The 130,442-nt window shown below is 41.3% G+C and overlaps 4 protein-coding genes and 1 long non-coding RNA gene across 8 annotated transcripts; 1 reads left to right on the forward strand and 4 right to left on the reverse strand.

The window, feature by feature from the left end:
• Positions 1 to 24,395: 24,395 nt before the first annotated feature.
• Positions 24,396 to 25,367, reverse strand: CBY2 (chibby family member 2). The gene has a single exon (XM_032679248.1). It carries the CDS (start codon positions 25,365 to 25,367, stop codon positions 24,396 to 24,398), a length of 972 nt encoding a protein of 323 aa, XP_032535139.1.
• A 7,417-nt stretch (positions 25,368 to 32,784) lies between these two features.
• LOC116781933 lies at positions 32,785 to 35,047 on the reverse strand. Its single transcript, XR_004355027.1, has 3 exons — positions 34,971 to 35,047; positions 33,545 to 33,623; positions 32,785 to 32,852 (listed from the first exon to the last, which is right to left on the reverse strand). It is a non-coding gene; the product is annotated as an uncharacterized LOC116781933 (long non-coding RNA).
• A 7,081-nt stretch (positions 35,048 to 42,128) lies between these two features.
• Positions 42,129 to 71,336, forward strand: ERICH6B (glutamate rich 6B). The gene is given in 16 exon segments (XM_032679249.1): positions 42,129 to 42,237; positions 44,305 to 44,408; positions 49,682 to 49,738; positions 50,475 to 50,831; positions 54,903 to 54,960; positions 55,292 to 55,429; positions 57,249 to 57,252; positions 58,290 to 58,375; positions 59,605 to 59,714; positions 64,874 to 64,994; positions 66,827 to 66,857; positions 67,347 to 67,397; positions 67,399 to 67,436; positions 67,737 to 67,886; positions 69,833 to 70,061; positions 71,190 to 71,336. Coding segments are annotated over 14 exon segments (1,557 nt in total). The 5' UTR covers positions 42,129 to 42,237; positions 44,305 to 44,408; positions 49,682 to 49,701.
• A 1,518-nt stretch (positions 71,337 to 72,854) lies between these two features.
• Positions 72,855 to 104,059, reverse strand: COG3 (component of oligomeric golgi complex 3). Its single transcript, XM_032679494.1, has 23 exons — positions 103,892 to 104,059; positions 101,597 to 101,743; positions 100,994 to 101,055; positions 99,135 to 99,300; positions 98,259 to 98,333; positions 98,045 to 98,137; positions 97,624 to 97,749; positions 95,324 to 95,404; positions 95,070 to 95,113; positions 94,740 to 94,866; positions 94,161 to 94,252; positions 91,505 to 91,644; positions 90,116 to 90,276; positions 87,729 to 87,834; positions 85,816 to 85,940; positions 84,122 to 84,211; positions 82,148 to 82,268; positions 79,758 to 79,846; positions 79,524 to 79,658; positions 78,270 to 78,345; positions 76,739 to 76,866; positions 76,051 to 76,149; positions 72,855 to 74,829 (listed from the first exon to the last, which is right to left on the reverse strand). The coding sequence occupies exons 1-23, from the start codon at positions 104,057 to 104,059 to the stop codon at positions 74,800 to 74,802; spliced, it is 2,481 nt and encodes an 826-aa protein (XP_032535385.1). The 3' UTR covers positions 72,855 to 74,799.
• Positions 104,060 to 107,068: 3,009 nt separating this feature from the next.
• SLC25A30 (solute carrier family 25 member 30) lies at positions 107,069 to 118,396 on the reverse strand. Of its 4 annotated transcripts, none has more exons than XM_032679428.1 (11): positions 118,304 to 118,396; positions 117,622 to 117,711; positions 115,547 to 115,625; positions 114,074 to 114,221; positions 113,344 to 113,438; positions 112,980 to 113,065; positions 111,538 to 111,633; positions 110,550 to 110,674; positions 109,893 to 110,028; positions 108,853 to 108,933; positions 107,069 to 108,088 (listed from the first exon to the last, which is right to left on the reverse strand). In XM_032679428.1, the coding sequence occupies exons 2-11, from the start codon at positions 117,640 to 117,642 to the stop codon at positions 108,047 to 108,049; spliced, it is 909 nt and encodes a 302-aa protein (XP_032535319.1). In that variant the 5' UTR covers positions 117,643 to 117,711; positions 118,304 to 118,396; the 3' UTR covers positions 107,069 to 108,046. The 4 variants fall into 4 exon arrangements, with proteins under 4 accessions (XP_032535319.1, XP_032535317.1, XP_032535320.1 ...); XM_032679426.1 differs by having other exon boundaries at positions 118,273 to 118,395; XM_032679429.1 differs by lacking the exon at positions 117,622 to 117,711 and having other exon boundaries at positions 118,273 to 118,393.
• Between the last annotated feature and the right edge of the window lie 12,046 nt (positions 118,397 to 130,442).

Consider the following 130,442-nt stretch of genomic DNA (forward strand, 5'->3'; position numbering starts at 1 on the left):
AAAAAAACAAACTCTTTTCTTCCTTCCATACATTTTGGGGGTAGGGAAAGAATGATGGTCCCCTTCTTCTGCTGAGGGTGTTTTACAAACAGCAATGATCATAAAAAGACACAGGCTTCTCTAAGAGCATCTTCCTTGGATGGCTCCTTGGGGAGAGTTGGAGGCAGGATCTGGCAACTCGGTTCCATCTGCAGTCAGGCCTGTTTCCTCCATGGCTAACAATAACAGAGAAATCCCACTGCAGTAGGTGACATGTTGAAGGAGGGGCCTCCACAGGAATTGTGACACATGAGAAGCATGGGAAACTGCCTTTTCCTGTTTTCCCTTCTGCCTGTGTGTGGCTGTGGTCTGGCTGCTCCCGAATGCTTTGTCAAGAAACATCTGGTTGATTGGGTCAGTTAGTAGCTAGAGAGACTGAGGCTTGAGTTCCTTGGAAAGCCAAGGAAGGGGGGAAGCAAGCTGAGAATAGTCCTTCAGTTCTTCAAAACACATCTCGCTGTAGCTAACTTCAGGTAGACAAGACTATTGATGCTGATCTCTCCCATCTGTTGCTCTCCTGAGAATTATTATAAATTATGCATGACGTGAAATGAATTGAAGTTTTCCTGAGATGAATACCATGCAGGCAATGTCTTCTGAGGCATAGATGTACATCACCTCCTTACCTGGACTTTCATAGCAGGTCAGGGAGGAGCTAGGGTCTCTTCAACAGGCTGCTCATGACCATGCAAGCTGAGGTCCAAAGAAGTTTCAGTCCTTATAAAAATACACTGGAGCACAGCTACACATTTCTCACACCTCTGAATTCAGAAGGCCAGGGAGGGACATACTGATTTGCAGTGCTTCACTGGAACACACAGGCTTCAGAGCAGCTTGCTTTTTTCCCTGCGATGTTAAATATTCAGAACCACCAAATCCTGTCCTTGCCTTAACTGATAGCAATAAATAAATCATTAGTACTTTTGTAGACTGAAACTGGCTTCTCCAGCTCCTCCAGTAAAAATAAAGCAAAAGCAATAAGACCTCAAGAAAAACAGTTCCTCTAGCTTAAACTTTCTGAGATCTTTGTACACTGGGGTAGAGACCAAATGTAATGATGCTTTTGTTGCCTGATCACAAGAAGTTCTAGGGGAAGGTATATTTCTTGGTTATTTACTTTTTCCAGACTATTTACTTCTTGTTAGTTACCACCTTTTGTATTTGAAATATCTACTTTGTGAACCAACTAAGTAAACTCCTTGCTTGTCTTGGCTTCTCCACAACTGCAAAGACCATCTCTGGCAGGGATTTCAGAAATCCAGATTGGAGTACTACACTAGAGTACTACACTACATTGGAGTACTGATGAAAATCTGTCCAGTGAGATTCCCAGGAAACAAAGGAGGACACATTTCAGGCAGAAATGAGAGATGGGTGCTAAAACCAGCCTTTGTAAGCATCTCAACATGAAGCTCAAATGTTTAAGGCTATATTTAAGGACTTTCTACCACAGAAGGTATTCTAATTCTGTCGTAATTCAAGGCCTATGAGTAACCTTATACTGTTATAAAGCAAAGGTGAAGCAAATATTCTGCATAGTAGGACATAAATCCAAAATGCTGGAAATAGGATCAACAGTGAAGTTCAATTTTGCTACACACTCTTTCAGTGCCCATAATATAGCACTTTTTACAGCTCTCTACTTATGGTTGAAAGGTAGCTTGATTCCTAAATTTGGCTGTAATCAGGGCTTCTGGAATTCATTTTGTACTCTAGTATTTTGCATCTTTATAATGTATTAAAACAAATCACTCTTAATTCCTTCCTTCCTGTGAAGACCACAACCTTACATGTCTTTGAAGTACGGAAGTACCCTTCATTTGGTGCAGGAGAAAATGAGGTTCTATTTTTCTACCTACCTGATTTAAGAGTGGTGTTCCTTTTTTTTTTTTTTTTTTTACATAGACAAGATATTGGTTTGGGGTTTGGTTTTGTTCATTGGGTTTTTTAAGCTTTTTCCATATCTCTGTTCATGGGTAGATTTTCATTTGCTTGGTTTAGTAAATTGCAACAATAATTTCATCAGGCTGAGCAAGATGGATTGCTACCAGATCCACTACAAAACCTACTTTGGTTCTTCTGCACTATCCATCAGACACTGTGTGAATGTTAATGTCAGATCTGCAGTAAAACACCATTAGTGCTTTCAGCTTAATCCTATTATGAATTAAGCTCACATCATATATCCATGACTCCTTATAAATCAGCTGAAGCATCCTCAGTCTCATCATCCTGAAGATGACAAAGGATCTTGCAGTGCCAGTGGCAGCTGTAGGGCTTGTTCAGAAGTAGGGCAGTAGTCCTCACTGGACTTGATATCGCATCTTCTCCTTCGTACCATCCTTTATGAATACAGGCCAGTAAACTACCGAAGAAAGGAGAGATGGTAAATCCTGGACAATAAAAGGGCTATAACAAAATGAGTCATTTACAATAACTTGCTGGATACTGCTGCATGACTCTTTTTTGTGCATCAGCAATTGACAGTACTGTAGTATAGGTGATTTATCTGTTTTTCTAGGCCAACATAGACCTGAAAAACACTCATGGGAGAAGAATCTGTCAGAATAGACTCAGATGTACTTCTTCTCCAATTGGATCAGAAACACCTTCTCACGTGGAAGAGCTCCAGATTCTGAACTGTTCAGACACAAGCATAGGTTTTTAATCTCTTTTTTTTTTTTAATGCAATTAACTCTGCGCGCTCACGCCATCAGAGTGAAGGGTAGAAAACAAAGATTGCCATGTGTCACCACGAGAACTGTTCACACAGAAAGATGATTCATCTTTCGCAGAGATGGCCCTGTGGAAAACAAGGGGGTTTAACAGCAGGGTAGGACACGGTAGCACCTGCAGGCTCCAGAGGTGTTCACATAGAGCTGAGGGCAGAGCTCAATCCCTGAACGGAAAAATTGCCCAACAGAAAAAACTTGCAGTGAGGTCACAGCACGGGCTGCCAGGAGGATAATCAGACCTCCTGAGTTAAGCTCTGTGCTTCTTCGCACCAGTACCTTCCACCCAGGAAAAGGGCCTCTCATCTGTTGGGAGCCCTGTCTTTTGGAGCAGTGCAGATGAGCAGATCAGATGGGTCTGCATGTGAACGGTCCTGCACAATGGCACTGCATAATGAGTGTAAACACCCAGTCCCATCCTGCCCAAGAGCTCCTTTGGTTTTGGTGGGTACTCAGCTACCTGCAGCTGCTAGTGATTCCTCCAAGTTCTGATGCAGGACAGTTTTGCTGTCTTTCATGTGCATAGCTCCCACCAAGACAGGAACGCATTTGTTGAAAACAATGCAAAAAGTCCTTGGCAGAATATCACATTAAACCTATATCTCATACCCTTGATTAGGACTACAAGCACTCATTCTTTCTCTCTCCACAAAGGCAAAAGACTAATGAAGAGCTTTTTTATCTCCCTTTGGGCTCTGCCACTCCAGAACATGCACGTGAAGGATTAGCAGGCATGAGAAGGATGAGAACTAACTTTCATTGCAAAGATGGCTCTTCTTGCAGTACTTTCACAAAAGGATGCCAGACTCCAAGAAAGAGACTAACAAAGCTTACTGGTAGGAAAATGGGAAACACCGATTGCAAAACCTCCCATTCCTCAACTAGAATGAGCTTTATGTCTTCCAGGTACTGAAAATCCTCCTGAGACATTCCTTATCTGAATACATCACTTAATCTTGTGGAAAGCTCCAGGACAGAGAGGTTCTTGCTGTTAGAAATTGTATCAAGTAACCTTATTGAAGATAAATGGCTTTGAACTTTCATAGCAACAGTGATGAACTGCTTCAATATCCTCGTAGTGCAGACTGAAAAATCAGAGCTTTTAGACAAAGAAACAAACTTATTCAAATGCAAATGTGAGATCTAGGACAAAGTTTTCAGGTGATATTTAAAGCACTTTTCTTGTTGCTGGGACTGGATGTCTGCATAGCAAGAGATGTTTCACTGCCAGACAGGTCCTATTAGCTTGAATTCAAAAACACTCAGATAATCTTTGTTTCTCTACTAAGGGAGACACTTTAAAAAGTAAAGCAAATAGTGTTATATATGAAACAAGTTTGTAAAGGATCTTTTTTTCAGACCAGACTACCTGACCAGCAGAGTGTGCAGAGAGCGCTGCATCTCCTACCTGTTCAGGGTGAAGCCAGATTTGCAAAAACAGACCATGCAGATATTTTCTTCATGTTGCAATCCCTGCTTCAACCATTGAAGATAACAGCTGTCAGGCAGTTAGCTTGAAGCCTTTGATGGCTTTGAGACTATTTACTAATATCCACTTTTAGGCTGAGAAGGTTTGAGGGCACGAGACAGCAAGGCTTCACTGTGGCTCCATGAGAGTCATTGATGTGAGTGCATGGAAGGGATTCAGGCAAGCCTTACATCTTTGCCTCTGCCTTTCACAGGAGGACCACTAGATACACCCACAGAGATCAGTTTGGGTTCTTCCTAACAAACCATGCAAATGGCTGAACCACAGAACTGGATGCTACCACTTCCAGAGGTGTTCAGTCCAACACCAGCCAAAATCAGTGTGAGTTCCTCCCTTAGTTTTGAGAACTAAAACAGTATCTTGCACAGAAACATGAGGCCCATTCATATATCTATCAGACGGTTCCTGTTTTGAAATACAGGTTCCTCTCTGACTTCTGACAATGACAATAGACTACAAAACATGACCAGGTGCTACTGCAACTTCCACAGTAAGGTCCTGATCCAGAGAGAGGTCTCTGGGAACTACAGTAATATAAATGAATAATTGTATAATATGCTAACATAAAATAATAACACAGTGAGAGCTGATAACATCTTTATAAGTAGCAGATGATACTTATAAGCAGATGAGCTTCAGGGGAGGCCTGTGTTTTTGCCTTATTGAGATGTGGAAGAAGATATCCAGAAGAGTGACAGTCTCAGGGTTACCCTGATTACTCAAACAAATGCTGAACTGAAAAAAAAATCAGCTACAGGAGTCCTGAGTGAAACAGAAACATATTGGTGTTGCCTATGGGCAGCTGTTTCTTGTGGCATGTGTCCTTGGAAAAGGAATTCAGTAGGCAGAGAGGGTTGAACTTCGGCATGTCACAACCACTGCTTCGTCACTTCCAGAATTTTGACAGAGAATACTTAATCAGAGCTGCAAAAAAAAGAGTATAAATATCCACTGAATGGTGTGACCTGACCAGTGTGAGAGTTGCCAAGGTGATTTATCCAGTCTCCTCTAGTAAGCCTCCGCACAGCTCCTCTGTTGGATTGGCAGAAAATGGAGACAGCCATTTTTGGCTTGAGGTCCTCTAGGGAAAGGCAGAAATAACAGTGGTGATGCTGGGAAGCATTTTTATTATCGCTAAAATGCCTATGGCTTTCTACTCTCTTCTCATCCAGTGGTGATAACTGCATTCAGATCACTTCATCTGGGGGAGATTTTGATTGTGGTCATGGTGATGCATGATTCTGAGTGTGGTCCTCAGTCCCTCAGACCACACCCTTCAAGCTGCAGCTCCAGCTCAGGCACTGTCATGGGGTATGGGGTCACCACCCCAAGGCAGAAGAGCTGGCTGCCCCCTCATCACTACACCCCAGAGCAGTCTCCTTCACAGGTAAGCAGCTTTGCCCCCAGCCCAAACACTCCCACAAAACTATCCTTACTACTCCACAGGAATAGCCTTGTAATGGCTTAAAGGCCCTCACTTTAATATCTCTAAAATGAAATTTTCCAGCTGAAAAAGTGAACCCAAACTGTTTCTGTATTATGTCAACATAATGCACAAGTATTCATATTCCCAAAGGGTTAGAGGATCCTGGCTCTCATTTCAGCCTTGTGTTAGATGCCACATATCATAACAGAGTGTCATTTCCCAGGATAGACACATTTAACCTTAAGGCAAATGAGTGCAAGGCATTGCAAAGCACGCAGCAGGCAGAAAACCAGCAAGAGACTGTTAGACATCCTTCCAGTTTCACATAGTTAGAAAGAAGTATCAAGGAGTGCAATGAGTGCTTGGAGCTGGGCTGACAAGCTGGGCACCCCTGAAGCTCAGCAGAGGACTATGGAGGAGTTTCTGGAACAAGACTATTCCATGATTAATTACAGTTCAGGTCGCTTAATGCAAATGCTTAGATTAACCTCTGAGGCGCTGCGATGTGTCCATCTGTGAGCATCAATGTCAGAATTGTCAAAAGCCCATTTCATCTTTTAAAATTCAAGCAGTATCACTGTGCTAATACCTCAAGAAAATTAATCCCTCTAGAAACACAAATTGTTCTTTTTTTTTGGATGAGCAGTGCAAGTCTGTGACACTTGAGATCTTTCTAGAATCCATGAAGAAATTCTTCCTGAAGTCCAAACTAAACCTCCCCTGATGCAACTTGAGTCTTTGTCCTCTTATCCTGTCACTAATTGCCTGGGAGAAGAGGCTGTCTCCCATCTTGCTACACCCTCCTTTCAGGTAGTTGCAGAGAGTGATAAGGTTCCCCTCGAGCCTCCTTTTCATCAGCCTAAACACTCCCAACTCCTTCAGCCGCTGCTCATAAGACTTATGCTCCAGACCCTTCACCAGCTCCCTTGCCCTTCTCTGGACTTGCTCAAGCACCTCCATGTCTTTCTTCTTGTGAGAGGCCCAGAATCAGGATTAGAGGTGCAACCTCACCAGTGCCAAGTACAGGCGAACAATCACCTCCCTAGTCCTGCTGCCACTCTATTACTGATACAGGCCAGGATGCCATTGGCCTAGCACAGACTTGAAGACAGGCACAGATAACCTATCTGAATTCAGGTGAGGTATGCTAGTTCGGAATTTAAGTAAAGAAAGTGGCATGGTACTAAGCAGTGGTTTTTTTCACACATATTTGACATGTATTTGTATTGCTATTGTTCATATTCCACGTTCCCCCCACATTATTTTACATCAACTTAGCATGTTACACTGTATGAAGTGCTTTAATTTAACATGCAATGGTACCTCAGAGAGAATTTCTTAATCTGGACCAATGTATATAATTTTCTAGACATTTTTATGATGATGTGTTACATGAAAGAGCAGCAATAAACCTTTCTATTAGTATCTGTAAAACATTTCACAGTGTCTGCCATGAAAATCATATTGGCATTCTCAGCTTGTATCACCTACTTGCATTAGAGCGCTACTTTAATGAAGAGGTATTACATCACGAGGAGAATAGAAATGAAATATTAGGAAGAAAAAAAAACTATTGTCCCAAAGTGCACTGCCTGCTAAAGCTTGCCTTACAATTTGTTATTGCTTACCTTTAATCTTCTACAGTCAGAATCAGTTTGAAAAGTGTCACTCTCACCAAAGGCAAAGCACATGGTCCGAGTAGTCCCAGCTTGGATTGTCCCCACTTGCCCTCATAAGCTAGATTCAGCACTGCTGCATTTTGAGACAGGACTTGAAAATCCACATAGGAATCAGAACTTTGCTCCTGTGTCTAGCCTAAAACTGGTCATGTGGGAAAAGAAAGAAAGGTGTTCTTGGGAATTCTAATCTTTCTGGCATTTCACTAAATGGAAATAACACAAGTCTGCTCCTCAGTTCTTGTAGGCTTTGGGCATTGATTTTTTTCTGCTTGTTTTTTTCTTCTGGATATTTAACAGAGAATATTTTTAGCATTACCACATAAGTTGTCAAGGACCTCGCAGATTAACTATTTAGTTCAGGTTGGTTATTCACAAGATCAGATTTTGGGGCAGGATCTCTAACCCTATTACCTGTCAATTCCTTTAAGATCAATCTTTTTCTTTACTTTCTTATTGCCAAAACCTCTTTCAGGCATAGCTGATAGAGCTGATAGAAATTGCCTTAAAAGAGCTGAGTGATCAAAACTGACCAGACATGCAAGATGAATATTCATGGTTTATTGAAGCAATCTCCACCCTCTTCTCAGGCAGGGTATCTTCAGCTGACCTGTTGTCTCTCATACAAATTACTGCCTCATTACCATTCATTCCTCTGGAACCTAGCTGCAAGGGACATCACACTCATGCTAAGTATTCAGCAAACAGTGTTGAAAGAGAACGGTATCTGATCCAGAGTGAAGGCACCTGAAATTCCCTGATGTATCTGCAAATGGAAGTGGACCTTGAAAGGACTACAAGAATCTACAAGAACCAGATTCTCCCCTTGGACATGAAGAATGGATGTTACCCCCTCTGATTTAAATATCTGGAAGATAAATGCCTGCATCTGCACAAGTCAGCAATAGTTTTCCCTTGTGGGGGGGGTGAAGGTAGGGCACTTGAGGATGTGATCCATTTCAGATATTTAGATATGTACTTTGTGAGGCAAGGAATAAAGTCCTTACACTGCTCATATCAACCTCCACTCGTTTGGGGGCTCAAATCTCCAGGAAAAAACCTATCCCAAACACTGCAGGCTAGGAGCAAGGGTTACCTTGTGCCTGCATTTCATCCAACATATTAAAATTGCCCAGGAAGAGCATTGATTTACCAGCTGGCAATAACAAAAAGCTACCAAAGGGGAATCCGAGGCTGAGGGTTAGCATAGGTCTCCAGTTCAACAACAAACAGAGAATTTAATTTCCCTTGTCCTAGTTTTCTCTGGCATGCCAGCACCAATCTTAGCCTCTGTTTCAACAAGGTCTAAAGTGGAGAACTCTACCTTTTCAGAATTAACAACTTTCTTCACAGCAGACGCACAAAAAATGCTGATGATGGAAGGAAGGAGATGTGACAGGTGATTTTCCTCCACTTCCCTGTGAAACAAATACACTGGTGGTTGCAGAGCAGTCTCGAGTTTGCAGAGAAGGCAACTGTGCCTTAAACGTAAGGCAGAGAGGAAGAGAGTTTTTTTGTGGACCAAAATGATGTTTGGGGAAGGCAGCATGATATCTCCTTTAATGCAGCCAGATTTCATGTGCAGCAAGAAGAGGGACTAAAAATAGAGCAGGATGCTAATGAGAGCCTGGTGCAACCCATCTGTACATGAGATGATGATCTTTTGAAAAATGTAATAATTTAAGGGTTGTTTCATTTTGTTTCTTTCTGCTGCTGCAAAGTGTTCAGAACATGAGGCTGTTTGGGTCTTCAACTTTTTTCTCCTTAATCTTAAGGAAAATGAAATGCTAATGGACAAAGGAAAAAACAACTAGAAGCAAGAGTTGCTTTATTTTTCCTGAGGCTGCTACACGTGAGCAGCAAACAAAGTGGGTTAAACAGGCTTTGTTAATATTTCAGGTGGATTTCCATGCAGCCCTAGATGGGGGATCAGGATTACTTTCTTACACAGAGAACTTGATTTTTCACCAGTTTGTAAGTGCAGGGGGCTGAATATCGCCCACACCATTTTTTTATTCCAGTCCAAAGCTTAAACATGTGGCTTATGCAACGGGTAAACTGTGAGTTCCAGTGGACTTTTCCACAAGCCTAGAATATTTCTGCATTCTCACATCGCCTTTCCCAGGCTCTAACACTGTCTCCTGGAGTGCACACATGATCAGCCTGTACCCTGTTGCAGCACCACTGGGAGCTCCCTGTCTTCAGCTTGGTCACCTATACTCCTGAAACCCACTGGAAGCTCCAGGTTAGCCTGGAAAACTTGCTTTTGGGGGACACCTGATCCCTAGCTGCCCACATATCTCACACTTAAACTTCCCCTGAGGGATGAGACAACCCATCATGCTGGGAGACAGATGGGGCAGAGGAGAGGGCTTGCTCACATCTACGAGGAGCATGGGCATGGCAGAAACAAATCCAGGCTTAGATATAAACTGCTGGTGGTGAGGCCGAGCCATCTGCAGCTTCTGGTGCACTCAGTGAATGCCAATGGTTTGGGCATGATTGGGGCATTGAATGATGCAGGCCTGTGTAAACTGCATCTCCAAGGAAACTAGGCTAAAATCAGAGCAGGAAGCTAAGTTTTTATGAAACGTATCTTTTTTCCTGTCAGAGAAAGACGACTACCTGCCTGTTAGCACTTTATGTTGGTGCACCATAAAGCAAACAGCAGATCAGGAATTTTTTTTCTGGGCATGCACACTCATCTCACAACTCATTCATCTTCCTTATTTATAGGAATGATTACTACTCTGGAAGATAACAAAACAGGGTATTATCTCTTAATGCTCCCATAAAACAGAGAACACAGATGATAATTAATGCATCATGACATGACTAAATTGTACAGAAGAAATTGCTACAACAAGAAGTCACCCCAAGAACAGCAGGATTCAGATTAGTGTTCATTTCAGAGCAACTCCTCCTTCTTTCCTTGAAGAGCTAGAGACCAGCTATTCCACATTATGAAAGATTTATTTGTCTTGCTTTCATGACTTTGGGGTCACAATCGAGCTTTGTTATCTTTAATAGATTCATGTACTCCTTCCCTAGTGCTTTGTCAAGTAATAATACTTACAAGCTAGCAAAAGGAAAAAGAAACAACAAGTAAAGGACCAACCCCTCTATCATAAGTCCTGAGTAGTGAATGCATGCGTGTATTTGTACGCGCATGTGTGTAGGAGAGGGGTTGTTTATTGCACCATCCTGCACAGAATTAAATAATTTATGTACCATCTACATGCAAATGTATCTTTCATTTAGGTAATAAACTGCACTCTCGTATAATTTACCTAAACAAGGAGCTGCGAGGACATTGCTACTAATCTTCAAAATCAACTGTGCCTTTTCAAAAGGGATTTTTGTCTTTCTGTGAATTGATCAAACTTGACAAGTAATTTCAACCTAATGTTCACGGCTACTCTCCTCTCTTCTCACCATCTGTAGGTGAGAAATCCTATTTTCTGGAAGTGACAGGGTAATGCAGGAGGCTGCAGATATCTATAAAAAAAAAAATTGGTTTTCCCAGAGCTGCAGCAAACCAAGGGTGGATTCAGGAAAGATATGAGTGTTTTTGAACAAATGATAAATTCTTCATGCCTGTCATGTCCACACAGACTCACATATTTAAGACACTGAGTTTAATGAGAGCATCTGAGAGATTAAAACATCTTTGTATTTAAAATACTATGGTAGAAATGCTCCACTGGAATAGCCTTGCTCTTGTTAACAAATATAATAAAGACTCTCAGAAGAAATTAATTCTGCAAATTTATTGCATCAATGAAAACTACATTGTAGACAGACTGAATGCAAACTCAATTTGCTTCCAGATTTGTTTATAAAAATATCAGCTTTGACTTAAAGCTGATCAGTCCTACATCAAGCAATACAAGTGAAATTGGAAAAAGGTCAGTTATCATGCTGGCAGGATCACTGACATGACTAAGATTAATCCAAAACTATTACAAGAGTTTCTTGTGCAAATTTTGGTGTTTTCTCAGAGGAAGTACAATATCAGGGTCTTAGGGCCCTTTTCAGCCATATCAGGACACTCTAGGGAATACAGAGCAGGCTCCATGCACCAGTCGGTGGAGATTTTCATATCCCTAGGCTGAGAGTTTCCAACTTCAAACATAATCACATCTGTGTGCAATCAATATAAATACACCAGTGCTGAGGGAGTAATTTTTTTTTTTTTTTTAACTAAGAAAACCTTTTATGCACGTGCTTTCTTCCTTTCTGGATCGCTGCTGCTCCTGAGAAATCATTCAGGACTATTTTCCCTAGCAAGCAGGAGGTCTTCATGTGGTACACCAGGTGCCCTCACATGCAGTTCACAGTGAAAGGGTCATTTATTTACCATGCCTACATCTAGATAACTGGACCCATGAGTTTCCTCAGCTGCTGGATCCTACTGCACATCTGCATATGTCCTGCCTCCAAAAGCCTAACGCAAAGCTCTTTGCCCCCCAAACACTACTTTCCACACAGAGGTATCCCGTACCTCTTCTCTTCAACCCTCTTCTGGGGATGCTTATTGGCATCTTTGGGACAGAACTGTCACACATAAGTTCTCATGAGGGTGCTAAGTGGTGGCCAGCAGGTGAGTTAAGACTCAAGGCCAGGTTGAAGCACCTGGCTCTGTAAGGCACAAGGGGCAGCAGGAGGGTGGAAATTCACTTTGGTGTCACGATAACTTTCGAACTTCTGAAATCTGCTTTAATTTTGCCATATAGAAGAAATCCCATAGCTTCTGATGGTTTTCACAGCAGAGGATTATGTCAAAGCAGATTGAAAAGGTCTCTTGAAAAGTTAAGGGCTTTCAGGTCTTTTGATATTTCTCCCCCTTTACTAACAACATTACTATTGCACATAAACCAAAACAATTTTGTTGAATCATCCAGTCCTGAAGAATTAATTTTTTGGGCTTCCTGAGGTTGTAGGCTTAAACCCATAGTGAGGTCAGAGACAAATTTCACTGCTGAGACTCTTCTCCTCCCCTTCCCTCCCCTCACTTCCCCTACCCTCTCCTACTATCCAGTACCCTCCCTTCCCATCTCCTCACCGCACTTCCCCTCCAAAGGGAGCACGGTAAGAGCTTAATGCCAACAAAACTTTGATTTTTCTCTGAAAAGAAAGGCAACAGTCTAAGTTACTGCCAATTTTCATAAAGCCACAGAAGTCCAGCAGTATCAGTAAGATAAGATTCAGTCCATGGCTCCTCATTATTCAGAAGGATGGGAGGATATGGAGATACCAGAATAATCTGGAGCAGACAATGAAAGTTGTCAAGTCTCCCCTGATTAAAACCGCAAATCCTACCATCCTAACCCTAATCCTCCCTGTGGAAATGGGAGATTAGCCTGGGTTCTGAAAAAGATAACTCTATCTTTTCCTTAAGTTATGTGTTAAAATTCAATCTCTTCCCAGGAGACAGTGGGCATGGATATTGCTTTTTCTCTCCCCCTAATTAGAAAACCATAAGAAAGTAAACAGTGCTGCTTGCACAGTGACTGGCATAGCAGAGTAGGCTGCCTCTGTGCTCTCTGATTGCTTCATTACCACACCATCAGGGAAGGCTGACTGGAGGGGGCCTTTTGCAGTCCTTGCAGGTTATATGGTGTTTTGCAAGACACACTGCTGAATCAATCCATGAGTTTTTGCTCCCATGTACACTGGTGTGACTCAGCAGCAAGCGGGTGTGCTGTCAGGGAGAACACCAGTGTGCCATGGCATCTCAGCCCCTCTGCCCACTTGGTTCTCTGGTCATTAGGAGCAATTTTTTTATTGGGATTATACTCTGCATGATCTACATAGTCTCTGAGACTCTCGATCCAGCCAAATCTTCACATCCCTGAAAGCTGCCTTTAATGTAAGCAGGACAGACCATGAAGGTTGCTTTCTCACCAGCACACTGGAGGGATGTGATTATGTGTTTTGTAATAAGGAGCGTACAGCCCACAGCCAGAGCCTGAGGTAGCTGATGTCCTGTTGGAAAGGGGACTGAGAAGCCATGCAATACAGCCAGCAGCCAGTGGGGTTAAGCATTTGAAAGATGCTCAACAATGGTACATGGTGAAACACTCTCTGGCATCTTCCATCATCCTTTGTTCCAGCAAGACCCTCGTACATTTTCTCCTGGCTGACGCCCTAGCAAGAGAAGAGGTAGACATGCAAGGCAACCAACAGGGAAGGACCAGAGGAGTTTTTTCCAGCTCCCACTGGTATCAACACTTCCTTTTCAGAGTGTGCATATCCTTGATGACTTTCCTTCACTTAATTTTTCAAGCCACTGTGCTCACCACTGCCTCCATATGGGGCTGCTAGCTTTCAGCAGGAAAAGGCCAGTTTTGAAGTACAAAGTGGAGCAGACAAACCCTCCTGGAGAAGTGCAGTCACCACAGGGCAGGGGGCTCACTGCAGAAAACCATGCCACTGGAGAGGTCAGCAAGCCCCGCTGAGGGGCACCAGGATGAGTCTCTGCCTGGGAAACGACCCTTCACAAAGGCTGGAAAAGATGACAAAGTAGCAGCCTGTGTTAATGTGACACTTTCTTTTTGTTAGCAGGGCTGTGACTCTGCTCAAATGGAGACAGTAATAACTCCATGTGGTTTGGTTTCCAAACTAAACACAGATGAGACCTTTGCAATCAACTGGAAACCCTGCTGATGTCTTTAAAACATGTCCATGGGAGGAATACAAAGCATTAGCTGTAATATTTATTTTTCACAACATAACTATGTTTTAAGAAGGGGAGGGCAATGGTCATTAGCAGCACAAATGTACCAACCTGTATTTTCAGGCTATTAATATGGTGGCTAGTGTTAATGGAAATATAATAGAATGAGGTGCTTTTAAAAGTGTGGGATGTAGCACAGTCAGGGGAAAAAAAAGACATTAATGAAATTTTAATGAGAAAATCAGCTTGCAGTAATTTTGCAAGTAATTATTATTCCCTTGATTTGACTAGCCTGAATAGCTTTGTCTTTGGTGCATTTTTGAGAAACTCTATCTGAGTAGTATGGTTAAATCTGTATGCTTCTTAAAGGACATAGCCTCAAAGAGGCATTTTGCTCTTCCTGGAGTCTGACATCTAGAATATCCTCTCATCCTTTCCCACTTCTACTGTTATTATGGAGAGATTTCTATAAGGCAAATTGTCTCTGGTCCCCCATAAAGAGCTGGATCACGGTAGTTAGCCAGGGAAGAAATCCCCTGTGACAAAAACTTAAAACTCCTGGTGCCAGCCATTGCTAGTCCAAAATTCAGAAATTTTTGGGCAAGGAGGGAACTAATTGCCGAGTCTGAGCTCCTTGAGAGAATTAATGGCCATCGATTTCACTCAGTAGTCTGAGACTGACCTCAAAACTTCTTGCTGAGCTGTGGCATGCACTTTAGGACAACATCCAATTACTTTCCAAGGTCACCAGTGAGAAAAAAAGAGCGAAGGTATCCACAAAGATTGTCACTTATAGTGCCTTCTTTCTTAGTACTGGTCACGCTTTGCTTAAAAAGTAAACTTTGGCTCTGTCAGACTGAAATGATTTGCTAATTTTATGCTCAGTGCTCTGTCCCCACTGTTACTGCTCACTCAAACAGTGTGTGAGCCTCCAACGCGGGCTGTGTGTTTTGGCAGGCTGAAGTCCAGGAAATATGTTATTACCTGAGCTTTTCTTCTTTTTTTAATAGAAGAATTTTTTTTATTTTATTTTATTCTGGATTTAAAAAGCTTAAAGTGAAAATTGGAAGCCAAACCTTCATGCCTGAACTGCAGTGGCTATAATACAGCAAGGTAGCTCTAACCACTTTGAAACTGTATTACCCATGAAAACAAGTGGACACCTCTAACATTCAGAAGTCACTGGAGGGACTCTCCATCATTTCATTCTCCCCAGTAGATTTATTCTGTCGGTTGTTTCTGTTTTTTTTTTTATTTTCCAGTACACCATGAAATTTAAAATTAAAGCTCTACTCTGAGGAGAAGGGAGTGCAAGAGATGTTATAATTTATCTGAAAGTGCTAAAGAAGAAGGGAAAAACTCAGTAAAGATATTTTTGTCATTTGCCCTTTAAACTAGAGTATATTGCTCTGAAATGCGCACAATACTGCAAGAAACCTTTAGTGCCATTTGCAGTATTACTTCAAGCTTGGCTGCTCGCAACTTAATTTCTCCAACAATTTCTACCTAAAAGCAAATTGTATATTAGGAAATAACACTGCAAACACAGATCATGCAGAAACACTTTTCAGCATCAGCAGTAGCACCAGGCCCAGAAGCACAGGGAAACTGTGGGGTTGTGCAGAGCTCTTGCCTGTCAATGCACATGGAGCCAAAAGGGATCAAGCAGTGTGCGACACAGACTCACGACTGTTTTCTTGCTAGGTCTCCTGCAAGTTTTATATTAGTGAAATGTTGTCCCATGGAGTTTCATTTTAGTCGTTGTCACAGACAACACAAAAATAGATTAGTCATTTTTCTTTTTCACTTTCGTTTCACCAGCTGAATCTTCTGTGGACTGAACTTCTTTGCTTCAGGTCCTGTTTCAGCAGTGTATATAAACATGCATTTACTATTCAATGGGTTACTAGTAGAATGGCTTGTAAACACTTTCAGGTTAGAAAACTGTATCTGTGCTAAAGATATCTCTTCCTATAGTGAAGGGAAACGAACAGTAGTGTGGAACCTCTTCATTTTTTTGTGTTGTTAACTTTTTTAATGCAGAAGGCTGGACTTTACAGCAGCAAATCTTCAAGCACAAGGAATCAGAGATCTCTCACTCAGCTTTATAGTTTTTAATGTAGATGTTTACATCTAAGGCAATTGCTTCCTTTACATCTAAGGAAATAAGCACTTGTGGGGTTCTGCCTCAGGTCCCCTGTGCAGGCAGCGGTGACAGGAGACCCCCTGCACCCATACTGGGGACCTTCACAGCAGCTACGATGGATCCCCACAGCCTTTCTCAAGGGTAAGCCTACTTTTTCCTTGAAACTTGAAAACCACATATTTTCAGCTTTGAGCTCAAGTCATTGATTTTTTTCTTTGGTGAAAAAAATGAAGCCAGTTGCAGATAATGGCAGCATTTCTTGCTTCGTAATCCATTTGAAAGAGACAGGTAGCACTACCAAGCTGTTCAGCTCATGGGATTTATTTGTGTTTTCAGTCCACTCTTAGGCTTCAAAGTGCCATGTAAGTATTATTGGGACTGTGTTTTCAAGACTATTTGTTACCAGTCTTATTGCTGCATACTTGAGCATATTTCTATCTTTTGTAAACATCCACAAAACCCAGCTTGTAAGGGTATTATTTATTTATTATGTATTCCTGGGCACCTTTAAAGGATCCAGAAATGAATTATAATGAATTTCATATGCATATTTGTGTGTGTGTGTGTGTATGTGCATGTGTGGGCACATACACAAGTATTTATGGCTTATCTATTTTTTATATATTTATTTGTAATAACTTGGAATTATATTGGAAACAGATGATCCAGAAAGATTTAACCAGGCACGAACTGTGCCTCTTCACCTTCATTTTACCTCTGATATGTGTATTTGAACGAGTGCCTTTTTCCACTGTTGCTGCCTGTATTAGTGACAACTCATCCCGTTAAAACAGATTTGGGATGGTGAAGTTATGGTGCTGAGGAAGCAAGAGGGCTTCTGTCTCCCTGAATGACTGGGAAATCTCCAACCATAGTGTTTCCTGGGGTATTTACCAGGCACACATACTAGTTAGCTTAATAGCAGGAGCCTCTGAGGCCAGGCAGAAAGGAAAACCGTTGGTGTAGATGAACAAACCACCAGGAAACAGGGTCATTCCAAGCGATGGTCAAGCTCTGGATGAGGCTCCAAGCCCCAAGACTCATTTCCCCAAGGCTGGGTGCAGCAGGCAGCTAAGGCCCTTTCTGCAGACCAAGAAGTTGTCAAGGAGCCTGGCTCTCTTCCAGGGCATGTCAAGCCCTAAGGTAAAATGAATAGCTCCTCAGACTGTTTTGCATATATTTGAATCCCTTCCTGGAGACTGTTACTGGGAATATCTTTTATTAAACCACTGCTAAAAAAACAAAACAAAACAAAACAAACAAACAAACAAAAAAACCAGACAGCTGCCTTTTGTTCTCTGCCTTTACCCCATCTCTCCCAGAGAAAAGAGGGGCTGCCTGCCCCTCTGCCATAGCCACCGAACTGGAATCAAGTCCTGGGGGTGGCCGACAGTTCCTTCACTGTCCCTCTCCCTTTCTTTGCCTTCTTTCTCTGTTGAAAACTGTATGTTCCCCTTCAGCAAAGTAGTGGAGCAGCACAGAGCTGTTACTGGGTGCTTGTACAGTTGGATGCTCAGGGTCTAAAAGGGGGGATTGGATGAGGTAAATGTTTTAAGTCTGAGGGTTGACATGCAAGAAGGTGCACATCCGGGAAAAGGGCCTTGTTGTCAGTTCCTTCACCTAACTTCCCCCTCCCTCACACATCCTACGAACTGCTACTTGCAGGGCCAAAACTAACATGTCTTTTGGCTTCAGGGGAAAAGACCCCTTGCAACCCATGCTGGATCACAAGATACAATTTTTTCTGACATGGCACCTCCCTTTTCATGGAGAACTTGGCTGGGTCAGACAAGCGCAAGGGACTTCCATCATACCTTGCTCTCTTAAACATCTATTCAGAAAAATTAGTACAGCTTCATGTCTGAGCAAGTATGTCCTGCTGGGAACTATGGAGGTTTAAAAGAAGGTAGCAGGTCTTACTAACATAGCACAGCCCTTACATCTATGCACTTCTGAACTACATCTGCGTCAAGTCCCACTGAGTACTAGCGACAGCCCTGTGGCTGCACTCACCCTAAAGATTTTCCACAAGTTGTAATGGTAGAAATCTCAAAGCTAATTTATTAAAAGGAAACATTTCAATCTTGACCCTCCCTTTTACCTGATGACATTTTTTGCCTGTAAAGTTTGCATCTCTATGTTTACACTTGCAAAACACTTCCATGTATACTTGCATCTCTTCCCATTTATTCCAGCAAATAGCTGAAGGTGGCAACAGTTTTATTTGGGCTTGCTTTTCAACCCCAGGTGGAAAGAGTCCATGCAAATTGCAAGTCTGACCTTCTGAAAATGAGGCCTTGAAATACCCCTCTCTTGTATTTGTGATTTACCATAGAGATGGAAGATAAATTAGATAGGTTAATTAGGAAGCCCTGGAATTCTGTTCATCATTGTGCTATGCAATCATAGATAAATCTTGCCTTTAGGACCCTGAATATGCTGACATGAAATCTTTTCTGCATGCCAGCCTCATGGTATTTCCATCACAATAAAGGAGCAGGAGGGGGAAATGGTTTGAGTAGCCAAGCAAATCAGGAAAAACAACCAGCTAAACTGAGTGCTTTCTAATCTAATGCATTTAAGTCATACTCAATAAAGCTTGCCAACAGTCCCTGGCCTCTCTGCTGCAAAGATCACAGAGGCATCTGATTAGAATAACATGTGTCTTCTAAAAATCCCCTTTTAAAAAGATTTTCATTTAGGATAGGCAACATGTAATGTACACTGCTTTTACCAGGAATTAGACTGTCAGCTTTAGCATGGCATATGGCATTTTGTTGTATCAACAATTAGGTATTTACAGGCATGTGATTTTATGCCTAAGGCTATCTTCCACCAAGTAGTAAAGGTTTGCACAGACGGTGCGGATTTCTATAATCAAGGAGCTTAGGTGGAATAACAGAGCACTGGAAGGTTGTGTTTAAGCCTGATAGTACCTTGAAGAATTGTAATTTCTCCTTGATTGTTCCATCTCAGAGGCATACAGCAATGCACTACCTCTATCCATTCCCTACAGTGTGTCCCATAGAAAATAATTTTGTATTCCCTTGTGGAATTCAATTAGCAGTGTTACAATTCCTCTTCAGGATGTTAAAGAATATATAAGGAACCTGTTTCTGATCTCCAGCTGACAGACACACACAATTTTATACTTCCAGTATAAGCACAATCTGCTCCAATCCCCTGGTTGCTTCCGAGTGAAGTGCTCTTTTGCAGTGCATATGAAATCTCTGATTATTTAGAATAGTTAAAAATAGCTATGGGTTAAGAGCACTTGAACTTTTGCATGCTCTTTGAAGTCTAATTTAGAAAACCTGACAGGGTTCATCATTCTGTTCCCGATCAGTATAATCTATTACATTGTGGGTGGTGAAGTACCAGCTAGACCAAGGGAAGATGACTACTCTCAAGTAAGCTGTTGAAACAAAAAAGGTATTAAGCAAAAGGCTTGGACATAATTCAGTAACAATCTTCATCAGCTGAAATGGTTTCGTATTTTAAGTGAACTAATGAGCTATAATTATTAGTTATCTTGGAGATAACTAATCAGAAAAAGCATTTTGCATAATGCAAAGAGAACAACACAAATGGAAGCACTGTCTGTCTCAAAAAATCAGGCAAGGTCCCTTTTGTTATAATTAAAGGTAATCACCTTCCTTACTTCTTAAAATGTGCTTCACAGTTTATACTTTGACATCCTCATACCACCACCCCATCACTATTTATGGTACAGTCACATCTGCCATAGCAATGGAGGTTTTGAAAATGTTTTACCTGACTTTTAACAGATGGATGTTAATGGGATATTTATTTACAGCATAAAATTAAATTGAAGCTGAATCTTAATGCACAATTTACATAATCAGCTTTGTTCTGAGCTGGTGAGCTGTTTTTCCAGCACTTGGGTCCCTTCAGTCACAGCTGCATCAAAGAAACAGCCACTGAGAATGGAGATTAAACAATTTCCTAAAGCTAAAAGTCTTGATGTGAATCTATTATTCCATATTAGAATCTCATAATTTCTCCAGACACTGCCATAAGATCAAAGATGTCTGTTAGAGCTTTGGCATAGCCCACGATCAAAAGGAAGATGATTGATTTGCATTTAGAAAATATTTCTACCAATTATATTTTTCTGAAAATTTGAAAGTTCTGCAATTTTATCTTTTGCACCAAAAACATTAAAAAAACCCAGAGGCATAGGTTGATGAAACCAGGCTGAAAAAACAAAATGTATATGTTAACAATGAGTTTGGTGAGATTTGTTTGTGCTGGTTTTGCACTATCATCCTCCGTCCCGCTGATGCTCAGCTCAGCTGGAGTTTTGCCACAGGCTTCAAGAAGCACAGGGCAGAGCCCTCAGAGGCAATGCTGAATATGTGCTCAGTGCCTAATCCCTGACTCTGAGCAGCTACAGGAATGGCTGTAGAACTGCATGGGGTTGTTCTAATCCAAGTGCAGGACTCACCACTTTGCCTTGTTGAACCTCGTACAGCTGGCCCCAGCCAACTCAGATTCCTCTGTAGAGCCCTCCTGCCCTCCAGCAGATCAACACTCCCACCCAATTTGGTGTTGTCTGCAAACTGGCTGAGGGTACACTCAATCCCCTAGTCCAGATTGTTGATAAAGATATTAAACAGAATCGGCCCCAACACTGAACCCTGGGGAACACCTCTAGTGACCAGTTACCAGGTGGATGTAACTCTATTAACCAGCACTCTCAGGGTCTGGCCATGCTGGCACTTTTTAACTCAGCACCCATCCAAGCCATAAGCAGCCAGTTTCTCCAGGAGAATGCTGCGGAAAACTGTGTCAAAGGCTTTACTAAAGTCCAGGTAGACAACATCCACAGCCTTTCCTCATCCATTAGGCAGATCACCTTGTCACAGAAGGAAACCAGGTTGGTCAAGCAGGACCTGACTTTCACAAACCCATGCTGGCTGGGCCTGATCCCCTCGTTGTTCTGTGTGTGTCATGTGATTGCACTCCAGGTGATCTGTTCCATAATCTTCCCTGGTACCGAGGTCAGGCTGACCTCAGGCCTGTAGCTCCCCGGATCCTCCTTCCATCTGTTCCGTAGATGAACATCACATTTGTCAACATTCCAGCTGACTGGATGTTAAATGGTTGACTCCGTGGTTAGCCAGAACTGCTGGTAAATCATAGAAAGTGACTTGGTGAGCACTTCCACCAGTTGCCTTGGTGTCCATATGTGAACCTCATCTGGCCCCATAGGTTTGTGTGTGTCTAAGTGGTAAGGCAGGTCACTGACCATTTTCTCTTGGATTATGGGGGCTTCATTTTCCTCCCTGTCCTCAAGCTCAGGGGACTGGGTACCTGGAGAACAACTAGTCTTACTATTTTAGCCTGAGGTAAAGAAAGCATTAAGTACCTAAAATCTTCTTCTCATCCTTTGTCATTATGTTTTCCTCCTCATCCACTAAAGGATTAAGATTGTCCTTAGCCTTCCTTTTGTTGCTGATGCATTTATAGAAACATTTTTTTTATGACAGTAACAAGATTAAGTTCTATTTGGGTTTTGGCCCTTTTAATTTTCTCCCTACATAACTTCACAATGTCCTTATAGTCTTCCTTAGTTGCCTGCTCCTTCTTCCAAAAGTCATAAACTCTCATTTTTTTTCCTTAGTTTCAGCTGAAGCATTTCATTAAGGGATGTGACCATCTCTCAGGCCTTGGCTCTTCCTACCTAACCTTGGCCACTCTCTACAGTCAGCAGGAAAAGACCTGCACCCTCTGAGAACACCAACAGACAGCCTGCACCACCATGGGAAGCATGGGTTTTGGCCAGGACCACAGCTTTTGTAGCACATCCTCAATTTCATGAAATCACAAGCAAAACTCTGGGAAAACTGTCTTCAGCAGTTAACAAGAACAAACCAGGGCTCAGGGAAGCTCAAAATACTTTGAAAAAATCCCTAACTTGCAATTTAGGGATGGGAGGATGTGGTTGGGCTGCTAAGACAAGCACAAAAGGCCGGGGTAGGTGTTCTACGAAGACAGCACAAACCCAGCTGTATTAGGCTGTCTAATAAGAAATGAGAACAGGAAAGTCAGCATTTACACAGAGCCCAGCTACAGGCAATAATCCAATTTACAGGGAAGTAAGAGGCTGATGGTGACCTTGCCAAAAACCCAGCTTTCCAAAAATAGTACTGAGAAATGAGTAGTGCAAAAATAAGGGGCTAATCAGCAACAATAAGAAGGAGAGAGACAGAAAGTTTGTCTCTCTGCAAAAGGTAAATTATACACTATAAAAATGACATCTATCCATTTCAAACCAAAAAAGCTATCAGTTTCCAGGAATTTGTAAATCAGTGAACAGGCTAGGAAAAATATTGAGCTTACCCCATTTTTCCCCAAACCTGCCTAAATTTTAGATAATTAACCAGTTGTTTCTATAAATAGCTGCTGTTGCATTTTTCCTCCATTTGTACTTCAAACAGGGTGCAAAAGCTGTGAGTCCAGCCCATCTCACCACCACACACTCTGGATGGAGACCTGTAGGATACTATGATGGCCCCCACTGAAGTGATTAATGACACTGGCTGGGGACATGGAACAAGGTAGAGAATGGACAGTGCTTAGGACTGTCCCTATACAGTCCTGTGGCACTCTGCAGGCAACTCAGTCAAATCTCACCATCTGTGCCCTCAGCACTATCAGATCAAGCAATACTCAGGTGGACTAAGCAATACTCATGATCATCTGCCTTTCTACTACCACCTAGAAATTATCCTCCACTGTTGTCACTAATTCTGTCTGGTTTGTAACCAAATAAGCACAGACCAGAGGTTTGGTACTTTCTGGGATTATGAGAGTTTGCTTATCACACAGTCCTCTGCAAGACTAAGTGACGGACAGTCATTATGGGCATTGTCATCTCAGCACATGACAGACTTGAGAAACCTTTAAGGAATGCTACCCTCCTCTGGAGCTCTGCATTAGAGTCTTCATAGTTCTATTTCTCACTCTTAACAAACATTCAAACATGGTGAAGGAGATGGCTAAGAGAAAAGTAGCATGTTTGAAGGCACAGAAGCATGAACGTGTTCCCCAGCATGGGGCTGAGGTATTTAGCTATTTATAGCTGTGATCCAGTCATTAAGCTGTAGCAACTTGCTGTCAGCACATCTACCTATTAATGAACATTGCTCCTCTTCTCACCTGATCCTTACACATACAGCACTCCCTGCACCACTGAGAGCCAGCCCTTTACCGTCAACCATGAGAGATTTTCCTGAGCATCTTGAAGCCCTAACAGCAGAAGAAAATGCTGCTTTCTTTAAGCCTCTGAAGTAAACAGTCATCACTGGTACTTGGCATGGTGTTGTCTGAGTGAAATACAAGGTGAAAGATAATTCATGCTTTAGGTAATTTGGTGCCAAATCACTTAGAGACCTATAAACTAGAGTGACAACCCGGTTTTGGAGTCCTGTTGCAAGAGATAAACCTTACCATAACCTTTCCTTTGCTTTACAATAAAGCTCCTACAATTGCTCTGCAGAAGTCTCCTTATGCCTGTCTTCTTAGATTACCTAAAGGCTCCTATATTCTGCCTGAAAGATTGTGACAAATTGCACTGCATCCGGGATGTCCAAGACAGAGGAAAATGTGTTTCCAGCTGCTCTGGTCACATAACTGAGACTGGATGATAGAGCAGAGCTGGTGAAGATATTGGGGCTTACCCAGAAAGAATGTGGCACATGTAATGTGTTTTTCTGTGTCCCATTTTCTTTCATGGGTCCATGTCATCTGGAAGGCTACATTTTCCATAATCTACTGCTTACCCTGTATGAAAGACAGAATGCTGGTGCATGGCAGAAGATACACTTCAGCCATTGAACTTGGCCATTTGTAAGAAAGTAAGTGACCACCAGAGACTCAAATTCAGCTTGCAGCTGGTATCCTCAAGCATGAATTATCTTTTGAAGATCTAGCCTTATTATCAGAAACTTTGAAAAAAAAAAAAAAGCTGAAAAACATGATTCTTGACTCTAGGCAAATTCATGGCAGTCACCCACACTGTATAACCAGAAGGTGAAATACATCTAAGTAGTACAAGGAAGTTTCAGAATAACACAATGTTCCCCAGATGTTTTCAAGCTCTACTGGAATTTTATTAGGTTTCACCAAAAAAAAGGAGAAAAGCTTTCCAGGAATTGAACTAACAGGTCTTAGAACAAAGCTTCATGTGTCCCCAAGCTGACGCTTAGTTGACAACTTCTGTCCTGCTTCTTCATACATTGGGGAAGTGATGGCAATGATCTCCTTATCCAGCATTTCCATTTGAGCCATAATGTCTGACACAGTGTTTTTCACAGCATTCAGCTGCATCTTCAATTTATTGTAATCTTCTTGGAAGGATCCATCCATGTCATAGAGACTGTGACAGCCCTGTTTCTCCCCAGGGAGGTGGTTCATTTTCAGGAAGTTGTGGTGGAGCTCGCATAGGTCCGGGACAACCCAGAGGATTTCATGCTTACCTGGTGTAGTTGTGGCAGATTTGGTCTTATTCTGGGTTGGAGTAGTGCTCTTCTTTTTACCTTCATGCTTCTGCTGGGGGACTGGACCAGTGTTACCTTTTTCCTCAGCTGTGATAGTATCAGTGTTCTTCTGAAGATCTGAGGGGGCATCTTTGCTCTCTTTATGGACTGTGATTGCTTTTTGGTCTTTCCAGGTAACAGGAACTGCTTTATTCTCCTGCTGGAAATCCTCAAAGACTTTATTCTTTTCCTGGACTGCTTGGAGAGCTTTTTTGCCTGGGCTGAACTGAAAGTCTTGGAAGAATGGAAATGACTTGTTTTCGTTCTGGAGGCTTTGCTTAATAGCATCAGTGTAAATAACCCGAACAACTTTTTTCTGTGACTGGAGGCATTGTAGAGCTTTGTTTTCTTCCCAGAGCATCCTGGTTTTGATGCAGAGGACTTGGTTTTCCTGCCAGAGTGCTCTGTTCTCCTCCCAGATGCTCCACTCATTCTGTGTCTTCTTGCTAAAGAGTTTCCGGTGAGAAGGAAAGGGTGGCTGGCAGTAGATCTCATTCACCCATTTACCACCAGTGAAGACAAACATCTGGTCCCTTGGTTTCATTTGAGGGGTGATATAGTTAGTCTCAGGCTCTGTACACTGCATGCTCTGGTTCCTCAAATCAAATGCAGACATCGCCTTTCTTTAGTAAATTGAGGAGGGCTGTGTGAAAAGGCTTTTTCCAGGACTTCTGGAAGAGACCACTGTCCACTGTCAACGAGTAGGTGACACACTGGGATGGAGAAGCTTGATTAGGACTGAAAGAGCAGGGAACACAAATGCATAGACTTACTGCCAAAATTCCAAATCAGAATCAGACTACATTAATAATAGGAATGAGCAAATAAATGAGTTCTCACAGTTGACCATGTTACCCCTTTGATGCTGAAAGGTAAGGAATACACCAGATACTTAACTTATAGAAGCTGAGAAAATTGGCATTGGTAGATAAAGCACCCCTATGGCAGCACTACAAGCTGTTGATAAAACCTTGGACTTTTCCTTTGTCTCTCTACCGCATTTTTACGGACCTATAAGAAAGTAAAATGCAAGAATATCTTTTGCCTCAGAATAACCTGTTCCCAAATGACTGACAGACACACAAATTAAAAATTGTTATGAGGCTGAAACAACTTTACAAAATAAAACATTTTTAAAGGATCATAGAGCAAACTGGATTTGAGAGAAGGATTTTCTTGTTGATGTTGAGTAGCCTGTGTTAACTGGACACCACAAAAATGCTGTGGCAGTTTTGATCTTAAAATCCACAGAACTGCAAACAGGAAGAGCATGAAGTGATACACTATGCACAGACAATTTAAAACTCCAAACCACAGCCCTGGGACAACAAGACCAAGACAGCTCTGTTGCTCTTTGCATGTTTTTTTGACAAGCTCCCATCACCAGGGTCCAAACATTGTCACAACCCATAGATAATTCTCCATCTTTCTTTCTCATTTCTCCTGTCACTTTTTTCTTTATATCCCTTGATAGTTCTGTTATTTTTCTTGCTTTCTAACCCTGCAATAGTGATTGCTTATCTTTTTCCTACAGTCCATCTGCCTGTTTTTCACATCATCAGAAAACTCATCTCTAAAATCCATACTGCAGGGCCTCACCTTTAATGCTTCTCATTTCAGTCACAGGAACCTCAGCTGAACACTATTCTCCCCCTTTCCTCTACCCAGAATGTTGCAGCTTGAATCACCTTCTAGTCAGGAGTAAACCAAGGCAAATGAAGGACTTCAGTCTTTTACATGAAAAAAAAAAAGCAACCCACCAAATAATCAAAAATGTTTTGTGCCAAAGAAAAGCTTATTTTCTGCAGTTTTAACCAAAATTAAATGAGTGTGATTTTCATGATGAAATTATTTCAACTGAGGTTGAACTGTTTTTATAACCAAATTGTTGGAATTCTTAGGGTTTCTGCACAATGTTTCTAACAGAGCAAATGTGCCTTTTTCTGGTTAAAAAAATAAGAAAGAAGTTAGTTGTCAAATTTCACTCAGGTCTACTCCTCTCCCCAGCTGCCCTTCTGTCCCTTGGAAAGCCTTGTTCTGCCTTTTTGTCCATGAGGAGAGTTTTACCTTCATGAATCTTGCCCTCATGTCTCTACTCCAGGCATTAAGCACGGGGTGACCACCACACACAATCTCCTCGTAGCCTCCAGCTCTGCCATCCCATTGTGCTGTGTCCTATTTTTGCCCTCTCCTTTTCAAAACCTGCTTCCCCCCTTTCCCTGTCATCTCCACAAAACAGCACTGCATCTCCAGGCTCCTCCAGGTTACTTCCGAGAGCAAATATTGATAGATGCATCCTTCACCCCCTTACTAAGCTTGTCCAAATGCTCATAAAATTTTTGCTTCATTTAAAATCCAAAAGTCCTTAATATAGGAGAGGGCTATTGCAATATAGGTATGGTTGCAGTAACACTTGATTTTTTTGAAATAGGGTTTCCACCTGACTTTCAGGGTTGTCTTCCACATCACTGGCTGCTTAATCATACATCAAACTTGTGTTTTCATAGTATCATTCCTCTTCTAAAAGGGATTTCCCTAAAATCTCTTTTTTAGCAGTTTTGTTTTCACTTACACCACATATGTTCAGAGACATATATTGCTCCCTCCCTTGCACCCTTTCCACTGCAGCCTTTCTGACCCATCCCATTCCATTGGGGTGCCCATCCCATTGAGCCATTCGCTTAAGAGTTGAACTCGATGATCCTTGTGGGTTCCTTCCAACTCAGAATATTCTGTGATTCTGTTTCCCCCAACAGCCCAAAGACAGGGGCAGAGGGCAAATCAGTCATATGGGGAAAAGACCCCTAAATATCCAGAGGAGATGCAGAAAACATCCAGCATCATAAGCCCAGACCCACCTGCCACTGTGTATGATGGGCCAGCAGCTAGAGTTGTTAAAGTCACTTTCGGTTAAAGTGTTTAGACAGCATATTTTCAGGATAAACAAAAATGTATAATATATACGGCCTTGAAGGACATTATCTTGGGGACAATTAAACCTGACAGTGGCTCTGTCAGCTCTTTTGCACTGCAGGGGACACATCAACCCAAGCTTCAGAGAGAGACTTCAAGTTGCCCCGCCTCCCGTATAATTTTTCCCCCATCTCTGAATAACCCTGGGAAATGCTGGGAGCTGGGGTGGATGGGCGAGGTAGCCAGCTGCAGGGAAGCCACACAAAGTCAAGACAGGCTGGGCAATTTGATTGCACTAAATTGCACACCCAGCACATGCTCACCTTCTCACTGAAGCCAGGGTTCTTCCCTTCTCCCCATGGTAGAGTCAAGCGTCCCGGTCTGAGGTCCTGCTGCTGCGGAGTGTCCAAGGGCAGAGAGAGTGCACAGCAAGGGACAGTGGGGACTGACAGTGATGTGAGCACTGGCAGAGACCTTGCCCCAGATGCAGCCACCTGCTCCCCCCACCAGGGGCTGGGAACTCCTGCACACCCTCCTTGCACAACCCACTTCTACACTTCTTCCCTGCTGTCATCTCAAGATTGTCTTTGATTTTTCCCAGCATTGCTCTTTTGGGTTATTTCTCATGGAAACGACCTTTCTGCTAGCTCGGCTCCCATGCCCTTTCCTGATCCCAGACTTCCTGATCTGCCTTTGATGCTCATAACTGAGAGGCATTTGGATGGATTCTTTCTCCATCACACCTGCTTAAAACAAATTTTGTTTGTATTTTGAATCTCCAAATTATATTTGTTGCTGGACTGATACTGATACATTCAAAAATCACATCCTTGTATGCGCTATGAGAATCGAAGTTATTTTCCAAGAACAATGGCAGTTTGAAGTTCTTCTTTGATTATACGTTTAAGAGCAGATTATCACTAAACCCTATTAAGAAGAAAGTAGAATATGCAGGGCATTCATGCATTGCAAGTTTAGATATTATTTTTAGCAGCTATTCCCACTTCCATGTCTTTACATTTCTAATGATCTCATTGTCTTTCTTATTTGCTACATTTTTCAGATGTGGAATTTTTTTTTCTAATCAGAGTTCTTGAATAATAAATACAGCAGTTAATTTCTTTTCCAGTGAAAATTACCATGGTGACATCAGCCTCAAGGTGACTGTTACTGCTTTAGGAACTTGGAGGTACAGTTCAGCTTTGGTGTTACATGAAAATTATAAACTGAGGTATAAAATTCTTCTCTGTAATTTCTCCCTTGCTTATATTTAATCTTAGACAACAAAAAAAAAATCACAGATTACTATGGCAACTCCCCAGGGAGCATTCTTTATTTGAGCTCCAGGATCTTGTACAGGAAAACAGAAAAACGTCCTCAAAAGAGAAAGGAAAAGATTTCAACATGGGGTGCTTACGCTTGGCCTGCCATCAGAGGGAATTTAAGGGCACTACCCTGTGCAACCAGTTTTCAAGAGAGGTGACTGAAATGGTCAGTCTGAACTTCTGGAGAACTGAGGCTGTGGGCACTGAAAGTGACCTCAGATGAACATTTAGAAGTCTTAGAGCTGACTAGAAACTGACTTTAAATAGAGACAAGTGCAGCATAAGACTGATCAGCAGAGAAAGCCTGCTTAATCAAAAACCATGGAGAACTAAGTTGGTAGTGTATCTTTGCCTTTTCTTATGCAGTATTTTCCTTAAAGTTGTGTAAAGTTCTTCTGGCAAGTCATTTATTTGCTGAAAATTATGAATTCAAATGCCAATACATTTAAATCAAATTTAGTGAATATCATGAAATATGTTTATGCACACATAAGAATTGGAAATGCTGCAACAGCTCACTGAATAATTTTTTGTAGCAGCTATACTGATTTCTGAGCTGGACTCTCAAAAGGACTGAGATGTCATTCACAAGATTATAAAGGCAGAAACAATGCTGAGTGTGTTCCCCTCCCTGCCAAGAGACAAGCAACTTCTGCTCTGTAAGAAGAGTTTGACCTGACTTCCCAGCTGAGTGCTTTGTCCAGAGCTTCAAACTACTCAATTTCCCAAAGATGTTTCACTATACAAAGAATTAAATAGCTGTCTCTCCCTGCACTGAGTGCTGAGGAGTCTGCAGTTGTTAGCCTCCTCAATTAAGGTGGTTAAAACAGAGCCTCACACCCCAGCAGAGAGCTCCAGCTCAGCTTGGCTCACACATGCACCCTATAAGGGAAGGTGTTGCCGAGCCAACAACTGCTGCATGGCCTGGGACACCTAAATGGGATCAGCTTTGCAGATCAGAAAAGAACTGTCTCTTCTTGACAAGGATTAAAAAAACTATGTGCAGAATTCCTGTCTCTCATGGGCACCAAGCAAGACACTGCTAAAATTGTGGGAACAGGGGGAACATTACATTTCACATGCAGAGGCAGGAGCTGTGAGTCTTGGTGAGTAGAACAGAACACGAGAGCACAGATTTGAGCTGTGATGTCCTGCAAACATGCAAGATTTGGGAGTTGAGGGCATTTCAGCTCATGCTGAACACAGCAGTTCTTCCACATGACAAGTATCTCTGGGCGAGAGGAAAAGTCAGTGGTTCCATTCCTGATTGACAGGGAGAAAATTGAGAGTTCAAGCTCATTAAATAATCTCTAATAGTGATTTATGAGGTCCTGTACATTTTAATCTAAAAAAAAAATTAAAATCATCTAATTAGCTAAGTGTGTAATCCTGTATATTAATTGTCTATTAGCCACTTCTTAATTATAACGGAATGGTTATCAAATAACATGTGATGTCCACGTCGCACCAATTAAGTCATTATCAGACTAGCTCCTACTTTAATAAGGATCTGTTTAACTGAAGTCTAACTATTTCATTTTATCTTAAAAGCAGTACAGAAGAGGAAACAAACACCTTAAAAAAGTAGTATCCTATAAGGACTTAAGAGACATTGTACTGTAAAAAATGATACATGAAGAATCATGAAACCAACATAAAAATTCCATTCAGACACTAATCCAAGGATTTATCAAGGAACCTGAAAACCCAGACCTTGTGTTTAAATTTCTCCAGAGTTCCTTATTCATCCACGTGGACCTTCTGTCATTTTTGCCTGACTTCCTCTTTGTTGGGATGTATTGCTCCTGAGCTTGGAGGAGATGATCCTTGATTAATAACCAACTTTCCTTGTTGGCTTCTCTATCATTTGGAGAAGGAATTTATTATCAGTGCATTCCAGGAACATCCTGGATCATTAATGTCCTACTGTGTTGTTCCCCCAACAGATATAACGTTGGATGAAGTTCCTCCTAAGGACCGTGGCTTGTGAACATGAGGCCACTCCTACCTGTCTACAGAACAACTCATCCACTCAGTCTTCCTGGTCAGGCAGCATGGAGTAGACCCCCACTATAATGTCACTTATCCCTGCTCTCCCTTTAATCCTAGCCCATAAGCTCTCGGTTGGTTCCTCATCCATTCCTAGGCAGAGCTCCATGCACTCCAGCTAGTCATTGACATAGAGGCTGACACACTCCCTTCTCATCTCCACATCCTGTCCTCCTGTATCCCTTTATTCCAACACTCCAGTCACAGAAGCCATCCCATCACATCTCCAGGAAGCCAATAAGATCACAGCCCTACAGGCATGCATACTTCTATAATTCCTTTTGTTTATTCCCCATGCTTTTGATAGAGACATTTAAGTTGGGTCCCCCATTAAGCTGACTTACTGGCTGGAGTGGCCAGAATCACATTGTGCTGCACTTCAGGGGCTCTCCTGCTGACCTGGGATCCCTCTCCAGGTTCTGAGCATCTCTGGCTGGCACTGGCATCAAACTGGTAGGAGTGGATAGATTGAGGTTTCCCTCCCCTGGTAACATTAGTTTAAAGCCCCCTTCACCAGCTTGTCAAGCCTATGACCAAAGGTGCTCTTCCCCTTCTCTGACAGACGAACCCCATCAGCTCCCAGTAGACCAGGTTTCTTGAAGTGAGTCCCATGACCTAAGCAGCCGAACCTCTGGCTGTGGCACCAGTGTTGTAACCATTTTTTGATTCTTCGAAATCAACTGGCCCTTTCAAATCCCTTCCCCTTGACCAGGAGGCCCAAGCATCTTAGAGGAGCACTGTACCCCAGAGATACAATTTCTAAAAATTATGAGTATGTAAGGTCCAACAGTCACTCCTAAGATTTTATACAAACTCTTCTCCCCCTTTCTGATTACTCATGTTTCATTTTCCAAGAAATTTTGAAATAACTTACTTGGTCTTGTACCCATGTTCTGACAGGCAAACACTGCTCAGTACAACTCTCTCAGTCTTTATGGGCATGCAAGATTTGTTCTCCCATTATGTTAGCACTAGATCTGCAGAAGCAGACTTCTAACAAGGCACAGAACCCACCTGGTAATCTTATTAAAAATCAGATTTGTCATTCAGAATCAGTCTCTGCCTGGTGGGTTTCTCAAATGGTAGTTCTGTCACCTGAGTTTTGCAAAAAGCTCTGCACCCAGCTTCAAGGACTATCCTTCCACAGCATTTTTGCCTGCCATGGCACCTGGATTTTTACTGAAGCTGATGGGCTTGTGCAAAGCAAGCATCCTAGGAAAAATATAAATACCTTGAAGGATCTCTGAAGCTTAATGCCGGACAGTGTACTTTTGCCAAACTAGATATTTAAAAAGCACATGAAGAAAAAAAGAAAATATAGGCTCATAACTAAACTTCAGATGTAGAGTGGCACTGAAAGAAGACCATTTCAAGCTCTGTGGAGCCACTGGTTTACCTTTTCTAGCATGTATCATGCTTTGATGGGCCATGGCACACTTTACTTAGAGGAACACAGTTTTAACACCTGCTCATCTCAGGATTTAAATTGCTACCAGAGTACTCTTTTAATGGTATGCCTAAAGAATAGAGGTTTCAGTGATGAAAAAAGAGAATAAACAGTTAGATCCCAGGTACTATTGTTAAGCACACCTAGGAACAGTTAAACAGGCAATTGTAGAAATGTTATGCAACCCCTAGGAATGACTTTATGCCACAGAAGCAGCCCCTCTTACCCATTTCCCTCATCTTTTAATCTACAGTCTGTCATGGGGTGAATAGAGGTTATAAAAGTTTTGCAAAACTACCTGCAAACATCTGTGCAAATTTGGGGTCACTGTCTGTCCAAATGCTTTGTGGTGGAACTTGAAAAATAACTGGAACCAGAACACACATCCACTTAGAGAAATGCAAAGAGAAAGAAACAGGTTAACCTGTCTTCATATGTGTCTGGAGGATATCATTAACATTAATGTAGTCATAAAGCAGCACCTGCTGGCTCAACACAGCAAATCTTTGCCTACTACCAATTAACTCTTCAAAAAATAATAGAGAACAGTTTTTGCCCTTCTGCCCCAAGCACAATAACTTGTTTCCTGCTAAGCATTGTTAATTATAATGTCCCTGCTGCTCTGCCTTGCTCAAATGAACAGCCCCATGAGTGGCATAAGCTTCATAGCAAGGTGTATCTCAGCAGGAGCATGTGCAGAATTATTGAGCTTTAAAAAATATTACACTACCTTTTATTACTATTGTTGTTCCTTACTTGGTGTAGAGCTTTCACTCTTAACCACCCACAAGGAAAAACCCACACATCTGTGAGATACTGGATCTGGATCTCACTGAATTATTGATATGGGTCGAAGGTAAGGCTGCCTTATCACATAAGGCCTGCTGAGAGCACATGGCAGAGTCGAAAGGTCCTGCAGCGGACATGGCTGAGCCCATGCAGAGCACATGGCATCACTGAAGGCCCTGCAGCCAGGCTGTCAGTCAAGGTAGACCTGCCTGGTAGCCTGCCCACACCCACCCCTGCAGCATAACTCACTCTGGCCTGGAAGACACTGACCGGATATCCTGCCTGGGAGGGAAAACTGAACTCTATAAATACATGAGACTCCATGTGAGCTCTCTCTCTCTCTTCTCTCCTGCAACATGAACCATGTGAACCACCAGATCTTGTCGATAACCATTTTTTCTTTTCTCTGTCTCTCTCTTTTCTCTTGCTGCCCGCACCATGTGGATCATCGAATCTTGTCATCCATTTTTCCTTTCCTCTCTCTGCTTCTCTCTTTCTTCTCTCTTTAACCTTTTAATCTGTTTTCTTCTTTTACTCTTTTCCTTCTCTTATGGGTAACTTAAAACCAATGAGTCGAGTTTTACTAAAGCTGGTATACTGATTGTAGTGATTGTAATGGGTCTTTTTGCTGAGTGTTTTAGTGAAACATTTTTTCTTGGTTGTATTTTACTCCTGTAAAATCTTTTGCCAAAATATCTTATTTTTCTCACTAAATTAAAAGAATTTCTCTTAGAGAAGAGTGTGTGACTCTTTCTCCAGATGCTAATTCAAGGTTATAATGAACCAAAAGGCTTTCAAAAAGTCTTAAATAAAATGTAACTGCTCTGGGCATCTTATGGCTTAAAATCTGGCTTAAAAAGTGTAACAACATCTCTATCAAAGAACAGATCTCACCTAGGTGAAGGGACAAACTCCATGAAGATGTTCCCGTTGCAGTAATGTCAATGATTCAGTGAGCAAAGTCTGAGAAAAAGGCTTATGTGGGGCAAGTTGTGTGATGAGATGGGGAGAGACACTCCTCAAAAAAATCTGTAACCTTGTTCTCCATTGCTAAATGTGAACTACAGTCAGATTGCTGATGGGAAGAGTGAAGGTGAAAGTTACCCTTCTTCTGTGGTTAAGTGTGACAGGTCTGTGACCATACAGCTGGACATTAGCTGTGTGCTACCAGCTTTCACATGTCCTTGGTTCTCCTTCAGTGGCCTTTTTAAATCGACTCTTCTCCAGTCGATGCAACTGCCCCTTGTGCAAGGTTTCTGATATGGTGTCCAACGAGGTCACATATACATAAGCTTTGGATCTCTGATTTACAGTGTAAGGGACACTGTCTCTTCTGCAAGGTGTCTCTTACAGCATGTCATGTTATATGACTGAGCTGCTAGCCCTGTCAGGTGTCCCTCCTGGTCTGAGCAGAGTTGGCTGTATAAGAAGCAAAGTTAAGCTGCTTCTGCTTAGGAAAAAGATAGCTCTTTTCTTTCCACCTGTATACAGGGATGAGTTGGCAGAAAAATGTGATTCCTATTAAAATATTTTGCATGGTATTTAACCTGAAAATTGTGGTAGAGACCATAATCCATCTAAACTTTCTGTACAAAATAAATATACAATTTGTGATAGTCATTAACTAACACCATTTTGCATAACACAAACACTGAGGTTACACATTGTGCTGATGTTACTCTTCCTCTTTTCTTACCAAAATCACTTTCTGCATATACAGAGTATCAGGAATCTGATTTACTGTTCATGCTTGTCAGAGCATTCCAGGTGATCACAGACCAAGTACCATGGTGCTCATTGCTGAATGGACAAACACCAAGGACACTGGCTCCTGTACTTACAATAGAAAGACAGAAATGTGTAAATATAAGCCAAGTTGTCATTAGTGCCTGACTGTATGTTTATTCACAAGTTTGAACTGCATGGAAAAGAACAGTTGTTCTGGCTGACAAATCTCTGTCAGCCCTTCTTTTATGAGACAGTCAAGTTTCTCCAGAGCTATGAAATGCTTTGTATTATTTGCTACTGTGATTTTCAAATCTTCTGTATCTAACAAGGTACCTGGAGACTGCCCTCCTGTTTCTAGCAAAGATTTCTACCTGACACTAATAGGAAGACTGCATCCCGAAACCACCTTTTGGAGGCAGAAAGGGGAAGTCCAATGACCTGGGAAGCCTCATATGAAATGACTAAACCAAAGCCTGTCATCATCTTACAGACGTGTCATCAGCCCATATCTCCCTCACCTTTCACCTCAATGTTGATTAGTTTCTACAAGTTTCATCCCAAGAATTGATGAATGACAGAAAAAAGATATTTCTGTGGCTTGCGGGCCAATTTTTTGCAAAGCGTCTTTATCTGCTTTGCCTGATTGATCAAAGATACCATTATCTGCTGTACTACACAGTCTCATTGACTAGGTGCAGCCTTGCTAACCCCAAGCCTTCAGAAATCATAAAGCTTGCTAAAACTAATATTAAAAAAAGGGGCGTTCTCCCTTGTTCACTCAGGATCTTTATAGAGGTCAAATTTCCTTCTTACCCCTGGGAGAAGGTACTTTCTTTCTAATGACAGCGGATGTTGTCTTGCAAATAATGAGACATCTGCCTCATTATTTATCTCTGTTTTGTCATATTTACCTTTGTTCTACAATTTTCTTCCCAGAAAGAGCTTACTTGTTATATAAGTAAAAGACTACACCATGAGCATCTACTTCATGCAACTTCACCTCAGAAGAGAAAAGCAGACAGACTAGACAGTAGGTACCTCCAGCTCCTCTGGCGAGTGTGACTGTTAGCAGACCTTGCAGTCCTCTCTGTTCTGTTACCTGACAATATCTCAATTTCCTTCTCTTTACACTGGCTCCATGCCACCAAACACTGAGCCCTTAGAAACTATCTCCAGTCATCTCCATTTACACCCACACATAACCCTCATTTCCTCTTTTGAGAAAGCCCCAGGCAGTACTGTTTAAAGGCAAAAATTCAGATGCAATAAATGTGCTTGAGCAAACGAGATCAGAAATTGCTTACCATGTTGTTGAAACATCATCTTTGATGCACAACCGCCACCAATGCACAGACATACCTGGGTGATGATTAGGGCTGAGCTGCAGATCTCCTGGGAGGTCTGCTAAAGAAACCACTTCTGCGATGTAAGTGAACGTTAATACCAGGTGAAACTATTATCTTTCTTGGGATACCTGTGTTCTTAGAGAGGAAAACAGCACTGGAAGCATAGACACTCACAGAAATCTGAAGCAGCATTCCCTCTGCATTATGCATGTAAAACATCAGTACCTGAGAAGTAACATCACACAACTTTTTTTTTTTTCTTCCAAACAACAGAATCACTGAAAAACTTCCTAAGTAAAGGATAGCAGATGTGAGTAACAAAAGTTGAACAAATATCTGGTCAGAACACGAAGTTTATTAAAAAGATAGTTGTTTTAAATGCCTTGTCATTTGCATATACATATAAAATAAATGAAAGAGATAGTGGCTCTTCATTATACTGATATCTTTTTGTATTGTGACTGAGAAACCACAGGTACAAGTTCACATACATGTCACTGCGCAAAGTGCTTGTGGTAATCATTTTCATGGGGAAAAATAAGCAGTTGCAGGATCATATATTTTCTGTCGTGAATTCAGTTAATGCACACATCAATCAGATTGTCAAAGCTGTTTCCAGCCCATGACTGGATATTTCCAGCTTTGACATGTTATATCAAGGAGAACCAGAATCCTTGAAACATAATTTTATCATGCACACTCTCTCTCTCTCTATTTACTGCTTTCTTCTCATATTCAACTTCCCTAGTAAATTCTTTATATCATTTGCAGCTGCTTCAGAATTCCACATTCACCAGCTCATTAGCAACATAAAGATCCCATTCTTCTGAGAGCCTGCCCTGTGTTTCCCCCAAAATTTATTAAGGACTAAGATTTCCACTATTCAGGTGGGTTTAACTATCACATCCTTCTAACCTAAATTGCTCTGGCATTCCTTCATGCATTTGCACATTACTTTACTGTCTAATGTCTTTCATCCGATTTCAAGAACGTACCATTCTTCTTTCTTATCCTTGTTTTTCATTGTTATTCCCTTTTGCATTTGATAACTCAGTGTCTGGCTGGTCATAATTTGTTGATTATGAGCTGTGTCTCTTCTGAGGTTTGGTTGAAATTTAGAACTAGCTTAAGATATGTTAGTCACAAAAGAGGGTGTGAGAAGGAAGAAGAGTTGGAAAATCTATAATTTTTCTTGTGAAAATTGAAAAGCCTGGAATTAGAAATGACCTTTTCTTCTGTATTTTTTTCCCAGATTAAAACTGTGAAGAAATATCAAGTTTTCTCCCCATGTATACCATGTATCACACAACAGAGACTCTGCAGTTGGGTTTTTCAAGCCATGAAGACACAGCACTCATTAACGGAGTGAGTACTACCACAGGAAATTTCTAGGAATGTCCACTGAAAGAGACAAGCTCAGATGTGCTTTATGCTATCACCAAACAGGGTGACTCCACCTGATGATCTGTCCTTTAGAGACGAGCACTGGACTTGAAAATGAGCTCGTGAAAAATGAAGAGGTGCAATTGATTCAAAGAATCAAATATCTCACAGAAATGGGCAGAGGGAAGGGAGGAAAATGCAGCAGGGGAGAGGAGTCAGAAGCAGTCCAAAATTTGTGCAGGCAACTGCACCATAAAAACAACCGAACCAGTACTATCCCAAGAACTCAGTCATAAATTTTAATGGCTTGTTATCTTTACAAAGCCTTCAGCAACACAGTAAGAAGTGCCTGTTTTCTCACATTTCACATCTTTGCTGTTGCACGCTTTCTTTTCCCTCCCTGATGTCATTTTAGTCTAAACAATGTATCTGTTTTGAGTGCAACAATGAAGCAGACTGCTAGCAGGAACAGAGATGTGTACTACCCGGAAACAGCTCAGCACCCATCCTTTCCCGAAATCGCTCCCTGTTAGCCATACCTGAGGACAAGCTGGTTATGTTGTGGTCAGTCAAGGGCATGCACCAAGGGTAGCAAAGAGACAACACGTCCCAGAAGCTTGCTGGGTTGTGCCTGCATGCAGCAGGATCTCAAGCATTTGAGGTGTTGTCAAACACTGTTTGCCTTCAAGACGTCTATTAAACGCTAGATTATAGAATGCCCTGATAGGTTTTTGCATGAAGGGCATTGTGAGACTGACTGACAGACTGATGGGATAAAGATGTCAGGAAAACCTTCAAAGTTTAGTTTTGACAAAAGTCAAGAAAAAGAACTGCAAAGGATTCCAAATCTTGTTGCAAAAGGGCTTTCCCACAGATTTAACAGGGAAAATAAATGTGCAAATTCCAATAGACCCTACTTTGAGTCACTAGTGATTCATGATGCTTCATCATTCTCTACATCATACAAACTGCAGACTTTATATTTCCCAGACTCTACTAATAACAAGCCCTATAATTAGGTATCTGTCCTTTGCAAGCAGCACTACAGATTTCTATTCATAGGAGAAAAATTATAGGGCGGGAGAACCACTCAAAAGCTGTCACCAGCATAGTGTGTCTGGCTAATGGTTTCCGAAACATTAGAAGAGAACAGTTTCTTAATTTTGGTATGTAGTATGCTAATAAAGATGTTCCTGTTCATTTGTCTGTCTGAGTGAACCCACACAAGTTTTGGGTTCAAGCTCATTTTCTCAGCCTGCAGTAGTTAAGTAACAGATTTCTTCTGATTTCCTCCTTCCCCGTACACGTGGAGCTGTTTTCCTGGATGACTGGCCACAAACTGTTCCTGCTCATTAGTCAAGATTTGCTTTTCAAGTTTGACAAAGCAAGATGATGAAGAAATGCTGCCAAGGGCTGGTTTAGGAGTAAGAATGAGAGCAGTACCCATGCAGTTTGCTGGTTTCTGTTCTTTGACTTGAAATGAAGAGCCTAAATTGTCAACATGCAAGAATCAAACTGTTACTGGACTATCCTGGAAAGCTTTGAGAGGTAGCAACAAGGAGGTTTTGGTGTAAAATCTTGGCCTATTGAAGTCACAACATCAAGTGAGTGAGGGATTTTACATCCGAAGGAAGATGCATTTACCTAGTCTTATCACAGACTTTAGAAGCAAAAGAGAATAAAATTATTCTAATTACATTGCCTACAGTAAGGCAAAAGCCTGCTGCTCACTGCATTGCACCACTGAGATCGCAGCAACTCTGAAAGACATTATAGTGGCGTTCCTCTGGTCCCTGTTTTATGTCTGGAGAAGTAAATTTCCCCACCCAGTTGTCTTTGACTATATTTTAAAATGAATTTCATGCCAGTGCCTCCCATTCTTCACTCTAGCTCTGGAGGAAGCAATGACAGCTCTCAGACATAATCTTCTGCCCCGTACTTAGCCAATAGTCCTTCATCTCTGAGGTTTCCAAAACCAGGAGGGTTATTTTCAGGGACACACATATTAAAATTAATGCTGAATCAAAAGGACTGCCTGCCATGGGGCTTGATTGGATATGAACAAAGAATGTCACTTTCTGAAGTCAACCTGCACGTAGATCATTTTTTTTTTTACCACCTAATCACGATTGTGAGAACATAAATCATGTGAATTACAATAAGCAACGCTGATGAATGTGCACCACAGGAACTCCAGCCCCAATCCCCTTTGAGGTCATCACTGGAGATAGCCCTTTTCTAGGGCTTGGTTTCTGTTGCCTGGCACATCCACTCCTTAGCCACACTCTTTGGAGGGAGATAAGAAGTACATCACCTTTGCTTCTGTTTTGTCTATAGCCTGTCTCTCCTTTTAACCCAAAAATGAAGCCCTGTAAGTGTCTGTAAAAGCTTCCTGTATTTTTTTTCATTCACTTACAATGAGGCTCTTAATAATTGGAAATAAAACAAAAATCCTCAGGAGCATGACAGTGAAGTCTGCAAGTGTACAGGAATTTAGTCTTCTCAATATTTATGTTTAGAATTAAATACTTCGTGCAAAAACAATGACTTTGACTCCCGAGGCCTTCTCTCTCTTATCTCAAAAACCATTCATACACATGCTCCAGGATCTCTATGCAAATATAAAAAGGGGATTAAGTTGTATGTGTAGTAAATCCTGTTTTTACATTAAATAGGTAAGAGCTAGCGGAGGGCCTTTGGATTACAAATAGGTTTCTATTTGCTGAGCAGACTAAAGCATTCTTTCCTCTGGCTGCCCTGCCATGCAGGAATTGACTTTTTCCTACCGAGAAATTAAAGTCAATTATAAAATCTATAGTATATTAGAGGTATGTACTGTACAATAAATGATTTTGATTTAAATAACTGTACATTAAGGAATGTCCCCTACCTCCACAAAACCACTCATTGCTTTGCAATGGGAAACTGCGCCCCAGCCCACCTATGACAGTAGCATTGCATGAGAAACTTCTACACCCTTAGGACTTGGTTTGGGAAATATCAGGCACAAAAGGTGAAAACTGAAATCACAACTGTTTGAATAGGAGGCAAGTACTGCCCCTGGCCCCAGACATCATCTTTGACCATCATCTGGTGCTTTCTCTCCACCCTTTGCAGCAGAAGCCAGGAGGAGGAAAACTCCTCCGGTCCCACCAAATCAGTTGTTACTTCTAAGACCACGTGACAAATGCACTGGCATTTTGGTTCAATTTTTATGGCTTGTCCCACAACAAGGAAAATCAGGCTGTGGCACAGAGATGAAGGGAACACAAAGCACAGGGCTCTGCAGGCAGCCTAGCTGGGTGGCTGCTGACCCGATCATGTGGTTTTTTGTTTCACCCATTGTCCTTTGTTCCCTTATAACATTAAAAAAAACACCAAGACACTACGCTGCACAAGGCAAATTCCTCTCTGTGCATCTTGTAAGGCCAGTCCCTGGGTCCACAATGAACACAGTCACCAGAGTGGAAAATATCCCACAGAGTCTGATGGAGGGATTTAAAGGAACTGGCTGCAGAGGGTAAAGCACAGCTGGGGGCTGAAGAGATGGAACCATAACTTCCTAACAACACCAGTACATCTCACAGCTGGACTGTAGCACGTGTTCCTTTAAACCTGGCTTTCCTTTCAAGAAATCTCTGAATGAAAAGTAGAAGCAGTTTTTGCCTTTGCAACTTCACCAAGCCCTTCCAGCTCAGACACTCAGCTGCCAGAATAAGTAGCAACCTTATTAGACCTCTGGATGGGAGGAAAAAAGGCACATATATAAAAGACCCAAACCCAACAAGCTAGAGAGCACTTTGGAGGACAGCAAGGGTTACAAATGCGCTCAACGTCCCAGCACTGGCAGCTGGATTGGGTGAGGATGATGGTGCGCTGGGGACCATGGGGGCAGCTCATGACAGGGAAGGCTCGAGGCAGCACACGACAAAAAGAACAGCAAGGGAGCCTTGGCTGGAACCCATCCACCACGCCTTACACAGATGAGCCCACCTCTCCTCATCAAGCAAGATGAGATGCTCAGGCTCTGTCTTTAGAGGAGCACAGGAGGGCAATTCACCTGCCTTCCCTCAGGGCTTGCTAGGGGCAGAGTACATCAGGTGCAAGCAGTACTGATCCTTCCTCAAGACAAGCTCACAAACTGGCCTCCCACTTCCAGCATACCAGGCTGGCCCCACCTCTCTGGATGTGATCTCACACATTCTCCACCACAGCAACTCCCTATCCTCTCCATCCCCCCACTCTGGCCAGGCTCCCATAGCCTCGCCAAAATGTCCAGGAAGGTCTGCAAGCTGGCAGGAGCCGCCACCTCCCTGTCTGACAATACAGGTATGGCAATACAGGAACTATGGCAATACAGGAACTATGGCAATAGAACCCCAGCAGAACTCCAACAGAACTTAACGGATCCCCAGTGGAATGTGAGGGGACAACAGCCTAGCAGAACAGCGAGGGGAATAGTCGCAGCCACACCCAGGGACATGGAGGACCAAGATGGCATCCCAGGTACCTCCCCGCCAGTAAAACTCTGCCTGCTCCTTGTGGCGGGGGTCCCCTGGATATTCCAGCCCAAAGATATTTCATCGTGTTCTGGGACACCTGTTCAGGGTTTGATGGGGAGGAAGCTTTTCTGGGGCCCTGGTGTGGCTGTCAGATGCTGCTTTACCATTTACCCCTATGTTTCCTTGTTGAACTGATTTTTGCTGTTCTCCTTCCCTGTTTTCCCTTTCACACCTTTTGTCAAAAACCAAACCCCTGACAGAAAAAAACCCATCATACATGGGAGTTAGGGAGGAAGGAAGAGGAGGTACCTGCAGAATGCCCCGAAGGCCATTGCCTTCCCTGCAGCAGGCCAGGGTAGAGACACAAGGATGGGTAATCAGAGGAGGAGAGACACAGAGCCAATTTCCCCCTTCGGCCCCCCAGCCATCCCTGAGATCAGACTTTCCTGAGATGTAGGAGCAACAGTTGACTAGACCATATTGTAACATACCTTAACAAAAATAAAACGTAAAAAAGGGAATTAAAGAAAAACTTTCTCAAACCTCTGTTGAGCCAGTTCTAGTGAGAGCTGGAGTGAGTGTCCCTTCTGCCCCCGTCCCCTCCACCTCAGATCCTAGTGCAGACCCTCACGCTGGCAGACCCTACAAATGGGGACAGCACATCCTGGCATGAAGCCTCTTGACAAGGTGCCTACAGATAGGGTGCAGGCGAGAGGTTTTTAGAGCATTTGGTAGGACTGTGCTTAGCAGGGTCAGTGCTGACAGCATTGTCTCTTGGCTTCTTTCTCATTCTCTGTGTTCTCTTCATAAACAACATTCACATTCCTTTCTCTCTTTATTCTTTTCAGATTACACTGTCACAAATTTCTACTTCAGAGCTTTCAGTTTTAATAGACAATTCTATAAGTATATGTATTTTTTCCTTAGACTTACCATAACATTTAGATTTCTAGATGCATGCTTCAGAGAGTGCAGCATAAGAGGCTCAATTGAAGAGCATAAGGATAAGTTATTCTGCCAGTGGAAGGAGGAGACACCAGAGAGCTTCTCAGCTGGCTCAGTATAACTGTGATTTATTCTCCTCTAAACCTACAGAAATTGTAGTTACTTAGTATCACTGCAAATTTACACCTCTGGTGTCTCACTGCTGGTGTTGGGACTGTGACCTTTAGCTCCGTGTTTAAGGCTAATGGATTAGCTATGCATTATTTGCCACCTCTAAGAAATGCTGTTCTGATCTCTACTAAAATATTGGGCTTCTGCAGAGGCCAGGACAAAAGGCAGCACTGCCTGGGCTTCCTTCTTGCACTGCAGGACATGAAACACGAGAGACTATCTTGGCAAAAGGCCTTTGTGTGGATGAGAGGATCAGGTCCTGAGTGCCAAAATGAGCACGAAATGTTTCTACCTGCAGTTTGCTGCAGTGTTAGAAATCAAAACCACAGCCAGCAGTAACTTCAGCTCTGTGTTACCCACAGCCATACTCAATAAATCCCTGATGTTGCTTTCAGATGAGTTCTTTACCCTTCCAGAGCAGGAAAGAGACAGAACCACTGGCAGTGTTAATCTGGGATTTCTGTGCTTTGAGTCTAACTTCAGATCACTTCTTGTGTCTCATGATGCACATCCCAGAACATTCACTTAACAACCATGATTTATAGCTGGAGCTGCTTTGTTTTACTGTGTTGTGCAATTGCTATGCTCTTAAAGTGCCAGGCTTCCTGAAGAGTATTCATAGACTGTATCTCCTCAACTGTGTGTAGAGCATGTGTTCTGGGCCACAATGACATCTGCTAAAGTCAGGTTTTAAATCCCAACAGTAGAGGTTGCTAGTCTGATCCTGCATACCTCTCTTGTTTATGCCTACATATTACAAATGCAATTTTTCTGATTTACCAGATTAAGTGGGTTCAGTTCTTAGTTTGGAGCATTACTGGTTGCAAACAGAGCCAGTTGGTTCTCATTCCTGCACCTGCAAAACTAGCATGGTCCTTTTAACCTTGAGGCTGAGGGAATTCTCTAGGGCCTGGATTATCACATATTTGCCATATCTTTCTGTATTTCTATTAAGCCTGCTAGTGGTCACTGCATGTTACAGAGATGTAAGCAGCCCCTCAGCTGGAGCCAGTGTCACTTCTGGTGAGATCCAGGTTTTTGGACGCAGCCCTTCAAACGGTAAGACACTGCTGAGATGAGTATTGCTGGCTTCTGTTGATGCTTACAGGACAGGTGGGATGCAAGAGGCATAAGTGCTGCACAACAGGAGACCACTCAAGAGTCTTCTGTGTGACTTACAGAAACCAATTACTTTCCAAATATATTTGGAAGTGCAAAGTGCAGAAACAGAGTTATTTCAGGAGATTGTTTTCTCTGCAAGAGTAGTGGTTATAACTCAGAATCAGGAGACCTAGTCTGGACACAGCTGCAACAGCAGAAATAGGTGAAACAACCTGGTTGGTTTCAATAGGCTTGTTCGGCAATTAAAGTCCATGAATGTTTTTTCCATATATATATATATGTATATGTATGTATGTATATATATTAAATATTGCTTTATGTTTTATATACATAGATATATAAAGGTATATAATGTGTATAATAATAACAGTACTGAGTGTATAATATGCACACTATTAGGAAAGTAGTCAGCTACTCTCCTTGGATCTGTAAATAGATGCATATATGCATATGCATATATACACAAACACAGCTGCTTCTTTAGCATTTAAGGAAGTCCAGCACCCCAATCTGCCCTTGGTGGGTGATGTTAAGCTGTAGCTCTGAATATTACAGTGCCCATGGTGCCAGTAAGCCCCTCTGCTCCAACAAAATGTGGGGACTGCAGGGATGCTTCACTGGAGCCCACAGTCCCTCCTGGCCTGTGGGTCTGACAGCTCCTGTGATCAGCTATTGCATTGCAAAGTCCTACCAAAAAGTCACTTTTAAAAAAAGCTGAGACACCATCAGATGCCTTTCATTGCAGTGGACTGTAAACTACAAAATTATAAATCCCATAGGATCAAGCAGGCATTGCTTAGAGGGAAAGATTTCCTCTACTAGCACAAATATCTTGAAGATAGCAAAGGAAATCAGAGGTTGACTAAACTCATATTTACATAGTATTCTCTCCAGACCTACTGTGGTGTGGAAATTCCACTCCAATGTCTGTGTATGAAAGTCTCTCTAGCTTTGTGTACATAGCACTCCTCTACCTTTTGGGGTAAGTGCAGGGAGCTTACAGATGGAATTAATTAGTTGACATTTTACAATACGGCACAGAGTTTAATCCTCATTTGATGGCATTGTACTCTCTGTCTTCTGACTCTACCTGGGGACTTACAGATGTGCAAAGAACACCATCTTCCCTGGGACAATCCTCCAGGGAAGGCGTCATCTCCTTGGCAGCACCCAGTGGAGCTGCCTCGGATACTGGGTCCCACCAATTGCTCTCAGTGAAAGAGCTTGACAATGTTCTCCTGACCATCATTCCACCCAACAGGGGATCCCAACCAAGTGGACTTTGTCAAAGAAAGGGTGAAGTCAGCTTCATTTTAATGGGGAACGATGGGAGAGCTCAGAGTAAGGAAAACTAGGTTCTGATGGTGAAGCTGGCATTTGTGATGGGAATACCTGCATGGGGCTTGGCAGCTTGGTTCACCAGCCCACTTTGCTTAGGGTAGTGCCCCAGGATGGGGATGGCAGGAGGTCCATGGACTCATCGAGCCTGGCTGTGACTGAGAGCAGAGGAGTGGGGGACTATGAGATGGAGTATGACAGCAAGAGCTAAAGAAATATGGGGGCAACAGCGCCAGGGAGGTAATTCCACTGTTATTAACACAAATACAGTCATTGCTCTGCTTTTGTCTCCTGATGAATCAGAGGAAATTGCCTCCTGAGCCCTTTGCCTTCCAGCTACTTCAGCTGTGTTTTGTTTCTCTAAGATTCAAATATTCTGACTAGGTTTCAGCATATCATTATGAGAACAGAACAGCTATAGAAGAAGCTTCACAGAAGAAATAGCCTGTAAATATTGCTTTGAATTCTCTTGCTATTTATGGAGAGTTCTGATATCAGGAACAGATATGGCTTTGGACAAAATGAGTTGTGCTGCTGCAGATGTGTTTGCGAATACTTAGGGGACAAGATCCTGTGACATTATAATGGGCAGCTTACCATTATCTATGAGATTTTTATGCCTGACATTTTGATGTAACTGATTCTTCTATTTAATACTAGTCCCCATGAACTATAAGCTTACAAAAGCAAGAGCACTCTTCTTTGTGTGGTGATCCTATCTGGCCAGATTAGCAAAATGTTTATTTGCATTTTGCAAAAAAAGACTGGGCTTTGTAACGAAAATATGCATCAGGTCAAGTGAAAAATAGGTTTGATATCAAAATCCCACAATGGCTCATGATGGAGAGGGGGAGGCAAACTTCCAAAGCAGGAATATTTAATTCTGGCACTTTCAAAATGTGGCATTCCATCCCTTTAATTTCCCACGGGATTTTTTTTCTAACATTTCTTCTGATGAAAACAAGCATGCAAACAAAAAAATAGTCTGTATTTAGAATTCAATAAAACACTTCATTTGATCCTCTTCAGTTTCCTGGAAAAGTTCAATGTGAACATTCAAGTACTGCATTTCTTCAAACTGTGCGGAAACTGCTGATCCGTGAGTTGTGCAGCTTTGATGTGCCAAGTGCCAAGAGAGGGTCCTCTAAAAGCTACTGTAATTCATATTACTCTGTAGGACCTTCCCAATGAGTGTGAAACTCAGCCTGGCAGGTACAGTACAAGCACAGAGCCAAAAACTGTCTGTCCTGAAGGCTTTACCCTCCTGACATATGATTTCCATACCATCAGATATATGTTTTTGTGTGGAGTGGCATATGGAGAATGGGAAAATCCATTCAAAACATTTTTCTACCACTGGAAGAGTAGTTCTCTACACCTGCTGTATAAGGTGATTTTTCTCTTTTGTTTTGGAGGAAGTCAGGATAGGAAGTGAAACAAGGCAACATAGACATACTGTATATGAAGAATGAGATCCTGCCCCTAGGTGCTGCTGCTGCTGCTGCATGGAGCCAGTTAGTGAGCTAAGCCTGCAGGTTCATGGCTCGTGCTCTTCCACTGGGTTTGAAAAACGCGCAGCCCAGTTGTGCTTTTATTTATTCCAATTCCCTATTTTCAAGATTGAAAGAGGAAATTTTTGAAAAGCCTTACTTATAATGCATTATAAGACATCCTTTAAAACATTCATGGAAGAGGAAGAGTTCAAGGGTAGCAGTCAGTGTTAAGCAGTGGTGGTGTGCACAGACATACCTGGGTGAAACGCTGTGCATAGACAAAAGGCCAGGACAGCCCTTGCCATGCAGACGTGAAAATGGCACTGATTTGCCTCAGAGCATTCTCTGAGCTTGCCCACATGCATCCATTGCAACCCAAGGCGAATGGCAACTACAGGGCATTACAGCAGGGAAATGCAGGCAGCCCTGAGCTGGAGGAAGCAGCAACCAAAACAGCCCAGTTAGACTTGGCTTCCAAACACAAGATGGACAGATGTTATTGTTACCCTCTCCTCAGCACTAATGAGGCACATCTGGAATGCTGTGTCCAATTTGGACCTCCCTAGTGTGATAGACATGGATGTACTAGAGAAAAAGTCATCAAGACATGTAGAAGCTGGAGCCTACACGTGTAAGAGAAGTTCAAGAGAATTAAATTTGTTCAGCTTGGAGGAGAAAATACTCAAGTACAACACATTGCTGTCCGGAGCTGCCAAATGAGAGGGTGAAGAGGAGACAGCCAGACGTCTCAGAGCTGCATCGCTGTGAGATAAGGGGCGACACACACTGGAATATTGGAAATTCCAATTAAATCTTAGCAAAAATATTTTCAGCATGAGAGTGGTTAAACATGAGAGTCAGAAAGGCTATAGGATCTCGACCTTTGGAAATATTTAAAATTTGACTGGGCAAAACCCCAAGGACCCTGATCTAGTTGACTTGCTTTGAGGAAAGTCCTGGACCCCAGTGATCTCCAGAGACACCTTCCAGCCTGGCTTGTTCTCTAGGTCTGTGACCATGAAAACTTGACAAATAAAGTAGAATGACAGCAGGACAGTGATCAGCAGAGCTAATGACATAGAGATGTTTTTAAATATGATGAAGAAGCAAAGGAATCTTAACGATTTGTTAAAGGACAAATGACAGAATTGTTTATGAAAGGTAGAAGTGACAGACTTTTCACAAGCTAGTTCTTTAAGGACATTAAAATTAGTGATGTAATTAGTTTACATGATAATATGTTATTTGGGATATTTTGGGAAACCTTGTGTGCCAGCAATGAAGGACACAGTGTTAAAGTGGCACTAGTAAAGCTAGGTGCTTTACAATCAGATGTTGACAGACAACCTAAACCTAAGAGTAGTCACATGGGTCATATGTATTGGTTTTCACAAGTACCTCGATCAGAAGGAAAGTTCCAGAAAACCAAAAAAAATATCGCAGGAGAAGAATAAGAGGAGAATTAAAGACCATCCTTAATGTGAATCAGCTCAGAGTTAGGGAATATGGCTTTTGCCAGATCAACTCAGTGATTTCTTTTAATGAGATGTATAAGTTTGAGCCTGAGATTAGCTCGGTTGGTCAGAGCATGGTGCTAATAACACTAAGGCCACAGATTTGATCCCCATATAGGCCATTCACTTAAAAGTTGGACTCAATGATCCTTGTGGGTCCCTTCCAACTCAGAATATTCTGTGACTCTGTGATTGACAAGGGGAAAATACTGATACCCTGTACCTGTCCTTCTCCATAGCATTTGAATTCATTGTGTCAGACACTCGTACTAAGCAAGTAAACTAGTTCAGCCTTGTGGATTAAAATGTGCTAATCACCTATGGTCTTTAGCACACAAATGGTAAGGGGTGACCACTGCAAGAGCACCTCAGAAACAGTGCTGGCTGGGACCTTGTCTAGTCAGCGTGTTCACCTTCAACAGTGCTGTGCTGGTCTTGCTTGGCCTTAGCCTACTCTCTTTTTCCACTGGGGAAACCCAGCCAAGGGGCCAAGAGCATGTCCTGCTGAGCGATTCCCGGTACACCTGCAGTGCCTGAGTGAGAGTATGTCTGTGGGCTCCCACAGTGCTGTGGAAGAGTGGTAGAGACCACTCTGCTCATGTGGACAGAGGGGTCTGCAAAGTCTGGAGGTGGTTCATGAGTGCCACAAAGCTGACATGCAGAGCACTGCAGGGGTTTGGGCTTTCTGCATTGATAAAACAAGTGAAAACAGCCATCTCAGTCTGCAGTCAGACAGAGCAGGGAGCATCATGCCCAATGGGAATTGATAGTGAGGAGCAGACAGGGAAAGAAGAGGTTGCAAAGCACTAGTTCTGCCAAACTAACCCTATCATTTTTCCTCCCTTTATCTTTTGACATTAAACAGATTGAGTGGGTGAACAGAAGATGGAGACACAATTAAGCAGATATTGCAAAGAGGAGGGTGAGTCGCTTTTTATGGCTAGTTTATGTTTCAGACACACAACTGTACAGAATAATGCAATAACAAAAATCATGCAGTATTCACCCTGGGTTTATTCACCGCAGGTCCTCTGAGAGCTGCTTTTGTTTATCTTTGTTTAATTGGCGTGGTCAGATGGCCACCAGCGGTCCAATTAAACAGATTCAACAGATTCCACTGTACATTTTTATTTTTTTCTCCATCAGCATATAGCAAAAGATGTCCAAAATAATTTGTCTGAGTACTAGTAATGAATATAAAGTGCACTCTATTCCAGCCTGCACATAGTAAGTTTCAGCTGTGCAGAATTTTACAGCCAAAGCAAACTAGGTTAATAATGAAATCACTGATGTGTGTCCTATCTAAAATGCAGATAAGGCATTATGCCCTTCCTTTGTAGCTATCTTAAGCTTTGGCCTTTAAATGTTGGATGGGAACTATTTAAGAAAATCCCACCAACAGGACCTGGGCATGCCCTTAATATCAGGTATTTGTTTAAGTGCTTTGTTGAATTGGAGCCTAGTAGATCCTCTTGAAAAGAAAGTGATTTTCAATCTAATAAGGTTATCTTAGTGCGAACATTTTAACTACATCAATCAATATGCCCGTCAGGAGTAAATGACTAATGGGATTTCTCTTTTCTTTCTTTCTTTGTTACAAGAATGATGAATTGACCTTGCCTGTTGCTAAAGATTCTCATCTCCTTAATGCATTGCAGATATGTTTAATGGAAGCAAGCTGTCAGGGTCTTGCAATAACCAGTCCCAACCAAAAATATTTACCCTTGGGACTGGGTCATCAGATTCCAGTTCTGCTCTCACAGTGGAAAATTTGAAAAGGCTGGAAGAGGAATATGCAGCTTCTAAAGAAGCCTTCAAAATGCAGAGAGTACAAGATTATATTGAACAGACTGATCTTGCTCTCTTCAACAAAGAGACAAGTAGGAGAACCAACAGAGATTTTGTCTGTGATGCAGAGCCTGAAGGAATCTCTTCATCTCCTCCTGCAAAACAAGAAAAAACTACAACTGAGGTTCCTGAAAGATCCCCGAAGAAAGGAAAGATATATTACACAGGTATTTTTTAGCAATCTTTTAGAGGAAAGGGGAGAGAATAAGTCGGTTGTCCTTGATCTTTTCTACATTTCTGTCTGCATATAATAGAATCATAGAATAAACCATCATAGAATGGTTTGAGTTGGAAGGTACCTTTGAAGATCATCTAGTTCCAACCTCCCTGCCATGGGGAGGGACACCTTTCACTAGATCAGGTTGCTCAAAGTTCCATTCAGCCTGAGCACTGCCAGGGATAGGGCATCCACAGTTTCTCTCAGCATCCTGTGCCAGTGTCTCACCACCCTCACAGTAAAGAATTTCCTCCAAACATCTAATCACAGAAGAATCACAGAATATTCTGAGTTGAAAGGGACTCACAAGGATCATTGAGTTCAACTGTTAAGTGAATGACCTGGACAGGGATCAAACTCCCAGCCTTGGTGTTGTGAGTCAGGGTCAATATAAATCTCCCCTCTTTCAATTTAAAACCATTACCCCTTCTTCTGTCACTATCTGTCCATGTACAAAGTCCCTCTCCCTCTTTTTTATAAGCTCCCTTTAAATGCTGAAAGGCCTCTACTGAAATCTCCCTGATGCCTTCTCTTTTCCAGGCTGAACAACCCCAACTCACTTAGCCTGTCTTCATTGGAGAGGTGCTCCACCATTTTGATCATCTTTATAGCCCTCCTCTGTACCCACTCCAACAGGTCCATGTCTTTCTTGTGCTATGGTCCCCAGAGCTGAACACAATGCTCCAGGTGGGGTCTCACAAGGACAGATTAGAGAGCCAAAATCACCTCCCTCAACCTGCTGATCATACCTCTTTTGATGCAGCCCAGGATGTGGTTGGCTTTCTGGGCTGCAAGAGTACATCACCAGATCATGTCTGGCTTTGCATCCTCCAGAACCCCCAAGCCCTTCTTCACAGGGCTGCTCCGAATGAGTTTTTCTCCCAGTCTGTACTCATGTCTGGGACTGCCCCAACCCAGGTGCAGCACCTTGCACTCGAACTTGAACATCATGAAGCTCTTGTGGGCTCACTTCTCAAGCTTGTCTGGGTTCTTCTGTATGACATCCCATCCTTCTGTTGCATCGACTGCACCACTCAGTTTTGTTCTCATCTGCAAACTTGCTGATCTCACTGTCTGTGTCACTGATAAAGATATTAAAGAGTATCAGTCCCAAAACAGTAGTGGATCAAGGGTTAGACTTGATGATCTTGGAGGTCCCTTCCAACCCAGCTGATTCTATGATTCTATGAAAACAGAGCCCTGAGGGGACACCATTGGTCAGCAGCTTCCATCTGAACATAGAACTGTTGACCACAGCTCTGGCTGCATCCAGCCAGCCAGTTCCTTATCTACCGAATAGACCACCTTCAAATCTGCGTTTCTCCAATTTGGAGATAAGAAAGTTATCTGGGACCATGTTGAAGTCCTTACAGAAGTCTAGGTAGGTGACATTGGTCAGTCTTCCCTTGTTGAGTGTTGCAGTCACTCCATCATATGGTTAAATATGAGTGCCATGCATGTGCACCTAAAATGGTGATGGATTTTTAGGAGCAATGTAGGCCTGCCCTTCCCTGCCTCCTAGTGAGGGATGCAGTTGTGTGGACTCCCGAATTGGTTTGTACCATGTTTCAGGAAAAAATATTGAGCTGTGAGAACATGGTATGTGGTGCCAGCATCCAGACTTGAATCCCAGCCGTGGAGAGAGCTTATCAAAAGTGCAAGGTACTAGTCTGCAAAGAATGGGATTTTACCATTAGCTAGTTTCAACGTAATCACAATGAAACCAGCACAAAGTTTAAACTCGAAACCCTCTGATCCATTTTAGATAGCATCCATTTTAGTTTTGTCTGGATAAGAGTTGCTCTGTTGAATGTAAATGCAAGCTAATTAATATTAGACATTTATCTGCCTTAATAGTTATCTCAAGCTATGTTTACTTCATATATATATATATATATACATATATATATATATATCTCTCCCTGCTTTTAATAATATTTTACAGCTCATAAAGTAATCCAGCCAATGTTTGGAGGCAGTTAGCAGGGACAAAAATACAGTTAATCCATGGAAAGGAAAGCCTCCTAAGTTATAGGGGATCAACCCCCTTTTTTAAGGACTTTAAGAACTTGTCCCATTTCAGTTCTGGCTGCCTGTGGTGACACTGCTTGCAAGTCAGGATGTGGCTTGTGGCTGAATGCAGGACAGGGTCACAGCTGTCTCCTGTAAGTGGGCGATAAAAGGACAAGTGACTCCATCAAAAGCCACTGGAAGGGGACCACACAGCAGCCGTGGGGAACTGCAACTGGGTTGCCTACACAGAGAAAGCATGGCTTTCTGCAGGAGAGTCTGGATCACAAACAGGGGTCCAAGTGGGACAATTTGGCCTTATCCTAAGTAGAAATCAATTTTTTTTGAAGGAAAGGTTGAACTTTTTCCATAATTTCTCTTTGAACATGCTGTAAGCAGGCATTTTACCTGCTATGGAAGAGCCCCTAGCACAGCCTGCTTTGGCACAGACAGAAATGCACAGCCAGCATGAAAGAGACAGGCTATTCCATGAAGTAAAAGGTTACCTATTTCCTAAGGAATTCATGAATTGGTCCTCCTTGGGGGTTTACCAACAGAAGTGTTTTCTGCTCCCTTTCACATTTTTCTCAAGGCAAATTTGCCAGCTCCTAAGAAGGAGAAAGATCAACTGTTCACACATGTAAGGTTTATTCTTAAGAGCTTTCCATGTGGAAATAAAATATTCTTATCAAGCATACATGTGAGCTGCATCCTTGGGGACAAATCTGTCCTGGGAAGAGGCTGAGGGTCTGAAACAACCACAAAAGACAGGAAGCAAATGCATGCAAAAATCTCTCTCAGTGCTATTTCAAGCAGTTGTTTCTTGGATTTCTACATCACAATTAAAATTCAGATGATATATGAAGTTTATTTCAGACTGTTTCAGTAGAGAGCTAGTATTTAGACACAAGAAGATTTACCAACGAATATCAAATATGGGAATGCCTCATTAGGGACCCACTGTCAACATTTAATATGTCTTCAAGAATTTGTACAGTATAGCGATTCACTGGGGCTTTTTTTGCTTCTTTTTGTCTCTTTTCACTGTTTTTTGTCTTTCATAAGGGTGGCTTATGTAATCTGAGCAGTAACCTTACTTCAGTGCTTTTGATGTTTCTTCTAGCTCCCTGTCATAGCCATACCTCTCCTTTATTCTATGTTTTACTCTCCTACATTTTCTTTTCTCCCCTGCCACCCTATTGCCCTCTCCAAGTGCCTTCTTGTTCACCCTCTTTCCCAGTCTGTAGGCGCCTCTCCTCTCTCCCATCACCTTCTGCATATGCCTGCCCTAAATCTCTTCCATCTGCCCTTTCTGAGGTAGGTTGCATAAGAGCTGTTTTACCTGAGAGAGCATTTGAGACAAGCTGAGATGTACAATTAACCTGGTAGATGAGGGCTGTAACAGACCCTCAGCACAGAGGGAAACAGGCAGCCTGTGGCCACTGAATTAATGCAAACCTGGAGGAGAAAGGTGCTGCTCTGACAGCAAACCCCTCAGGGCACCACATCTGACTGTATGAGCTCTTTGAGCCAAAATTGGCGGTTTCCTCCTCATTCTTGTAGCATCATGACCTTCCCACAGAGGGGCAACCACAGTCCCCTGCACCCCATTGCTTCTGTGCAGCCACAGGGAAGACACCCATGGGAATATGTCCTCCTAAAGAGTCCGTAAAATAAGGAAACCCAAGCTGTTTACAAATGAAACATGAACAGAAAGGCAAAGTAAATTAGCTTGTAACTCTTGTCTCTTCCTCTGCAAAGCCTGTCTTCACTCTCCAGAAACTTTTTTTAAGGCTCATTTTCAGGAGCTTTTTCTTTGCTCTCCCACAATTTATCGTACCATTAAAACCGATGAGGAAAAATGTTCCTCGTTAAGGTGGGAAGGTTTTATCTGAAATACAAAATAATGAAATGGCAAGAAATCTCAAAGCAGGAAAAAAATCCCCGCTGTTCTACACAAAAAGAGGATCTTTTTTATTTTTAAAGAAAACCCTCTCTCTCTCCCCTCCAGCACCGGCAACATGTTCTCTGCCAGCTCAGCCCACAGGACCTGTGCCGAAGGAATCCAAGTAAGCAGAGTAATTGGTAACATTTTTCTATATAATTCAATCGCGTTAGGCTGTATTTATGCCATACACAGGTGAGCAGCAGGAACACCTAACAACTGGAAATTTACAGTATGCCCGAGACATTCACAGCCTGGCAGCCCTGCTATTAATAAACTGGAAGTTATGTCTGTCTGAGTGGTTGTCTTTGGGCCCCTCTACATTTGCTGTATTAAAAGGGATGCTTCCAGCCTCTGCAGAGAGTTTTTTAATTTTTTTTTTTAATTTTGTTAGACAAATAAATCCCACACAGTATCTCTCAAATCAACTGAGATGTGTGACTTCTGTTTTACAGGCTGCTCTTCCGGCTGGGGAGGAAAAGGAGGTCTGATTCTCCAGCCACAATAAATCAGCATAATACCACCCTTCACACCACCGACACTGCTGCAGCAACACAGATTTACACCAGCTGGAGACGTAGCTCACTCCTTTAGTCTGTCCAATATAAATATACAGACATATCTAATCTTCCTTACAGAGAGAAGGCAAAGAAAAGAAATTGAATAGAGACACTTGTTCAAGAGACAAAGACCAAATTCTTCTTCGATGTACTTTAAATGGCACTCAGTTCACTGATAACAATCTTTATAGGAATATCCGAGGAATTTTATAGTTTTTTCTTTAAAGACGTTACCAGATGTTACCTTGGCACCAAACGAAAAATATATAAGCAGCTGTTTAAGGGAAGGCTGTTGCATTGCTACATGAACATGCAGCAAGGTGTTTTTTCATTTTAGTTTATAAATTTTATTCATGTAAATTTTAAATATGTTATGAATTTTATATATATATATATATATAATTGTTTAATACTTCTAGAAATAAATGTTATAAATCCATAACTGGCAGCCTGAAAGAGTGCAGACTCTATTTCTTCCCCAAATTTTGAAAATGTTATGGACTGAGGTAAAACATTTGATGTGACATCAAGGGAAATCAGTCAAAGTTTTCTGGCTAACAGAAAGTCACTACAGAAATGAAAGAAAAAAGAGATTTTCCCTCCATCTGAGAGGTTTGTGAGAAGGGACCCAGCAGTCCAGCTCCCAGCAGTCCTGGCCTGACCTGACCTGTCCTTAAGGGACTGACTGTGATCTGGGATGCATGCAGCCAGCTGTCCATGCATTGTTGAGGTTGCACCCTGAGCTTTAATGGGCAGGCAGGTTGCTCAGTGTAATCACATCTCATCCTCAAGCAAACACTGTGGAAGTGTCCTGAGTCTCTCACCTACCCCCTGGTCCTAGGAATTTGGGCTTGATACGGTCCCTGTCAACCTGGACATGGCCCTTTACGGGGCTCTGCTTCTCATGTGTAAGGCAGCGATGATGGCATTTTACTAACTCAGCAGAGCTGGGAGAACAAACACACAATAGAGGCACCAGAGCATCACTACTCTCCCTGTTCCTCAAAAGTTTTCATCCACAGATGCATTAATTTGTGTGTGCTGTGCCCAGCATCCTTTATAATTTATAGGTAACTAATAAGAAATCAGTGATGTGTAAAGGCCTTGTTGAATTACTAATGAAGATAAATTAAAAAAAAAAAAAAAATAAAAAAGCCCTTCACTCCTTACCCTGAATCAGAATACAGTCAAGGCCCAAACGTAGTGTGTTCGGTATCTCATTGTCCTAATTTTTTTGTGTTTTTTAAATTTTTTTTATTTGTCAAGGCCACAGGCATCTTTAAATCAGTATGTCACAGTGGCTGTAAGAAATTATCCCTACATTGCACAGATAGAAGTGTCTGGACACCTTGGTAGTTCCGTGTTGTAGGCTCAGAATGATTTCATACCCTGACTGACAACTTTAGGTGAAAGGAGACAGAGGGAGGGTGTATGGAAAGCCCCAGTTGCTGCTGGACGTGCTACGGTAAAGGAGGGATGTCCCAGAAGAGCTGCAGTCCATGTGGGTGTGGAGCGATACCATACCATCAGCTGAGTGGGGGTCACCTAATGCCATTTGCAGAACTGTGTAAACTGAGATAAACAGAAAAGCAATTTTAGGACTGATATAACCTTGTTTCACCCAGTGATCTAGAGGCAAGGAAAGCAGTAAGATGATAGAAGACTTTGTGCACAGCTGCTACCAATAGTCCTTGTCCATTTTGGCGGGCTGGCAGTTACCCCTCTCCACTCTGCTGTCCTTACCTTCATGAGTGCATCTCTCCCCTCTGTGTGCTGCAGACCTAATTTTCACAGGGATATATACCTTTCATTACTGATATCCTAAGTTCCGTTCTGTTCCTCTCCTCTCAAGTAAGGTACCCTCCTGGTAAACCAGGACAGTGCTGAGCACCTCACCTGAAAGCCCAGCAGCTAACAAGCATCATCAAGAGTGTTCTGAACCAATTTGACCCCCCTCTGCCAAAGAGCAGGTATAAGCTGATTTTGCAGTGAGCTGCCCCTTAAAAGATGCTATCCATCACTACCCTAAGGCATAATGCTACAGCTGAGGGATGACAGCTGCTTGAGGTGGGAGGATGCCTAGATGTTCTCAGGATCTCCAGCCTAACTGTGTCAGTGTGAGCTGTCTCAGTCAACAGAGATGGTCATGACCAAGAATGGAGGAATATTTCAGTTTTGAACTTCTTGATTTTAACAGGCCTCCTCAGGTAGATAGTTCCCTCTCTTTTTGCCTGAAAAGGGGGAACTGATTCACTTGAAATCCACCAGCTGTTTGATGGTGCTGTCATTGCAGTCTACCAGCAATGTGCAAAAACTGTTCCTCCCCTCCCTGCCTCCAGCAGTCCTCAGGTTGTCCCTCCTTCTTGCCACCAGTAAGATGGGCCTCTGCAATCATCCAAGGCCATTTTTCAAGGCCAGCAGGTTTCAAAGGACATTTGAGGGCTTTCTGAACCATTCACAAATGGCATTCAAATCAATCACATTGATTTCGAGGGACTCATAAGACACCTCAGTGTTTTAGGGGATCCTGGCCTAAGGGTTTCTCCGTGAGTGAAGCACACTGTCACTAGGCTGTCTAGGGTTCATGAAATGCTTAGCTAGCAAAACAACTGCTTGGCTACAGCTTTCTGCCAAAAGATAGCCAGGTCGTGCTTCAATGCAGATGTCTCAGGGAAAAAATGTGCAGTGCATTAGAGAGCTGTGACTCATAGAATAATTATCCTCATTTCTCATAGTTTATTAATAATTTAAACCCAATCTTGATGTTATTGATCTATCATTGAATCGGAGATTTATTTCAGATCTGTAGTCACTGAAGCAGTAAATTTAATCCCCCTTCCCTCCCACCCTTCTATCCACTAAACTCACTTTATAACTAAAACATGATGTTTAGGCTGTTTCAATAACAGGAGAGGAGAATAAGAGCTCAGAGGCAGCGGGTGGCAGGAGCAGCCTTAAGCCCACAGATGATCAGTGGCAGTGACATGAGGTTCTGGTTTTAATACATCATTTTTGACCAAACCATCCCTTACACACTGCCTCAGGGATGCCAAAAGGACCAGAAGCTGCTTGCTGGCACATGCATCACAACCAGATCCTAGACCAGTTTTGCCTGTTTTCATCTAGGTTTTCTTGTCCATTCCCACCATTAACCATCAGTTTGTACACATCCCAGTCCTACTCTTTGTCCTCTGGAAACACAGATATGAGCTCATCAAGGTTAAGTGCCTGCAACACGTGGGCTGTTGCAAGGCACACAAGCTCTTGGGTCCAATACTAATCTTACTTAAACTGGTGAAAACCTGAAGCAGCTGCCTTGGTGTCCCAGGAGTACCATGAGTGTAAAATCCATTTATGTGCGTGGAGGATCAAGCCTAGAGAACTATAATGTGAAGACTCCTACAGCAGTGCTCACTGGGCTGTACCATGTGTCTAGTGAATTCAATAATACAACAGCAAGACTTGGCCTTTAAAGGAAGCCAGGAATAGAAAACAGCATCCTTTATGGCTGTAAAGTGCCCAGAAGAGTGATTTTTGTAGGTAAATGAAATACATTTTTATTAGACCAATTGTAGTATACAGTTGGGTTGGAAAACATGTTCTTCGATGTACGAACTCTTTCTCAGATCTGGAAGAAAACAAAGGTGCCCAAATGCTCATCTATTCTTTTCCATCTATATTAAGAGATATTAAATATATTACCATCCCCTGCCAGCCCATCCTTGCTGCTCACCTTAGACCCTGCAGCTGAAACCACAGCAAGTGGGGGCTTTTGGTCACCACTGGGGGTCCTGCAGCTATGGGAACGTGTGAGAGGGCCAAGTTGTCGCAGGCTTGCTCTAAAAAGCAAACCAGATCAGTGTCACCAGACAGACAGGATATGTTGGTACGATAAAGGGCTGCATGCACTCCCAAATGCGTGCTCTTAGCGTGTCTGGTGTTTCTTGCCCAAGTGGGAAACATTCCTAGAGACGAAGAGCAGGAAAACAAAGCACAGCAAACACAATATAGTCTATTGTGTTCCAGAGGTATCATTCTTAATGGAATAGTCATGGAGCTGAATTTTCCTTAGTTTGGTGAATTTTTGGGTTTCAGTTTATGTTAGCTAAACCTAGAATAAGACCAGGGAAATGCTGATATTTCATTGATCCTGAAGGACAAGGTGCTAGCACTAACACATCAAAATGTAGGTGCTGGGTGTTTTGCAGGACTGTTGGGAGTGGAGCAAGTCCAGGGAAATCCATGACTGGAAATGCTGCTGGATGCTGGGTCCCTGTGACACTGGGTCTCACCTATACCAATGGGACCATTGTCATTGGCAAGTCACAGCTCCTGCAAAGCGCAGGCTTGGCAGTATTAAAGCTTTCTCTTCTCTGAAGCCTGAGAGACTTGTTTGGTGAGTTTTCACCTGAAAACATAAATTCCTGGAAATTGGGGCTTTCATGTGGTTGCAAAGCAGTGACCTCCTTCCTCCCTCTCTTTAGTGAAACAGGTGGAGTGAGTCATCACAGGCACAGGAGTGAGTCATTGCATCACTACTGCAAGTCTATTTTAAGTACCCACCTGTGGTGGGAGCAGATTCAGTGCCTCTCTGAATACATAACCTTTCCTACCCCAGTTCACACCTGCACCAGGGAGTTAGGAAGATGTTTTCAGTACTGAGCAGCTGAGTAGAGAAGCCAAGCATCACTTCAGGCTTGGTTTACTCAGAATATGCCATTTAGCATATTCAGGTCTCATTGCATTCTGATGAGGTGAGGAAATGTCTTTTCCTGCCGTTTTGGGAGGATGTAACTAGAGAGCTGTGTCCACATCTCTTTCCCCCCAAGCTACGTGCCTTCTACTCCAACTTTTTTGCTGGAGATATCTGTTCCTTGCTACTGACAATATTAGGCCCCTAATTCAGCTGAGGAATGACCTTGGGCCTTGACACAGGATGCAATTGACTTTCTGGGCTGCGAGATCACATTGCTGTGTCATGTTGAGCTTCTCATCAACCAACACCCCTAAGTCCTCAGTAGCGCTGTCAATCCATTCTCTGTCCAGCCTGTATTTGTTCTTGGGGTTGCCCTGACCCATGTGTGGGACCTTGCACTGGCCTTGTTGTACTTCATGAGATTTGTTGGGGCCAACCTCTCAAGCCTGTCAAGGTCCCTCTGGATTGCATTTGTTAGGTAGAGAGTGGTTGCCTGAAGCAGGGGATGTGCACCATGGTGACATCTGCTCCAGCATTTTCCAGAAGAAATGCCAGGCAACTGGAGTGACACAGCTGCAGAGTCGCTGCCTCTGCTATCTCCCCTTACCCATTCCAAACCTCTTGGTCTCCCATCACTGGGGCACAGCAGCTTGAAATCTGCAGGAGAATTCCTGGAAATCCAGCTCTATGCCTTCCCCTGCCCTGCAGCTTGTCCCTCCAACCCTCCTTTTGCTTGCCAGGCATTTGTATAAATAGGATTAACATCTGCAGTTACACTTAGCTAGGTTGCAAATTACACAGGCTATCAAGCCTCGTGCTTCAGGGCATACATTGATTACCATCAGAGGGACAAAAATTAGTTTTTTCAATAACAGAATATTGCCTGATTTACTGGGAACATTACAGGGCAGAGTGGATTAGCCTTTGCCATCAGTATCAGTTATGCGTTATTACCACATCAAAGCACCAGACATGGGTGAGCTGCTTCCATCCAGACGGGGTTGGAGGTGGCTGGGTTTGGAGGAGCAGAGTTGGTCTTTAAAACTGACACAGATTTCTGAAGCTGCTTATAAAATGTGCCACCAGCAAGCTGTGCTCCCTGCTTCTGCTTGCCTACCTCCTGGGCTGCGTACCTTCAGCTGATCAGAGGAGTCTGCCCTCTTCTCCTTTGTCCCTTGGCATTTCTTGACTCTGATGGGATCAAGAGGTATCAGAGGATCTGGGACTCACTGTAACAGCAGACTGGGAGACACCTTTACTGAAAGGTCTGCTGACCCCATCCTTATTGTGTTTCCAGAGGCTTGCAAGAGGAGCTGAGGCCCCTGTTCTCTCCCTATAATGGATGAACAGCTTTACCCACTTTCAAGCCATCTCTTTTCCTCCACCTTGGCAGCAAATGCTTTTCTCATTTGAATGGAAGAGCTAGAATTGACAGAAAATCTAAAATAAGAAACGTAATTAGCACAAAACTTTTAATTCCCCTTTCTAAGCCATTTCTAAATGTGTTAGTGCTTATTTATTGAACTTGGCTTGACATTTAGACAGTTCTTTTAATGCTAATAGGGTTGATTGCGGGGTTGAATCCTACTGCTTTGAGGAAATGGCTGCTCAGTATTCAGAGCTGCCAAGTTCCCCCTGCACAGAAATACACTCTTTTCTTCGCAGGAAATATGTATTATTCAGCACAAATATATTAACATGAGGCCATCGCAGGAGTGAGGAGCCTGTGCCAGTGATACTGCACCAACAGCCCATGCACAGAGTGTATGGCCATGGAGTGCCAGGGCTCTGCCTTTCTGTGGCTATAAACTCTCTCCAGCATGAGCTGGACAGTGCCAGCCCTCTTGATGGGAAGTGGGCTGGGGTTTGCCCTAGTTCATCTTTGTGGCTCTGGTGCTGGGGCCACTCTGAGGAAGAGGAAGAGGAAGCCACCCAGTTTCCCCAGGTTGCAGTCAGGACCTGGGGTTTCCTACCCTTGCCCACTGGCATTTCCCACTTAAAACCAAGACTCTCATCTTCCTTCTAGAGACAAACCGAGAAGGGATTCCTCCTTCCTAATAGAAATCTAGGGGCAAGAAATGTGGGTGGGGGTTTTTTCCCATAACAGTCACTATCAGAGTATTTACTTCTGTGTGTTTAATGGGCCTTTTTGTGCTCCCCCTCCTGCAGATCAATGGACAGGACAGATGTCTGACTGTCCTCCCGTTTCAATGTGTATTATCAGTACCCCTTCAGAGTTGCTGCAAAATAGCACAAATATCAATAAGAATAGAATTTTAACTTAAATTTACTTTAAATTAGGCTTTATAGGTGAAAATTGTAGGTTTTCAGAAAATAAGCCTCACCACCACATTACTGAGCATGCGACGTCAACACAAGGGTGCCTGGGCAATGCAACAGCCTCCAGAAATGGGACAGGCTTCTAAATGCTGACAGTGACAAGCCAGCCTGGCTTGACAAGCTTTGCCAAGGGCTAGCCAAATGCAATGAGATTACCCTGATCTGGGGAACAGAGATACTTGAGCTCAGGAATTTCCCCCTGGGTGTGATTACCTTGTAATAACCACTATCCCTCATCCTCATTTCTAGCTGTAAAAGAGGTGCAGAGCGAGGTTAACCCTAGTTTGTGTCCATTAGCCAGTAAACTGTCAAGGCATGGTTTTTAAGGCAACCTTGGAAAAGTGCACAGGAACAATAATGTCTCTGTCATTAAGGTGGTGAGGTTTCAACTAGAAGAGGCACTTATATACTGTGTCAGTGTAGCATTCAAGTGTTTGCTTTTAATTTACTGGGGGAAATCTTAGTGAATCGCTCAGGTCTGGACCGGCCATTAGAGCCATTGCTGAATTTTCTTTTCCCCTCAATTTCCTGTTGCTCAAAACCAGGCATTCTCTTTCCATGATGCCTTGGAACGATAAATCCAGGGTGATCTAGCTCAGGCTGGAAGAATGTGAGCTGACTGCTGTAGAACATCCTTGTTCTGAGACACAGCCACTAACAGGTCACATTTTCACTTCAGAGTGAGATGCATATGAGAGGTCTGCATGGAGCACAAGGTTGCATTCCAGAACAACTTGGCCTCCAGCTGAGGACCTGCAGAGAAGACTTGTCCATGCAAGAGAAGGCTTTTGCTTTGGGAGATAAAGGAAAATGGGATGCATCTGCCTGTGAGTCTTGGTGGAAGACTTGTAACACTGAAAACTGGTCCTGGTGTAGAGCCTTGGTCACTGAAGAGCCACCAAGCAGCTCTACCTCTGTGATGCAGGGGGCTGAATCAGAAACAGTGACAGGCAATAGCACCAGACACCTCAGGTCATTTTGCCTTAGTGGGAGACATGGTCTGGTGTGAAATGCAGGACATAGGGATGACTGCATAGGGTCAGCCCCCAAAATACACCTGGCCCAGTATCCTACCCTGGATGAGACCCAGCAGATGCTCAGGAAGTAATACAAAAATAGAGCAAACATTTGTTTATACTTCCCAGAATACTCTCCATTTCCCTAGTGGTCTGTGACTCAGGAACATCCTGAACTGTAGATGCCAGTTTTACATTTAATAGCCCTTGATGGATTCCTCTTCCATTGATTAGCTTGCACCCTATTGAAACAACACAAATTTTAAACATCCACTGTACTCTATGGCAAGGAGTGCCGCAGCTAAAAATCCCCTTTGTTTATTTTGAACTTGTCACTTGATAATTTTCTTTAATGTTCACTCTCTTCCTTTGAAGAGCACTGAATAATATGAACAGCTGTTCCCCAGTCACATTGCTCTTCCTTTCAGAAAACTCGGTCGTATTTTTTCTTCAGTCATTTTTTCTTCCAGGATAAAAAGTCTTAATCTATTAAGTCATTCCCTGAATGGAGGCCCTTTTGTGCTTTTGATCATCTTCCATTACCTTCCTCTATAACTTTTCTATTTCTTCTGTATCATATTTGAGATCAGTGAATCAGGACTGCACAATGGTATTCAAGAGAAGGAAGTCCACGGATTTATACGGCAGCATAATGATTTCCCCTGTTTTGCTCTCTCCTCCTTTCCTAATAATTCCTACTTTTCTGTTTGCTTTTTTGATTGCTACTGAGTCTTGAGCTGACATTTGCCTAGAGTATCTATTATAACCTGAAGATTTTGCTCCCGAGTGGAAATAGCCAGCTCAGAGCCCATTATTTTGTATGTAAAGTTAGGATTGTCTTTTCCCATGTGCATCACTTTACATTTATCTACATCAGATTTCATCTGTGATTTTATTACCATTTTATTCAGTGCCGTGTGGGTCTTCCCGCAACTATTCACAGTCAACCATTTGCCTCAACCACTCTGAATGTCATCAGCAAACTTCTCCTCTCTCTGCTTGCTGCTATTTTGAGATTATTTATGAATATTTTGAAAGCATAGAACAATGTTTAGGCTCATTTAGCAGCTTCCTCTCTCAAATCTGAAGTGATGTCTCCCAAGGAGAAGGAAGAAATGCAGTTTCCCAAGCTCTTGCGGTGTCACTGGAGAACAGCTGGCATTTCTGGGAATAAATGGCATTGTGCCTAACCAGCATGACTACTTTTCCCCTTCCACAGATAGGATGGGGGGGTGACGCCACTCGCTGGGATGTGTCTTCCCCCACCAGACCAGTGGAAGATGGACTCAAGCACAAAGAGGTGTGCAGAAGAAAAAGAGGTAGAGTGGAAGCAATGGATGACAAAGCTTTTCTCTGAGAAAACCCCTGCACACAAAGTTGTGTTGAATGAATAGGAGGTAACTGGCAACTCTTCCTTGCAAAAAGTGATCTGGGAGCCTGTTGAGCTTGCCCGAGGGAGTTCAGTGCCAGAGTCAGGTGAGGAGTCTCTATCCATGGGAGGAGAACATGACGATGATGGAGAGTCACTGCCCTCTGCACAGGCAAGGTGAGACCCAGCTGGTCAGTTAGCAAGAATACCCAGAGATCACCAGTGATGAGCACTTTTTCAGTGGTGTATTTTCCCCAGGAAGCAGCACCTTGTAGCAGTGCAGGGATCATTGTTGGGGAGCAACAACAAGGGGCACTTCTTTCTGCTGAGGGTATCCTTGTTTGGGGAAAGAGGCTGGAGAGTTGCTGCTGCTATTTGTAGCCAAAAGGAGTCCAACTGAGCATCACTCCAGCACCAGAGGCGAGCATGAAATTAATTCACCTAGGGAAAAAACAGGAGGGGAACTTAATTGCTCTGGTGGAGGGTTCCGCATCCCTGTCCAGTGGCGTACCTTGGAGCCACAGGGTCACACAGAACATTTCCCTCTCCTCCTAGAAATGGGGATGCTTTCCCAGATAGCAGAAGGTTTTCTGCATCACTTGAGTTATCCATGCTTTGTTGCTCTTTCCTCTTTTCTCCCATCATTTTGATCCTTTGGGGTTAGACTTGCAAGTGCCATCATATCTTCATGGAAGCAACAGTCCACACTGAAATTTGCCTCCAGTTCTGAGAGGCAGTGCAAAGTCCAAGTGCAACTCAGGTCTCCAGGTTGGTTCTGTTTTAGGCCCTTTGGGCAGGGTCTGTCTTCTGGCTCTGCAGGGATCAGCAGTGTAAGTGGTGTGCAGCACTTGGTCCCACCAGCCACACAAGCTGAGTTTTGCCTTGAGAGACTGGAGTGGCAGTCAGGGACACAACATGCAGGTGGGATAAGACAGGGCTCCCAGTCACACATGTGATGAACTGTGTAAGCAGGATGTCCCAAAAGCTGAGACTCACCTCACCTATGGAAGTGCATACACATGCCTTCCCCCATCACCTGCAGCTCCACTTGACCTAAAGGCAGGAAAACAGGCTCTACTCACTTCCATACCATTCACCTCTCTTACCTCCCAAACCAGGCTGCTCCATCCAAACTGCCTAGCGGGGTCAGATCCAGGCTGCTCAGCTAGAAATCAGGAGGGGATGTACTCCTGGTCCCAGGCCAAGCCCCAGTCCAAGAGTTTAACAGCACAGGCAAAAGCTTTATAGGATACAAGCAGCCTTGAATTCATCAGTAGGGACATCACCACTGTGTCCAGCAAGGGATGGTGTGTCCTGGAGTGTCCCCTCAACCCAGCTGCCAAGAGAAGCAGCTCCCCAGTGCTTGTTGTCCCAGCCCTGGCGACCTTATGAGGGTAAGCAAAGACTGGATTTCTGTCTCATCAGCCAGGGGCTGGATGGGATCCCCCTGACAGCTCAGGCCCCTGCAGCACTCTCTTCCCTCCCTGCCTCCCCTCTCCCCTCCCCAGCCAGACAGCATTGCTGTTTCTGTGGGTGTGCAAGAAAATTACCTGTGATTTATCACACAATCAGTGATTTTGTTGGCTTTTTTATTTTCAACATAGAAGCATGTTATACTGCTCTCCCATACTGAAGTATAGGGTAGGGGTAGCAAATCCTCCTGCGTGGGACTATTTGTCTTTTTAGCCCCATAAAAAGCCTGAAAAATAAAAGCAAGAACAAATCTCTGGTTTGTTGCTTTTTTGTTCCCCTCTATCCCTTACAACCAGGAAGGAGATTCTTAGCAATTCTGCAGAGCCAAAATGTGCATCTTCAGGTTATATACAAATTAGTGCCACAGTTACAGCTGGAGTCAGACACTTCATGTGTACGAAATGCAGCTACCTGGGAGCTGCTGCAGACAAGTCCCTCGGGTCCCCGAGACAGACACAGCCTGAGCACAGTCCCTTTCTGCGCGTGAAAATTAGCTGATGCATTAATGATGATCTCTTTGCTTTCCCCTCTCCTAGTTGCTCTTCATTCTTCCCAGAGAAGCAGGTGGTAACACTGCTTATTTCTGTTAGACAGTGTTAAACCCAGCTCCCTTGTAACGCTGGGAGCTAAGCCCGTAGCAAAGAAATGTTTCCGTGTTGCTCGTTGGTACCTTGCAGGATAAATTACTTGTGTGTCTGATGGAAAGAGGGCCCTTAGCAAATTATATCCTCAGAGAGCAGCTACTAACATAGCATAAGAAGACTTGAGTTTTGTATATGAAATGTGAAAACACAGAAGTGAAGGATGAATTTTTCTCAGTTATTTGAAGGAGTTTAATTAAAAAGTAAGCAAACAAACAAATAAAAAAATCCTAAACCCAGGCTACGTGGAAAGCACAGAGCGTGATGGTCTGGCAGTGTTCTGGGGTTGGTACCGCTGTGTGGAAAAAAAAGCCTGGGGCATAGCATCCACATCCTCTATGTTCAGGCAGACAACCCTACCACACTTTCCTCACACCCCTTCCTGCCTCTCACCACCTCGGTTTTGCTCCTGCAGCACTGTCATTCTTCTGAGCCCAGAAGACAATGTTATGCTGATGGACAGATGGTTTTTTCTCCTGTTCCAGGATGGAACTGGTCAGGTTTAGTATCCAGCACCAACAACACTTGTGTGGGGGAACACCTGCAGGAATGCCCTGCCTCCAGCTGGGTCACTGTGACCCTCCTCCCTTAGATAACTCCCCTCAGCCACCTGGACTGGCTACACAACTCGTGCTGCTCTTATAAGGAAATGAGGTCTAGAGATCTGGCTGTCTTGGGGGTGGCTGTCTTAAGGGTGGTGGAAGCTGGGGTAACTTCCCCTAGACACTCTCCCATGATGGTTTTCTTCCAAAGCCTACTTTATGTGGGCCTTCTGTGGGCTCACCTTTCCTTGACTGTTTGTCAGCTACACATTGGGCAACGTGGCTGTTTTCATCACATTCACCAAGGAAGGCCTGTTCACCTATTGCATGCAGAACAGCAGGTACCCAGGGCTGAGGACTGCCTCTGGGAGCCGTGGTCACAGGGTCTGCTCCCACCCTGATGGCCACCTCTGGTGACTGCAAGCCTGGGGGACACCAGGTCCCAGCTCACACCCAAACAGTCCCAGTGGCATCCCAGGGCTTTAATGCATGCCAAAAGCACCTTCAATTTTTTACTCTATATTTATTTTTTCCTATGTGAAAGCTCATGAAAAGTACAGCCTACTAGAGTGGTTGTTTCTTGTGTTGTGCACCAAGGTTGCAGGTGCAGGCAGGGTGCACAGCACAAGGGCACTTGGGTATTGCCCCATTGCAATTGCCAGTGACATTTGTCCACAGATGTCCTCATATCCCCTGGCATGAGGATTGATCCTGGCATCTACTTTACCAGCTTCCCATGGATCCCCAAGTGGCCATGTTGGAAAAACATGGGCCTGCTATCTGCACAAGGGGAATCCAAAATAGCCAGTCAGTTAGCTTGAGGTTAGCATTGCTTCTGGTTTGTTTCACATCTCCAGAGAGTGCTTCTCAGTAAAAATGACTTAGGTGACCAATTTCACAGAATCACAGAATCATTAGGGTTGGAAGGGAACCCTGGAGATCATTTAGTCCAACCCCCCCTGCCAAGGCAGGTTTATCTAGAGGAGTCTCCTTCTTGCAGTCTAAGTTGTAATATGAAGTGACTGTTGTAATATGAAGTGACTGATGGTTTTAGTAAAAATGGCTAGTGTTTGAGCCATCAAATATTAATTTTTGACACTCCATTCCCAGTCTCCAAAGTTTCACTTCAGAAAGCTAGTGTCTGGGGACAGTAAATCCCATCTCAATTTTACAAGTCCGCCCTGTGCTGAGGCTAATTAATGAACATCCTAAATGTCTAACTGGCTATTGCAAATCATTTTAAATAGCTTTTGCAATAATGCTTCCATCAGACTCCTGCAGTCCTACCCTTTGCCTGCAGACATGTTGGTCTTTCATCCATCACACGGCAGCCAGGTTTTACAGCCTGACACCAAGGCGATCCCTGGCAGCACTAAACCATTGCTGATCTGCTGTGGGTCTCTCCTGACCTCACAGGATCACAGGCTTCCCATCGGTGTTAGCCATGTACCAGCTGCTGGCTCACCACTGAGCTGGGGCAGGCTGCTACAACCCACCCAGCCTCCCCCAGCACTAAAGGGCAATACTAAGAGACCACTCCGATATTTGTAAAGAGAATATTGTAGTTTTGATGAGAGGAAAAGAGAAAACCAACAGCCTGTCCTACTTATGGACTGGTTCAGGCTTGCCCATGGCAAGCACACTGTAGTACATCACAGCAAAGTTAGATTTGTTTTTTTTTTCTTGCTGTTTTTTCAAAGTTGCAGCACAAGGTAACGCTGGGGGAGGCCAAGCCGCTTTTGCAGCCCAGTGAGAATCAACTTCTTCATGCTTAGGCAGGAAAAACTCAATGTAACACATGCTGTGAATGATAAAAGCTCTCCATGTGCCACTGCTAGGGGGATGCTCCAGCACCCAGAATCATCTACGCAGATTGTCATGAGATAGGGAGTATTGATTTGTATTTGTATGCATAAATATGGGCTGTTTTCCCTCACACACTGTCTTTCCCTCTCCTTTGTAGTTTGGCAAGGCCATTTCCCTCCCCCAGCCACATGCACGACCATACACACGTGCACAGAAGACCTTTTTTAGCATAAAGGCTGCCAGGGCAAAAGGAATTCCCATGTCCAAGGACTTTCAGAAGATGTAGATACACAATAGAAGGAGGGGAACACACATACACAACCCACACTCTGCCCAAGGATATTTTCTGCCCTTCAGGGACTCATTGTTCTCCCAGGGGCCATCCAATCTCTGTAGCATGCAAAAACTCACCAAAAACCAGCCCCAGAAGGGGTTGGTCCCAGAAGTGATTCTTGAATGGAAAACTGGAAGTTTGGTCCAATTGCAGACAAAAAACAGCATTTGGGACCAAGCAGTTGTTGGGTCTAAATTCATCTGTGTGTTTCTCCCCAAGGCCACCCTGGACCCATGCACAGGGATCTACTTTGGACTTGGCAAGGACCAGTCAGAAGCTCTGGAAGTGGCATGACTTCAGACACCACTCTCACAGTCCTCCTTTGCAGTCCATCCCCAGGAAACTGAACTGCCAGGTCACCATTAAAACCCTGGCTTAAGGTGAAGTTGACTTAGTGTTCCCCAGCCACAGCAATTGTGTCTGCTTCCATGTGGGGTCCCTGCTCAAGGCAAGCACTTGTTGTGGTAGCCCAGCCTGGCCAGCTCCTGTTTGCCAGCTCCTCAGAGAGCAGCTGGGAAACCCCCCAGTGGAGATAAGCTTGGGACTGTTGTCTGGGACTGGTCACAAATTTTCATGCGGAAAAATCACCATTTCTTTCAAAACCAAATTTCCTGCCTGTGTGACTCTTAATGAAATTCCGTCTCAGGAAAGCATTTAGATGAGATTGAAATGCTGTCACTGAAGGGTAAGAACAACAAGACTCACAAATTCATTTTGAAACACTGTTTCTTTTCAAAACATTAATATTAAATGTCAATACAAGCACAAAGCCTCTGATTTTATCTAAACAGCATTTCACTTAACCTGAAACAAGCATCTGGGGAGAGGAACACCAGAATCTTTTAGTATTTGTTGTCACTCAGGTTTCCTACCTCTGACCCTTCCTCAGAGGTGGAAATGCCCTTCTGGTCAGGGCTCAGCTGTGCTCGGTGCCACTGTGACAGTCCCAGCCTACTGGTGTGTAATCCTGTCCTTCACTAGATGCAAACACAACAGGTCACCACTGAAACACAGTGCTTGGTTGGGGGCTGAGGCCTCAGGGTAAAGGACTTAAGTTGTCTTCCCTGGTGCAGGCACAAACCAAATGATGACTGTCCTCACAGCAATAGTCTGTATGTGGCCACAGATGTATCACCAAGGGAAACAGGCCTCTGCCATAGCTGTTCAGAAAGGTGGCAACTACACAAGGCCTCAAGTACACAGAACCATAATGCACTGGCTACTGCTCTTTGGCCCCCAAAACTCAGACTTCTCAGGACCAATTGCTATGTTAGGTAAGGAGGTCATCTTCCTTGCCCCACTACTTCTGGGCAGCCCACTCCCACCAGAGCAGGCTCAAGTCGTGAGTTTAGCTCCTCAGTCCCTTTGTACATGTACTGGAAGAGGATCAGCTCCAAAGGGCAGCTGTAAGGGTTAGTGTGCTCCATGGCCATGAAAGGAAAGGGCATACATGACACATTACACAGATAAGTGAGAAAGGCTGGGTTACAAGAGATGCAGGATACTCTCCCACTCGGCCTCCTCTCAAAGAGTTTAGCATTAACACTTTTTACTTTGCATGGACTTCTCTTTGCAGCTGAAAGACCCAGAAAAAAGTCACCTACTGAAGTGGCCAGAAAGCAAAGACAAGCTCATCCTTCAGTATAAAAAGATTCAGCTCAGGAGCCTGCCGTCCAAAAATCAGACAATGTTGCAATACTTTTGGCAATCCCTTTCTCACTGATATCACTCCTTGTGTTTCATCATCTTTTGTATCTGCATGAAATACTGAAATGAAGATATGATATCTGTGCTCACAGCAAGCAGTTACATCAGCATTTCAGATCAACTCTTCCTTCATCAAGGTGGTAACAGTCACTTTGCGATGAAAATGAAGTTCCTTTTTTTAAGCTCACAATGCCTATCTGTACATCAAGTCCTTGTAGCACCAAGTTTCTTTCAGCTGACAGCATTTGATGGATCACAGTCTGATCAGTGGGGTTACACAGCAAATGTGCAGTACTCTGAAGCAGATGGCTTCCATCCTGCAGCCAACAAACTGGAAATTTTGGGAACTGGTTGTACCAAGTGTGACTGATGAGCCTGCTTTGGCTCTCAGCCAGAGATACCTGGGCTGGTGGAGAGGGGATGGCAACCAGCAGCTTAGGTACAGGGACCAGGGGCAATCCAAGAGAGGAAAGATGAGGTGTCTCTGGGGTTTCCAGGCTCCAGTTCATGGTAGACGGCACCTCCCATGGCTTAGTGGCAGGGTTGGGCATCTCAGAAAGGGATCAACTGATTTCTTTTTGTTCTATCTAGAGCTCTTTACATCAAAGATCTGATTTGCTCCACAGTGTTGGCTTGGGTCTAGGACCCAGTGAGGATGAAAATGCATGAGAGCAGGAGGAAACAGCATTGTGGACAAAGAGTTGGATCTACCTGCAGTCACCAATGTGCAGTTGCTTCAGCAGCACAGACGTTTCCATTTCCCCTTTTCGTACCCACATCACTTTGTCAATACCAAACATGCAGTGTGAGGAAAGGACTATCAGTTTTGCTTGAAAAACACATGCCACAGTGTAAGGTTATGCCTCAGGCATCATTGTTGTACAAAAAGAAGGGTGGATGCCCGGCCAGCTGCTTTGGCATTCACATCATTTATGAGATGCAATCCAAAGGGCCAAAGCTCTTTAGGAGGCTCCAAGCCTCCAGGAAGCTAGTCACATATCACTGCCCCACACCTGTCAGACAGAAGCTGACTTCCAGAGGAGGGTTTCTACTTAGGTTAGTTCATTCAAATGACGTTGTCAAAGCCAGAGGATGAAGGGAAGCTTCACGGTGACATTACAGAAGACAAACCACAAGTCTCTGGATGATACAATACCAAGGGCCAGAAGAACACTGTGGCAATGAGGAACTATGGGAAGATGAGTCTGTGAGTAGCCAGGTAAGAACAGTTATCAAATACAGTAATACTTGTGTTTTCTGCCACCAGTTCCCAAGTTTTCTCTTAGTAAAAGCCAATAGCTAAAATATGTTTTTGTATTACAGTTGTGGTTTCTTCCCCCTAACAAAATTGTAACGAAAGAGACCAATCAGTCACACAAGATTGCTTGTCAGTAAAGAAAATATAAATTTACTTTTATTATAACCATAAAGAGGCATTAATTTAACAATTAGCTGTACATTCAGCACTCAGGTATGTATGTGTGCCAAATAAACCCAGTTCTCTTACTGCTAAAAAAAGAACGCTTCTCAGCAATGCACTTGCCTGTGCTTACAGGATGTTTATTGTCTCTGTATTACAGTTATCTTGACAGACAGGCCTCAGGATACAGAATAAAGTTTTACTCTTGGACCAAAATAGGAGGCAACATTTTTATTTAAAAAAATTAAAAACAGCAAGTTTCTAGTCAGATAATATAAAGCATCTTAAATTAATCTTTTGAAAGTATTTACACTATTTGTAAACGTAAATATCTGAAACTGTACATGTTTAAACAAATGTTCACTTAGCAAACAGGCTGTATAAACTGATTGCTCTTCTAATCTTTCCACCAGCTGTCTGGGTACTCTAAGAGAGAAAAAGATCCCAACCACAAAAGTGACTACTGCCATGGTTTAGCCTTCATGTCTTTTCTGTACAATGTCTGTATCAAGTCAGTCATAAGTCTGTACAGTGACCATGCAGTCCTTCTGAAAAACTTCATAAAAAACAAATATACATATATTACAATGCACTGGACATTATTTTACAGCCTGTATTTCTACATAAGTAAAGAGAAAGGGCAAGTTTTCTTCCTTGTTAGTTAATTTTTAAGGGGTCATATAAGGTCCTAGGAGTACCATTGATGTACCTCAGCACAACTGCTGCAACACTTCTTGTGGTAGCTTTAAATCCTACCATCTTGTTCTCCATTCATGTAACTTGTAATAGGAAAATTATTAAATCAAAATACCACCAATGTGCCTGGAAATTTCTTCATATTTAGAAGTACAGAACAGGTTTTATAAATAAATAAAAAATCTGCCGTGTTTCTCACTACATTTCTGTTTTGCAGTGCTGACCAATAAGGATTTACACACTGACACGCCCTGAAGCTGCTTGAAGTGTTTCATTCCATTAATGCCCAGGCGTTTAGCATCCAGCTTTCTGCACTACTGACCAATAAATGCACACTGAACAGCGTGCATTGTTTAACAGGTATCGAGCACCTATCCTCTGTTTACAATGCTGATTTGACAGCCTTGCACACTCAATTTCAGGCATCCCCACTCCCCCTTACTCCATGGCACAAAGGCTGTGCAAGTTCCAGTCTCTGATCCTGCTTTAAACAATACGAAACCACCGTTTGATCTTGGGAAAGGCAAAAATCCAACTCTACCCTAAAAGTAAGTACCTGAAAACCTCAATGCTAAGCTTTGCTGTAAAGCATGTGAAAGCATGCAGTTCCCTAGAAACAACAGAAGTTATATTACACAGCTTTCTATTGCAAATTCCAAGGATGTGAGTCCCTTTACGGAGGAAGGTGAGATCCTTTACAGAGGAAGGTTAGTAAAACTTCAGGTCAGACCTCACAGCTCCCAATCACAACAGTATAAGAAAAACAGCACATCCAGTGTTTTGAGAAACACTTCACATGTGGGAAATAAAAAGTTTTCCCAACTAAGAACCTCTGAATTATGTTCAAGCACACGGTGGATTACCAGGATTTTCATGGCAGTTAAAGAAAAACTCAGGGCATGCCTGCTTAAGTCAAATTGTCATACCAATGTGCTTTATCTCCCAAGTCTTGCAGATATCTCTTACTGCTCTCATTTGATTCCCTGCACTTTATTTCCAGAGTGTCTTTGAAAGTGCGACTTTCCATTGCATACATCAGCTTATTAAGGGAAAGCAAAAATGGTTTTTTCTTTAAAAAGCAAAAAAACAAGAGGCTTCAACTTTGAAAACATCTGGATAAGGCAGTAACTGAGCTTCCATAAGAGTGATCAGCAAAGGCTTTTTTGTTTTGTTTTCTTCTGCCCAATTCTCAAGCCTGTGAACAGAAAAACCTTGGGTTTTTTTTCTTTTTTTTCCCCTAGAAGTTTTGATGCAGACTGGACTACATAGTGGGATCCTTCGTCTACTTCAAGTAAATGTCTTTGTGTTTCCTTCACTGCCTGGCATTCAGCTAAAGCTTATTTCAAGCAGCCTCATTGCTGGGTTACTTAGACATCGATAATAATAAGTTCACCTGAAAGACAAAGGGAAAGCCTATGTTAGACAGAACAGCTAAGTTTCAGAACTGATGTGTTATATTTTAACCTTTAAACAGGATTCCTAGGAAGCACATTAGTCAGGAGAAGACAGCTACAAAACAACTGGCCAAAATTTCCAGTCAAGTGCCTACTCGTAGGCTTTTTAAAATGCAGTTGTTGACCATACTGACTACTTTATTTCACCAGTCACAAGCTACTGTGTCAAATTTTCTAAGATGACTTCATGTGTTGTCAAGAAATTCCAAAAAACAGGCACACTGGCAAAAAATGGTAACATTCATCTCAGATATCTGAAATACATTCCTGCGCAATATTTGTTTCCTACAGATTACAATATGGTTTCCCATCCAATTCAGTTTATAGGATAAGTGATCCTAAGGTTTAACAGATAAACGATTAGAGGAAGCCATCTCCTCTAGGATAACCCCACCTCCTTATGGTGCATCAGTCCCACTCTGTGCTCCAAGACAGTTATCACACATTCCTGTGGCCACATTCACTGCAGGAAACATCCTCTAATCCACAAACTAGTTTACCTGTTTAAATATTAGCATCCTGTGATAATCAAGATTCTACCCACTTTCCCTAGACCACTAAGGTCAAAGTGACATTTTCAAAACCTACTTGGTTTCTGCCAGAAAATCCTAACAGAGAGAATTCTTAAAACCAAATGATCTCTGAGACTAAAGACTTTACCTACCACGTAGGGTTACACTTCCATAACAATTGCACATTTTCCCAGTGCAATTTACTTGAAATGCACCCTAGTAATTCTTTCTCATGCTTCCTGAATGCAGAAGTTACTGCTTTTTATATTTGGCAAAAGCAAGACTGCCTTCAAATGCACAGGCTTTTTTAAGGCGCATTCATTGGCTTTGATATCTCTCTGAAAAGACAATGCCTAGAAACATAAAAACTCTTCTACAGTGTTGCACAACTCAGTCCCAGCAACATCAATCATCACTTTGGTTTAAGAAAATCTATTAGATAGTCTTTAAAAAAAAAACCAAACAAAGCCCTTTTCTAACTGAGAGCCTAAAGTTCAGATAATGCCCTGAGTTTAATCATCCAGGATTAAGGGGGATAATAAATAAAGATTCTGAACACTGGAAATACTAAAAATGAAAAAAATCAATGTTTAGAAAAGCAAGTCACACGAAAGAGCAACTGATAAAACACAGAGCTTCAATATATACCTGTTCCATTGAAGGACAAGCTATGATTTGCATATCTTCATTACTAAATTCTTCCTTTAACAAAGCATGGAGTTTCTGGAACATCTGCTGAATGTTATTCTTTTAAATGAAAGAAGAAAAAACTCATTATTAAAAACACAACACTCATCTCAAACATGAACCACAATAAGCACAATGTACATGGAATAGCTACTTATATGACCAGGCAAGGAGAAGCAGTCAAGCTTTAAGAACTTTTCTTCTAAAACAAGTCGTTTTGAGAACAGCTACAAGGAATCCATGTTGGCTGTGAGATAAAAAACTTCAGCCAAGATGTGCTAAACTGAAACACTGAGTCCTAAAGACTTAACCTGGAAGTCTAAAACTCAAGCTTGGTTCTTCTGGTAGTTTATGGTAGGTTTTTCATTAAATCTGTATTATCTTCTCTGCCTCTGGTGCTTCTGCCCAGGCATAACTGACCAAACTAAACTGGTTTGGGCTGGGACAGTGTTAATTTTCTTTACAGTAGCTCATAGGGTGCCAAGTGGCAGATGTGCAGAATAAACAGGACCAGTTACTTCCCTGTAGTGTGTGTGTTTCATAGGCTGAGTACAACAGAGAGCAGGATGGTTGTTTGGGTTTGTTTTTTTTTTTAAGCTAAAGATATCATCATGAAACACCTACAGAAAAACATGCCAGCAATACTCACCCTGACTGGTTTAAACAAAATTAATTCTGTATCTTTATTGGACAAGTACAAGGACATGCTTCGTAACGTTGACGGCAGCTTTGTTTTTATTGTCTTATAAGTGGAAGAGACCAGATCATTGATCTTTGCTGGAAATAAAAGAAAATATGCTTAATAGGCTAAAATGGAGTTCTTCTAGCTGAAACCTAGACTCCAGAAAATCAACTCCATTTTACTGGGGCTGACCATTACCACAGATCTGGGTGAAAGAGAGAGAGGGGGCGGCTCAACTGTGCAGTATCAAACCCATCAGATGACCACAGCACGCCAGACACTGCAGAAAATGCATCCAACCCATTTCTGCAAGCTACCACATCCTCCTGAGATTCCTGAAGTCACAGCTTTCCACTAGCAACAAAGTTCTACATAGGCTTCCCCCCTAGAAAACCTACCTGGAAATAAACAATGCTAGTAAAGAGAACAGAATATCACAAATTCACCTTACTGACCACAGGCCACATCTGCGAGAAGAAATGTCTGCACAGACACCTGGATTTTGAAACAACCAGAGAGGAATCCTCTCTCAGACAAGACCTTCTTTCTTTATTGCTAGGAATTTTAATGATTTTACAAAATCATTGCTTAAATGCCAGGGGAAAAATATATTTTGCAGTTTTAAAGTACTGAAGTTAATACACTCAATTTCTGCCGTATCTAAATTTTTTGCCTAATCCTGCTTCCCAGACAAATGACTCCAAGACACAGCAGAAGTTCTGCTTAGATCTGCTTCTACACACATAATTATCTCCAAACAAACATTAAAAATACTCCTGAAGAAGCAGGAGATATTAAGTAGAAGCTCAAGTTAGCCCTTGAGAGTGTCTGACCCACGGAGCAGCACTGAATTACGTATGAATATGGCTGGCTTTGCATCTTAAGAACATGATGCAACAGAAGGTTCCAATGTATGAATTGGAATAATCAGATTTTTGACCCAGAAGCACAACTTTGTAATGTGAAGAGCAAAACAACCCAGGAACATCTAAAACTGTTCCAAATGTTCCTATGAAGCATTCACATTTCAATCCTTAAGAATAGGAAAACAAAGCCAGATTCCATTTTTGCATAGTGACAGGGAAACTGTAAAGAAAGTAGGTACCAAATGTACAGACAATAAAAGCTACAGGGTGGATTCATTCTTTTGTACAAAAGCAAAAGCTTTATCATAATATAATCAAATAATTCCTTAAGCAGATTCCATATGCAGTTGCAGAAATGCTGTTTACATGCAAGAACAGTCACAGCTTGAGAAATACTCGAGGCATTCATCTACTGCACCAACTAAATACATATTCTAAAGTTTGTCAGGTTTTGATTTAGAGGTGGCTTAAGACATTTAAACTAGCACATGGGTTAAAATGGAAGGCAGGATTTTCAAGAAAAAGGTAGGCAGTTCAATTTTTCAAAATCAATCACAGTCTCACAGTCCAAGTTATTCTGGCCACTTTTTCAGGTTCCTAATAGTAACATAAATATAAACCAAAGCAAATACCTGGTTGTGCCCAAGGTTGCTGTGATAGGCTGTAATTGGGACCTCCTTGAGTGGCCATTGTTTTTAAAGCAGCTACCTAAAAAAAGTAAAATCAACAAAATTATGTTTCTTTCAGTTGAATTCACAACAAAGTGACTAAGTGAAAATTGCACAAGTCTCTCAGATACCATAGCGTACGGAATCTCCCCTGCTCTTTCTCTTCTATGACCTGGCTTAACAACACACAAGGGAAGCAGTGTGACAGAAATGCAATTCAAAATTACAACTGTGATGAATTCTTGAAAGTAAAATTCGAAATGGGATTAAATTTACAAAGACGCTTAGGCACCAAAGGATACAAAACCTCAAAAAAGATTTATACTTAAGCAGCTTAGTCAAACTCCCCAGATTCTCAATGAATCACTGGGATCATTCAGACAATCTATCAATCTCTCCAGTTACCCATCTATATTTTAGGCATGCCACTGACCCCTAGCCCAGCATGACAGGCATCAGTAAATTTAATACTGTAATCTTTTAAATTCTCAAAAATCAGCAGCTGGGATATCTGCTGTCCATGCAATGCTGTAGCCCCAGTTTCTGAGAGGTCATGTCACTTATTCTCAGCATATAAGGATCCACATCACTCTTCATTTTTCAGAATAGATTCTCCTGCGTGGTTGTTCTCAAGATACCTAGAAATCCTGAGCTCTAGAGCAGGTTCTAGAAAGAGATGTATTGTAAAAAGATATCTTTTTTGTTTCTACCTAAGATGCTTCCTCTTTCTGACCAACTTTTATCAGGAATTTCTGTCCCAAGCAGAACTTATAAAGTCCTGCTCATCAAACACCTCATTGGTGTAAAATACACTGAAAACAGAAAATTTTAACACACTTCATAGCCATACTCTAAGACCTCCCTCAAGAACACACATGACCCAACATTGTTTTTGAAGGCTTACAAATGCAGTCAAGGTAGGAATTTTCCAGCAAACAGAAAAGCTCCTGCCAACCTTCACAAACCTGTTTCAACTCAATGGAACATTAAAGCTTCTTGATCTAAGCGTACAAGGGTTGCTTTTAAAAACAAACTATGTCATGTACCTTTAATGCATTAATCTCAAAAAATGCCTGGAAAATTGTTTTTGGAATTTAAAGGAAAACACATCATCTTCTGCTAATCAGACAGAACTAGCAGCTTCTCCTATACCCAATTTAAATACTAATTCCCTAACAGTACTTCAGTTAGGTTAACAAACATACAACACATTTGTACCTTTGTCATGAACTCCTCCAGCTGTTCTATAAATTGTTTGGTTTGCTGCTGAATAAACTGCTCACAAGCTGATTTCAGATGACGATCTACATCTTTCTTAGAGTCGATATAATGTTCTCTGATTTCTGGAGTACCCTTGAACAGAGAACAACAATTCTCTTCTTTTTATTTGCCAGAGATCACCAAACACTTAAATGATACAATTTTTCCTAATGAAATAAGACTCCGTATTACCTCCAGTAAGAACTGTATCAAGGCGTTGTTGCTGTTTAGTCTAAAAAATCTTGAAACTGTCTTGGGATTCAGGATTTTAAATGCTGCATCTGTGAATCAGAAAGTCACTCATACCGTACGTCAATGCGATTCATCTCCAGGACTTACAAACTCTAATCACCCAGTCTGAATGATTACAATGGTGACATTAATGACTCCAGTATTGCTAGGAGTGGATGCACAAGTGCACGTGCACAGAAGCACACAAAGCTTAATCTTCTATTTTTTAACTGTACCTATGGTAAACCTGAATCCAACAGTTGCACAGTCTAAACAGACAAATACATTACAAGAAACTAACAAGTTACTGATATTAACTGCACTGATATGAGCATGTAAAGTATGCAAGCTCTCCTTGTTACTGTATCTACAAGTGAAAGACTTTTACATAAGCTATGTAGTTAAGCATTTACAAACAATATGCAGAATTTTGCACGTTGCCTGGGAAAACCAAGTACGGTTGCATGAAATAACTTAGAACTGGTGCTTTCTTCCTCTGTGCTTAATTGTTTTAGTTAGAACTAAATAACAAAACACCAAGGTTGATAGACACTCATATTTATGTTCTCTACAGAAGTCCCCAGAAGAAAAAGCAACAATGTCTGTAATTAACGCAAGATACTGAAATTACTCCTATAGTGCTAACAGGATGTCGTCAACCTGAAATCTAGTCAAATTGGGAAAAAGAAAATTATCAGTAGTTTCAGTATAGCTTACTGCCCTACTGTCATTCATTTATCATCCTACACATCCATCTGCTTTTTTATTTTTTTCCAAAGCAATTCTGTGCCCTTCTTGCTGTATAAAACAATGTGAGGGAAACAAGACATAAGAGCTAAAGAAGTGCTGTACAGGGCATTAAATCAAGAGGGAATAACAAATACATAGGCATGTAGGTTTAGCACCGAACTAAGAATCTGCACTCCTTGCAGTTAAGGGAAACCACAGAGAACCATTATTTTTGTTCTCTGAATTATTCCCCAGAAACTTCACCAATTCCAAAGACAGCCCAAGCTCTTGATTAGAAGTCTATAAGCCAGTCAGTGAGAAAGTCCCTTTTCCCACTGCATATTTCAGTTACATGAACCTTACATTTATACTACTTCAAAAAAAATTGGGTGAAAGTATGACTTTTACATTAAGCAGTATTCTTTTGTCTATAAATCCCAAATTAAATCTTAAATCTATGTGCAGAAAGTTTGGCTAGAACACAGTAAACCTGTTAGCCCATTAGCTAATTCGTTACTTTTCTTCTACAACTCATCCCAAATATAAAAGCCCTACTGTTCTATGCTACACCACATTAAGAATTAAGCACAATGTATATCTTTTCAACACCACTGCCACCACCCAATATAAAGAAAGTGGTTTCCATTACTTACCACTACCATCTGCAAAGCACTGGCTGGCACAAAAATTTATTCCATTAAATGAAAATGGAGAATGAACTTGTGTGTCAGCCAGGACAAAACACCAAAAGGACATATTTGCCCTTTAACCTCTAGTCAACTAGAAACTACTCAACAGGTAGGAGGTTTCATTGATGTTCAAGTGCAACAAGTGAAATAGTTAGTGTAAGAATTGCTTGCTTCAGAGTCAAGAGAGCAGCTTATCAGATAGCAGGAGAGAGAAGTTATTTTTTCAGCTCTCTCTTCTGGAATGGAAAGAGAGAAATTTGACATGCTTCCAGTAAATTTTCCCATTATCTTTATAAAACTGGAAAGTGCACAACAGTTCACTTTTGTATTGAGAGCTTTTTTCCTGCATTTTACACAGGAACCATAGTACAATTTCAAAACCATGATCATGGCCACTATTCCTATTTTCACTTCCTAAAACAAACACACTTGCTACATAATACCATTCAACAATACTGTTTACTGAACTTGTAAAAGAAGAAAACCTTTTCAAAACAAAAACCTCACAGAAATGTCTAGGAAATCTTGATTTGTTCTAGGAAAGTTGACTACGTATTGTTAAATTCACCTGCTAAACAGCAGAAGCAAAAGATATTCCTTTAAAGGGTCAGAAAAGGGAAAAGACATCTCTGTGCAATAGAAACATAGGTTACTTAGCTGTTCTTAAAAAGGACTGGAAAAATAAGTTAGGCCAGCAGCAAAAAGCAGACAAACACATTTCATACAAAACTAAAGAATTTGTTAGATACATCTTGAATTGCCCTAAGTAAGAGAATGGTTTTGGTTTTTTTTCAGAGAAGTTAAGAACAAAGCAAGAGATTAGAAAAAGCATACAGGTCATTGCAAGTGAACATAAAATAAACCCAGAACTTTTGCTGGCACATTAAGGGAGGACAATCCCACTCCATTCTGTAGCCAGCAACTGTTCAGTACCTCTAGTTTTCTTAAGGTCCAGGGAAATTTCCTTAATGGTGAAATCAGTGTGGAAAGGAGCAATTTGTTCACGAAGAATCAAAAGGTGTTTTATTAAGAAAAGTTGTCCATCAACCTGGGTCTACAGCAGAAGAGAAAGAACATGCATTACATGTAAAAAAAACCCCAAACAATTAGATGAAGAGCAAAGTTTCAACATTTCTGCTTTTATTAGTTAACAAGCTTTTTCCATTAGTCTGTAGTGCCATTAACTACGCTCTGGGATCAACAAATCCCACTTCTGTATTATTCCTAATACACTGCACTACAGAAACAGACTTTATTCACATCTCTTAGAAGAATTAGATTATATAGCCATACTACTAAATGTCCCCATTAAGTACAGGTATCCACTATTTGAAAGATACAAACTTACTCTTCTTAAGAGCCAGGAATTATTTAATGTAATTCATGTAATTCATAGTTGAAAAACATGAGGTTCTAAATTTGTTTTAATCATTATGATGACTTAAAAAAAAGACAAACAGCTAATGTTCCTGTAATAACCCTGATTAACTGTGCTATTCTGCAAAGGTCTTACAAGGCATTTTTCTCATGTCATTAAACACAAAACTTAGTTAATTTCTGAGTAGTACAGCAAAGATAGAAAGAATAAAACAAGGCCAAGTTCACACCACTCAGAGGATGTTTTGCACTGCTTGTTATTTTAGCTAAGTGGTTTATAATGCATGCTGGTTTTAATCTTTAAAGTCCATGGCTCATTGAGGTAAAAGGAGGAGGACTCAAGAAATCAAATTTGCTTTTGCAAGTTGGAAGAGAAATTTCCCTGATATAATGTTAAATAAAACAGTAAAGAAGAAATCTGATTTAAATAGGCAGTTTTAACAAATAAAAATTTCACTAGATGTAAGTGGTGGAAGGGCTTCTTGAATTGTTTGATTTTGGCTTTTTGTTTTTTTTAATTCTTACATCCACAATTTCACCAGATAATGTTAAATTAACATGCATCAAGAACAATGTGGTACAGATCCTAGTTCTGGGCCAACCTATCTAAGGTTCACGGTAGGATAAGTTTCATTCTCCATAATACTTTTAAGTTAATGCTGAACACAGTGCTGGAATGGATATTTAACTGCAGAATTCTGAATCAATTACATAGGCAATAGTTATCTGCTCAAATTAAAGGAAACGCAGTTTGAATTTCTTTTTAAAGATACTGTTTAACAGGTATTTTTCAAAGGACACTCAAATACTTCAAAACACCTCTTCACAACTAAAACTTTTCATTACTAAGTATTTACTGCTTATAAAAATCCAACAATTTTAGCCTACTAAGACTTCTCTCTTTTTTTTTTTTTTTAAAATTCACTTCCTGGCTGTTAAGAATTATCAAATTACTACAGTATTTGTATTAAAGGAATTGTGACAGGAAAAACTAAAGTTTACTCCAACTACTTAAACCAACACTTTAAGTTAAAATGACTTGATGAATCTGCATTGAATTCTGAGCAACATAACAGATCAGACCTTGTGATAATACAGCTCTGAGCAAAGAATACTTAGAAAATCTTCCCAGTGAATATAACAGTTAGAAAGATTTCTGAAAATTCAAACAAACAACGGAGGCAGAGAACAAGAGTAACAGACAGTGAAAATAAATATAAGGAGCAGAGTCCTCTAGCAGAAATTTTTCTTTAGACATCACTTCATTGTATTCCCATGAGTTAGAGTAGCCTGTAAACATGATTGCTACGACCTGTATTTCCCATTTTCAGATAGGTTTGCATGTGAATCATTATCTTTGCTTGGCAATACATTAACCATAACTAAGAACTGGCAAATCCATCAGGTCTCTGGGGGCAGAGTAACATGCTTTGACTAAGATTTCAACAGAATTCTGAAAAACTGCTTCATGACTTTAGATATACACAGAGTGGAGGGGAAGGGTTTGGAAAACATACCACAGATTCTGACCTTGTTTTTGCTGATGGAATCAGCAGCTCCCAGCAGCGACTGGATGCAGGCAGATAAGGCCTCTTGTGATAATCCCTGAAACACTGCCCTCTGCGGGGAAGAGGAAATCAAACCAACAAAAAAGGTGTTAGCAAAGCTTAGGCAGAATTTAAAGAGTTGCAGTTTGTGAACGATGTGCTTACCAGCATATAAACCTCCAGATCAACAAGCTACAAACACATTGTCTGCATGCAGTAAGACAGGATGGCGTGACACAAAAGGCTGCTACAAGCACTCGGGCTGGATACAGGTGCACTCTCGAGCATGCCCTGCTTACCCTCTAGCTCTGAATTGGCACCCGGGGAGTGACACGGTGAGTGACACCTCCCGCACTGAGAGCTACCAGTAACCTGACCAGACACTTTGTGTGCCAGGGTAACTGCCTGTCTTGTGCGTGCAAGTTGTACCCGCAATGGACTCAAGATCATTCGCATGAGTTTAACCTCAAGCAAACTCAAATTACCTCACATTTGTGACAGGTTAGTAAACAAACATGACAGCTGCGATGGCCCAGGTGACACGGAGTAACTCACTAAGCTGCAGCACCTACATCCTATGGCTGAACCAGCTGTAGGAACACAGCTCGCCTCCACCAGCACTGCAATGCAGTACATGACAGCCCTGACTGCCCCCAGACTTGCCAGTGCCACTCATTCATGACTTCTCCTATCTACAGGATGCAGGCAAGGGGTACCAGTTCTGCTAAAGTACCTCATGGGAAAAATAAATGATTCTCTGTGCAGACACACTACAAATGAGCCTTGCAAACAACATAAAACTGACCTCATCTCCAAAGGTCTAGCTGACAACAAAGGCAAATACTCATCTATCTTTAATGAGATTGATATTTTAAGCAATAAAGCATTCAGATTTTCCAGCTTCTTTTTAAGCAATAGCATCTTGGTAGCAGTCTCAAATAACACCCATCAAAGGTATTTTGAAATGCACTCTGTATGTATCTAATAAAGATACAAGGAATACAGAAAATTTTCCTCAGAGACTTATCAGCCTTTTATGCTATTAGGTGAGAGACAGTAAAACAGATTCTAATGAGCAAGTCTCAAAATATGTGTTAAGTAAACACTGGTTTTGTTTCTGTTAGACATGAAGATTTCTACTGTCTTAAACTATGGAAGTGTCCCCTACATTTTGGAACTTGAAAGATGTGCCACAAAAAAAATTTCAGAACATTTCCAAAATATAGAAATAGTAGAGTCACCATTTTTAAGAGCAGAAACATCACCTTGTCTGATGTCCTACAAAGCACAAAGAAATACATTCACCCAGTAATTTCAGCAATAAAATCATTCTCTATAATTGACCCAGAACTTTCTATTCTTTCTTGTCCTACTCACTCCTCAACTTTGGTGCAACCAGCATCTTGAACACCAGACACTGAATTATTTCTATAATAGTAAAAGCAATAGATGTACAAATTAGTGCCATTCTTCTAATTCTACAAGTACAAAATTGTCTTGAAAATGATGACCTACATTTTTCAGTTCTCCTGTTTTACATAAAGATAGCAGCAAAAAGACTGAGATAAAAGGCCTGTAATTGTCCATTCCTAATTTATATTAAAATATTTAGACATGGTGCTATACACACTTCATAACTTCACTTAAAAAAAAATAGATAAAGAAATTTTTGCATACGTCTATACATCTATACAGTTTGGAGAGACACACTAGAGTCCTTCTGACAGTAGGATACCACATTCCATGCAGATCTGCTGGTGAAATCGTGGTCTGGTGCCTGGGATTAAGGGATTCAGCTGAACCTGTTTAAAAGCAAAATACACACATGAAAAACTTGCTCATCTGTCCTTTCAACCAAAGCAGACTGTAATATCCACTGCACTTATACTGCCTATGATAAGTAGTAATATATTGAGTATAATAAGCAGTAATAAGACATTTTATTTTACCTGACCAGGTAATTTTTTTTCCTTCTGAGCAGGTCAGTACTAGATTTCTGATGTGAATAGAGCACATGGCTGTAAAAGACATGAATTTGCTTTCAGGGGTAGCCCAGCTCAACACCTTTGAAAGAGTTACTTTTACAGGCATGTCTCCAATGACAGGCACTTCCCACTCAGCTGAACAGCTGAAATGATCAATTACTGAAAAAATGGGTAGAGATCAGAGAATTACAGGAAATGTTCAGGGGAAAAAAAAACTCCATTAATTTTACTTCCTACTTTCTGTTCTGCTGGGGATAATCCTACATTGATTAAACAGTTGCAGAAAATACAGGGTCTAAACATCATGTTAATAACTGCAAAAATAATGGCAAAACCCCAATTTTGTCATGAGGTTGTTGCAAACATAAAAAAGTGTTCCTCCTGAATAACTTTCGTAATAATTCTGTATGCTCAAAATGGATTTTCACAACACCTGACAGACAGAAATCTGTATTATTTTCATTTTCTCCTTAAATCAAGCTGGGAAACAGCTGAGTCAATAGCATCAGAACCTGGATTTCAATTAGCAACCATCAGAAAAAAGTAAAATGTTTAAAGTTTTACGTGATGATGGAAAAAACACTTGTGAAGTGTTTATGTGATCAGTGTGAAAATTGTCTGAAATAATTCAGCAATATCTTTCTACCTTTTGCAACTATAAATTTATTGTCACATTAATTGGAAAGCCTGTAAGATCTTAGTTGCCAGTTTGAGCTTCCTAGGCTATTTATTAGTCACTTCAACTACTCCTGCAGGCACTGAAATGGGAAGGAGGCACCTCTGAAGGGCAAATAATCCCAATTATCTTAGACACATATCTTCAAGTTACACCTTATAGGTTCCTTCCATTTCCTGAATGCACGAGATTAACAGGACTTGCAAATTCCATACACCTGGCTTGAAGTAAGATGAACTCCTTTCTCAATAGGTTTTGTGGAGTTCAGCCAGTAACAGCCAGAAAGACCTTTGCAGGCCTTCCAAGCCAAAAGCAAGAAAATACCACATAACCAAAAACAATTTGAGAAACAACTGATAAAGAGATGACAAAGATGCTGCTGGTAAAAATGATATTGTACCATTCTGAACAATGGTTAAAAAAAAAAAGGAGAAATTCTTAATGGATCTTAGACAATAATTTAAAAATCTGTAACACTCAAATGACTGGCATCAAAACCACCATATTTCATGGAATATGATTCCAGTGAACTGTAATTTACAGACAAATGGGTCACAGAGCACAGCTAAAGCTAAAAGTCAGAAGCATCCTAAAGTACACATCTTGATGGCAGGGCTACTTTGCAATGGAGAATACAAAAGCTCAGTTTCATACAAAGTATAATAGATGCTGTTGGCTGCAAAAGTAGCTGCTTCACATAATGGAGTGCACTGAAAGCACAAAGAAATGCCACCAAAAGAACAAGATTAAGCTGTTTCTCATAAAAAATACAAAGCTAACAACTTTGAGACAAGTTTACCTCTCAAAATCTCTTACAAATTTCTCTAGGAAAATAATCCTTTAAAATACATGCAGGTTTCTCACAAATGGTTCAGGTTAATGCTCACTTCCCACGAGCTTTATGCATTAATCTAAGATGTATTTCATACCAGATTTAACTAAACTGCAGGTCTTGGGATCTTCTAGCTGAACATCTGAAAATGAAGCTTCAGATGGCAGCTTCTTCTGTTCCTCTTTTAAACTCTGTGCAATTTGCTGCAAAGAAAGATACACAATAACATTATAATATTTTTTCTCCTTTATTCAAGCAGCCTTACACTGCTCTGGTTACAACAGAGAAAAGCATACTAAATTTCAAAAGGAGTCAGCTACATTCAGCTCCCAGTGTTTCAAAGACATTTAGAAGAAACAGACAGATGTTTCCAAAACAGTGGCAGAAACATTGAAATGTCAATTAAGATTCACAAATACTACACAGATCTGTGTAAAGCACTTTTCCTTCCATTTTTCCTTTGTTTTACTGATCTCTAAATAATAATAACCTATGAAGCTACCTAGAAAGAGAAGCTCAAATTGGGGAACTCAATTCAACACTCACTTGGATTTTATACGGATAATTTTTGTGATGGCTTTATTCCCGTAAACGATATGTGCAGATGGCCTGAATGTACTCTCTAGCTTATTCCCTGCAGGAGTTCAACCAAAAGTTCTCCTCTAACATTACTCAACATTTCCACACTTCAATATTTTTCACTACTTGGTCTGCTTCAAAGCAAGAGGCAGCAAGAATGGGTAAAGAACTGCATTAATATTTGAGTAGAACAGCACAAGAAATATTTCTGCCTTATGCTTTTAACATTTTAATAATTAATTTACTAAGACAGAAGGTCTCTCTGAATAGCAAGGTTTTGAGGTTTAAAAGCAATCAAGTAGCAAAATGAATCTCAAACCAGGCAAAAACTGGAGTCTTATGAGGACACATGAAGAGCAGCATAATTTCTCAATTTGGAATGAACTTTCTAACTGAAGGGCCATAGGATCTGTGTTAGAAAATAAGGCCCCATATGGACCAAGCAGCTGCATTACTTGCCTAAAGAAATTATAGCTAACATGAAGAAGGTCTCACAATAATTTTTTAATCCAATTCTATACACACAATTTTAGCAACACAATAAATAAAAAATAAAAGACCCCAAACCAACCAAACCAACCTGTACTCCTAACAGTTATACTGGTAACTCTTCTGATCGCTAGTTGTTCTGAATGGAGGGATCTCCTTTAGTGACATTTTGTGTGGTGGACTTCTCAGTTACTATTTTTGCTCTGTCTTCAAATGCTTATTAGTCCTTAAACTTTCAGTACAAAAGAGCATGTATTCAACAAACTCACTAGCTTTAGGGTTTGTAAATGCTTTCCTAAAATGCCATGCATGCCCCTTGTAATCACCAAAGTACCATAATAAAAGCTTCAGACATGTATAAAGACAATGTCATAGCAATGATAAGTTCACTGCCAAGAAGTTTTCTCAAGAACTGAGCACAGTTAAGTACAATACTCATTTCTTTCAGCGCACAGCAAAACATATATAAATATCTAAACACAGAAGCTTTACAGCTATTAGCTGTAAAGCTTCTGTGTTTAGATAAGTAATGCTCTGATTCTGAAGTCAAACAATAGCTTCTCTACCAACTGGTCAGCTAGAAATAAGTCCTACAATTTTCTAAGTGCCACCACCTATTCTGGTAGCTAGATGGAAAACAAAATAGAGTAATAAAATCTAGATCTTGCCAGTCCATGTTGGAATTGCCGTTCTCAGTCAACTCAATCCTTTGACAGCTTGGGCCTCTCGTTATAAAGTGAAGGGTAACTGTTACCTGAGGGGGGAATCTTTACTATGCTTTATTGCTTCCATGCAATGCTATCCTTGAGTTGCATATCAAATGCATTTGCTCTAGTCAAAAACTAATTTCAACTTTCTCACTGGCCACTTTTTTATTTCTGTGAGTTAGTTCGTTTTGAAATCTTTCATCAATATAGTATTAACTTTTTAAAGTAAGAATAATTAGTTTGATCCATTTCAACAGAAACATTGACTCAAAGCTCTTGGAATGACTACAAAAATGGTTAATACTGATAAGAACCTGAAAAAGGCTACTGGAAATTGTTGCTGACATCTTAAATTATCTGAAGTTGCAAGCAAGTCTCCCCTTACACTGCCTGAACAAGCATGCACACATGCCTACCAAACACTAGCAGACCACACTTCTGAAAACAAACTTGCAGCTGTGACTGTCTAAAGCTACTCTTCAACTCCAGCTCAACTAGAAAATACATTGGTAATACCTACTAGTTATTAATGTAAATAAAAAATTTAGGGTCATAATTTAATCAGCAGGTGCCAATTTGATAATGCCAGTAATACTAAATACACCTAGGAACTGGAAAACCCTGGCTGCAAAGCACCGTACTGCAGAACTGTGTACACTGCACATAAAAAGAAAACCAGTCAAGGACAATAAAAAAGCTGATGCTATACCTCCATCATTTCCAACTTGTCAGGATAAGCGAGATCGCCCGGAGCAGGCTTGTAACCTATGATATCAGTCTGAATGTATATGTGTGTCCTATAGACAAGACGCTCTTGTACATCTTCTAACATCTGCTTGACACCAGCTGCAAATGCACCCAGTTGTTCAGCTGACAAAGGTAAAGAAAGGCACAAATTTGTTAATTACAAAACCAGCTAATAGAAACAAAACTCTGAAGTATCACATATAGAACTGTCAAAAACCTGCTTGCTGCAGATGAAGTCAGACTATTTTTGGAACAGCAGCCTCTAGACAAATTTGTGACAAAGAAGGAATTACTGAACTCCATGATGCAGTTCCTTTAGCTCCCCAAATTTTCATTAGACTGTGAAAATTCAACCTCACGCTGATTACATCAGAGGCCTTGTCAGAATTAATCTTTCTAATTATTTGAGACGTGGGTATATTAACTGGCATTTCAGTGAGAAAAACAAAGCAAGGTGGCTTTGGTTCTATCACAGCCAATGCCTGCGGTGTGACTGTTGGGAGTTGATAACTCTTCTACCTACAAGAACAGATAATTCAAAGCAGTTCACATACAACTTAAGAATTATTGTAGAAGCCCAAATTTAAACAGTATGAAGACAGTTCTTAAGATTAGCCAAAAGATTATACCAGTAAGTTTTTCTTCGTTCCCAACAGTGTTACAATTATACTTTCAGGAAAGTAAGCAGTTCTTCATGATTATTGGCACAGCTTCAGCAACACTGTGTGATATAACAGTATGATTTCTGTTTATTGCCAGGTGCAAATTTAAGACTGTGAAAGGATTCCATTATGCACTGGTCATATTAATACCAGGTAAGGTCACGCCTATGAGACTTTAAGTTCTGAACACGTACACAGCTCTAAAATCTACACCAGCTATTAAACTCCTCTGCTGAAGTTACAACTTCTAGTCTGGGAAACATGACATCAAGGAAAATTTAAAAACAAATCAGTTTGCATTCCTTTGTTTTATCATCATTATGCAGAAAGCTCTACATGGATGATGCATTAGCAGGGCCAAGCAAAGCAATTCATTAATTTGAAAAGTTAATTTAAATCAATTCTGCATATGCACTGGGTGGATGCTTCCTTGCATTTGTACAATCTAGAGCAAACAGGACTAACATCAGTATAATAATTTAAATGATGCTATACACAGACTCCCTAAATACAGACCTTTATTATAAATGAAAAAACATAATTCATTTCACATAAACATGTCAAAGATGAGGTAATGTTAAGATACACTAGAAAGAAAAAAAATCTAGGAATTTTTTTGCCAATGCAATTAAGTAATTTTATCAGTTAAGAAGACACTTAAAAACAATCAGCTTCCATCTGTGAGTTACCATTGTTCTGTACATGATCTTCAAGCATCTCATTTTTGAGAATCCCGCAGAGTTCAGAAAGCGTCTCTAAGTGAATGACATGGATGATCATTGGCCTCAGGACATCGTACAATGAAAGACACAACTTTTCCAAGAGTTCACTATGAAGTAAAAATAAAACAATACAAAATACTTTCAGGATCCCACAATGCCAAACCAAAATTTTATCACAAGCAGGGACTATTTTGTGGCAAAGATTTTTGAAAGAAGGGCGAGAAAACAAAGCAACACAGTGCCATAGAAGATTTTAGAAAGGACTGTTTAAAACATGAACCCATTATTTTCTACAAAGTCTTTTAAAATACGCAGGATAACAACTGCTTAAAAATGGTGGTACATATTTTAATTAATTTTAAAATAAAATTAAAAAAAACCAAATAGACAAATAAAAACCCATACACACCAACCAACAACTCAACCTGTCACAAAGGGAAGATACTGCAAACTGGTTTACTTGGCTTCTGTGTGGAGAAATGCTCCTGCTGAGCTCAGAATCCTAATCCCAATTTCCCCTTGAGAAAAGGTTCATTAGATTCCAAGCACTCAATAGTTTATTAGAACCAGGAGGACATGAAAAGGGACGCAGGAGGAGAGCTTGGTAATGTTTTCTGTAACAACCACCAACACTGCAGTACGCACACTTTCAATCTAACTGAAGTTATTATATCAATGCAATATGAAACACCAGAAATCCCACTTTAATTTATTTTTTTCTTTCATGTCCAAAGTGATGCATATCTTGGTTAAAAAACGAGTAGCACCCACCCACTCTAGACATTTTTGCTATTCTCAATGCTCCCTTCACTAATCACAGATTAAGCAATAATGCAATTGCCAGTAGCTGAAAATTCAAGTAAATCCCCAGTTAGATTTGCAAATATAAACACCAAGAGCATTTAAATGTGTGACAAAGATGTTGACTTTATTGAACTTTTTTTTTTAATTCACAAAGAATGTCTGTCAATAGGACAAGGACACTTCTGTTCCTCTCAGAGAGGGAATAAAAACGCTCACAAAAGAATACTCACAGAAGAAACATTTTGAATGTCTCTTCCTTTGCATCCCATGGCATTACAAGCAACTTGGTAAAACAGTAACTCTCCATGTTAAAAGCAGAAACAAAGGAGAAAGTTTCACCAGCCTTATTATTAAATACAATAATCTCAGATTTCTAGTCTTGGCTAGATTTTTGGTAAACTCTTATCTGTATATAGACACCTGGCTGTTAGGTCTTCAGAGCACCTCAAAACTTTCAAAAAAACCAAGGAGGTTCTTTGTTATGCTAAGAGAAACCTAATTAAGTAGTTACTATTTGAAATGTTTTTCTTAAAGTACTTTAGATGTAGGCAAAAAAGGGAAAACAAGTTCTTAGGATATGAGGTAACTACTTTCCACCAAGATTCAAAAATAATCAGAAGTCTGTTCTCGTACAGCACTAGTGATGAAATTTCTGTCTGAACATTTTACACTAATTTCAATTAGGGATATTTACTCCAGGATTTGGACTGAGAGGGCTAAACTCCTAAGCCAATTTAGTTAGGTCAACTCAACTTCTGAGCATGTCCCACAGGAGACTAATTTCTCAGGAAAGACTGGTACTACTCTGGCATTGTGGCTTACCTCTAGTGAGGCTTTATGTGGTTTGGTTTTCCTTTACCTTTAGAGGATGGGTAGGGTAATGGGAAATATTTTTTCCAGGTTACACACTTATTCAACTCAAACTGCACTCAATTTAAGACATTATAACACTCAAAACCAGTGTCTCGGTTATATTAATAGAAATACATTATTTATTAAATTCACAGTAAGGGACCATGACCAACACAGATTTCAAAATTAAGTATCATTATTAAAAAATACCAGCAAATTGCAGAAGGGGTGTAATCTATTCAATTGCTCTAATATTGCAGGTGTGTTGTAAAAAAACTTACAATACTTTTATAATGCAATTACTATGTGTAGCAACAACCTATCCTTCTTCTAGATCCAGGCAGAGTAGACACAGATACTGCTCTAGTCAGGCATTCACTACCCAGCCTTCAATTCAGCCCATACACAGGCAACATGCAAATACTCTCTAACAGTAAGGGCAGCTCACTAACTAAATCCTTGATGAAAAATAGCTGGAGTTCATCAGCTTAAATTTTACACTGAAGCAAATAAAAGCACTTCTGCAACTGGCTGTGCAAACCATTGGCACAGAGGATGTACAAAAACAGCTGAGAGCTGTAGCACTGTTAACTTCCATAGCTGTTTTCAAAGTAGCTGAGTGTCTTTATCTCTTTCAGACCATCTACAGAGCACTTGCACAGATTATTTATGGAGAGTGCAAACTATTAGCTTTGCTTGAAGAAAAAGGAAACAAACTTCTGATGCATAAAGTGAATTAAGTTGGGTTTTTTCCTTGCTGGTTCTTACCAAACCACTGCAACACAGCCCTATCTGCCATATAATATTCTCTGCCATATTCACAGATTTCACAGAATACTCTGAGTTGGAAGGTATCCACAAGGATCATCAAGTCCAGCTCGTAAGTGAATGGCCCATACAAGGATCAATCACAGCATTCTAAATAAATACAACATGTAGTAAAACAAAACCAGCATGTACCACCTACTCCAGTTTTGGTGTTGGTTTTGTGAAGAACTCATTGTAAAGCTGGTGTTCATCCTGGCATACATGGACCATAAAGGCACAACCACTTCGTACCTGTATTCACAGAAATACCAATAGTTGATTATTAAATTATTTTTCTTGCATCAGTATTACAAGAGATATTACACATATAACTATACATCATATATTATTATTATTATAGCTATGATTAAATTGAAGCTTTGTAAGATTCAAAATTAATGAGATGAACTCTAAAACTACGGACTGAAAAGATGTTACTAGACAAATAAAAGCTCATCGTACAACTTCTGTCCCTTTTTGTTTCTGAAATGTAAGTACCCACATTTTATGCCTTTTTTTTTAATCCTCCCCCCTTTGTGAGGTTTGTAACAGGATGGAGTTTGTACAGAAACAAAACATGTATTGCTTGAAAATATTAGTAAAATTTTAATGATTCAAAACCACAGACGACAGCAACAATTTTGCATGTAAGTGACTGAATTAAATAAGTAAATTTTACTTGGGGTAGAGGTGATTAAAATATAACAAAAACCACATAACACAAGACTACTTTACCTACCAGAGCACAATGATCTCTGTTGTTCTGACTGGTTAGTTCTGTAACAGTGCTAGCGATACTTGGACCAAGCAAGAGCTCCCTCTGGTCAAGGTAACATTGATGGATTTCATTGAGAACTTGTTGATACCTGTTCAAGAAATCAGAACAGTAGCTGCATCCTGAAGATCATTTTCTGGTACACATAAAATGAATTCTAATACCCTCTTTGAAGTCTACATAATTTTGATTTTTGAAACTTTGTTTTAAATGAATATTGTGTTAAACAGTACTTAAAAGTAAATATTTTCAAAACTTAAAATTGTTGAAGACAAATTATGTAGACATACTCACTCTGGCATTTTTTCAGATCTTTGCTCTACTTGTTCAATTAGAGTCTACTCAAAAAAAAAAAAAGGAAAAAGTATTATTAGTATATTATTTTTCTGTAATAATTGGAAAACTGCTTGCAGTATTTTTCCATGGACAAATTACACAATCTTTGGATATTCACACTCGCACAACATGCAATCCTAGCATTCACACTAATAAATTCTAACTCCATTTTCATAAGTTCCTTTTCAAAAGTTAGTTACCAGCCTACTTACTCTGACTTTGGGAGCAGCTGCTCTGAATTTTACATAAAATAGCGTGAAGGCATTGTCAGAATTTGGCACAGCTGAAGGATCCTGAAAGAAGAAATGAGTAATTGGTTAGACAGCAAACTACTATATTTGACTTCTAGTACATAATGGTCAAGATAATTAGGCTCTAAAACAGGGTCTTGGTTCTTTATGCTTATACTGCCAGTGGAACAGCTCTTTGCCACCTCCCACCAAGAAAGGCATGCTGGCTTCAGAACTCAAAGTCAGATGGAAGAACAAAACCCAAAACAAAAGTTTCAACCAACACCCTCTACAGCAAAAGTAACATTTTCAGTAATTATGACATTCTCCATTAGAGACAACAATTGTCTCTGGACCTGCCACAGTAGCACTAATTGTTGGTCCTTACTCTGTAGTACTACAGTGGAACAGAATTTCCCTTTTACCTGCCAGTCCCAGGGCAGAGAAGCTAAGTTTCAGCTTGCATTCAAGCTCCAACTAGAATATCAAGTGTTGAGGCAGCTCCCTGCAGGTCCCCAGCCCAGCTGGGCAGAGCTTGAACTTAGACAAATTTTAGCACTAATAAAGCAGAGCAGAGACCCAATTTAGCCACTAAAGAAGAAGTGTTCTTCCCCTAATCCCTACTGATGACATAGAGAAAAGCAAACAGCTGCCTTTTGAAACATGGTGGGGATGGGAAAATGCTTCCACCTTTCCCACCTCCTACTGTCATCCCTGTGAGCAACCTGAGCACCCATCTACAAACACAGACCAAAATCCCCAAACACTCATGTGTGAGTAACAACAAAGAACATCCAGATCTCATCAGTCCCTTTCCAGTCCTGACAAGGCCTCTTGTTTTGTTGCAACACAAAATCTCAACCAAAAAACAGTTTCAGTACTGCACTTCTAGCAGAAGCAGACACTAGATGTTTCAGAGAAATATGCAGAACATCCACAAAATCCCTATCTATGTGGGAAGAAAGAGGTGATCTGACTCCCACAAGAGATATCCTTCCTGACTTAAAACTCCTAAGCGGCAATTCAAATCCAGAAATCCAGTTACACACATGTTTCTTATCAGAGACGTTCAATTCTCTTTAAATTCAGCTCAGTCACAGCAATCCATTGGCATCAAACCAAGCCGTGATACCTTTTTTTCATAATAAAACCTAGTTTTGTACCAAACATGAAAGATGTTCAATGCTAGTTAACAAAGATCTTCACTCCAGGAGTATTCTTCCGCAAGTTTGCATGAACACTGTCTAAAATCCCCTTCTTCTCAGTCTGTCAGTTCTCAATTCTAGCATCTTTCAATTTCACTGGTTATCCCTCAGGACACCAAGCTTGCCTGTAATAGGACTGAGCACAAGGCACACAACAATTATTTGAAGAATCGAAGTGGGTAGAAAGAGACACTCCTCTCTCCTTTCTCCTCTGCCGAAATACTGTAGTATACAACTCCCAACACTTTAATGAGACCAAAAAACCTCCCAACTCACCTTTATGCCTAAATCTCACCGGAGTGAGTGAGAGAAAATACCTAACTTTTCCCTAGAATATTCTAGTATCACTGTCAACATTTTAAAGCAAAACAAAAGACACTGGCAAAACTAGTAGGAACCTGTCACAGTTGTTCTCTGCAGCTACACAAACCACTGCAGAAAAAAAGAAATATTTAGATAACCAAGAGCACCCAAAAAAATTACTGGAATATAACACTGGAACGGTCATGGCACAAACTCAGAGTTGTGCTTGAACAATTCTCATCCTACAGCACCCAGCTCCTGTATACTTTATCCAAGTATTCCCTGCAACCTCTCTCTGTCTCCAAAGCAAGTCATCTCCAAAACACACCACCCACAGTCCCCTATTTCTCTTGTGCACCCTCCCCATTTGGTAACACAGACAGCAACGTGCACTTCAGCTGATTCAGAGCTACAGTGAACAAGCTGGTCCAGGGAAGCAAACTGTCTGGCCAGCTGGCTGCTGCTGCTCTAACACAGCCATCCCTGGCCTTCACTAAGGTTACTGTTCACCTACCTCAATTCAGCTACTTCACCTTCAAATTCCATGATCTTTTAATTATAACTATTTTGAAATCTTTTGGATCACTAGGTCTTGGTTATTTTTGGCTGCAAATTGGACAACCTACACAAACACTGTAGCACTGACCTATTTTCACAAAAACCTGTTGACACCTTCCACCCCCCAAAAAAATTTTAAAACGAGAAGAAAACTGTACAGTGTTACAATACACATTTCAGTACAGCTCAGGTTACCACTTCCTGATTCACTCTTACCCTTTTCATTAACTGGCTTGTGAGGTTCTGTAGTGTATTCACAGTGTATGTCTTGATAAGGTGCATAGCTTTAGAAAGGCATTGTTTAAACTTGTTCAAATATACAGGATAGTCTTTAAAATTTGGCTGAAAGAAATAAAACAGTTTTAAATAGAAACAGTAAGAGTCAAAAATTATCAAAACTCCATATACTCTTATAACGAGCTAGAAATGCTAGATTGTACCAACCAAAAGCAGTATTTTATAAAAATTAAATGCCATAATAAGCATATTCAGTAAAAATTTCCAAAGTTTACAAATCATCATATTTGACTTCTTAGGGTATCTGGCAAAGAGAATTTTTTTATAGGAAAAAACCCACAAAAATAGTATGAACACACAGTTTTGAAGATTTAGCTGAAACTAGTAGAGAATTACTTACATGCGATGAAATATATGCAATACAATCATCAAGCTTAGCCAGCATGGGAATGAATCCTTCACTGTTCACAGACAGCGTAGGGGAATTCAGTTTCTGTGGAAAACAAGACAAAGCGTCATTGTAATAAATCCAAGTACCTTATTGTTAGAGACAAAGTTCAAAAGATCAGTACACTTTCATTTTCTAAGATGATTAACAGTAAAATATTACTTACAGTGTTTATGTTTTCCAGCTCATTAAAGTAAGAAAGTTTCTGCTGAATGTTTTCAGCCAGGTCAACAAGTTCTGACTATTAAAAAACAATAAATAAAAGAATATCAGCATCCTAGCAAGTAGCTTAAATATATATTTTTATATATTCAAAATATACATGTAAATTTACTCAACCTCCCTTTCAGCTCTCAGCACACACCACTGTTAAATAGTCCAAGATAACTTGCAACTAATTAAGTACAACAAAAGATGCAGAATACAGCAGTGCTCTCTTGCTCTCTCTTACCAGAGAATGACACACTACTCTCAGTAGTGTATTTAAAAAAATATATTCTACAGGTTTGTCAATATTCCACAGGCACTATTGCATATAAAGAGCAATGCTGCCACCAGTATTAAAGAGAATAGTAGAAATTCTGCATTTCAGGATTGGAGTCTTAAAAAAAGTTCTCACTTAACCAGTCTTACTAAAAACACATGTTCATTATATCACTGTTGGAGCAGTTCATGAGGAGAAAGAAAGCATTTGGGATATAAGCTCGCAACTTTAAAGGATCTTTCTCCTTGTGATAACCATCTCAAAATACTTCTGTAAGTGATATGAATTGTTAATCTTAATACAGTTTGCACTTGTCAGGCATCAGTTAAAAAAGCTGCCCCCAGCTAGCTATCTTTTTTGATTAAAGCATATATTGACACATACTGAACATTCTGCTGCAGAGCCTGACACCCTAGCTACAGGTGAAGCATACACAAAAAATGAGGTCCAAAGCAAATGGAAGGATTGTAACCACAGCTCACAAGTTTTCTCAGCCTGAGAAAAACTTTTGTTTAAGGTGTCTTTTAAGTTCTCAGTAATCCTCCCAGCAAAGATTACCTGCTCTTTCAAAAGCTGTTCACAGGCCTCATGCAGCGTTCCTGTCTTTGTGGACACAAAAAGATACTGTTTTTGCAGTGACTCCAGGTGCTGAAGGGCACTGTTCACATCATCCAAGATAGCATCACACTGCTCCTGAAAGCCAGACAAGTAATCCCTCATCTGTCTAGAAAAAGAGAATCAATAGATAACAGAAGTAAAATTTCCCTTTCTGTATTTGCAAATCCAGCTGCCTGCAGGGACACTGCCACCACCTTTCCCTCTCTAGGAATAAAAGATCACTTGCATCAAACAAGAGTGCACAATAAGCAGATGTTTCATGAACCGCAGAAATAACAGAGCTAAAGGGTTTGGAATTGCCACTGCAGTAACTTCATTTCCCCGACACTCCTTACAGCAAGCCTACCTAGAAAGCAGCAGCTTGCACCACAGCAATGTGAATACTGTCTAAGTGGACAGCACAAACACAGTTGTTTGCACAGTAGTGCAAGCTACTGTTAGCAGCCAAATTCTACCCGCCTTACTTTCAACAAGGGTGTTAATTTGGGTCTCTTATTCTACATAATTTTCAGTTTTCATTTAGAAATTACTTTTTCTCTCTTAAAGTAGCTGAAATTATTCAGAGGATTCAAAACTTACTGTGAGGATTGAAAGAGGCTTAGATGAAACAGATCTGGTGTCTAATGTCACCAAATTTGCCTAAGGCTCAATGCAGACAAAAATTCTAGATGATCACTGAATATCAGGTGAAGCATTCAGCTTAACTAAAGCATCATTTAAAGTGAGTTACTCCTGGATGTCAGCTAAAAATTCTGACCTCTACATTACGGCATACAAAACAGCAAGTAAAACAATTCTCTGTATCCATGTATCCTTTTGCTATGTATCCCTTTAGTGTACAACAGGCAAAGAACTTGCTTTACTCCTGCCCCCCTGGCCTCCTGCGGTTCCATGTTGACCATCCTACAAACCACTGTGCACCCATGGCAAACCCACGCACAGAACTTGTCAACTGACAAAGTGCAAGGCTGCTACTCTTTTTAGGTTCTTCATGATCTAATCATGGGCTTAATATACGCCTAACCCTCTGCTTTTAAGGAAAGTCATGTGTCCTCAAATGTCAGAGCAAAAGAAGAAACAGCCCAAAGAAAAGCAGAGAAAATCAGAAGAGGAAATAAAGGAGCACCTCTTTGCAGCCAAGGGCAAGTTTGTAAAGTCTCAATACACAAGCCAGTTTCCAAAAAAGCCATCAGCAGATGTAGCTAAGCCATTCAGCTGTACTTCAGACTCTCAAGGAGTAAATGTCAAAGTCAGTGGGGAGGGGTTCTTCTGAGCCTGATGGGAAAGTCAGTTAGGCAAAAACAGATGAGAATGACAAGCCTCCAAACTGGAGTTGAGTGAAGTGGCAAGGAATGCAGAGAATGCAGATACAGGATCACAGCCATAGTCACTGGTGAGACAAATGGTGAGAACAGAAATGACTACCAGCCACATCTGCTTACACAGTCTCACCCTCAGAGGATGCCATTCCAATGGCAGCAGCAGTTGAAAAAGCACAGGAAAACTCTTAGACTGTGTTTGTCTACAGCTCTGCCTATAAGCCAAAACTAATTTCCATCTGTCTTAATATACTGGGCAGTTCAGAAGGAAATCTGCGTCCCCTTTAACTACTCTGCCACAAGGGCAATGGCCTTCAGGATGGGAGTGAGGCACACTGCCTTGGAAAGCTTCAGCTGCTCCAACACATTCCCCCATTCCCCACCAGCTGAATCTGAACACACGCTAACATTAATGGACAAGATGAAGTCCTTCGAGGTTTGAACGGCTTATAGTGAAAGGAACTGAGGAAGAACACGTACCTATACTTGGCACCATCATCTTGATCCATCTGAGTTTGCACCTGAGCAAACCAGGAGAAGAACTAGAAGAGATTTCATGGTGTGAACAATATAGATATCACATGCAATCAATTTAAAAAAAAAAATCCAATCTATGATCTATGAAATGAAGATGACCTTTTGTTAAAAAAGAGCTGTTTCAGAACTTAATTATTAATAAAGGAAACAAATTCCTCAGTGTAGGTCCCTTCTAACTGAAACATTCTATTCTATTCTTTCACTAAATTAAAAAGGGAAAGACTGAATTTCATCTGGTTTTATTTGCACAAGAACAAGGATGTCACACTAGAAAGTGGGGAGGGGGCAGGACGTTCTTCTACATTAAGAGCAACACCACCTTATTGAAGGGGTGCCTTACTCTCACACAGGACTCCACTCCAAATGGGAAAAGTATCTGTCACTTAAAAGCTGAGACTTTAGCAATTTTTCCCCCACGTTTTCCCTTATGTTCTTGAAAACAGCCCTAAAATTTAGCAAACCCACCAAAAGCTAGGTGAGAGACACAGAAACTAACATAATTCTCTGCAGATTACAGCATCTTAGAGGTTATTCAGCATCACTTACCTGCTGTGCTGTTTCAATTCTTTCATCCTCCATCCCCAGTGCTGCGAATCCTTTCAAAAGGACATCCTCTGTGGATTCTGGCACCGCAGCTGACAGCATAACAGGTAGAGACTGGGAAGTCAGGCTGCACAAATCCTCAATTGGAAGCTGCTCGCAAAACCCCAAAAGCTTTAGTTAGAGAACTCACAGAGAATTCGTATATGCAGCTCAACTACAACACAGTCAAAAGCAACAAGATGAGAAAATTACAGGCATTTACTTTTGAAGAAACAACTGCAATGGACATTTATCTATCGATATGATTATCACAGAATCAGTAAGGCTAGAAAAGATCTCTAAGATTATCAAGTCCAATCATTACACCAACAACTACATCACCTATTCATTCAGAAACACCTAACAATTTTAAGTTAAAGTCAGAAAACACTATACAGCATTTTATGTAAGTACATGTTTGTGTAAGAACAGAAACCGAAGGTACATGTATCTGACATTGATAAGCTACACTTTATTTTCCAGTATAAGTGGTTCTAACCCAGAGAGATGCACTAGAAAAGTATCTGAGAGCATAAGAACTCAGAACTGACACAGAAGCAAAAAAAAAAAAACACCAAAGCTATTGTCCATGATACCTGTCAACACCATTGCACAGGAATTGTCACAGTTTTTTACTCAAGGAAAATTCAAGACTTAACACTGCCAGAATTCATTCAGAAGACAAGGAATAGCTCTGCTGAATGGGAATTATTTTTTAGCCACAATTATTTTGTTTAAATGAGAAAAATATAGAAAAAAAAAGTAACTTGAGATAAATTGTGTTTAATTATGACCAGAGACTGTTAATTAGCTTACATGAAAGAAATTCAAGAGGACAAATATTGTTATATACGCTTATTTAATGTAATAGCCTCTTTAAATAACATGATGAGCTGGATGCTTTCAATTGCTGAGAACATCAGTAATGTAAAAACAGAAAACACTACTTAAAATACAAATTGGTATCCCTCTAAAAAATTACTTGCTTAGCAAAATATTCACTGCCTGGCAATATTTGTCCAACAAAGAAAGAACAATCAGGATTTCAACTATTTGAGAAATGACAGATTGCTGTATGTTGTTCAACTTCCATACACTTTTCTTCCCCGCTTTCTAAAACAGGTAGGACCCTAGCAGTGGAGCCAGGATTTCTCTCATGTCTACTACTGAGAAATAGACAAGTCCATCAGACCTTGATTTTCCAGAACAGCTGAGATGCCACTGTCCCAGTCCAGTGAAGAACTCAATGTCTTGGCATCGCCATTGTCCTGACTGGCAAACACAGTACCTGCCCTGTTGCAAAGCTGGTTTAGATCCTTAAGAACATCCTATGACAGCAGCATATCCTGCTACAATCAGTTTGGATGCCTGCCAATATTTACTTTTTGCATATATTTACAGAAGAAAAGAAACCAGGAAGAATGAAATGAAACAGCTGCATTTCTGGAAGGAATTGCTTTACACTCCCCCCCTGCTATTTTGAGCTTTTTGACACTTGCCGAGAGCCAACTTTCTTCATTTTATGGCACCGCATCTTGTGCTACGATCCTGCTCACATCGTAATGATGTATCAAATGTATCAAATACAAAGCCTCTCATGAAAAGTGCAGCTAAGGAATGCAAACATTCTGTTCCACTTCCCTTTGAGACAAAGGAGTATTCACAAATAATCTCTTTGTCAGAGTTCGGTATTCTATAACTGAGCGGGAGACCGTGTCCTCCATGGTATTGACAAATTATTACACTTTTTACCACTATTCCTGGCTTTACACCCTCGTTGGATCATCTGCAAGTCGTACCAGGAAATAACACTGGCGCCAGCAGCTATGTATTAATGAGGATCAAACTAAGAGGACCAAAAGAACGTATCTCCACAACTAAAGCTCTCAATTTCAAGAGGACAAACTTCGATGAAGTGAGGGAAGCAGCGAGGGCAGGCTCAGGGATGCTCAGGGGAAAGCTGCCACCACTGCCTACAAACCCTGCAAGCCAGGGCGGGCAGTAGGCACGAGGCGCCTCGGGAAGGCAGCAGGAAGAGCAAGCCCTCCTGAGGGAGGGAGGGAGGAAGCCATTGCAATTGCCGGGACAATCCAGAACGCAAAGCGCTGCTGAGCCCCTGAACCTCGGGGAGCGGCGGCCCCGCAGGCCCAGCCGGTCGGGCCGGGCAGGGCCGTCACCGCCGCCCGCCTGGCGACGTGGCACCGCGGCCGCTCCCGCCCTCCCGCCATCCCCCCGGGCCGGCCGGCGCCGCCGCCTCACCTCGGGCGGCACCGGCAGGTTCTCGGCCGCCGCCTTCAGCTCCAGCACCGAGTCGGTCTGGCGGTCGCTGAGCGGCGCGGTGGGCTGCGGGCGGCGGTCCCACAGGCTGAGGCGGTCGCGCACGTCCCTGCCCGCGGGCGGCGGCTCCGCGGGCGGCGGCTCCAACATGATGATGATGATGACGCTGCTGCTGCTGCTGCTGCCGCTACCGCTGCCGCTGCTGCCGGCGGCGGGGCCGGGCCGGGCCGGGAGCGGGGCGGAACGCCGGGAGCGGGGCGGCGCTTCCGGGGGAGGCTCGGCGCCGACGCGCGGCGTCGCGCGGCAGTGGCGTCATTAACGGAGGAAGAAGTGCGTCAGGGAGGGGCGGCCGGCCGGGATGGCGCCCCCTGGCGGCGGGGATGACGAGGGCGACTGCGGCATCACCACGCGCCCGGGTCGATCCGCAGGATCATAGGATCACAAAAAATGTTGGAAAAGCCCTCTGAGGTCATCGAGTCCAACCTAGGGCCGAACATCACCGTGTTTACCAGACCATGGCACTAAGTGCCACGTCCAGTCTTTCCTTAAACACCTGCAGGGACGGTGACTCCACCACCTCCCTGGGGAGCCCATTCCAATGTCTAATCGCCCTTTCTCTGAGGAAATTCTTCCTAATGTCCAACCTAAATCTCCCCTGGCACAGCTTAAGACACTGTCATCTCATCCTGTCGCCTGGGAGAAGAGACCAGCACCCACCTGGCTACAACCTCCTCTCAGGGAGTTGTAGAGAGCGATGAGGTCTCCCATGAGCCTACTCTTCTCCAGGCTAAACAGCCCCAGCTCCCTCAGCCTCTCCTCATTCGACTCGTGCTCCAGACACTTCACCAGCTCTGTTGTCCTTCTCTGAACACACTGCCGAACTTCAATATCCTTCCTGAACTGAGGGACCCAGAACTGGACACAGTACTCCAGGTGTGGCCTCACTAGTGCCGAGTACAGGGGAAGAATCACTTCCCTGGTCCTACTGGCCACACTGTTCCTGATACAGGCCAGGATGCCATTGGCCTTCTTGGCCACCTGGGCACACTGCTGGCTCATAGTCAGCAGCTGTCAACCAGCACCCCCAGGTCCTTTTCTGCTGCGCCACTTTCCAGCCACTCTGTCCCCAGCCTGTAGCACTGCATGGGGTTGTGGTGGCCAAAGTGCAGGACTTGGCCTTTGATCTTGTTGAACCTTTGGGCACAGGCAGCCCTGTGGTGCTCCTGGGCAGGGACCACCATGTCCATGGCTCTGCCAGGGATACCTGTGGGCAGTCTGGCAGGTGACTCATTCCCTGCATTTCCTGGAGTCTTCTTTCCCAAGGCAGCAGAGGCAGAGAGCCCACAGGAAAACCCTGGAAGTCACAATGCCTCCCTCTAGGCCACTCTGCTCTTCCCCTGCTCAGCCACATGGAAATACTGATATTAACAGCTGGGTCTGGCTGCTGCAGCTGTACCAGTGATGCAGTTTAATCTAACATGGCAACTAAAGGTCTCCTGCCATGTCCTCCACCGTCAGATTTGCCTTGACTGCTGCCAAACCACTGCCTGCCACCAAGAGGACACCCCTGTGTCTGCCCGTCCCTTCCATGAGCTCCAGCACTTTCCTAGCCTACAGCAAGGAACCATCACATCCTTTCCCACACTAGTGGCTCTCCCTTAAGGGTCAGGACAGCACTGAGGCAGTACAGGGTGGGTAGGTGAAGACAGACAGCCCTCCCTTTTGACAGTGCACACACACATCACCACCCAACTTTCTGATTATGAGACTCATTTTCTGCATCACCCCATAACCAGAGCTGCTTTCTCCATCACACACCAGAACCTGCATGCCTGCAGAATTCAATTAACTTCAGAAACATCTTCCCTTATCCTTGGTTTGCTGTTAGCTTTCGTAAACTTAAATGTTTTATCATTACACACTAAATCCTAAGGTACATCAGAATTAAAGATCTTGAAAATAGCTTGTGGTCTTCACTGCAGTAGTCACCTTCAGCTGAGATCCTGAACTCCTATTTCACTGTTTGGATTCCTTTGGTGCTATGCAATTAATTTCAGTCCATCTTGTCCAGCTGTCCCACAGATTACCTGATACAATGCACTCCTACCCTGTCACTCCAAACTGGGATATTCCTCAGCCTCTCAGAACTGGTCCATCACATTTGTCCTACCACACTTGAACTCTAGAAATCCATTTTGGTAAGAAGTGTAATAAATTTATTCTGTTGCTACACAAAATGAAGCTGATTGACCTGTTCCAGACCATGCAGTTTTCATAATAGAGTGGGAAATGTTGTTGCGATTTAACATATGGCGAAGAACAGTGAAAACCTATAGTTAATGGATGTTGTTGAGCCAGTAAGTTAGAGGAACATAAGCTTTTAACTACAGCAGCTTTAGTCTGCCTTGGCTAAATAACTAATAGCACCAAACAGTTCGATGCCAGCAACAACTTTCCTTTGTTAATCACCCTGAAGTATTTGAGCCCCACTCCACCCCCTACCATTTGAAAGGCAGAAACTGAAAGCAGTTCAGAGTCATTACATAATGATTTTAACACTTTTAATAAGTTTAAAAATGTCAAACATACTCTTTGCTTATATGGTGTACAAAAATATTTACAAGTGTTTCTATTAAAGCACAGAAAGTACAGAAACAGTTGTAAGGAAAATCACTGCACATCAGCATACTCATATATATAGAAAACATTGTACCTTAGGAAAGAAAGTGCCTTGTGCATTTAAAAATCCATTTGTGAATTCAAAGTTAGTAATTTAAAGTGATTATGATAGTTTTGAAAGCACAATGTAAATTCTTGAAGTGGAATGCAGGATTCTATGAAAAACATGTAAAAGATTAACACAATGCCACAAAAAATCCAAACCTATGCACCTTGCTTTGCTACCTGCTGTAAAACACAGAAGGTTCATCATAGGAGTTGCATCTCACCATTCCCTTTCCTGGAATCAAACAGCAGCATTTAATAAGAATGTAACTCTTTAAAGGCCCTGAAGTTTTGATACACACTTGAGCCTAAAGGTAATGCTTTATAAAAGTTGTGGTTGATTTCTGCATAAAGGATTTCCCTGCATGTAACAGCAACTTGAGCTTCTTTGGTATATGAAAGCACTCAGTAGTTCTGGGTTTGGGTGTCCTTTTAAAGAAGGAAAGCAGTCTTTATAGTAGATCTACTTTGGAGGGGTTAGTTCTTTTCACATAAACACCTACATGACACAGCCTGAACTGCTCAGTGCACCTTTCAGATGACAGGTAACAGCCAGTAACCAGTACAAGTAGTTCTTCCCAACAAAAGAGGCATGGAAAGTTTCACTGCAAGATCAGCAGATGGGCATGAACTTGTTTGAACTTTATTCACACGTAAATTGCAAGTAGGAATATCTTGAAGAATTGCTTATGCTGAAAATCATCATGATACATTGGAAAAAAAAAAAAACTTTCTTCAAGCTATGCAAAACTGCCAACTGTAGCAACCACACTTGCAAATGAAGCTGGATTATCCCAGCAGATTACAGACATCTAAGGATTTAGAACACACAAAAGCTCCAAAATCAGAAGCAGATTTTGCACTGCAGTAGGTATTTTGCTGACCTGAAAGCCTGCAAAGATGTCTTGTGACACTTCCAATTAATTAGAAGCTTTACGCTTTTACACTCAAATCGTATACATTTCTGAAAGCAGGAAAAGCCCAGCTCCTTGGTACTGCCTAAGAAAAATAATTTTTTCTTTTCAAAAATCTTTTTCCTTTCCTTACATAAATACAGAAGAAAAAAACCTGTTCTTTGCCTCTTATAAAAAATACCTGTGCATGAGTCTCAAAAGCATCAAGTTGTGTTACAGATCTTCTCATTCAAGAGCACTGAAACAGTTGACAGAGAGTATTCCACCATGTTTGGTTCAGTCTAGAAAATAGTGCACATCATCCACTGAATCACACAAGCCATGGTTACAGGAGCCAGTTTGCCTTGAAATCACTTACAGGTTCTTCTCACTCAGTCTTGCAGTGACCTCTTCCTTTGGCCAGCAGTTCAGACAATAAAGAGCAAATACACAAGACAACTTGGACATTGCTCTAAAGTCAGACGGTACATTAACAGAATTCAGTATGCAGCTCAGCATGTCAGGCATCCAGTTTCTTCAGCTGTTCATATGTCAGAAAGAACTGGGACAGCTCATTGAGGAAAACTGTTTCCTGTTCATGCAGTACAAAATGGTCACTTTATTAAAGGATAGCTGTGTCTGTGTGAAACTGTGTTCCACGCTTTTTTCCCTCCTATGCCATGCTGCAGGTTGGCCACTTTTTTACCTAATACTAGGCAGAACAATGAAACTTGCTTTAAGGCTGGTGATGCCAATTACTTTCCTATCTCTATTCCACAGGACTGAGGATGCAGGAGAATACTGCAAAAGCCCCTAGAGGGGCTTTTGTGAGTCTTTCCTATCTTAGCTTTGAGGGGCTATGGGAGGTTCGTTCATGGCAAAGTAACATTAGTACCAACTCACTTCCCACAGCTCTGATCATCTGGCTCTTGAAATAAAACCAAAATTGTGCGAGACTAAGATTAAAAAAAAAAAAAAAAAAAGACTGCATCAGTAATTGCCAACAGTTTCCCCAGTTCTGGAAATAGTCTCCATTCCTAACTCATCTGGTCAATTTTATTTAAAATGAGGTTCCAAACTAAGGAAATGGACAGATCTGACATTGGAATAACAGAGAATTATTTTGCAAGATTACATTTCAATATTCACTCTGTGTGAAACTGACCAGCAGCAGTTGACTAAAAAAACCTGTCAACTACACAACTTCCTATTCACAAAAAGGGAATATCTGTGCTGACAGGACACTTTTCACACTGAGTATTGTGTGAAAAACAATACTTGTTGTACGGCTAACTTCATAGTCCGGCACACCTTTGAAAAGGATACAATGATATTCCAAGGACCAAGTCTTAACCAGTTTGGCCAAAACCCTTTATATAGAGCAAAAAAGCCTTCATTCTTCCATGTCTAGGGAAAACAAACAAACAAACAAACAACCATAACAACAGAATAAGAACATACTTATGTAATTCTTTATTAGTGAGAAATCTAGACAGCATCTCAGCTAACAGAAAAGAGAAGGGCTTAGTCCTGTAACCTTCATTTAAACATATTGTATGATGGAACAAAGAAAAATTTCACTAGATAAAACCAAGATTAGTAATGCCTGCAGCACTACCTGGTAGGTAAAGTTGCAGTCTATGTAATTCAGTACCCAACACAAATTATCCAAATTGCGCTCCTGGACTTCCACCCAAAAAAGAAAAAGCCTTGCAGAGTTCTGCATGTAAGCCTGTAGCTCACATTAGGCATTCCCTTGACATTTTTCAGTTTGCTTTATGGACTTAAAAAATTTCACTGGACAGTGAGACTTGGACTGTTCAGTCAACAGCTGGACACCAATATCTTACTATCCATTCTTCTCCATGTAAAAAACCGCCATGCTCCCACCTCGTACCAAATTTAGAGATTTAAGAAACCATATCAAAGTAATCAAGATCAGAGACTGACCTCGCCTCTGGCTTAACTAGGCTTTCCATTATGCAGTACGCAACAGAGAAAAAAAAAAAAACAAACCATCTGTCCCAGATCTTGTTCTTCAAGAACTGAAAATTATAATTTCTTACCAGCCTGGCATAGTACAAAGTTTAGTAAGACAGAGTGCTGCTGAGAGCCTTAGTCTCCTCATCCAAGCACCAAAAGGAAGTAAGGGTTGTAGCAGACACTAACTTTCTTCCTGTCTTTCTGTCAACAGTAGATACTTTCCACACCAAGTGCATTACTGTCAGTATATTCCCTTTGAGAATTATGGCAAAAACCATACCTAAGTTACGAGGATTAATTTCTAGGGAATTGGAAAAATTGAGCTCTATTCCAAAATCATTGATTGATGGCAGCAGCATTTATGTTGATAATGAATTACTTACTTGTAACAAGCAATCCAAAGTGCCCTTGTAGCTTGAGTGTCCCCCATGTTGGCTTCTCTGATTCATCATGCGTGTTCTTACAACATCAACTGGGTTGGATGCAAGGGCTCCAGCTAATCCACAAGCAAAACTTGAGCTAATAAAAGAAAGGTTTAATGACATTTAATCTACCACATTTAAAGATGCACAAGAATTCCCCTTCCTCAGGAAACACGCAGTAGTAATAGCTGTTTAATCCTTTCAGTTAAAAGTTACATCAGCTAATGGATATGAAAAATTACTTTTCATTGACTATAAAAAGTGGTTTTTTGAAGATCTGCTATGCAGCACTTATACAGTATGCTTGAACAGATGTTGTGCCCCTGTGAATAATATCTAACTGGAACTTTGCTAGCAAATTCTAACCTCAGTTTGCACAGCTGAATGATTCAGACCACTCACAAAATAAATTTCCATATTTTGAAAGAAAGTTAAATCCAAGTCCTAAATAAAATTAGCTTCCATGCTACATGCTGCCCTTTGAGATGTTATTATATTAAAAGTTATACACATCAGAAGTGTATTTACATCAAGACTGATGACAGATAAATCAAAATACTCATCCTCATAACAAGAATTAACCAATGATGAACTACACAAACAGTTACACAAACTTACAGGAAGTGAGTATATACTGTGTCTCCCATAAACCCAGACATAATTATGTGTTTCTTCATAAGGTCATACACAGGCAGTTCCACTCCAACAACAATAGCAGCTCTCTGTGCTGTCAGTGATACTCCCTGGCAAAAGAAAGGATATAGCTGAAGTTTGAAGTCAACCGTTGTGCACTATCAGAAAAGCTGAGCTCTTATAATACAAAGCAACACCACAAATGTGTTAAGGACATTATTCATTCAAATAAGGTTAAATAATACAAATCTTAGATGTGTGTGCTCCAAAACCACAAATCTGAAATAACAGATAAATCATTTTTCCACAGGAATGGTGATTTCATTTTCTTTATGCTATTTTCTATCTCTGCTTAATATCTCAGTTCTTGCATCCATAGTCAGCTAAAACCCCAAAAACTGTGTTCCTTTGCTGCTAACTGAAAAACTGACGAAGTAAGCAAGATGAACAGAAAACGGGAGATCATGAAACTTTGCAGAGAAAAACACACTAACAGAAAAAACATTTCTATTTACAGCTGTTTCAGAACAATTGTCTATTTTGTGTTATATAGTCATTTACTGTAATTGGCACAAGAGCAATCTATGAACTGAATATGAGAATCCTGAGATAGAGGGGATGTTCATTAGTACCTCTGCTTCCAGTGTTCTTCAGTATATGTTTTAAAACAGACAGAACATACAGGTGTCATGCAAAAAGTTGTTGAACTAGTCCTAGAGCCAGTCACCCTCACTGAAGCCTACAATTGTTTTCCCTTTTCTAAGTGGCAGCTAATCCTTGAACACAAGACTGGCAGTAACCCTTCATCTAAAAGCACTGGGACACCAGCAGTGAAGCAGTCATGACAAATGACATACATATTAGCTCCTCCATAATTTAGCTGAGAACACTGTAGAAATACACAAAATTCAACTGAGCAAGAAAGTGTACTTAAAGTTTAAGATAAAGTTAAAAGAAAAAAAAACAAACTTGCCTTCCATAATCCTTTAGTGCCTTCCTTTTGGTAGATCTGTATGAAGTTGCCCATCATTCCTCCTTGAATCACACTACCTTGGGCTTGCATTCTGATCTGAGATTCATTTGAAGACAAAATTAAAAGGTAAACATTTTTCAAACATACAACCAAGAAAATAGTTTAATACAGTTTTGTTATTAAGTCACAATTTTAAGTAGTAAAGTCAATTTCTTTTGAATATAAATTAAGAGCTGTCATTATCATAACCATAACCTTTAACTACCCAAATGCAGCTGCTAATTTTGAACAAGTATGTGGTAGAATTCTTAGCTGCATGAAGTCACTTCTATTTCTGTATGGGTACAGTTCATTTAGGTTAGACTGACAGACGGGTTTTGCAGGATGCCCTTTACAGTGTTCTCACAGGATCATGTTGAAATGAAAGGTTAAAATATTAATGTTTCAGCCAGTGAGAACCATGGTCTTTGACCCTATCAATTTCTAAGAAAGCCCTTAGAAACCTGCCACGGTAACTTCCAAGTACAAGCTGGCAACAAGCAACTTGGTAAGTGGACATAATTTTGGGATATAACTAATTGAAGCCATACTTAAAATACAATTTCATATTTGAAATGCCACTACATAACCACAATAGCACTATGAAGGGTTAAGTTTTTTAGTAGTTTCAGGAGAACAAAGTTTTCTTGACTTTTTTTTTTTTAAGCAGCTATTTAAGTCACAAGCCCCAGTTTTGTAAGATAAATACAATCAACCGTTTCAAGTAACTGACTGGCATTACTTCACAGATTATTCTGAGTTGGAAGGGACCCACAAGGATCATCGAGTCCAACTCTTAAGTGAATGGCCCATTCAGAGATCAGACCCACACCCTTGGTGTTATATCACAATGCTCTGACCAACTGAGCTAAACTGACAGATTTTTAAAGACATGGTCATTTCACCAATTCGCTTTAAATGACTGATGCTGAAACACTATTTCCATGGAATATAGGATCGCAAAGCCTCTCTACAGAGTTAAAGAATCATACAGTCCAAGTAGCACTCACAGGAACTCTTCCCTCTAAATTGATCTTCACCTATTTTGAGCTTTAGAAACATCCTAGTGTAAAACAGTGTTACCAAGAAGTACAGATGAAATAGGTAGTGTGGCTTCCACACAAACAGTACAGCATGAAAGTCAAAAAGAATTATCGTGTATTATTCTCTCACAAAAAGTTATGTGCATCCAACTACCTCCCCAGCCTTCAGTTTCCTCGTGCATAATTCCAAATAATTAGTATTGACTAGAAGGAGGTTCCAAGAATTCAGGATGTTACTGATTTTTTAAAAGTTAAAAGATGAGAATAAACAGGGCTACAAAACAAATCCTATATTCATCAGGAGATTCTGCATTTCCTCAAGGAGAGAACAAAAACTAAGGACAAACTGTATATAATTACCTTTAAGACATCTGTAGGGTTGGCAATAGATGATGAGATTACTCCAGAAAGAATGCCACACAGAACATTTATCATCAGGGTTTCATCTATTTCGCAAACAAAGAAAAAGAGTTTAGCTGCAGATTTACAAATCTTAAGATGCATCAGGGCAGGATGATGCCTCCCCTCCTGTAACCAGAGAGTGCCAGTTACAGAAGCCTTAAAAACCGCTCTGACAAGTTATCCTTGCCGACTCATTTTGTTGTAACTAGTACCAGGAATGTCTTCTCAGTAGACTTGTTCAAACTGCTACAGTAAGATACCAAATGGAAACAACCAGCTTCAAGCCAGTCAGTCCTCAATGAAATGGAAAATAATCACTCACCTTCTGGTCGCTCAACAAACATTCTTTTTAAGCTCTGATAAGTCCCTATTTTTATAGTTCCATATGAAGCTTGCCGTAGCATTGCAGGTGCAATCCTGTAAAAACAAACAGCGATAATGTTTATGCTCAAGATGGAAAAAACTGATCAGCAGACACTTTCTAGAGCAGGAGAGACTGAACACAAGATACCTACTAGAGAAAGGATGGTTCATTTAAATAGACAATTTAAATTCACTATAGACAAAACAATCTTTGGAGCTTTTTTGTTTGTTTTAAATAAAGCCTGCAAGAACAGGAATGAACTGTGTACGGATTACTATTAGACCATATGCCTCAACTTGTGATCTATAAAATAGTTGGCAGGCATGTCTGAAATGTAATTCCCCCACCATCCTACGTGTTTTAAAGAAAAGTATGCTCATCTACATACAAAGGTTAATTCAATTTTTCTTCTGCAAGATGGACCAACCATAGCAGCACTGTAGAGAATAACTGTATGCTTAGCTATTTTTTTCCAAGTAGGTTTTGTTGTTTGTTTGACAAGTTTTTTAAAGTATAAAATTCTATTGCAGAGTGCAAACACTGAAGTGATCTTAGCTTGGTCTTTCAACTTCCGGATTAAGGCTAACCAAATACCTTCTAATTCTAAAATCCAAAAATTCACACACTGTGGGCTTATACTTATCAACAGACTGTTCATAAGCCATTGTTGCAAGTCAATTAATTTTACCCAGAGTATAAGGCTTTCAATCCTTCTTCTCTGCATATTCTGACTAGTGCATGCACCATTCCACGGTAGCGGATCTCTTTATATTTGGCATCATTAACTTGACCTTGAACCTGGAGACGTGTTTTGGTCAGATCGATGGGGAAAGTACCTGGAAGGAAAATCAGAGAGAAAAATCAGAGAGAAAATTAATTAAGTACTTACCTAACACAAGACAACAAAGAACATCATATATGAAACAGCAACCTTCTTATATACCAAAATATATAAAAATACTCCCATGGGAAAGAAGTCTCTTAACAAGACTTTCTTTTAAACAAGTGGTTCATGCTGTATTACCTTGTTTCTTCTAAAAGTTTGTCAGAGGCCTTACCTACTCCCTGTGTTTACATTCTCCATTCACTTTACTTTCAGGCAACATGGTATTGCCCGGTTGTAAACAGCTACACTGAATAGGACACTACAATCACGTTTGTGTGTGCATTCCACCAACACCTTTGAAAAGCACATCACTGGAGGCAAATAAGCATATCCTTCCAGAGTTCATCTTTAGGAAAAGGACCACCTCAACATTCAGTACTGACCTAAGCACTAACAGGAATCAGGATTAACTACATCTGTTCTAACAAGGTTTACCAGACACACAAAGCTTTTGTGAATTGTTTGTCTTCCTTACAAAGCTTTTAGTATTATTGGCCATGTTCAGTCAAGTCAAATAAGAGAAGTTTCAAACTCAAGGTTGCACAAGTTTCGTAAGAGAAAGTAGAAATCCTTCCCTTCCCTGGAAACATTCAAAGTCAGACTGGACAAGGCTCTGAGCAACCTGATATAGTGCAGGGAGGTTGGACTAGAGGACCTTCCAACCCAAACTATTCTATGATTCTATGAAAACAAAATAGTAGTTTTATGTGTAATTTTGTATTGCATCTACTTTACTTGACAGACTTCCCATGAAAGTCAACCACACGCCCAACTATATTCTGCTACTATGAAAATCCACACTTCCTTCATTGTCATGTACATGCATTTCAGATATGACTTTTTAAGGACGTAGATATTTTAGGTCAGTCTTTAGAACAGGCCTAAAACATGAGATGCACTGTCTCACTACAGCAATTATTCTACATTGCTCACAAACTGAATTTAATTGTTCAAATCTAGCTTGTCTACTGTAACAAAGCAAAAGCTGTATTTACTCATGACCACTAAGAACAGATCAAACAAACACCAAATAATAAAATGTAAAGGCAAAACTTGTATAAAAACAAGACTCACAAGGGATGAGGGTTTACAGACACAAGTATTCTCACATGGTAACACAGATCACAGCAAATCTTCAGTCAGCGTTACACAAAAAAACTCCTGTGCTGTAGACCACCATATACTACTGTCACTGATAGTCTCTATTTAAAACAAGCTTGGTTCCATGCTATCTGAATAAAGAAAGCAATGTGAGCAGGTAAAGGAAATGCTTACCACATTCTGCAGTGATTGATGCTAAACCTCCATAGATAAAGGGCTTCCAGTTTAGTGCTGGCATTATAGGTTCCTCTTTCTGTGAAATAAGACGATTTTATGCTTCTGTGAGTACATCTTACACATGCTAACACTTAATAAAATTTTGTGCCTGCTCCGTTTAAAATGGGCCTTTCAAACCTATTAAGGGTAAAAAATATGTAATACGATTGACAATCAGAAGAAAGTCAGGAATACTGTACAAAGGCATCTGGGTTCAAATCAACGTCTACTATGTACTTAGGCCACCACTCTCCTTACCATGAAAGGTTAAAGCAGTTTGTATCCTAAGGCATGATGTTAAGGAGCACTGCAGTGAATAGCCTCCAAGGATTTTTACCAAGCTGAACTAGTTTGACTACATCCTGCAATCAAATGGAACTTTTAAGACAGTCATGACAAAACTTCCGTCTTTGCAGTTATCAGCACTAACATGAGCTGAGCTGGTACACTGGGACAGAAAATAAGGATGCACATGCCATTTTGCTTCCATTAAGACCTATTTCTGCTACTGGCGTTGACAATATTTGTTCTTTTGAACATTACATGAAAATACTGTAATCAGGTATATAAGGCATTGTACATAAAAAAAGGCTGCTCTGACTTAGAGGTCAGTTAAGTAAATTTGACAATGTGACTACAAATCATAATTAACTATGGCATGTGCTCTGCAAGATGTTAAATTATCTTAGAAAAAATAGAAGAACTAGTCCAGCCAATACAAGACTGCCTTTCCCAAAACCAAGCAGGTCTGTCCACAGCTTATTTTTCCCCTTCCTCATAATATAAATACTTTCCCATTTTCTATAATATCTTCCTAAACATTGGATTCTACAGTTATCTTTTACCAAATAATTTTATGGGAAAATTGTACTTGAAAGTACTTCCCTTGGCACTTACATTCCCTGTTATTTTGTTTATTCACCTGTACAGCCCAGCTGGAAAATATCACAAATACACCAGTTACTTTTTGTTAGTCTTTTGTACAGCTGAACCTTCTTTAGTCACTTCCTCTAGAAGTGCCAATAACCCAACATCTAAATGAAGTTGCAGACACTCAGCATGCCTGAGCAGTTTCTGCAGCCCTGGTTTTCCTTTTATCATTCTTTACTTCATGAAGAGTTGCGGGTCTTCTGACACACAGTACGATGAAACTCCAAAGCACACAATTTCAAATACTCAACACCTACGTGCACAGAAACCCATCTTACTCTTTAGACCACTGCAAAGAACACTGCTGATGTAAAAAACAGATAAACAAGGAAAAGGCAACTAAGGACACCCTTCCATACTGCCAAAAAAAAGTGCAGTACAGAGGTCAGGACCACAGGCACAGACTATGCCAGCTTTTCCATACAAATGGAGCAGAGCCACATGGAGATGGCACTGTATAGAGGGGAGCCAGTTCTAGCTCCAAGATCTTCATATTCCTGTTCTGCCATGATTAATAACAGATCATTTAATTAACAGAGACAAAGCCAAACTTGGTTTTCCCACTATCAGCCACACACTGATCTTTGCTTCTGAGAAACTTGTCAAAACTGGCAGTTAAGTCCCTCCGCCCCAATATACTAAACCAAAGTTTCATCTATCACAAATACCACAACACTGATAAAAGTAAAATATATCCTTTTTCTGTTTGTTTTGTATTTCACTCTATCTAGGCAGTGAAGGTTACTCACTTTTTCTATGTAATGCTGTGCACTGCCAAATAAAGTTTTCAATTTGTACATATATTTACTAATATTAGTTGAAGCTTCAATATCCACGTAGGATATCCTAATGCAGAAATTTTACAGGGCACTCTTATTTGACATATCCCAAGGTGAAGGTCAAGGTCTGTACCTCTGAAAGGCTACTAGTCTCCTCCCCTGCCAGTATGGAAAACGAACTATATGAGTCTTTCCACTTCTATCCTACATCCTTCCTTTTAGCTTTCCTTAATTTAGAAAGAAGTAGGAAGAAGAAGGAGAAATTAAAGCAAAGAGGCAGAGCTGATCACAGAGGAAAAAAAACCAAAAACACAAAAAACACACCAGCCAGTAATTTCGTCCCATGACCTCAGCTGTTTCATTTTCCGTTCATTTTCCGAATTCTTGGTTTGCTTCTTACTCAGAATTTCTTCCCTATACCAATAAAAACAATAAGTATCTCCTTAGAAGAATTCCATATCAGGTGAGTGAGTGGCAAACTAGTTAAAAAGGGAAACCAGCCATCATTACAGAAAAAATTAAAGTCTTCAGTTTTATAAAAAGATATTGTCCTTATCAAACATATATTGTTGTTCCCTGAACTTTAGTGATGACAGACTTGCTGGGTTGAATTAATACAGAGATTCACCCACGTGCTTTCTGCAAAAGTCATAAACAAGTCTGCTTGCTTTTAATCACAGCATGACCGGAATAAAACCAAAACCCCAGGTTCCATAAACAAATGCATTGCTTAAATAGCTCGACATTCCCCTGTCGGGGAACAAGCTTGAAAAGCCACGTATCGAATTATACATTGGTTAAAAACATCGCCACCGTATTAAGCGCACGGTGTACTTCAGCTTACAGTAGTTTTAGCTACTTAAAATGGATTCGGCTCTAGAGAGGCGACAAGGACTGTAGAAATAACTACACACAAAAGATGGTCTCCCACCCCACCACGACCTGAGGGGCAGCAGCTGCCGCCTCCCTACTCACCACTGAGGTCTCCTCCACCCCCGCGTCCTGCCGTGCCGATCCCTGCAGCTCGCAAATCCAAATCCCGACCCCGCTCCCTGCTTCCGAGGCGGCTTTTGGGGAACGCGGAGCTCCGCCCCGGGGCGGGCTCTCCCGAGAAGCCGAGCCGGCCGGGAGGGGGGAAGGAAGGATTGGGTGCAAAGGTGTAGTGGGTTAGAAGGGGACGCTGAGTCCGCCTGTAAACAAACTTGGGAAAAGATTAACTACCCTGACCTTGCAGTCAGACGTCTCCCCTAGCCGCTGGCTTTGGGAGGCTGCTGGGCTGGCGGGACAGGGTAGCGTTTTCCACTAGCGTTCCTGCCCTGCAGCGGCTGTGTCAGGTATTTCAGCGCTCCCGATTAACGAGCAGGTCACTCGCCCCTTAGGGTTTCTCCTCAGCATTAACTACAAGGGCACTGATTTTTCCCCTCGGTTTACGGTCGTATGGGCGCCCGTGCTGCCAGCGACCCCGCAGCTTCCCTGAGTCGGCAAAGGAACCTTTAGCTACCTACTGTGTGGAGGAACAGAAAGGAACAAGGTGGGCTTAAAGAGCTACTTTCCTCTCTAAAATACCCTGCTGAATGTTTTTGACAAAGCAGTTAGACAGGTGATATTATTATTATTTTATTATTTTTTAGTTTTGTTCAATTCTAACCATATTTCTTTGCATTACCAATACTGAAATTATGCATTCAGTACATAAGCTTTACATTGCTTTGTAAATACAAATCCAGTGCCTGTCCAGAAGGAACACAGGGGCTATCCAAAAGGGTGGGTCTCAGCCGCTGTGTAGGTGGCAGTGACCAGTCGATGAAGACTGGACAAGAACCAGAACTAGTCTGGTTCTGAGCCCAGGACTTCCAAGAAACGGTTGGAATCAGCTCTTTTGCTGCCTCCAAAGGCAGAGTGCTCTGGCAAGTCGGTGCTTTCTATTTCTGACTGAAGAGCTGCCAGGAGTGCTTGTAGGACCTACCCTCACGGTGCAGTCCTGCTGCCGCTGTCACTCTGCTGCCTTGCAAGCAGATGGCATTCCTACCCCCTGAAAGGTCAAACATCCTGTAGTATTGCTCCCTGAGGGGAGCAATAATAAGGCAACTAATCTCAGGGCAAGACTGGCAGCTGAGAAACTTTATTTAAGCTTACTGGCTGCTGGAGAAAGGTGATAATACCCATTCAGCTCTCACTAAGAAGCTGAATGTGGCCTCGTGTGCAACCCTCAATAAAACATAAAGAATCCAAAATGTGTGTTCCAATACGCTGTAAGTGCTTCATACAATGAAAATAGTTCTCTATAACCATTCAAGTCTATTACAGACCTCCCAAAAATTTTCCATTTCAATTGTTAAGGCAGCCCACAGAGCTCATGTTCCAATCGCAGTGTTGCAAAAGGTAGGCCTCAGAAGGTAGCTACAAACTCTCACCTCAGAACTGGTATCCCCGTTCAGACCCCCTCCTGAAATTCCTAGTAACTATCAAGTACTTTCCAGGTTTTATATGTACAGCAGGTAGGATCTTACTTGAGGTAAACTTTAAATGGCTCCTTTCTTTCTTTTTGCACATCATTTGGACCAGTTCTAACACTGAGTGATTTTGTGGTTTTGTGCAGCCACTTCAGTTTTCTGACTTCTCAAATTTCTGTCTCCTTTTAAGAAAGGCTTTAATTCCAGTTTGACCTTAAATTGTTCCTGGAGTTTGGCCAGCTCCTTCCACAGGCAGCTGGGTTTTATTATTTTTGATGCAAACCAGTTCCTGTTCACACATTACAGCTTGCACCCTATCACATTTCCTAAGTACCTGCTAGTTCTCAACAGTTTACTTCTGAATACAGTTAACTTTTGTTACTGCTACTGACTTTTGCGTGGGTCCTCTGAGTAACGTCTTTTCTTGTATTCTCAACCCAGTTCATACTATGAGATACGTAATGCTTTTATCAACAGCCAGTAGACTATTTTTTGGCAAGCTGCCCTAAGCCTCATACCTGCGTCATATCAGTAGTTGACTTTGGTGCTCAGCATCTTTTCACGTCTCTGAACAATCCATGTGCTACTGATTACATACTCTTAAACAGTTTTGTTCAAAAGCCAGTTCTTTCCCAATGGGCTGTGTAGAGAGCTAGGATTTAATTAAATAATTCCTAGCCCCCTAACCTGAATTTCCTTACACATTTTTTATGTTTCTTTTTTAAGCAAAAGAATTGCTCAAATTGCTCAAACAATTCTACCAGAGAGTTCTGCTTTTCGTGCGCTGATTCCTGTTTTACTGTTTACATTGCTACTTACAATTGAAAATCATTTCTCTTCTGGTCTCTGCAGTGATGAAGACAGTTTTGTCTGGTGTCCTACTGGTTAGTGAAGTGACAGAAGGTTATGGGCATTGTTCAAACTGCCTTGTCATTTTGTCACTAGTTGTAACCACTGGAGAATTTCCTTTGTCTCTTGGAAACTTTTACAATTATTAGTTACTTAATCCACTTGTTTTTTGTGTCCCACTGGCTGTGTGTTGAAAGCAAGTCTAGGATATGGGAATCAACAGCTCTTTGCCCTGGCACAGCCTTTTCATCTTCAGTGTTTGCACTTTCTATCTGAGAAAGAGTTCATCATACTCTCAGTCATACAGCAGATGACTTGGAAAAATAAACACTCAATGTGCTATGGGCATGTGTAAAAATAAAAGATGTTAAATAGTCCTTCCATTGTGTTTGTGGGGGCAAAGCCTCAGCTGGAGTACCACATCCAGCTGTGTGGTGCATTTCTGGAGGGCTGTAAAGAGGAGGATAAGGGTAGGGATACAAAACACAATCTGCAAGGAAAGATTGAAAGAAATAGACTTATTTATTAAAAAAAAAAAAAAGGATAATGCGGGGTGAAGTCACAGCCCCACAACTGGAGTTCGAGGGTTTTGGAACATTATAAAGTGTTGGGCCCTTTTCCATGGGAGCAGTAGAGCTAATTAGATAGTTCCCATGGACACAGCCTTGAGCTGTGTGGCTGAGTGCAGGTGCCGCATTCCTGGATGTTGTTGTAAGAAAATGTTTGTAGTGTATGTGTGTGGGAAAGTGGAACTCAGCACATAATAAAAAGCTGCCTGCTCAGCGTAGTGGGCAGACATCTCTCTGGCTCTTCATCCTAGTGTGTCTCTTCATCCTAGTGTGTGTGTTGCGCGTCTTCCTTCCCTCCCTAGGACCGAGACCTTCGACAGATACCCAGCGACAGGATAACATAAACTTCAAGACTGAAAGTTATCCATAAAGAGGAAATTAATTATCTGCTCTCCACCACTTATATTAGACATTAGAACAGACTTTCTAGTGGTATGGACAGTGCTAGATGAGACTGACTGTGGAGCTTGCAGTGCCTTCATAATCACAAGCTTTTAAAAACTGTTAAGCAGCTGTTTTTCAGATGTAGTTTCAGTCTGGGTGATGCAACCCAAGCATTGGGATGGACTCCCAAGGATCTTTCCAGGCCATTTTTCTGTAATTATTCAATGACATTTCCTCCTCCTGCTACTAACATATGTCATATAGGCATACAATGACAACACAAGTTTCTAACTTCAACTCTGCTGTGCAGAATTCAAGGAGAAAGGAAAGTGAAAGCAGTAGTGGTAAATGTTATTTTGTAGCCTTTTTAAATTTTTTTCTTTTTTTTTAATACCCTGATTTGGGCTCTGCCATTAGCAAGAGCCAAAGGTCTTTATGGTATCGTTGTTTTGTGGATATATCGTGTTATTTGTTTTTAATGGGTAAAGGGTGAAGGAGCAGAGGGCAGTTCCAGCCTTTGAGGGTAAAGAAGCTGAGGATAGTTCTGGGTTTTAGGTGGACAAGAGAGTCATACAGCATAAGGCAATTCTAGTAAATGTGAATGTGCAAACCATAAAAAATTTTCTGAAAGTGTTGTAATCTTTCAGTAGGTCCTGGGACATTGATTTCTCCTGTTTTCTGAGACTCCCTACAGAGGTAATAATTTCTGTGTATGTCACAGCGTTAGATTTGATGTTATTTGCATGAGGCAAATGAAAAGCTGTTAAAGTTTCTCAGATAGGAAGGCACTATAGAAGGCTTTTCACTACTATAAAATACTTTCCAACCTTAACAGGTCATCTGTTGTCCTCTGGATCCTTGCTAAATAAAGATCAGTCACAGTTGCTTCACAGAGGTTTTTGTCCAACATGGCACTGCAGCTAAACAAGTAGTAACTAGAAGAAACAATGCCAATTTGAATGCTGGTAGATGCCACACAAAGAAAAGCAAACATTTTTCTATGTCCTACTAAACAGGCAGAACATGGTGTAAGATACAGCCTAACCTTTTCCATGAGGGAGATGATTCAATGTTGAAGGACAGAGGGGTTGATGTGACACCAAATAACATTTTACATATGGTACATTTTCTGCCACTTTAGGTACTTACCTTACTTGGCCGTACTCAATATCCAGGGGTAGTAGGAAGCATCTGCTGGGGAAACACGTATTTGTTGAAGTATCTGCTGGGGGAAATATATATTTGCACTTAATTATCCTGTGGAAGAGGAGTAGCAATTGAAGTAGTTCTACAGTAACAGAAATGTGACTTATAAGATACAATGGACAATGAAATGTGGTGGCAGGTGACCCCAAGACATGTCCTTCACAGTGCAGGATTTAGGTTGGTCAGAACACATAACTGCCTATGTAGGAAAATTTCAAACTTGTAGTGCTGTTACTTTTTAAAGGAGCCTCACTATTCTCTTTCCTGATTCCCAAGTTTTCCCATAGCATCTGCAGAATACTTTGCATTAAATCATTGCCCAAATAATCCAGCTTTTCTTCTGTTTACCACAGTCTGGCTTTGGGTAACACAGCTTTTGCTATCAGAATTTGAATACCATTTCCTTCTTTTTAAATTTAAAAATGTAGTTTACAAATTTTTGTTTAATGATGTATTTAAGCAACATCACAATTTTTTTGAAATTAAAAGTTCTGAAAATGCAGGATGCTTTCTGAGAAAGTACTTTCTTGCTTTGCAGGCCTGCTAATCCAAAGCATGACAACACCAGAACTAACACTGTGTTTGGCCAAGATGATTGCTGTTAACCTTGAGCAACAGGGGTTATTCTGCACAGCAGGGGAAAACAGCTGTAGGATTTTGTCCTTAAGGTAGTCATCTGTCATGAAAAATACATCTTGAACAAGTCACTCAGGATCTTTAGTTTGCAGTGGGATTCCTTGCTGATGCTGCAAAGCAGCAATCACAGGTAGGAACTCACATCTCCACTGACTCCTAGTAACAAAGCCTGGCAGAGTGGGAAACTCTGCCTTTGACACCGTCTCCCACAGCATACTCCTGAAAAAGCTGGCATCCCACGGCTTGGACAGGGGCACTCTGTGCTGGGTCAGGAACTGGCTCGAGGGCCGGGCCCAGAGAGTGGTGGTGAATGGGGCTGCATCCAGTTGGCAGCTGGTCACCAGTGGTGTTCCCCAGGGATCAGCGTTGGGCACAGTTCTGTTTAATATCTTTAGTGATGGTTCTATGATTCTAACTGTTGTCTGTCAGGGGCTGAAGAGGTGTAGACTGCAGTGATAGAGACCCTGGCCTTCTGAGAAACATGGCAGCTAACATGTTCAAACACCTCCCTCCATTTTACAGTCATCCTTCCCTACAGAGGATTCAGTAGATGCCAGCTTCTGGAGTCACTCATGACTTGGGTGGCAGCAGCAGCAAGCACAGCAATGTGGCCTCATAGCAGTAACAAGGAAATTCTGCAAAATGGTAGCACTGATGTTGCAGCTCCCTAGGCTGCTCCGCGTTTCCCTATCCGCGTTTCCCTCTCATTCCCAGACACAGTTCTGGCTCTTTGCTCAGGCCTGTGATGACTCTTATCTGAATCATGAAATCACTGAATTTACAGAATGAACCCATCAAAACACAAGCTTCTGCCAGCTCATGGAGCTGAGCTGGCCTCACACTGACCCCAGCACCAATGTAACAGAAGCAGCAGGAGTGCATGACTTGCAGTGTGTTCAGCCTGTTTGGAAGCATCAAAATATTATGATGTCTCAACATCTCAGAGGACTAAGCCAAAAGTACCTGGCGCAGCAAAAATGTTTGAGGGGTTGCGATATTCGTCCTGCCTTTAACACCCCATCCTAATACTGCTAGCCTCCTGTGTGGTTTGCAGTGAAAGCAAGAGGTGGCATTAATCCCCAGACTTCGCTAACAAGTTTTTCTAACCTTCTTCAAGGTCAGAGAACCGAGACAAGGGCCTGGCTGCCAGCTGGACCATGTGTAAAACCTCATCCAAGGACTTTGAATGGACTCCTACAGTACAGCTAAAAATGCAGAGTCTAATTCATGCCAGAGGTGGGTTGGCCTTATTTCAGATGGCCATGGGGAATCCAGTCCTGTTGAATCAAAGAACAAGCCTACAGATTTCCTTGCTTTTAATTTCAAATGCAAAGCCAGGAAGAAGACAGGGAGAAGAGAGACAAAAAAGTACTTAAGAGTAACAGAGATGAACAAGAGGAGATAGTGGAAATGAAGACTGAGACAAGAGACATGAGGAGAACAGGCATATACAAATTGTGCAGAAGCTTTTACTGGTGCTAGACTGTCTGAAATGATGAGAGTTTTTTTTGTAAGTGAAAAGAATAAATGATCTTTCAAAAACAGATGGTCTGCCAGTTCTGTAAGAGTTGCCGTGAGGATTAAGACATTTAGGTAGCTTGTTCCAAAGGAACGCACTACTGGTAAAAGCTACTTCTGACACTTTCAGCAGTCTGAGAGCCTAAATGTTCCAAGAAAAGTGACTAGAGACTGAGTTGAATTTCCTGGAAGAGGTCTTGAGGGATCTTGGACGGTCACAGCACTGTGCAGTCACATCCCAGGAGACGCAGCATGGCCATCCTTCCAGGCTGCTTAGAAAGCAGGACTTAGGAGTAGATTATATACTTCCCCCTGGAAGGAATTCAACTTTGTGAATTTGTAATATCTGTAAATTTTATAGGAAACTAGGCCAGCTTTTGTAGTTCTGAGACATCCTGGATTTTATGTGATTCCAAAAGACATACATCGATTGTTTTTATTATTTTTATATCGTTTATATTTTTATACAGTCCCTACCTGAAAGGCTTCTATAATGGAGGTATTTGTATGTGTATGAAAATGAGGCAACTATAGAAGCTCCACAACTTTTTTCTAAATGTATGTCAGTAATATGCAAATGACAGCACTTTTTTCTGATGTTGATTGTCACTGCAGACTCAATTGTAACATTGAATTTTGGAGATTACAAGCAGGGTGCTCTGTACTTCTAAAACCTTGGAGTACAGAAGCAGTTCCAGAAGTAGGGGAACCCCAGAAGATGGCTTTTGATCAGTAAGTGTACAGCATCTGAAAGGAATGGAAGAGGTGAAAGAGTGAGCAATGAAGTGTGCAATATAGATGATCTTACTCACTCCATACTATCCAGGACATCATAGAGTCATTTAAATGGTGTGGTTAAAGACTAGGTGGGAAAAATCATAGTGGTGTGCAGACTCCTGCAGCTCCACCTGGTTTATCTGACCAGAGCTCATTCAATTAGCTCAGCAAGTCTCTAATCAGCAAAAAAGATCTTAGTTTAACCACTGCCTGCGTCACCACTGCAGAAAGAATTAGCTCCCAAACCGAGCTCATCTCACCATGTTAGCACATTGGAATATGTCAGTCTTTTCAATCTAAATGTTAACACACCTAACTTCGAGGGTTTCAAGTATCACATTAGAGGGCTGAAAAGCCCTCTAAACTTCGCCAGACACTGGCTCCTGGATACCCGCCCAGAAATGGTTCTAAGAATTTACTTGAGCTCTACACTGTGCTGTGATCCCCTACCAACTGTGATAGGAGACAGAGCTGCAGAAGCACTGACACCTTCAAAACTTCCTTTACACGTTGCAGGGGGACAGCATTAAGAATGGAATATTTGGCATGCTGTCACAAGTGCAGCACTTCTTATAGCAGGAGATCAGAATCAGGATTCTTACAATGAAAGCTGTTCTGACTGTGCCACAGATTTTTTTGGTTTGCATTAGAAACAATGAATAACATTTTTGCATTTTCATAAATGGCATTCTTGGTCAAAATCGGTTGACCCGGAAAGCTCAGCTTTTTATTTTTGTCTTATTAATTCTTCTAAATCCACCACAAAATACATCAGTTCTCTGAAAAACAATTGTTCAGACAGGCCACAACAGTTTTCCTCCCATACAGTGGTCTCTCTCTCAACAATTTCAGCAACCCTAGAGTGCATTTGCCAGGTTTGGAGATATTTGCCATCTGCTGACAAGTGGTAATGGCATCAGGCCCTAGAGCTTTTCACTGACATTCAGTTCTTTCTCCTTCATTTTTCCTGTTTTGTTTACTTCAAATGCACTGAAAGAACTGGCCATGTAAATGTTAATGAATTACAGGCTCATTAAATGGACCTAGGTTTGCCTCCAAGTTTTAGCTGATTGCTTTTAGCCTTGTGAGCAATGCACTATGAAAATTCTTGGAAAGTGAGAAGTTTGATTCTAGAGAGTGGTGGTGGGAGGCTAATTATTACTTTGTAATGTTCTCAGGCCTTAACTTTTGGTAGCAAAACAGGGGGAAAAGTCTTGAATGAAATCAAGAGCAAAATATTCTTTCCAGGAGGCCAGTGACTGCTCATGACTAAACCAAGGGTCTGGCCTTCAAACATTAGGTTAGACACAGTAATGTGCACTAGCACTTAAGGTGCTGCTGCAAAAGGTGCAGCTGAATGTATAAAGTACATGACCTTTTTAGGGTACACCTAAAGACATGCCATGACACTGACTTTAGGTATTGCACTGTAAGTACAGAGGTGTGTGTTCCAACATTGCTCTGAGCTCATAGAGGCTTTGCTCTGCTGATTCTAATCGACTGTGGCTGTTACAATGAGGAGTCAGTGGTGGCAAGGCACAATAACAGTCACTCTGAATTTTTGATGACTCATATTGGCTGGTTTTATTCGTACCAATGCACTGGTCCACCTTGGCTCCAGTATGTGTCAATTTTAAAATCTTCTGCAGTGTAGACTGAAATGTTTTCCGTCATGGAAAGCCACATACACAGATATAGATACTCTCCACCCCAGTTGCAAACATGAACTTTAAAAAGTACAGCCAAAAGGGCACTCAGGAGCTCTGTGGGACAGGTAAAAAATTACAATAAATCTCCTCTGTCACAATTGCATCTTAGTTCTTGCTGCCTCTATTTTGAGCCCAGATTTGAATGTCTGAACTTTTCCCCACGTGGCATAGAGCAAGTTCGTGCCAGGTTCCAAAACCAGCTCCAAGAGACTTCTCCTGACCATAGACAAGAACCAGTGTAGGCAGTGTGACCTTGCTGTGGGGTGAGTCTGCACCCACATATTAAAAAATAAGTCTTTTGCTTTCTGCCATGTGCTTCTGTAATTGCATTAATGGATTCATGTCTAAGTTCCTGCAAGCAATATGAAGAGAAAAAATACAGCACTTGTAAAATAAATGTGTGATCACAAGAATACTAGGAAAAGTAGTGCAAACTAAAGCTGTTTATGTATTTGTACAGAATGCATAAGGTCCTGTAGCAAATTTCTCATCACTTTCAGTAATATAGTACTGTATTTTATACCTACTGTAAATTAATCACAAACATTTGTTAACATAAATCTTGTCTACAGAATACAAACTTACTTACAGAATACAAAATTACATGCCTTAATACATTCAAGACATTCAACATGTTAATTAATAAGAACAGTGGTAATAATGATGATGCATCAGCTAAAATATTATGCCAACTCTGTTCATACACAGACTGTTCTTTTTCTTAGTTTAAAAATGCTCAAATGCACTTCCTTGCAGAGCAAGCGCTGAAAAATAAACTGAAAATCATAAAAGAATTTTCCTAAAGTTTTGCAAATCTTCATTGTTTGGTTTCATTTCCTCTTACTATACAGTATTAACATAATGTATAGTAAGACAAACACAAGAATTTGTGTTTGAACTAAGTAAAAATAAAGTCATGGTGTCACTTGCCAGAGCACGAAAAATAAAACACTGAGTTGAAATCACAGCTCTTGTCTTGCAAACTATGTGATTAAAAAAAACAAACAACTACAGTCATCTTAATATTACTCCTGTATCACACACCAGACAAAACCTAAACACATGTATTCAACAGTCTTTAGCACTCAGATGTCTACTGGACATTTGCATTAAAAGACTAAAGTACTTTCTCCATGACTTAAATATGCAAGTCCAGGTGTGCAGTATACACAGTCTGTAGCTTTCATATTTTTCATATAAAAATTATTATATTAGCTAACAGTAGTTAACATTGTATGCATATTTATATAATTTTTATTCTTGGAGATAGCTATAAGGATGATTACATATTGTTGAAATATTGTGAGGATAACACAAGTCTGTCTTTCTCCTCTTTGTGCCTTTCAGTAAATTCACAGCTATTTCTAGTTACAGTTTTTAAGCTAGTAAGTCTTTCATATTTATGATATAAAAGGGCAAATAAAGTACTTCAAAATTCTGAATACAACTGAAATTGCATTGATAGTGAAAAAAGGATGTAACAGTGCCTGCTGCTGTTCACATCCCTGCAGCTGGGCTTGAGCAGCAGGTGCAATGCTTTGTAATAGCCTTCTTCCTCGAGGCTTTAAAAGGATCTCATCCCATAGACTGCACTTCTGAGCTGTTAGCAATGACTCTTCAGGGTATTTCTGTGTGGTCTGTTACTGCACACAGGTACATGTCATGAATAAAGGGACTAAAACCAAAAGATGGAAACCTGAATTGAATGCCAAGAGCAAGACCTAAGCATCACAGGAAGCTTCTACTTCTGCTGAGAATCAGAAAATTACTTTGATTCGTAAATACAGATGTGCAGGTTTAGCCCTGAACACCCTAGAAAGCAGTGTGGCTCCAGCAGGGCTGGGACATGGGACCTCCTGACTGTCAGTCCAAAACCCAGCCCTTTTTCATGCTTCTCTGTCAAAGTTAACATTTTGTAACTTAGGCCAAATGCCACACTGTGAAAACAAACCTTTTAGCTCTTCAAAGACCAAACCACTGCATCAGCATCACTGAAATACTATTATCATGGCAAGATCTCAGGTTCTCACTGTCCATCTTGAATATCCATGATCTCCATAGTTTTGTTTCCCTACCTATATGAATAACATAATAATTTGTCAGAATCCTTGTGGGAATATTCTGTGATTCTGTAATTCTGTGATTCTGAAATTGCATTACATCAGAAGAGAAGCTATGAATGAACAAACATTTGGTCAATGTATCTTCCAATCGTCATGGTTGTTTTTGGGAATGGAGAATATAATCAGAAATCAAGGATATTCTGGAAAAGAATTCTCCTGGCCCTTAATTAAAATTCAACAATCAGAAGACCCAGCCTTTGTGTTTGCCCTTTTTATGTGAAATCCTTTTAAAAAAAAGAAGAATTATAAGTAAAAATCACTGCCCTGAGCCTCTGTCTGCCTAGGTCAAGCTGCAGGTAGTAGAGACATACAAGTGGTCAGGTTGTTCCTCTGGCAAAGCTGACCCTCAGGGAAGCAGCTTGCTTATAAGTTGGGATTGCGTGCATAAACTGAAATGGTACCTTTTGTGTTCAGCAGCAGCAGAACTGTTCAGTGAACTAATGGAGAAATTGCTATTTTTCTGTCTGTGTTTCTCATATGAAGCACGTGAGTGCAGGCCTTGGATGAAAGCCAAGTCTTTAAATAGCACAGGAGACCAGGAGAAATCCAGAGCAGATAATAAACTTAGATTAATGGAAAGAAAGAAAAATTGTCCCCACTTCCATGTCATTGCTCTTAAGTGCCTGGCTGGAGCTCGATCCTTTGCCTTGCCTCAGAGGAGTTTGAAAGCACAAGCCAATTTCTATCCTGCTATTTAGGGGCCAACCACAGCTCTGGGCAGCACCAGCACACCATACCCTGCATGCTCTCACTGTGTGTCTGTAATACCCACTGTACCCAAAAGCAGCTTCTCAGCTTCTCTCTTGGATGGTCAGCACAAACCCATTCATGAATAGTGAGGAAATGCACCAAAAAGACAAGCAGAATAATTTACATATATTTGCTGTTCAGCATAGTGCATCTGTTGCATGGTTTCCATAT

This window comes from Chiroxiphia lanceolata, chromosome 2 (assembly GCF_009829145.1).
Source record: "Chiroxiphia lanceolata isolate bChiLan1 chromosome 2, bChiLan1.pri, whole genome shotgun sequence".
NCBI lineage: Eukaryota > Metazoa > Chordata > Aves > Passeriformes > Pipridae > Chiroxiphia > Chiroxiphia lanceolata.

What these genes read in the sequence shown, in the direction of transcription:
- CBY2 (XM_032679248.1), bottom strand. Translation starts at nt 25,367, where the DNA reads ATGTCTGCATTTGATTTGAGGAACCAGAGCATGCAGTGTACAGAGCCT.
- COG3 (XM_032679494.1), bottom strand. Translation starts at nt 104,059, where the DNA reads ATGTTGGAGCCGCCGCCCGCGGAGCCGCCGCCCGCGGGCAGGGACGTG. An exon ending in CAAGCCAGTTAATGAAAAGG is followed by an intron (nt 95,405 to 97,623) that starts GTAAGAGTGAAT and finishes TTCTTCTTTCAG; the next exon opens with GATCCTTCAGCTGTGCCAAA. An exon ending in AACTGTATAGATGTATAGAC is followed by an intron (nt 84,212 to 85,815) that starts GTATGCAAAAAT and finishes TCTTCCCCGCAG; the next exon opens with AGGGCAGTGTTTCAGGGATT.
- SLC25A30 (XM_032679428.1), bottom strand. Translation starts at nt 117,642, where the DNA reads ATGGGACGAAATTACTGGCTG. An exon ending in ACAGTATATACTCACTTCCT is followed by an intron (nt 110,029 to 110,549) that starts GTAAGTTTGTGT and finishes TTCTTTTATTAG; the next exon opens with CTCAAGTTTTGCTTGTGGAT. An exon ending in CTTTGGATTGCTTGTTACAA is followed by an intron (nt 108,934 to 109,892) that starts GTAAGTAATTCA and finishes TGTTTTCCCTAG; the next exon opens with ACATGGAAGAATGAAGGCTT.